The 144,179-nt window shown below is 41.9% G+C and overlaps 1 protein-coding gene and 1 pseudogene across 2 annotated transcripts; one reads left to right on the top strand and one right to left on the bottom strand.

Moving 5' to 3' along the window:
• Positions 1–23,530: 23,530 nt before the first annotated feature.
• Positions 23,531–24,009, bottom strand: LOC131400117 (small ribosomal subunit protein eS7-like; annotated as a pseudogene).
• Positions 24,010–37,608: 13,599 nt separating this feature from the next.
• On the top strand, positions 37,609–138,960 carry CREB3L2 (cAMP responsive element binding protein 3 like 2). 2 transcript variants are annotated; one of them, XM_058530956.1, is made up of 12 exons: positions 37,609–38,059; positions 98,108–98,324; positions 111,621–111,796; positions 113,528–113,615; positions 117,271–117,455; positions 119,493–119,639; positions 120,620–120,678; positions 121,974–122,042; positions 134,758–134,857; positions 135,142–135,268; positions 136,666–136,882; positions 138,538–138,960. In XM_058530956.1, exons 1-12 carry the CDS (start codon positions 37,958–37,960, stop codon positions 138,611–138,613), a joined length of 1,563 nt encoding a protein of 520 aa, XP_058386939.1. In that variant the 5' UTR covers positions 37,609–37,957; the 3' UTR covers positions 138,614–138,960. The 2 variants fall into 2 exon arrangements, with proteins under 2 accessions (XP_058386939.1, XP_058386947.1); XM_058530964.1 differs by lacking the exon at positions 37,609–38,059 and adding an exon at positions 50,736–51,058.
• Positions 138,961–144,179: the final 5,219 nt, after the last annotated feature.

Here is a 144,179-nt window from a genome sequence, read left to right as displayed (position 1 = left end):
TATAATGGAGGCTGAAAAAAAGGTTTGTTGAAATTCAGTTTACATGGATAGTCTAGCCTCTGGATAATGAAACCAAGAACTTCAGAGACGGAATGAACTTTGTAAAGATACTGCAATATTAACAGAGTAACGCAGTATGCATGTTCTAATTGTTATTCTTAAAATTCTTTGCCTCTGGAATTGTTACATTTGGTTGCCTATGCACAGCCAGTACCCTTTGGTTTTGAAAGAGCCACTCTAGTGGTTCATTTTTGGGTGTGTGCCAAGATAGCTTCCCATAGTTGGACAATTCTACCATAGAAACGCTAACCACCTGATAATAAAAAAGAACAACATACAACAACACGGGTAAGTTCACAGACATGTTAAGTGACAGACATTAAACACAGAAGAGTGCATACTATAGGACTTCATTTGAATGAAGTTCAAAAATAGGCAAAACTAATCTATGGTGATAGAAGTCAGAGTAATGATTACTTTGGGTAGAGCTTTATTGACTGGGAGAGGGCACAGGGGAGCATTCTGGGTGGCTGAAAATGTTCCATACTTTTGCCAGGGTGGTGATTAAATGGACATAGACATTTGCAAAAATTTGTTTAGCTGTACACTTAAGATTTGTGCACTTGACAGCATGCAACATTTAAACCACAATAGAAAAATTTAAGAAAACAATTAAGTATCCTGCACATAGGCACTTATGTTTGTTTATATATTATATCGTGAAGTGGCAGATGCTATTGTATTCATTTTTGAAGGAGAGGGAGACTAGTGTAAAAGTCTGGGGTTTCCACACATTTTCCCATTACAATCATCTGTTTCCAAAAAAGATTTGAGGTATATGTGATTCTTCTTGGCCTTAAACAATGCAGATGCTGCCTGCACGCTTGGCCAGTGCCAGCACAATGCAGCCCAAGCACGAGGGTTTCTGCAGGCATGCAAAGGGGCAGTGTGGTGGAATGGTACAAATGTAGTATGGTTATTTGTTCCTTGCTTCTTTCTCTCTCATAAATAACTGAGTTTCTTAGTGTAGGGTGCCCCCATCACTGCTGTGTCTCCTCAATGTTCTAAAGGAAAAGTTTGTAACTTTCATAATATGATCAAATTGTCCAAAGTATATAAAATCTAGCCATGTAAATTGGAAAAGTAGTCATATTTTTCTATTTGTTCTGCAGTGGTGTAAATATAGCAAATTTTTCACTCGAAATAACACAGACATGGAAAAAATCATGAGGTTTTCACTTGTGTTATCTGCGAAGGGGTCTGATATAATTATGTTTAAGAAATTGGTTCCTCTTTTTCCCCCAAACAATATTTTAGCCAAACCAATTACTCTTTATTTTTTAAAAAACAGTTTTATTGAAATATAGTTTACCTATCATATAGCTGACCCATTTAAAGTGTACAATTCAGTGGTTTTTATGTATAAAAGCCACAGATGTGTGCAATGATCACCACACTCAATTTTAAAACATTTTCATCGGCACAAAGGAAAGCCTGTACACTTCCCCATTCCCCATGCTCCTCAGTCCTAAGCAGCAGCTAATATATTTTTTGTCTGCGTAGATTTGCCTATTTTGGATATTTCATATGAATAGAATCATATACTACATGGTCTTTTGTGAGTGGCTTTTTACACTCGATATAATGTTTTCAAGGTTCATCTGTATTGTATCAGTACTTTTATTTCTTTTTATGGCTAAATAATATTCCATTATATGGATATATCATATTTTGTTTATCCATTTGTCTATTGATTGACATTTGAGTTGTTTCCACCTTTTGGCTATTGTGAATAGTGCTGCTATGCATGTTCATGAACATGTGTTTGAACAACTGTTTTCAATTCTTTTGGATATATAGAGTGGAATTGGGTGGTATGGTAATTTTATGTTTAACTTTTTTGTGGAATCACAAAACTGTTTTCCACAGTGGCTGCAACATTTTACAATTCCAGCAATGTACGAAGGTTCCGATTTCTCCACATTCTCCCATTCTTATTTTCCTTTTTTTATTATAGTCATCTTAGCAGGTCTGGAGAGGTATCTCATTGTGATTTTGATTTGCATTTCTCTGACTAATGATGTTGAGCATCCTTTCCTGTGCTTGTTGGCTATTTGTATGTATTTTTAAAGAAATGTCTATTCAAGTCCTTTGCCAGTTTTTATTTGTCTTTTGTTGTTGAGTTGTAAGAGTTCTTTGTATATTCTGGATACTAGACTCCTTTAAGATGTGGTTTGCAAATATTTTCTCCAATTCTTTAGGTTACATTTTCTCCTTCTTGATAGTGTCCTTTGATGAACAAAAGTTTTAAATTTGGTGAAGTCCAATTTACCTAGTTTTTCTTCTGTTGCCTGTGCTTTTTAGCGTCATATCCAGGAAGTTATTGACAAATCTGAGGTCATGAAAATTTACTCCTATATTTTCTTCTAAAAGTTTTATAGTTTTTGCTCTTACATTTAGATAGTTGATCCATTTTGTGTTATTTTTTGTGTAAATGTGAGGTAAGGGTCCAACTTCATTCTTTTGCATGTGGGTATCAAATTGTCCCAGCAGCATTTGTTAAAAAGGCTATTTTTTCCCCATTGAATGATTTTGGCACTCTTGTTGAAAATCACTTAACCATAGACACATGAGTTTATTTCTGGATTCTCAATTCCATTCCATTGATCTTTATGTCTATTGTTACATTAATACCAAACTGTCTTGATTACAATTAGTTTTGCTGCCCTAAAAATCTCCTGTGCTCCAACTGTTCATCCTTCCCTCCTTCCCTGTCAACTCCTGATAACCGCTAACCTTTCACTGGTCTTTTTACTGTTGCTATAGTTTGCCATTTCCAAAAATTCCTATGGTTGGAATGATACAGAATGTAGGCTTTTCAAATTGACTTCTTTCACTTAGCAATATGTATGTCTTTTTGTGGCTTGATAGCTCATTTCTTTTTATCGTTGAATAGTGTTCCATTGTATGGATATATGAGTTTGTTTATCCATTCACTTGTTGAAGGACATCTTGGTTGCTTCTAAGTTTTGGTAATTATTAATAAAGCGGTTATAAAGATTCATGTGCAGGTTTCTCTGTGGCTGTAAGTTTTCAACTCATTTGGTTAAATACCAAAGAGCTCGATTGCTGGATTGTACGGTAATAGTATGTTTAATTTTGTAAAAAATTGCTAAGCTGTCTTCCTAAGTGGCTGTATCTTTTTGTATTCTCACAAGCAATGAACAAGAGTTCCTGTTGTTCCACATCCTCGCCAGCATTTACTGTTGTCAGTGTTTTGCATTTTAGCCATTCTAACGTGTATAATGATATCTCATTGTTGTTTTAATTTGAAATTCTCTAATGACACATCAAGTCGAGCATCATTTTGTATGCTTTTTTGCCATCTGTATACCTTCTCTGATGAGGTGTCTGTTCAGATCTTTTGCCTATTTTTAAATTGGGTTTTTTATTTTCTTATTGTTGAGTTTAAGAGTTCTTTGTATATTCTGAATGCCAGTTCTTTATCAGATATGTGTTTTGCAAATATTTTCTCCCAGTCTATGGTTTATCTTTTCTTTTTCTTAACAGTGTCCTTCTTGCAGCAGATGTTTTAAATTTTAATTAAGTCCCACTTATCAAATTTTTCTCTCATGCATCATGCTTTTGGCGGTGTATGAAAAAACTCATTGCCAAACCCAAGGTCACCTAGATTTTCTATGTTATAATCTAGAAATTTTATAGCTGTGCATTTTACATTTAGGTCTATGATCCATTTTGAGTCAATTTTTGTGAAAGGTGTAAGGTTTGTGTTTAGATTCATTTTTCTTTTTCTTTTTTGCATGTAGCTGGATAGTTGTTCCAGCACCATTTGTTGAAAGGACTATTCTTTCTCTATTGAATTGCCTTTGCTCCTTTGTCAAAGGTTGAAGGTCAGCTGACTATATTTATGCAGTCTATTTCTGGTCTCTCTCTTCTGTTCCATTGATCTATTTGTCTGTTCTTCTGTGAATCCCACACTGTCATGATTACTGTAGCTTTATAGTAATTCTTGAAGTCAGGTAGTGTCAGTCCTCTGACTTTGTTCTTCTCTTTCAACATTATAGTGGCTATTCTGAGTCTTTCCTCTGACTTCATTCTTCTCTTTCAATATTGTGTTGGCCATTCTGGGTCTTTTGCCTTTCCATATACACTTTAGAATCAGTTTGTTGATATCCAAAAAATACCTTGCTTGGATTTTGATTGGGATTGTATTGAATCCATAGATCAAGTTGGGAAGAACTGACATCTTAACAATATTGAGTCTTCCTGTCTATATACGTGGAATATCTCGCCATTTATTTAGATATTCTTTGATTTCATTCCTCAGAGTTTTATAGTTTTTCTCATATAGATCTTGTATATATTTTTTATATATATACTTAAGTATTTCATTTTGTAAGTGCTAACGTAAAATGTTATTTTGTTTTTATTTTATTTTATTTTTTGTAAGGAAGATCAGCACTGAGCTAACAACCATACCAATCCTCCTCTTTTTTTGCTGAGGAAGACTGGCCCTGGGCTAACATCCATGCCCCTCTTCCTCCACTTTATATGGGACGCCACCACAGTGTGGCCTGACAAGTGGTGCATCAGTGTGCGCCCGGGATCTGAACCTGGGCTGCCAGCAGCGAGCGCGTGCACTTAACCGCTATGCCATGGGGCTGGCCCAATGTTATTGTGTTTTTAAAATCAAATTCCAATTGTTCGTTGCTGGTATATAAGAAAGCAATTGACTTCTGTGTATTAATGTTCTATCCTGCAACCTTGCCATAATTGCTTATTTGTTCCAGGATATTTTTTGTTACTTCTTTGGGATTTCTACATAGACAATCATGTCATTTGTGAACAAAGAAAGTTTTATTTCTTCTTTCACAATTTGTATGCCTTTTATTTCCTTTTCTTGTCTTATTGCATTACCTATGACTTCCAGTAAGATGTTGAATAGGAGTGATGAGAGGGGACATCCTTGTCTTATTCCTTATCTAAGCAGGAAAGCATCTAGTCTTTCACCATTAAGTGTGTTAACTGTAGGTTTTTGTAGGTATTCTTTATCAAGTTGAAGAAATTTCTTCTATTCCTAGTTTGCTAAAGGCTTTTAACATGAATAGGTGTTGTATTTGTCAAATGCTTTTTCTGCATCTGTTGATATGACCATATGCTTGTACTTCTTTATTGTGTTTTTGTGATGGATTACATTAATTGATTTTGGAACGTTGAACCAGCTTTGCATGCCTGGAATAAATCTCACTTGGTTGTGATGTATAATTTTTTTTTATACATCGTTGAATTCAATTTGCTAATATTTTGTTGAGGATTTTTGCCCTTATGTTCATGAGAGAGATTGGTCTGTAGTGTTCCTTTCTTGTAATATCTTTGTTTGGTTTTAGTATTAGAGTAATGCCAATTCGTAGAATGTGTTAGGAAGAATTCACTCTGCTTCTGTTTTCCGTAAGAGATTGTAGAGAATTGGTACAATTTCTTCCTTAAATGTTTGGTAGAATTACTGCTGAAATCATCTGGGCCTAGTGTTTTCTGTTTTAAAAGGCTGTTAATTATTGATTCAATTTCTTTAATAGATACAAGCCTATTCATATTATCTATTTCTCTTTATGTGAGTTTTAGTAGATTATATCTTTCAAGGGATTGGTCTATTTCGTCTAGGTTTTAAAATTTTGGGGTATAGATTATTTATAATATTCTTTTTTTTTTTATCCTTTTAATGCTCATGGCATCTGTAGTGATGGCCCTTTTTTTATTTCTGATATTAGTAATTTGTCTCTTCTCTCTTTTTTTGAGTTAATATGGCTGGAGGTTTATCACTTTTATTGATTTTTTTAAAGAATCAGCATTTTGCCAAAGCAATCCTGAGAAAAAAGAACAAAGTAGGAGGTATTACACTCTCTGAATTCAAAATATACTACAAAGCTATAGTAATCAAAACAGCATGGTACTGGCAGGAAAACAGACACACCAATCAATGGAACAGCATTGAGAACCCATAAACATCTGTGGAGAGCTAATCTTTGACAAAGGAGCCAAGAACATACAATGGAGAAAGGAAATTCTCTTCAATACATGGTATTGAGAAAACTGGACAGCCATATGCAAAAGAATGAAAGTAGACCATTATCTTATACCGTACACAAAAATTAACTCAAAATGGATTAAAGACTTAAATGTAAGACCTGAAGCCATAGAACTCCTAGAAGGAAACATAGGCAGTCCACTCTCTGACATTGGTCTTAGCAGTATATTTTTGAACACCATGTCTGCTCAGGCAGGAGAAAAAAGAAAAATACAAATGGGACTACATCAGACTAAAAACTTCTGCGCAGCAAAGGAAACCATCAACAAAATGAAAATACAACGCACCAACAGGGAGAAAATATTTGCAAATCATATATATGACAAGGGGTTAATTTCTAAAATATATAAAGACCTCATACAACTCAACAACAAAAAAATGAACAACTCAATCAAAAAACGGGCAGAGAGGGACCGGCCCCATGGCTTAGCGGTTAAGTGCGCGCGCTCCGCTACTGGCAGCCCGGGTTCGGATCCCGGGTGTGCACCGAAACACCGCTCCTCTGGCCATGCTGAGGCGGCGTCCCACATACAGCAACTAGAAGGATGTGCAACTATGACATACAACTATCTACTGGGGTTTTGGGGAAAAAAAAAAAAGGAAGAGGATTGGCAATAGATGTTAGCTCAGAGCCGGTCTTCCTCAGCAAAAAGAGGAGGATTAGCATGGATGTTCGCTCAGGGCTGATCTTCCTCACAAAAAAAAAAAATGGGCAGAGAATCTGCACATTTTTCCAAAGAGGATATACAGATGGCCAACAGGCACATGAAAGATGTTCAGCATCACTAATTATTAGGGAAATGCGAATCAAAACTACAATGAGATATTACCTCACACTCATCAAAATGGCTATAATTAATGAGACCAGAAATAACAAGTGTTGGAAAAGATGTGGAGAAAAGGGAACCCTCATACACTGCTGGTGGGAATGCAAACTGGTGCAGCCACTATGGAAAACAGTATGGAGAGTTCTCAAAAAATTAAAAATAGAAATACTATACGATCCAGCTATTCCAGTACTGGGTATTTATCCAAAGAACAAGAAATCAATAATTCAAAAAGATATATGTACCGCTATGTTCATTGCAGCATTATTCACAATAGCCAAGATGTGGAAGCAACCCAAGTGTCCATCAACAGATGAATGGATAAAGAAGATGTGGTATATATATATACAATGGGGTATTAGCCATAAAAAAAGACAAAATCATGCCATTTGTGACAACATGGATAGACTCTGAGGGTATTATGCTAAGCAAAATAAGTCAGATGGAGAAAGACAAATAACATATGATTTCACTCATATGTGGAAGATAAACAAACAAACAAACATATAGATAAGGAGAACAGATCGGTGGTTACCAGAGGGGAAGTAAGTGGGGGGAGGGTGAAAGGAGTAAAGGGGCACGTATGTATGGTGACGGATAAAAACTAGAATATTGGTGGTGAGCACAATGCAGTCTATACAGAAACTGAAATATCATAATGTACACTTGAAATTTGCACAATGTTATAAGCCAATATGACTTCAATAAAATAACTTAAAAAAAAAGAATCAGCATTTTCATTGATTTTCTCTATTGATTTCCTGTTTTCAATGTCATTGATTTCTGCTCTAATTTTTATTATTTCTCTTATTCTGCCTATTTTGCTCTTTATTCTCTAGTTTCCTAAGGTGGAAGCTTAGATTATTGATTTTAGATCTTTCTTCTTTTCTTTTTTGTTTTTTGTTCTTTGTGAGGAAGATCGGCCCTGAGCTAACATCTGCCAATCCTCCTCTTTTTGCTGAGGAAGACTGGCCGTGGGCTAACATCCATGCCCATCTTCCTCCACTTTATATGGGATGCCGCCACAGCATGGCTTGACAAGCAGTGCGTCAGTGCGCGCCCGGGATCCAAACTGGCGAACCCCGGGCTGCCGCAGCGGAGCGCGCGCACTTAACCGCTTGCGCCACCAGGCCGGCCCCTCTTCTTTTCTAACACAAGTGTTCAATGTTACAAATTTCCCTCAAAGCTTTTGCTGTATCCCACAATTTTTGATAAGCTGTATTTTCATTTATTTCAAAATATTTAAAAATTTCTTTTGAGATTTCTTTGATCCATGTGTTATTTAGAAGTATATTGTTTAATCTCCAAGTATTTGGGAGGTTTTTCAGTTATTTCTCTGTTATTAATTTCTGGTTTAATTCCATTGTAGTCTGAGAACATACTTTATATTATTCTATTCATTTAAGGTTGTTAAGCTGCGTTTTATGGCCCAGAATGTGATCTATCTTGGTGAATCTTCCATGTGAGCTTAAGAAGTATGCACATTCTTATGTTATTGGATGACATATTCTATAAATGTCAATTAGATCCAGTTGTTTGATGGTACTGTTCAGTTCAACTATATCCTTACTGATTTTCTGCCTGCTAGATTTGTCCATTTCTCATAGAGGGGTGTTGAAGTCTCCAAAGATAATAGCAGATTCATCTCTTTCTCCTTGCAGTTCTATCAGTTTTTGCCTCATGTATTTTTATGCTTTTTTGTTAAAAATATTAATCTAACTGTTGTTAGGTGCACACACATTAGGAATTGTTGTCCTCTTGGAGAATTGATCTCTTCACCATTATGAAATGCCCCTCTACTGTTATGAAATGCCTCTCTTTATTCTTAATAATTTTCCTTGCTCTGAAGTCTGCTTTGTCTGAAATTAATATAGCTACTCCAGCTTTTTTTTGATTAGTGTTAGCATGGTATATCTTTCTCCATCCTTTACTTTTAATTTGTGTCTTTATGTATAAAGTGGGTTTCTTGTAGGCAACATAGAGTTGTCTTTTTTTTAATCCACTGTGACAGTCTCTGTCTTTTGTGTATTTAAACCATTGACATTTAAGATGATTATTGATATAATTGTATTAACGTCTGCCATATTTATTACTGTTTTCTGTTTGTTGTTCTTGTTCTTTGTTTCTTTTTTGGTCTTCCACTATTTTTCTTCCTTTTTTGGTTTTAATCAAGCATTTCATATGATCCCATTTTCTCTTCTTTATTAATGTGTAAATATACTTCTTTCTTTAAACTTTTTTTGATTGGTTGCCTTTCAGTTTGAGGTATAAATTCACAACTAATCCAAGTCCTCTTTCAAATAACACTATACCACTTCATAGGCAGTATAAATGTCTTATAATAAAGTATTCCCAGTTTCTCTTTCCTATCCTTATAACATTGCTGTCATTCATTTCACTTATCTGTAAGCTATAATCACCACGTACATTATTGCTATTATTATTTTGAACAGTGATCTATTAGATTAGTAACAATAAGAAAAATACAATATTTGTTTTTAGTTTCATTTATTCTTTCTCTAACACTCTTCCTTTCTTTATATAGATTTGAGTTTCTGACCTATATTATTTTCCTTCTTTCTGAAAAATTTCTTTTAACAGTTCTTGCAAAGCAGGTCTACTGGTGACAAATTCCCTCAATTCTTGTTTGTCTGAGAAAGTCTTTATTTCTCCTTCATTTTTGAAGGATAATTTTGTTGGATACAGACTTCTAGGTTGGTGTTTTCTTTCTTTCAACACTTTAAATATTTCACTCCATTCTCTTCTTGTTTATGTGGTTTCTGAAGAGAAGTCCAAGGTAATTCTTATCCTTGCTTCTCTACAGGTAAGTTTCGCGTCTTCCCCCTACCCTGTGGCTTCTTTCAAGACTTTCTGTTTCCCTTTGATATTTTGCAGTTTGGATATGATATGCTTAAGTATAGTTTTTTGGTATTTGTCCTGCTTGATGTTCTCTGAGCTTCCTGGATCTGTGATTTGTTGTCTATCATTAACTTTGGGAAATTCTCAGTCATTATTGCTTCAAATATTTCTGCTGTTCCTTTGTCTCTTCTTCTGGTATTTTCATTACACATGTGTTACACTTTTTGTAATAGTCCCACAATTCTTGGATATTCTGTTCTCTCTCTCTCTTTTTCACTTTGCATTTTAGTTCTAGAAGTTTCTATTGACATTTCTTCAGGCTCATTGATTTTTTCTTTGTCCATGTCCAGTCTATTGATGAACTGATCAAAGGCAGCCTTCATTTCTGTTACGGTGTTTTTGAGTTCTAGTATTTCCTTTGATTCTTTTTTAGAGTTTCCACCTATTGTGACTTTTTAAAATTAACATTTGTTAAGTAGAGCCCTAGGTATCAGATGGTGAGCCACAGTTCAACAAAAGACTGCAAGGGAAAGTGAAATAGAAAAGTTTATTACTCACAAGTCCTGGAGGAGGAACACAGCACACTTCGTGCCCACGGGGAGGTCAAGGCAGGGTGTGGGCAGAGAGAGTAGGGCAGGACCTGCAGCATGTGCCTTGATTAGGGGCCGTGAGTGGAGTGCTTTGAGGTTCCCAGGCTAAGCCTGGATTGGTCAATTCAAACCAAAAAGAGCGAGGTTTTGGTAAGGTTTATAGGGGTCTTATCTAAGGGGTGCACAAGGGGAAGGCCCTGGAAGGCAGGGGACAATGCTATCATGAGGGTGGTTGGGGGAGTCAGATCAGGGTTTACCTTTACCTGCGACTCTTCAGGCTGTTATCTTGGGCATGCGCTCACAGGAGGGGCTAATGTCGGTTCAAGGTCCCTGCAGTCTGCTTGGCCACACAAAGTGGTTGCTGGGGCAGCAATATCATGGAGTGGTTTAGCTCAACTCAACACCGCCTCTCTGCTTATATTACCCATCTGTTCTTCATCTTTTCCTTTAGAGCCCTTAGCCTGTTAATCGTAGTTGTTTTAAACTCCTGGTTTGATCATTCCGATATCTCTGCCATATCTGAGTCTGGTTCTGATGCTTGCTCTGTCTCTTCAAAGTGTGTTTTTTTGTCTTTAGGATGCCTTGTAATTATTCATCGAATGCTGGACATGGTGTACTGGGCTAAAGGAACTGAGGTAAATAGGCCTTTAGTGTGAGGTTTTAGGTTTACCTGGCTAGGGGTTAGACTGTATGTGCTGTTTGTTGTACATTTTGGTATCAGATACTAAAATTTCTCTGGTGTCCTTGTTTTTGTCTCACCCGTTGTCTTTTGTGTTCCCTAGATATCTCTTCTTAAATAAGGTCTGAGAATTGCAGTTCCTTCAGTTATAATCCCATTATTATACAGGAACCCTATTGATATGGTGGTAAAGTGCAAGGGGAGGGGAAGCTTTCTGTAGTCCTGTGATTGGGTCTTAGCTTTTTAGGGAGCCCGTACCCATGGGCTGTGACCTTCACAAGTGCTTCTCAGTCTCCTCTCCCCCTTAGGTGGGACGGGAAGTCTAGAGGGTGCTGGAGTTGGGTATTTCCCTTCCCCAAGGTCAGCTAGGCTCTGGTAAAATAGTTTCTTTTGAGGTCAGGCCTTGTTAAGAAGAACAGGCTACTCTCCCCCTCTCACTGACAGAAGTATGAGAGGATTTTTCTCTGATCTGCACTGTGAGAACTTGGTTGAGCTCCTAGGCGCAAAACTCACAAAAGTGTGGGGACTCCCCTAAGACTGCCCCCCCACCCCCATCCCGAGTTTTTAACTCTCAAACTTACCTACAGTGAGCCTCCAGCAATTCATTGTTACAGTTTAGGTTTTCCTACCCCAGTACTGGTTCTTGCAGAAGTTTTCGCTCTGATATTTGTGGTTGTCTGTATCTGCCTGTGTCCCCAGTTTTGGGGACAGTGGTTTGCCCTATTACCTCAGTTCTTTGAAGGATCTAAGAAGAGTTGTTGATCTTCAGTTTGTTCAACTTTTTCTTGTGTGGATGGGAAGGATGATGTCTGAGCTCCTTACACGCTGGACTGGAAACCAGAAGTCTCTCTACAAAAATTTTTACTGTAGTGGAATCTTACATACCATTCTTCTTAGCAATTCCATGTTGTTTAAATAAGTAAAAGTCTTGCACATGTGCCAAGAAGCATGAATAAGGCTATTCACAAGAGTATATACATAATAGGAAAAAACCTGGAAAAACCAATTACCAGTGACAGAAGGATAAATGATTTGTGATAAATTCACATGATGGAATCGTACATCTCAATGAAAGTGAGTGAACATGCACAAATCTCACTAATATCATCCTGAGTGGAAAAAAGAGTCCCAGAAAACAACAAATAGTAAGATATTCTTTCTATGAGGTTCAGAAGCCATCAGAACTAAAATGTGTATTGCTCGGCACAGATAGACTGTATTTCAATGATTGTAAGGTGCAAAGTGAGGAAAAATTTTTGAAAAAGGAACACTGGAATGACAAACTAGAAACAAATAAAAATAGTTCCCTCTAGTGGAGATGGTGGTAGTTTGGAGTCATGGTGGAAAGCTTTGGAATAGAAGCAAATCTATTGCGAGTATATATTTTTCGACATAATTTTCATCTTAAAAAAATTTCTTTTTCATATTTAAAAAATATAATTACAGCCAGCCCTGATGGCCTAGTGGTTAAAGTTCGGCACTCTCACTGCTTTGGTGGCCTGGGTTCGTTTCCCAGTCACGGAACCACACTACCCATCTGTCAGTTGCCATGCTGTAGTGATGGCTCACATAGAAGAACTAGGAGGACTTAACAACTAAGATATACAACCATGCACTGGGGCTTTGGGGAGAAAAAAAAAAGAGGAAGACTGGCAACAGATGTTAGCTCAGGGTGAATCTTTCCTGCAAAAAAAATTAATCATAATAAAATAAAATTAGATCATAAATGGAAAAAAGGAAGCCCTAAAATAGAAAACAAACAGAAACAAATGAACCTAACTGTATGTCAACTTGGTAACATAATCTCAGAGAAAAAAGAGTTATTCCAAGTGACCTTTGAACACAGAACTCTGTACATCTTTAATGAAATATAGATTACGAGTAAAAGAAACTAGAGAAAAGAATGAGTGTGAGAGAGAGAACTACAAATAAATTTCATCCCTCTGTCAGTAGTTTTGTTCTCAGTCATAATATTGGTATTCAATTTTGAAAGCATTAGATGTTTATTGTAAGATAAAGCAAACAAGTAAATATCTTAAAGTTATTAGGAACCAAGATTTTCTGTGTCAGAGAGCTACAAATGTAAAATCATGCCACGTCAAGTTAAATTTGAGTTGAATGTATCAATACAAACTCGAGTTAAAAGTATATACACATATTCTGCATCTTGAAGGGACTAAAAGCAATGACATCCTAGTAGAGCCCTCCTAGAGCTCAGATATCGGTTTCTAAATTCCTTTCTCCACTCCAGGGAATTAGGGCTCTTTAGAGATATGGTTGAGTATGGACTGGGGCTGGGAGAGGACAGGTGGGCTCACCAATTCTGGGTGTGCCAAAGAGAAGGAAGAGCTCAAAGACTACTGGGTGACATTGAAAGGACACAGCAGTCAGTTTGCTGGAGCTCCCACTGGTAAAATCTGGGGCAATTTGATTATCAAAGAGAATAGTGATTATAAAAACTTTGAATAAATACAAATTTATGAGTCTGAACTTATTTTAAAAAAAGAACAGAAAGAAAGAAAAAAAGACTCACAGACCACCATCGCAGGCAATTATTATACCTACTCCCATTCTGGAAATTGGTCATTAAAGAAAAATAATTAAACTTTCTTCCTGCATTTTGCAAGGAACAACAGTTCATCTCCACTTGGTGAGAGATGACTCTTCTTTACTGAAGAATGCAGGTGATTAACATAAGAATTACAATATCATCACTTTTCAATTTCCATTAAACAATCAGTTTAGGTGAATATCACAGTGGTTGTGGAAACCTCTACTTCCAAGTATACTGGGCAACAAGTTAATTTGCACTACGCCAAAATGTCATTCCAGAGAGAAAAACATACCTTTTCATCAGCGTCATCTGGCAATTACCACCTTAATGAAGTAATCAAACTGGGCATGTACTAATAATCGCACTACTTGCTATTATTTTCCTACTAATATGATGATATAGAAATAATTCATTGTCACTCTTTTGGGCACTTTTGCCCAATATGTTTAATTTGGATTTAACCAAGCCTTTGGACCCACCTTCCAGTTTACAGGATGCTAAATTACCATGAATAAAAAGCATATAAATCTCAAATATAGGTTATTCTACAAGGCAACTGGCCTTGTCTCTTCATAAAGTCAATGTCATGAATAAAAAAATATTCCAGATTAAAAGAGACTAAAAAGACATAAGTAATAAATACAATGTGTGAATCTTGATTGGATCCTGACTTTAAAAAAGAGAACTGGGCCAGCCCTGGTGGCCTAGTGGTTAAGTTCAGTGCACTCCGCTTCAGTGGCCTGGGTTCAGTTCCCAGGCGTGGACCTACACCACTCATCTATCAGTGGCCATGCTGTGATGGCAGCTCACATACAAAATAAAGGAAGATTGGCAACAGTTGTTAGCTCAGGCAAATCTTCCTCAGAAAACAAACAAACAAAACAAAACAAAACCCAGAATTACAAGATAGTTGAGGACAACTGCAGAAATTTGAATATTAATTGGCTATTCAGGAATTATTGTTAATTTTCTTAGATGGTAATGCAGTTCCACTGGTTTGTGGCAGTGGAGAAAGAAACTTCTGTGTAAAAAAATAATTTTTAAATTCAGATTAACAATTGACAAAATTGGTATAACTCTAATATATAAAGAAATTATTTTTTATTCACAAGAAATATAGCAATTTATACTGTTTCTCTCAGGAATCACTGTCTCTCCTTGTCTAACATCCAGTGTCTTAAAAACTGTTTTCATATATTTTGTCTGGTTTGTTAGATTGTTTCAGGAAGGAGCTTAAATATAGTCTCTGTACTCCATCTTGGCCAGAAGTAGAAGTCCAAGCATTGATGATAGAAATAAAAATAGAGTTTTTTTGGAGAGAAAGCTGGTAAGATCTATAAAAATTAAAAATGCAGATACTCACTGGGAAATATTACCCTCTGGGGTACATATTCCATATTCCATAGAAAAACTGTACAAATATGTATATGAAAGGATATATATATATACACACACACACACACAAGGAAGTATAATGTATGTTACATATAATAAATAGCAGTAACAATAACAAAACCCCACAAAATAAAAAACTGGAAATAAGATAATGCTCATAAATACTGGAATTGTTGGGTGCATTTTAATACATGGAATATTATGCAGTCATTAAAGCAGATAAATGAAAGCTTTACCAGGTGACCTGGAGGGATTTCCCAGTGTCATTGTTATGCAAGGATCATAAGAGAGAAGTTGTATAATATAATCCCATCTTTTCAGAGAAAAATAACCCATATATACATGTGTGCATATGTGAGCATGTGTGTGTATGTATGCTTTTATATTGTGTCTGGATAAGTGAGCATGAATTTGAATACAGAAATTTACACACCAGGTTGTTAATAAGGATACCTGAAAGGCATGAGAAGACCATGTTAGTGAGGAAGGAGAAGAAAGATGGGAAAAAAGATATATTTTCTAATAAAGTTTTAAACTGTTATTATGTGTATATATATAGCTAAACAAAATCTCTAGATCAATGAGATCATGGTAATAATTTAAATTAATTTACTCATTGCCTTGCCTGTTTTAAAGTTAAAATTTAATTTTTTCTACAATGTTACATTAGTATTAAATAGAGGCTTAGAGGATATACAAAAGACTCAAATCAAATTTCTAGAGATGAAAACTACAATGTCTGACATGAAAAGTTCACTGGATGTAATTAACAGTAGATTAGACATTGCAGAAGAAAAACTTACTAAATTTGAAACCATAGCAATAGAAATTATTGAAAATGAAATATAGGAAAAAGGAATTTGAAAAGTGAAAGAATACCGAGTGAGCTGTGGGACAACATCCATCAGCCTAAACTATGGGTAATTGGATTCCCTGATGGAGGGAAGAGAGACAGGAACAGAATAAACACTTGAAGAAATAATGGCCAAAACTTTCCAAGCTTAAAGAAAACTGTAAACCCACATATCCAAGAAGCTCAGCAAACTCTAAGCACAATGATGATGATAAAGGGTATTAAACAGGAGGACATAACAATCCTAAACATTTATGCATCTAATAACAGAGTTCAAAATACATGAAGCAAAAAACTGATAATCAGAAAAGACAAATTGACAAATCCACAGTTATAGTCATAGATCTCAATACCCTTCTCTCAATAATTAGTAGAACACTTAGGAAACTGGCAAGGATATCGTAGACTTGAACAACACTGTCAACTGACATGACCTAATTAACATTGACAGAACACTCTATCCAACAACTGCAGAGCACACATTCTTCTCAAATACACATGGAACATTTACCAAGACAGAGCAGATTCTGGGCCATAAAACAAATTTAAAAAATTTAAAAGGATTCAAGTCATACAGTATGTGTTCTATGACCATAAGGGAATTAAATTAGAAATCAGTAAAGAAGGATTTCTGGGGAGTCCCTAAATATTTGGAAACTAAATAACACACTTCTAAATAATCCATGTGTCAAAGAAGAGACCCGAAGGGAAATTAAAAAGTGTTTTAATGGAATGGAAACGAAGGAAAATGATTTTGAATCTAAATTTATATCTAGCTGTGGTAGGTTGAATTGTGTCCCCAAAAAGATATGTTGGAGTCCCAAACCACTGTAACTCAGAATGTGACCTTATTTGGAAATATAGTCATTGAAAATGTAATTAATTAAGTTGAGATGAGGTCATACTGGTATAGGGTAGATCCTTAATCCAATATGACTGATGTTCTTAAAGAAGAGAAAACGCAGAGACAGACACAAGGAGAATGCCATGTGATGACAGAGGAAGAGATCAAGTACAAAAATCATTAAGGCTAGAGAATATTTGAACAACTGAATTCTAATTGAGATTTATAGAATGCAACATCGAACCACTGCTGAACACAGTCTTTTCCTGTGCATATGGGAAATTCATCAAAACAGGTCAAGTCTCAAAAAATTTCAAAAGATTGAAAAACTACACAATATGTTCTCTGACTACAATGGGATTAAACTAAAAATCAATAACTAAAATATAACTAGAAAATTCCAACATATTTGAAAATTAAGAGACACACTTCTAAGTAACTCATGGGTCAAAGAAGTTTTACAATGGACGTTAGAAGATATTTGAACAAAACAATGAATGCAAAACACATCAACATATATAGGATGCAGTTAAAGCAGTACTAAGGGGAATGTATAGCTTTAATACATTTATTAAAAAGGAGAAAGATTTCAAATTAATGATGCAAACTTCTACTCGAGAAGGAGGTTCTTTCCGTACTAGAGCAATTGTATATTTGTATGAAAAAAAATCAACCTTACATCATACAGAAAATTTGAGATGGATTATAGACATAAATGTGAAAGACAGAATTATAAAGCTTCTAGAAGAAACAGGAGAATGACTTCATTACCTAGAAGTAAGCAAAGAGTTCTTAGGACACAAAAAGCTCTAATCCTAAATGAAAAATTGACAAATTGGACTTAATCGAAAATTTAAACCTCCACTCATCATAAGTCAGTATTAAGAGAGTGAAAAGGCAAGCCGTACACTGGGAGAAAATAATTACATATCACAACACATTTTTATTTTGTTATCGGACCAAACCTGGGTCCCTTCTTGGGAGTTAAATCAAACTGCACCAGAAGTAGTTGTTTCACAAAGCAGAATTTTTATTTGTGGCAGGTAGCAAAGAAAAATATAGACCACAGGGAATAATTTCACAAAGCTATGGCCCCCTCGAGCACAGGGAGGTGGGTATCTTTATTTGGGGTAGGGAATGAGTATTCAAAGGGGAAGTTTCATCATCACATGTAGAGGTGGGCATAAGCTTGCACATGCGTGGTTTGAAATCAGCTTCTACATACATGGCATGACCTAAAAATGGCTGCTTCATCCCTCCCAGAGAAGGGGAATTTACGATGTTAACGAGGGCAGGTTACTTTAGTACAACTCTCTGCCTATCTGTGAGGTATCAGTCTTGTGGTTGTGGTGTGGGCCAGTCTGGTCTGGTTCAGAGTGACTGGGTCCAAGGTGGCTGTCACTTAGAGCTTCTTCCTGGAACATAGCTGAAAGTCGCATAAGCTGAAGGCCCCAAGGTGTTAGATAAAGGAACACCTGCACCTTTCAAGAGGACAAGAGATTTAGGTCAAACACAGAGGTTAGAATTTAGGCAGGACAAGAGAAGCAGGTTAGAGACCATGGCTGGTGACAATTTGACAAAGGACTTAATGTGTAGAATATATGAAGAACTCCTATAAATCAGTAATACAAAAGATCAACATCCCAATTAAAAGTGGATGAAGCACTTGAAAAGGTATTCAACAAAGAAATATATCCAAATGGTCAATAAATGTATGAAAAGGTATGCAACATCATTAGTCACCGGGGAAATGCACATTAAAACCACCAATACACACCCACCAGAAAACAATTAAAAAGACTTGCTGAAGCAGGAGTTGGTGAAGATGTGGGGGAGGCGAAACTCTCAAATCGCTGATGAGAGTATAAAATGGTAAACCACTTTGGAAAACTGTTAGAAAGTTTCTAATAAAGTTGAACGTGCACAATAATTTTACACCTATGGATATGTATATCCAAGAGAAATATGTGCATATTTCCACAAAATCTTGCTCAAGAATGTTTTCAGAAGGTTAGCACTGAACAGGAAACAACCCAAAATTCCATCTATAGGTGAACAGATAAATAGCGTTATATACATACAATAGAATATTGCTCCGCAATAAAAAAGAACAAAGTACAGCTACAATGGATCCTTATTATTCGTGGATTTTGTATTTGAGAATTTTCCTATTTGCTAAAATTTATTTGTGAGTCCAAAATCAATATAGCATTTTCGTGGTCCTTCATGGACATACACAGAGTGGTGGAAAGTTTGAATGGCCTGGTGTGCATGTTTCCAGTGAGGATGAACAAGACCACGCTCTGCCCTCTTGTTTCAGCTCATGCTATAAACATGCATTTTCGTGGTCTATTTAATGCTATGTTTTTCACATTTTTGTGCTTTTTGATATTGATTTCGCTGTTTAAAATGGCCCTCAAGTGTAGTGCTGAAGTGCTGCCTGGTGTTCCTAAGCTCAAGGGGGTTGTGATGTGCCTCACAGAGAAAATACATGTGTTGGAGAAGCTTCTTTCATGCGTGAGCTAGAGTGCTGTTGGCAGTGAGTCCATGTTAGTGACTCCAGAATGTATATTAAATAAGGGGTCTCTAAACAGAAACACACATAAAACAGAGTTTTTTGTTTTTTTTGCTGAGGAAGATTTGCCTGAGCTAACATCTGGACCAATCTTTCTCTATTTGTATGTGGGCTGCCCCCACAGCATGGCCACGGACAGACAAGTGGTGTAGGTCCGCGCCCAGGAACTGAACCCAGGCCACCGAAGCTGAGCCTGCCAAACTTAACCACTAGGCCACCAGGCCTGGCCCCAGGGTATTTGTTTTAATTTTGCTTGTTTACATGTACTGATCAGTTGATACACATTCTATATATATCGATATGTTCGTTTGTTTATATGTATTTATCAGTTGATGAAATTTTTGAGACTAGAGACTAACGGGAACCTAACCCTGAATTTCCCTGAGGAGCAATGGTTCAGTGTTTGCTAATTCAGTGTTTGTAGCAACTTTCTAGAACTCAGCTGCTGTGAATACCAAGAATCATCTGTACATGCAACAATGTGGATGAATCTCATAGACACTGTGAGCTAGACACAAAAGAGGATGTACTGTAAGATTCCATTTATACCATGCTCTAGAACAGGCAAATCTAATGGAAATTGGAAAAGTGATTATAGGGGAGTTAGGGGAGTGCTGATTGGGAAATAGCCCAAGGGCACTCTTTGGGTTGATGAAAATGTTCTGTATCTTGACCTGGGAGGTGGAAATCAAGATAGAACATGAAAATTGCTTCTACATAATGACTACTCAGCTCTTCCAACCTCTCACTTCGTTTGCTAGCTGCAATGTTATCCTACAGCCACATGGTGGCAGTGTTGTAGAAATGACCAAAATTCTGGTTGAAACTGAAGATCGTGTTCTTTCCGGTTCAGATGTTTAGTTTCTGGTTGTCTTCCATCCTCCTTTAAGTAATCTCTGGCCTCCATCAACCTCTCTTGTGACACAGTGCGAACAGTATCCTGAAGTGAGAGCCCTGCGCTGGTCAGGCAAAATTGTGTGGCATGGCAAAGTATATCCTTGAGGCTCCCATCCCTGCCCCAGCCCTTCATGCTGTTTCAGTTCCTTTCTCCCTTCTGTGTTCCACTCCTGGCACCCGTCCCCACTCCTGGCACCCGTCCCCACTCCTGGCACCCATCCCCACTCCTTGGGCACTGGGTGCTCTTAGGCTGTCAACTTCAACAACTTGAGCCTAATCTTCCATTATTGGGAGAAGGTCACCTGTACGGAAATTAAAAAAGAAAAGCGTATTACCCCATGTCATATAATTGATGTTTCTAGAGGTAAAAATCTGGAAATGGAATAAATGCTTGTTAATTGGGGGAATAAAAAGTGCTTTATCCTGTTACAAACAAGGCAATAGGCCCAAAATGGAGTGGCTTATGCTAAGCCCAACATCACCAAACCGAGACTTTAACTTAATTACAGTTTCTGCTCTCTCAGAAATGGAATCTTAAACCAGTCAGTCAGGAACCGCCTGATCAGCACTAGTGAGGTCATCTGACTGATAGACCCCTGCCGTCCCCTAAAGCAAAGTGACCCTGCCATAGCCAACTTGCGTTTTTGCCTGGTACAACTTCCTTGTTCCTGCTCCCTTCTGCCTATAAAAGTCTCTCCTCATAACTCCTTTCTATCTGCTAGATTGGATGCTGCCCAAGTTGAATCAATTTTTGCTCAAATAAATGAAAAGTCTTTAATATGCCTCAGTTTGTCTTTTAACAACCTTTTTCAGTCAGTCATTAACAAGAATGCATTAGGTCTATATTGGAGGACTTGGGGGATTTTCCAGACCTATCGTTAAGTGAGAAAAGCAAAATGCAGGGAAGTGTGCATAATGCTACAATGACTGAGCTCCCCTAGATGTGTGTATATTTGTGTAAAATTATATGGACATAAAGAAAAGTGTGGAAAGGTACATATCAGGCGGTTAACACTGTTTACTTGGGGTGGGAAGGGACTATGGGGAAAAACAATGAAACAAGACCTGAAACAAGACCTTCATAAAAAACATTCAGGTTAACAACAGCATGGACAATATTTTAATCCCATTTATTTAAATTATATATTCTGTGTGGATGTATATCTATGTGTACATATGTATCTGTATATATACATATCTATCTTTGTATATATAAATCTAGCTTTTCCTGTATGTTTTCTGCCTTTTATATTATGCCTAGGAATTGCTGACACCAAAATTATACAAGTATATTATCTCTATTTTCTCTGGATAGCTTTGTTTCATTTTACACATATTCTCAGTCCATCTGAAGTTTATTTCCATATAAATTGTAAGGTAGGGCTTTATAAAATTTTATTTTCAAATGGTTAGCCAGTTGACTGAGAGAATGTTCTCTAACATTTTAAAAGCAGCTATAGCGTATTAGCAGGCTCAGTCTCAGCAGCAGATTAGTGTGAGTATGGATTCAGATGTGGTTGTGAAGCTGCCTTGTGGCCTCGGGAGGCTGCAGTTCAAGATGGTTGGAGGGCAGCAAAGGTGGGGCAGGGCCAGCAACACGTGGCTGCAGCTGCTCTTACCCGTGGCAATTCCTGTTGTCCAGGTGGCTTTGCCATGTCTGATCTTGCCAAGATGGGAAGAGGTTCACAGATTTTCTAGCAGATTTCCAAAAGGGAGCCTGTTCTCCAGGCTTTCATAGTCCCTTATCTCAGAAATTGAGAGACAGAAAGACATGTTTCCTTGGCTTCAGGTAGGGTGGCACCACCCAGGACCCACCTCAACAAGAATCATATCTGAAGCCAGGGCGCTTGTGCCTTGCGGCCCTTTCCAGCTCACTATCTACCCAGGGCGGACTGCGCAGAGGCTGGCAGGAGCTCCCCTCACCCTCTCCTTTTGTTTGTTTCTCGCCCTCAGTGCTCAGAGTTCTCATTACCATTTATTTCATGATCCTGTGGGGCTAACAGGACTCCTGAGCCCATCCTTGAATTCTAGATTTCTCAGGGAGGAAATGTAGATTCTCCCAGACTTCTTCCCTCCTCTCTGCTCTCTGTGAAAAAGGAATAATGACTGTGAAATAGAAAGATATCATTTCTGGTTAAGTAATGGTAACTGAAAGAAATTCCTCAAAGCTGGAAAATTTCTTTGTTATACTGTAGATAGCACAGGAAGAATTAAAAGAAGGCACCTCAAGGGATGGTGAAAGTTTGCTCCTATTCTAAACTAGAATTGAGGGATAGAACATGTTAAAATAGAAAGAAAACTCTCAAAGGATGGTAGAAAGCCAAGAGTGTTATAGAACACAGAACAAAACAGATACTGAGTCTTCAGAATCCATTAAAACAAAGTTCAGGGACAAGATAGGCGGGATCATATGGTTTGATATAACAAAAGGAAAAATTGCTCAAGAGGAATGAGATGTTCTCAAAAATGCAAATCTGATCATGTAATCATAAAAGGTTTCAATACAGAAGGCCAGGGGGCTGTACTTGGAGAACTCCGTGTTTGTGGCAGGAGCACTGGGATGAGCTCCTGAGTGGACATGTACAAAGGGAAGAGAGAAGAGATATAGAAGGGCATGGCATATACCTTAAGGAGCAATGACAGGGATGCTAAATCCTAAATGTAATGAGGCCTGCTTTGGTTTTTTTAAGGCTATGGTGGTTTCATCAAAAAATCAAAGATATGTTTAGGGGTATTAAAATGATCAAGAAAGGAATGTACTTGCACTAGGAACTCATGGGGTAAGGTTGGTGGTGACTTGATAGGTGTTATGGGTTGAATTATGTCCTCCCAAATTGTATGTTGAAGTCCTAACCCTCCGTACCTGAGACTGTGACCTTATTTGGAAATAGGATCATTGCAGATCTAGTTAGTTAAGATAAGGTCATATTGCAGTAGTCTGGGCCCTTAATTCGATATGATTGGTGTCCCTAAAAGAAGAGGAGAGAGAGGGAGGCACAGGGAGGAGAACGCCACGTGAAGACACAGACACGTGAGGGGGGGATGCCGTGTGATGAGGGAGGCAGAGATTGGAAGGATGCAGCTACAAGCCAAGAAATGCCAAGGATTGGCAGCCACCACCAGAAGCTACAAACAAGCAAGGACAGATTCTATCTAGAGTTTCAGAAGGAGCATGGCCCTGCCCACAACTTGATTTCAGACCTTTGGCCTCTAGAACTGTGAGACAATTATTTTCTGCTGTTTTAAGACACCCAGTTTGTGGCACTTTGTTATGGCAGCCCTAGGAAACTAACGGAGTTAGGGAACTGTGATGGCGTCCTCTCTTGCTTGCCCCTCCTCTTCACATAATTCTCACCATTTGGGCAGGGAGACCTTTATAAACCTACTGCTCTCCAGTCTCACACATGTTCTGTGACCCACAACTTTACTTGGAAGACCAAGTCTTCAAGGTTTGTGTCATGTATCGGTGTCAGGATGGCTCTGGGATGCTTTTGCTTATTATTTTGTACCGCTTTTTCATGTTAGCTTAGGCAGAATTTTCCTCCCAGCAACAAAGGCAGCAGGTTTGCCATTGAGCTCCTTCTCCAATTCATGGGTTAGCTGGACTGAATCTCCTGGAAACATCCCAGTTGAGGAAGGAGAACCAAGATGATCATATCTTTCTGACTATCACCAAGTTCATTTTCCTTGGCTGTTGTGATATTCATCTCCTGGCTAAGCCTTGAGGTCAAAGTTCATCTCCAACTGCAGGAAAGCCTGAGAAACACCAGACTGGAATGCACCTGACTTTCTGCCATTGGGTTCCACATCTTCATACTTGAACTGAACATGGCCTTTTCCTCCCCCAACCATCAGTCTAGGAAAAAGGTCAATGGCAAGACTCCACTTCTTTCTCTAAGAAAGTTTTATACCCAGAAAATGTGGACATAGTATGTCTTGAATTCGCCAGGTACTTAACAAATCCTTGTGAATAGCCTGAAAAAATTATAGGACACAAAAGGGGAAAATTCCATAGATGAATATTTGTGGAATAGTCACATTGAAAGCATGTGGACACAGGGGGCCATGTTATCTTGGAAGGTAGGTTTTATTTTCATACTATGGGAATCTGTCAAGTGCCCAATTCTAGATACAATTTGTCTTAATAATTAGGATAAAGTTATATAAAGCATGTAGAGCAAATTTTAAATAGATGGGCACATGGAAAGACAGCAAATCATATCACAAAAATAATCAAAAAAATGTCTTGTTGGCTCATGTATCTGATTTTGGTTTTGGCAAAAAATGACTTCCAATCATGCTGGTGCTATTTCTCTGTTGAGAACAGACAGAGGAGGTTCTGGTTCAAGAGGGCAATGTAGGAAGATCCTTAACTCACCTCCTCCCACAGACACACCGAATCTACAGCTACACACAGCAGAATTTCCTCTGAAAGAAACCCAAAAACTAGCTGAGTGACTCCACGTAGGGTGAATGAGAAAAAGCCCACATCAGAACACGAAGGAGAGGCTAAGACACAATCTCACCATAAACCACACACCTGGTGTGGGAACCCACAATCAGGAGGGAACTCACAGCCCTGAGCTTCTCCCGAGGAGCAAAGAGTGTGAACCCCACAGCGAGCACCCCAACTTTTAAAATTTTCACCTGAGAGACAAGCCCCCAAAACATCTAGATTTGAAAGCCACAAGACCCACAAGCCTATACCAAACTGAGAAATAGTTCTCAAAGGGCTTCCATGGACTCGCCTACTCCAGGGCCCAGTGCAGAGTCAGCTGATTGAAAAGCACCCAGTCTTTCTGGGAAGGAAGCTTATTTGTTTATCTTAAAGCTTCACCCTGACGCTCAGGTACCCAGCTTAACACACATCTAGGGAACTACTGAAATACTCTCCAAAGACAGAGGCTGGCAGGGACCATTTTTGCCCTCTCCCTCTGCCTTGCTTCAGGTTGCCCATATCTCCTGGAAAGGAGCTTGCATACTCATCTGGCACCCAGATTTTTGTGGCTGCCACTCAGGAGACACCTCTTGATTGCCTGGCTCTAGTGGCTAGTGGGGCTTATGCTTGTGGGTCCCACAAGACTGTAACAAACGGAGAAACAGCTCTTAACCGGCTATCACCAGGGCACAGCAGAGAGGCAACAGACTGAGGTGCCCAGTCTTTCTGTGAAAGAGGCCTATTCGCTTATCTTTATTGCTATGACCTGAGGGGCGGGCTTCTAATTAAACACACATCTAAGGGCAAACTCTTTTAGATTCTCTTCAGAGACCTCAGAGGGTGGGCACTATCTTCATGCTCTCCCTCTGCCTTGCTCCAGGGTGCTAGTAGCTCCAGGAAAGGAGCTTGTGCACACATCTGGTGCCCTAGTTTTTGTGGCTACCACCTGGGGGACACTACCTTATTGCCTGGCACTCATGGCCAGTGAGGCTAATGTTCACAGGTCCCACAGGACTGTACCAAATGGAGAAACAGTTCTTAACTGGCTATCTCCCTCAGGACATGGTTATCACCCCCAGCACACAGTGCAGAGACAGCAAACTGAAACACACTCCTAGTTTTTCTGTGAAAGAGGCCTATTAGCTTACTGTCATTGCTGTGGCCTGAGGGGCAGGCTTCTTATTAAATACACATCTAGGGACTTACTATAATCCTCTCCAGGGACCAGGGAGGCTAGTGGGTGCCATCTTCATGCTCTCCCTCTGCCTCATCCCAGTCGTCGGTGTCTCGGAGAAAGGAGCTTGTGTACACATCTGGCACACCGGCTTTTGTGGCTGCCACCAAAGGACAAATATCTTGATAGGCTGGCTCTGGTGGCCAGTGGGGCTTGTGTTCATGGTTTAATGAGACAGTAGAAAACAAAGAAATAGTTCCTAACTGGCTATCATTCGAGGCATCAGTGCAGAGGGAGCAGAAAGAAATGCCCATCTCCCAGTCTCCCCATGGAAGAGGTATATTGCATTCTTTAAAAGCTGCTGCCTGAGGGTCTGGCTTCCAATCAGCCTAAATCTAGGTGCTGATTGAGATCCTCCCTTGTGGGACACTGACAGGTTTGACACACCCTCAACTACTGGGAGCCATTAAGAATAAAGTAGGCTGCGTGGACAATCACAAAGGTTTGAGAGGCAATCAAGAGCTAGGGCAGGGCTGAACAATAACCCTCCTACACGAGGCCACTCCTTCACAAGGCCACTCCTTTATGTGGACACTCCTTCAAAACTGGGAGAAGTGGCTGTTTTAACTAATGCATAGAAACCAACACAGAGAATCAAGGAAAATGAAGAAATAGAGGAATATGTTTCAAGTGAAAGGACAAGACAAAACCTCAGGAAAAGATCTTAATGAAATGAACATAAGTGATTTTTCTGTGAAGATTTCAAAATAACAGTCATAAAGATGCTCTCCGGGCTCAGGAAAAGAATGGATGAACAGAGTGAGAATTTCAACAAAGAAATAGAAAATATAAAAAGTACTAAATAGAAGTCACAGAGCTGAACAATACAATAACTGAAAAATGCAACAAAGGAATGCAACAGCAAACTGGAGGAAGCAGAAGAAAGGACAAGTGAGCTCAAAGACAGAAAAGTGGAATTCATCCAATCAGAGCAGCAAAAAGAAAATTGAATGAAAAAAGAGTAAAGATACCTTAAAGGACTTATGGGACAATATCAAGCAGACCAACGTTTGCATTATAGGGGTCCCAGAAGGAGAAGAGAGAGAGAAAGGGGCAGACAACTTATTTCAAGAAATAATGGCTGAAACTTCCCTAACCTGGGGAAGGAAAGAGACATCCAGATCCAGAAGCCCAAATAAAATAAACTCAAAGAAACCCACACCAAGACACATTACAATTAAAATGTCAAAAGTTAAAGACAAGGAGAAAATCTTAAAAAGAGCAAGAGAAAAACAACTTGTTATGTACAAGGGAAGCCCCAAAAGACTGTCAGCAGATTTTTCAGCAGAAACTGTGCAGGCCAGAAGGGGGTGGCATGATATATTCAAAGAGCTGAAAGAAAAAGAACTGCCAACCAAGAATACTCTACCCGGCAAAATTGTTCTTCAGCGTTGAACGAGAGATAAAGAGTTTTCCAGACAAGCAAAAGCTGAAAGAGTTCATTACCACTAGATTGGCCTTACAATAAATGTTAAAGGGACTTCTTTATGCTGAAGCAAAAGGGCACTTATTAGTAACAGGAAAACATAATGAAAGTATAAATCTTACTGGTAAAGGTAAATATATAGTAAAATTCAGAATAATCTAATATTTTAAAGGTGATAGGCTAGTCACTCATAAAGCTGGTTTGAAGGTTAAAAGGCAAAAGTAGTAAAAGTAACTATAACTACAATAATTTGTTAATGGATACACAAGAAAAAAAGATGTAAATTGTCACATCAAAAACATAAAATGTGGAGGGGAGTAAAAGTGTAGAGCTTTAGAATACATTTGAACTTAAGTTGTTATCAACTTAAAATAGACTGTTTACATACAATTTGTTTTATGTAAGCCTCATGATAATCGCAAAGCAAAATTCTACAGTAGATACAGGAAAGATAAAGAGAAGGAACCTAAGTATGCCACTCAGAAAATTATCAAATTACAAAGGAAGAATGCAAGAGAAGAAGAAAGGAGCAAAGGAATTACAAAATAGCCAGAAAACAATTAATAAAATGGCAGTAAGTACACACATATTAATAATTACTTTAAATATAAATGGACTAAATTCTCCAATCAAAAGACATAGAATGGCTGAATTGATAAAAAGTAAGACCCATCTATATGCTACCTACAAGAGAGTTACTTCAGATGTAAGGACACACACAGACTGAAAGTGAAGAGATGGAAAAAGATATTCCATGTGAATGAAAATGAAAAGAAAGCTGGGGTAGCTATACTTATCTCAGATAAAACAGACTTGAAGACAAAGACTTCAATAAAATACAAAGAAGGTTATTAAGTAATGATAAAGGGGCAATCCAACAAGAGGATATAACTTTTGTAAGTATGTTACATTTACATATGTTACATTTGTAAATATTTGTAAATATTTACACAATTTACCCAACAAATGTTACATTTGTAAATATGTACCCAACATAGAAGCACATAAATATATAAAGAAAGTATTAACATATCTAAAGGGAGAAATAGACAACAATTCAATAATAGTAGGGGACTTTAATACCCCAATTTCATCAATGAGTAGATCATCCAGATAGAAAATCAATAAGGGAACATTGGCTTTAAACAACAGGTTAGATCAAATGGACTTAACAGACATATAAAGAACATTCCATCCAAAAGCAACAGAATACACCTTCTTCTTAAGCACACATGCAACATTTTCCAGGACAGATCATATGTTAGGCCACAACATAAGTCTTAATAAATTTAAGAAGATTGAAATAATTATCAAGCATCATTTCTGACCACAATGGTATGAAACTGGAAACCAATTACAAGAAAAAAACTGGAAAACTCACAAATATGTGGAGATTAAACAATGTGCTACTTAACAACAAATGAGTCAAAGAAGACATCAGAAGGGATTATAGGCCAAAATTGGACAACCTAGAAGAAATGGATAAATTCCTAGGAACATGCAACCTACCAAGACTGAATCATGAAGAAATAGAAAATCTGAACAGATCAATTACTAGTAAAGAGATTGAATCAGCAATCAAAAATCTCCCAACAAATGAAAGTCCAGGACCAGACAACTTCACTGGTGAATTCTACCAAACATTTAAAGAAGAATTAATGCCAAACCTTCTCAAACTCTTCTGAAAATAGAAGAGGAAGGAACACTTCCAAACTCATCTTATGAGTCAAGCATTACCCTGATACCAAAACCAGACAAAGATACCATAAGCAAAAAAATATATAGGCCAATATCCCTGATGAACATAGATGCAAAAATCCTCAACAAAATATTAGCAAACCAAATTCAACAATACATTAAAAGGATCATACACCGTGATCAAATGGAATTTATTCCAGGGATGCAAGGATGATTCAACATCTGCAAATCAATCACTGTGATACACCACATTAACAAAATGAATGACAAAAATCATATGATCATCTTAATAGATGCAGAAAAAGCATTTGACAAAATTCAACATCCAATTATGATAAAAATTCTTGACAAAGTGGGTGTAGAGGGAACATACCTCAACATAATAAAGCCCATACATGACAAGCCCACAGCTAACATCACAAAATGGTGAAAAGCTGAAAAGCTTTGCCTCTAAGATCAGGAATAACACAAGGATGCCCACTCTCGCCACTTTTATTCAACATAGTATTGGAAGTCCTAGCCAGGGCAGTTAAGCAAGAAAAAGAAATAAAAAGGATCCAAATCAGAAAGGAAGAAGTAAAACCATCACTATTTGCAGATGACATGATGTTATATATAAAAAACCCTAGACTCCACCAAAAAACTGTCAGAACTAATCAATGAATTCAGTAAAGTTGCTTGATAGAAAATCAACATACAAAAATCATTGTGTTTCTATACACTAATAATGAACTATCAGAAAGAGAAAGTAAGAAAACAATACCATTTACAATTGCATCAAAAAGAATAAGGTACCTATGAAAAAATTTAGCCATGGACGTGAAACACCTGTACACTGAAAACTGTAAGACACTGATGAAAGAAATTGAAGAAGATACAAGTAAATGGAAAGATATTTCATGCTCATGGATTGGAATAATTTATATTGTTAAAATGTCCATACTACCCAAAGCAATCTACAGATTCAATGCAATCTCTATCAAAAATCCAATGGCATTTTCACAGAAATAGAATAAACAATCCTAAAATTTGTATGGAACCACAAAAGACCCCGAATAGCCAAAGCAATCTTGAGAAAAAGGAAGAAAGCCAGAGGCATCACACTTCCTGATTTCAAACTATATTATAAAGCTATAGTAATAAAAAGAGTGTGGAATCAGCATAAAAACAGACGCATAGATCAATGGAACAGAGCAGAGAGTCCAGAAACGAACCCATTCATATATGGTCAATTAATTCATTGCAAGGGAGCCAAGAATACACAATGGGGAAAGGACAGTCTCTTCAATAAAAGGTGTTGCGAAAAGTGGACAGCCACACGCAAAATAATGAAACTAGACCACTATCTTACACCATACTCAAAAATTAACTCTAAATGGATTAAAGACTTAAATGTAGGAAACCATGAAAGTCCTAGATGAAAATATTGGTGGTAAGTTCCTTGACATAGGTCTTGGCAATGATTTTATTGACCTGATGCCAAAAGGAAAGGTGACAAAAGCAAAAATAAACAAATGGAACTACATCAAACTAAAAAGCTTCTGCACAGTAAAGGAAACCAACAACAAAATGAAAAGGCAACGTACAGAATGGGAGAAAATATTTGCAAGTCATATATCTGATAAGTGGTTAATATCCAAAATATACAAAAATTTCATAAAACTCAATAGAAAAAAAACAAACAATCCAATTAAAAAATGGGCAAAGGATCTGGATAGACATTCTTCCAAAGAAGACATACACACGGCGAAGAGGTACATCAAAGGATGAAAGGATGCTCAACATCACTAATCATCAGGGAAGTGTAAATCAAAACCACAATGAGATGTCTCCTCACACCTGTTAGAGTGGGTATTGTCAAAAAGACAAGCAATAACAAGCGTTGGCAAGGATGTGGAGAAAAGGGAATCCCTGTGCAGTGTTAATGAGAATGTAAATTGGTGTAGCCGTTATGGAAAACAGTATGGAGGTTTTCCCAAAAATTTAAAAGAGGACTACCATGTGATCCAACAATTTCACTTCTGAGTATTTATGCAAAGGAAATTAAAATACTAACTCGAAAAGACATATGCACCTCCGTGTTCATTGCAGCATTATGTGCAATAGCCAAGATATGGAAGCAACCTAGGTGTCCATCAATAGATGAATGGATAAAGAAAATGTGGTAAAAATACAGTGGAATATTATTCAGCCATAAAAAATAAGGAAATCTTGCCATTTGCAAGAACATGGATGGACCTTGATGGCATTATGCTAAGTGAAATAAGTCAGACACAGAATTACAAATACTGTATTACCTCTCTTATATGTGGAATCTAAAAAAACCCAAAAAACAAAGAAACTGAACTCATAGATACAGAGAATATATTGGTCATTGCCAGAGTTGGGGGGGGTGGAGTGGGGGATGAGAGAAATGGGTGAAGGTGGTCAAAAGGTACAAACTTTTAGTTATAAAATAAGTCCTTGGGATGTAATGTACAGCATGGTGACTATAGTTAGTAATACTGTATTGTATATTTGCAAGTTGCTCAGAGAGTAGATCTTTTTTTTTTTTTAATTGAGGTAACACTGGTTTATAACTTTATATCAGTTTCAGGTGTACATCATTATATTTCGATTTCTTTGTGGATTACATCACATTCACCACCCAAAGACTAATTACCATCCATCACCATACACAGATGCCCAGTCACCCCTTTTGTCCTCCGCCCTCCCTCCTTTCCCTGTGGTAACCACCAATCTAATCTCTGTATCTACGTGTTTGTTTGTTGTTGTTGTTTTTACCTTCTATTTAAGAGTGAGATCATATGGTATTTGACTTTCTCCCTCTGACGTATTTAGCTTAGCATAATACCCTCAAGGTCCATCCATATCATCGCAAATGGCAGGATTTCATCTTTTTTTTTATGGCTCAGTAGTATTCCATTGTATATATATACCACATCTTCTTTATCCATTCATCCCTTGATGGGCACTTAGGTTGCTTCCAAGTCTTGGCTATTGTGAATAATGCCGCAATGAACATAGGGGTGCATATATCTTTATGCATTCATGTTTTCATGTTCTTTGGATAAACACTCAGCAGTGAAATAACTGGATCGTATGGTAGTTCTATTAATTTTTTGAGGAATCGCCATACTGTTTTCCAAAGTGGCTGCACCAGTTTGCAATCCCACCAGCAGTGTATGAGAATTCCCTTTTCTCCACATCCTCTCCAACACTTGTTATTTCTTGTCTTGTTAATTATAGCCATTCTGACGGTGTGAGGTGATATCGCATTGCCATTTTGATTTGCATTTCCAGAATAATTAGTAATGTTGAACATCTTTTCATGTGCCTGTTGTCCATCTGTATATATTCTTTGGAAAAATGTCTGTTCAGATCTTTTGCCCATCGTGTTCTTTTGTTGTTGTTGAGTTCTTTTCATACTTTGGATACTAACCCCTTATCAGATATGTGGTTTGCAAATATCTTTTCCCAATTGTTAGGTGGTCATTTTGTTTTGTTGATGGTTTCCTTTGCTGTGCAGAAGCTTTTTAGCTTTATGTAGTCCCATTTGTTTATTTTTTCTATTGTTTCCCGTGCCTGGTCATACATGGTATTTGAAAATATGCTGCTAAGACCTATGTCAAAGAGCGTATTACCTATGTTTTCTTCTAGAAGTTTCATGGTTTCAGGTCTTACATTTAAATCTTTAATCCATTTTGAGTTAATTTTTGTATATGGTGTAAGATAATGGTCTACTTTCATTCTTTTGCTTGTGGCTGTCCAGTTTTCCCAACACCATTTATTGAAGAGACTTTCCTTTCTCCATTGTATGTTCTTAGGTCTCTTGTCAAAAACTAGCTGTCCATAGATGTATGGTTTTATTTCTGGGCTCTCAATTCTGTTCCATTGATCTGTGTGTCTGTTTTTGTGCCAGTACCATGTGTTTGGTTACTATAGCTTTGTAGTATATTTTGAAGTCAGGGATTGTGATCCTCCCACTTTGTTCTTTTTTCTCAGGATTCCTTTGGCTATTCAGGGTCATTTGTTGTTCCATATAAATTTTAGGATTCTGTGTTCTATTTCTGTGAAAAATGTCATTGGAAGTTTGATAGGAATTGCACTGAATCTGTAGATTGCTTTAGGAAGTATGGACATTTTAACTGTGTTAAATCTTCCAGCCCAAGAGCATGGTATATCTTTCCATTTCTTTGTGTCTTCTTCAATTTCTTTCAACAAGGTTTTCAGTGTACAGATCTTTCACCTCTTTGGTTAAATTTATTCCTAGATATTTTATTCTTTTTGTTGCAATTATAAATGGGATTGTATTTTAATTTCTCTTTCTGCTACTTTGTTGTTAGTGTATAGAAATGCAACTGATTTTTTTATGTTCATTTGGTATCCTGCAACTTTACCGTATTCATTTATTATTTGTAAAAGTTTTTTGGTGGATTCTTTAGGGTTTTTTATATATAAAATCATGTCATCTGCAAATAGTGACAGTTTCACTTCTTCCTTTCCAATTTGGATCCCTTTTATTTTTTTTCTTGCCTGATTGCTATGGTTAGGACTTCCAATACCATGTTAAATAAGAGTGGCAAAAGTGGGCATCCTTGTCTGGTTCCTCTTCTTAGAGGGATAGCTTTCAGTTTTTCTCAGTTGAGTACGATATTAGCTGTGGGTGTGTCATTTATGGCCTTTATTATGTTGAGGAGTTTCCTTCTATACCCATTTTATTCAGAATTTTTATCACATATGGATGCTGTATCTTGTCAAATGCTTTCTCTGCATCTATTGGGATGATCATATGATTTTTATTCTTCATTTTGTTAATGTGGTATATCACATTGATTGATTTATAGATGTTGAACCATCCCTGCATCCCTGGAATAAATCCCACTTGATCATGGTGTGTGATATTTTTAATGTATCATTGTGTTCAATTTGCTAGTATTTTGTTGAGGATTTTTGCATCAATGTTCATCAGTGATATTGTTGTGTAATTTTCTTCTTTTGTGTTGTCCTTGTCTGGTAATGTTGGCCTTGTAGAATGAGAAGCTTCCTTTCCTTTTCATTTTTTTCAATGAGTTTGAGAAAGATATTAAGTCTTCTTTGAATGTTTGATAGAATTCACCAGGGAAGCCATGTGGTCCTGGACTTTTATTTTTTGAGAGGTTTTTGATTACTGTTTCGATCTCCTTGCTGGTGATTGGTGTATTTAAATTCTCTATTTCTTCTTTATTCAGTTTTGGAAGGTTGTATGATTCTAAGAATTTCTTCTAGATTATCCAATTTGTTGGCCTATAGCTTTTTGCAGTATTCTCTTATAAATCTTTTGTATTTCTGAGGTGTCTGTTGTAATTTCTCCTCTTTCATTTCTGATTTTCTTTATTTAAAGCTTCACCAAGAGAGTAGATCTTAAAAGTTCTCATCACAAGAAAAAAAATTTGTTACTATGTGTTGTGACAGATGTTAACTGGACACATTGTGGTGATCATTTCACAATATATACAAATATCAAATCATTATGTTGTAAACCTGAAACTAATATAATGTTGTATGTCAGTTATATCTCAGTTAAAAAAAGAAAAACGAGCAGATGGGGAGCAAATGCTGCTACTTTTTAAAGGATGCCAGAGAAGCTGGAAAAAGAGTCAACTAAATTGTTAAGGGGGATGAGGGGGAAAGGGACAGACTCTGGAGTCAGGATGCAGAACAAGAAATGGGCTGGTGAGAAGTCTTGTGTATATTGAACAGGAGAAGGATACAAGAAATAAAGGAGGCTGAAAAGACTCACCATTAGGGATCGTGACACTATTATTAGAGTATAGATATATTTAATCAAACATTTAGGGTGCAATGATTATATTACTTATTTTATAAAGGAAAAACTTAGTGGCTTAAAACAAAATACATTTATTCCCTTTAGTTTCTGTGGGTCAGGAACCTGGATGTGGCTTAGCTGAGTCCTCTGGCTCAGGTCTCTCACAGGCTGCAGTCATCTCGGGACTGGGCTCGGGGAGGATCTGCTTCCACATTCACTCAGATGGTTATTAGCAGGATTCAGGTGCTCATGGGTTGTTGGATTGAGGGTCTCAGTTCCTTGCTGGCTGTTGGCTGGACACCTTCCTCTCTTCCTTGCTATGTGAGCCTCTCTAAAGAGCAGCTTACAACATGGCACCCAGCTTCCCTCAGAGAAAGAGAGCAAGAGAAGAAGAGAGAACAAGTAAGTCAGGGGTTAGAATCTTTTTTTTTTTTTTTATCAGCTCATCACTTTTGCTATATTCTGTTTGTTAGAAGGAAGTCCCCAGGTCCAGCCCACACACAGGGGGCGGAGTTATACAGGGTGTGAACACCAGGAGGCAGGATCACTGGAGCCATCTTAGAAGCTGCCTACCACATGGGGAATAACTGAAACTAAGGACAATGAGTTCAATTTTCCCTAGATTAGGGTGAAACCATGTCTTGTACCCACAAGGTTAAAGTGGGAAACAAAGTAACCAAAGTTTGTGAGCTTGCTTTGCAGAACAGCAGGAGGACCACTGATAAGAGACCAGCTTACTGACAGCACCCCCCCCAACTTGACTAAGCATTGTACAAGAGCATTGAGAGGTTAAAACGACTGATCGTAAACTTTAGATGTCACAGACTAAAAATCCACCACATAGAACCCCCATGAACTTGTGTGTGACCCATGAAGAAATATGAAAGACAGTCACACCTGCGCAAAGGACTCTTAAAACTTCAGCCCCCAAGGCCACGTGCTCCCCTCCCTTACCTAAAACCCCAAATAAAAACCCTTGCTTGTAGCTTTTCTGGGAGTTCAGGATTACAGCATTAGCTGCCTGTTCTCCTTGCTCAGCGCTTTGCAATAATTCCTACTTTCTTCCACTACACCTGGTGTCAGAGATGGGCTTGCTGCGTGATGGGTGAGTGAACCCACTTCCGGTTCGGTAACATAACCAGAGGCTGACTTGGTCAAAAGCAGAAATGTTTGATAGATAAATGTTTGTATCCCAATATTAAGGAGGGTGTACATGTTTCTTACCTCACTTGCTCATGTCGACTGTTATGCTAAAAACATAGGAAAGGTCTTTAAAAGTTGAAAAGGTGATCTATGAAAAGGATGTGGTGAGGGAAGCAGCAGATTGGAAAATAAAAACCAAGGACCAAGAGAAAAATGAGAAAACTATTATACAAGGAAGGTGTGTGCCCATTAGCTAGAATTTCTACTAAAGCATTAAAATAGTCTCAAAAGACTCAGGAGATAGGACGGGACAAATGGAATAGTTTCCATGATAAACTGCAGCTTTAAGACAACATGGAATTCTAAGACATTTGACTGACTCCACCCACCAGAAAATACTTGCAAAGCAGACAAAGTAATACAGAACACCTGAATGTTCCATTGTAAGAAACTTCTAGAAACAATTACCAATGACTCTATATGTAAAATAGCAAACTATGTTTTCAAGGACTTTCTTTCCTCAAAAGGAGGAAGAAAAATCACAATGTTGGAGGAAAATACTTTAGAATAGGCTCTCTCTTCCCTGATCTAAGCAGGCTTGGTGGTCTGGCTTCTGTCCATCTCTCAGGCCTCCTCTCCCATCGTTCACATGGCACACCATGCTGCAGCCACACTGGCCTCCCTGTCAGTCAGCAAAATACCAGCTCCTCTCCAAACTTTCTTTCACGTAGGTCTGTGCTAAAATATCACCTACCCGGAAAGAACTTCCCTGATTGCTATCTAAAATAGCCTGGACCCACCCATCCTGTTACCTTGCTTTTATTTTTCTTCATAGCACTTACCACTTTCCGAACTTATGCCTTTATTTCTTTATCTGCCTGACTCCTACAGTGAGATAAAAGCTGTATGACTTCAAGTTCTTTAGCTCACTGTTCTAGGACCTGGAAAAGCAAGCCATTGGCTCTTATAGCGTCTGTTGAGTGAACGAGAGAAAAAATAGAATGAGTGAAGCCCATAAAAATCATGTCAGGAGAAAAGCATAATAAAAGGGGGCAAAAAATGTGAAGAACAATTTGGTAGAATGTGCTAATACAAATTCATGCACAATGGGAAATAGTTATACTTGTATATAATATGTAATTCAATTTTTAAAAATCCTGAAAGACTCAAACGAGCTAATCTACTTGAAAATATTTAAGACAGTATATAAATCTGCCCACACAGCAGCTCTCTTGCTCTAGACGCCGGCGCTCCTTTCTGTGGATTCTCAGCAAAGGACTGGGTTTACCCTCCCTGTTTTATAAAATGTATTCTTGTCGCTATTTGATTGGCTGTCCGCCCCAGGAGCCCCTTTATCATTGGCCACGCCCTCAGTCCATCACTCCCGGATCCAAGCATTCCATTGGTCCGCTGCCTCAGACAGCCGTAGCTGCCTGTGCGCAGGCAGGAGGAGTTCTCCGGTGACGTCAAAGGCGCTCCCCCCACCACATTCCACTGCCTGGGCGGAGACTTCCCGGTGGCCCTGCCTTCGGGGGCGGGACAGGATGGAGAGCAAGACTTCTGATTGGGTGGGTCAGGCGATGTGAGTATCCGATTGGTCACTACGCCGGAGGGAGGTGGAGTCGTACTGGGTCCTGGAGCAGAGCTGAGGAGCTCTGGGGAGTCTCAAAGTTTGTGTCTGGAGCAGTAGCGGAAAGTGGGCTTTTTGCGAAGGGATTTTCTTGGGATGAGAGCTTATCTCCTGCCTTCATTTGGGATGCTCTCCCTGCTTTAACCCCTTCAGCCTTCAGTCTCACCCCTGGACAACCTGTCTCCCCCGGGATCCCGGAGGACACCGGACGGGAGCCCTCAGGCAGAGGAGCCAACGTTTTCCTTCCTAAGTGCATAAACTGCACGCATACGCATACACACACACACGCACACACAAACACACACGCAAGGCAAGCGCGCGAGCCGGATCGCCCTTCGAGGCGGCTCTGCCGGCTCCCCTCCTCCCTAAGCATCCTCGGCCCAGCGCGCCTCGGACCATCATGGAGGTGCTGGAGAGCGGGGAGCAGAGCGTCCTGCAGTGGGACCGCAAGCTGAGCGAGCTGTCAGAGCCCGGGGAAACCGAGGCTCTCATGTATCACACGGTGAGGACTCAGCTGGGCGGCGAAGGGGCGGCTTGAAAGGGGGAAGTGTTGTCACCAAAGGAACAGTTGGGGACAGGGAGCTGGGAAGGAAGTATTTAGGAAGAGCCATGCCCAGAATGAAGAGATCTGGGGAAAGAGGTGGTTTTTCTATCTGAACAGATAAAGGTGGGCCGCTGGCCCTTTTAAGCTTTTAATAATAGTAATGACACTTTGTATTCCTTTAGCAATTTATACTCTTTTCCGAGGCTTTTTCACATCTGTAATATTATTTCCTATTGCTATCAGTACTGTAAAGCATATTTGAAAATGATATGCCTCTGTTTAGTTTGCTAATGATTTTTGTAGGAAGCTTTTAAAAAACTAAACAAAATGAAGTAGCATTTTCTTTCCTTCGCTGTCATATCCTCCCCACTCCCGCTTTGCTTTCTTACGTATATTTCAAGAAGTACACCTCTATGTGTGTGTGTTGTGGAAAGACCCCTTCACATTAGGAGGAAGACCACTTTATTTGGCTTTTTTAACTGTATAGCCAAGAAATCTGCTTCCTCCCTCTTCAGAGGAAAGATCAGCAGAGGAGTATGGAAAATCTGAGGCGGTTGCATATTTCAGGAAGACTTTGGAGAAGGTGGGACAGCTCACCAGTTCCTTTTTCAGTCTTATGCCTCAGAGACCCCTTTGGGGATTAAACTGTCACAGAGCATGCACATTTCTTTTCAAGTTTTCAATTTCAATTTTTTGGTGTTAAATTTGCAAAATGAAATTGTGTTTCCAACAGCCAGCACTGACAATATGACTTTATGTGAGATCTCTTTGTTTCTTTTTTATAAATGCAGAGTTTGTAATTAGAGAAAGAGAACACTAATGAGAAAACGAGAGGCTTGGCTGCGTCCCCTTCATGATTCTTTTAATGGGGTCAGTGCCAGGATATTTGAAACTTTTGCAAAATGGCCTGCAGGCTCCACCTCTTTGGCCTTTGCCTCTGGCTGACGTTATTTTGGGAAAAGGGATGAGGGCCTCCCTGTGATTCCCACCAAAGCATTTGTGGTGGCCGAGAATGGCTTGTTTAAAAAATAGAGAGTGCAGGGCCAAGAGGGAGTGGTGGTTCCCGCTGGGGCAAAAAGCCAGATGTGTGGTATGATCCGCCCGGCTTTGCTCACTGAGCCTATCCTGTGGGGACCACGTGGGCTGCTTTTGGGTTGGAGGCCCAGATGTGCTTCCTGTCATCCGTACAGCACTTAGAGCACATTGGCCCTCAAATATCTTCTGATAATTGGGTGCTCGAGATGTTTCTACTGACATGGGCTGCATTTTAACCATTTGTGGAGGGGCAGCTCTTCTCTTTTGTTCTTAAACGTATTGTGAAGATGTCCCATCCAGCAGCTATAATGCTACAGCTTTGGGGTTGTCTTTCAGCTGGTGGAATGAATTATGCACAGGCGTCCACGTTCCCTTTCTCGGGCCCCGTGACTTACATATGTGAGATCACAGGCCAGGGTTTGAGATGCTACCTGTGACTGTGACATTAACTCCAGGCAGAACAGCTTGGACTGGCTCTAATTAGCATCTTTATGCACAGTGTCAGGGTTAGAGACCTTACATTCCTTTTAGTATTTTTTTTTTTTAAAGATTTTATTTATTTATTTTTTCCCCCAAAGCCCCAGCAGATAGTTGTATGTCATAGCTGCACATCCTTCTAGTTGCTGTATGTGGGACGCGGCCTCAGCATGGCCAGAGAAGCGGTGCGTCGGTGCACGCCAGGGATCCGAACCCGGGCCGCCAGTAGCGGAGCGCGTGTACTTAACCGCTAAGCCACCGGGCCGGCCCTCCTTTTAGTATTAAGGGCTTAGTTTCTCTACGTCATTGTAATGAAGCAGTGGTGTGTCTAATATTATTTTTTTTAAATGACTTTTATGTCTGTCACATAGGGTCGTGTCTCTTCTGGGCACCTCACTCGTATAAAATGGCACTCATCATTGCTGCAAGTCATTGCCAACAAACTGTATATGTGAATTAGTGTTAAAGGGGTATTGGATTTGGTAGCACAGATGACTGGATTATCTTCCTTCTAAACTCAGGGGAGTTTGGCAGAGATTTGAAAAGAGATAACTTTCCCATCTGTTTCTTGAACTCTGTTGGGTATCCAGTTGCAGAGCTAGTTATTATTCTATTCATCCATAATGTAGAATGGCCTGACCTCCAGGTGGAGAAAGGATGACCTGGTTATGCATTCATTCAAAGATTTATTCTTCCAATTAATAGTTATTGAATATCTTCTGTATGCCACACACTGTTCTGGGCACTTGGGATACGTCAATGAACAAAAGCAGACAAAAATTCTTGACCTTGAAAAGCTTTCATTCTTGGGGGGCGTGGGATGTGTGTGTAAGGGAAGATAATAAATGATAACCATAATAAGAAATATTATTATAGTATGTTAGACAATATAAGTGCCATAGAAGAAGTAAAAGTGGGTCAAGGTAAAGGAAATAGAGAACATAGGATGGAGGAAGGGCAAAATATGATTTTGAATTGACTGATCAGAATAAGCATCCCATGGAAAGTGGATCTGAACAAAGGCTTGAAAGAGGGGAGAATGTTAGCTCAGCAGGAGGAAAAGCCAGAGCAAAGGCTCTAAGGTGGGAGTGCATCTGGCATGAACCTGTGGTAACATCACCTTCTGTCTTAGATCCCCCTACTTTGGCCAGTTATTTTCCTTGTAAATGCAGGTTACTTCTGAGACACAATGTCTGTGTTTGGAATGGCCCAGTGAAACTTGCTAAGTTGATTGGATTGGGCATTGCACAGGGAGATGAGAGCCTGCAGGGAGGGTAAGGTGCAGATATAAGTTAGGAAAGTGGTAAGATATGATAATAGCTATCATCTACTGAGTATTTATTATCTGACAGGGAGAGCTGGCTTCATGGCCCTGCCACCCATGCACTCCTACAGGGCCCCACACTTGGTTCCATGCTCTGCTGTCACCATCTTGAAATCCTTAATAATTTTTGAACACGGGGCCCCACATGTCCATTTTCCATTGGGTCCCACAGATTATGTAGCTGGCCCTGTTGCAAGTCATTGTGTTTAGTGCTTTACAAAAATTATACCATTGAACCCTCTTAATGACCCAATTAGAGAGCCATTTTTATTATTCCCCTTTTATAGATAAGAAAACTGAGGCTTAATAAGTTTAAGTGACTTGGTAAAGGTCCCATGGCTAATTACTGACAGAACTGGAGTTCAAACTCAGGTCTGCCTGCCTCCAAAGGCCAAGTTCTTGCCCACCATGCTGTATGAATGAAGGATGCAGACTTAAAGAGAAGGAACTGAGTCAGAGGATGGAGAGGATGATTGGGAAATCAGAAACTGCTGACCCTGAAGACAGCTAATGTTTAACTGAAGTGGCGGTGCCAACCACCATGCCCTCCTAGCGTGATCACTCTATTTGCCCTAAATAGGGATTTAGTTACCACATGCATGATTGCTGATGCCCTGTTTTAGCAAACATCACCCACCTGATTTTAAAAACATAGAAGGTTCAAGTTGCCTGAGGCTGGGGTTGTAAGTCTCTCAGGCGCCTTCTGTGAGCCATCAGGAGTAATGTTTTTCTTATTTGGTTAGTTAGGAAGAAGACTTCTTGGTCCAGAAGGACAAAGGCTTAGAGGAGACAGGTTCAAAGTCTACAAAATAATGAAGCACATAGATAGGGAAAATATGGATTTGCTTGTTAGATCCTGAATTTTTAGAATTTTGGGCTTTCTTTTGAAACAAAAAATAGTTCCCATACAGGTAGTGAAATATTATTTTAAATCCATGAGTAATACTTTTACGAAAGCTATTGCTTCTAGAGTGGATATAGGCTAAAAGTGGGTTCAGAAAAGATGGCAGATCTAAAAATGACGAGTGTCTCTCTTATGGTTTGAGATCATTGTGAGAAACCTTGTCCCTTCCCCCACACCTGCCTGGATGTGGGACATTTCTAACATATATGTTGTGTTCCTATAAGGTTCTATGCCAATTACATTTCTGGGAATTCACTGTAGGATTTTGCAATTTAAAGGACAGAACGGTCTAAAATTTTATCCATGTATCTTATATATGCACAGATTATGTCTGGAAGGATGCTCAAGAAATGGATAATTGATTGTTTCTGGCAAGGGGACTTGAGGGACTGGAGATCAAGAGAGGAGGGAGGGAGAGGAAGTTATTTACACTCTATTCTTTTGTACTGTTCGAATTTTTACCTTCTTAGTGTATTTAGAAAATGAAAAATTGCAACTTAAAGGCACCATGTAAAACTGGACTAGAGGTAATTTTAGCCTGAGTTTCATTGGGGGCAGAGGGGGACATGGTGTGCATTAATGCTCAACACCACTGGAGTCGGTGGAGGCCTCTGGTGAAGAATACAGGAGGCAGGAGTGCTTGGGGGAAAGGGGCTCTCAGGATGGAAGATTAACAGTGAGTTTGTGTATGATAAACTTTGTGATCTTGGTAACTTTCTTATATCTCAGTTTAGTGATCTGAAAAATAGGGATTTCATAAATTTTTGCAACAATTTTATCCTTTTAAAAAAGTATACGATAAGAATTGCCAGGTCTTTGCAAAGAGAATGACAACAGTTCTGCTTGTTCTCAATGCTAAGTTCATATAAATCCAGTCTTTGTAAAATTTTTTAGTGATTATGCTACTAAAATGTTATATCTAGTTAGTTCTTAAAGTGAAATGACTGATCCCAGACCGTGGTAGGTAGAGAGTTAAGGGAATGTTCAACCTGCCTGGTGCCCGGATATGAAGACCATTTGGCTTCCACATCTATCACTGATTGCCGGAATAGAGTTGGCTCATCTCACAGGCTGGTGGTTTCCCTTTCCTCCTGGCTGGCCCGGAGACTGATATGGCTCCAATGGGATATTGAAGCTTTTGGTTTGATGTTTGCCTCCCACTGTTGGCCCCTGACCAGCTTCTGAGGGGGAACCTGGGTCCTTGTGACTTGAGAATATCATTACTTCTGGTCACAAACCGAATAAAGGTGATGAGTTCTAGTAAGAGACAGATTGTAAAGTAAGTGTAATTTGTCTTCGAGGCCCTTGCTTCACCTTTCTTCACTTTTACCCCTTCCATGTTTCCCTCCCTTCTTGGGCCCCAAGTGGTCCCCATAATGGTGTTCTCTTTCCAATTCCCTCTCTTAAATTTTGCTCTCAGGAAAGATTTGATAAGCTTACACTAAACATTGAAATATTTGTAAGTCTTAACATATGACTCCTAAATGGTCATTTATATTTCACAGTAATTGTCAGGTCGAAAGGGTGAATCTCTAAGTGGAGAGCTGAAGCCAATAGCCAGCAAGTAGGGGAGGACTATTTGGGGAGTGGGGAAGAGTCCTCACTATTCCATACATGTGGCTCTTATTCATAGGGCAGCCTTGCACATGTGTTGCTAATTTATCTATGATCTAAACAATTTTAACTGGCTTGGTGAAAAATCTTTGGCCTGTTATATTATCGTCTCTGAAATTGTTCTCATGGTGTTAACACCATGGATTGGGGGAACGTGACTTGGGCACAGTCCTGAAAGATGAGAGGCCGGTGCTGAGTTTTGTACTTGCTCTCTTTCTTGAAAAATCCCTGAGTGATAATATTCTATGGAAGCAGGAAGCTCTGATATGAAGTTTTTATTGCAGGAGAAATGAGGCATTGCATCTAGATTGATAATTGAATTAAATTACAATGCCTGCAGCTGCATGTGACTGAAAACTGACAAAGATTGCTTATACAATAAGTAAGTTATTATGTCGTGTTGCAAGAGGCCTAGAAGTATAGCTGCTTGTTTGGCTGATTCAGCAGCTCCTTAGTGTCATCATGGACCTAGATTTCATCAATCTATATGCAGATTTCATCTTCAGGTTGGAGGCAACCTGAAGGCAACTCATCCCCCATATAAGTTTCAGGCGTTCAATTCAGTCGGCCAATAGCCAGAGGAAGAGAGGTTCCTTGTGTCCCTTCCCTTAGGATGGAAGAAGCTTTTTTCAGAAGCCCGCCAGCTGATTCCTCTTTCAGTTTTATTGGAAAGCATTGGATTACATGACCATTTCTAAACCAATGGCTGGAAAAGGATTTACATGATTGGCTTAGATTAGTCATCTGGGGATGGAGGAGATTTTGGAGGCTCAACGAGGGTGACCATTTGTAACAATCATTAGTAAAATAGTCTTGAGTTGGCAGTCCTTTCCTTAAAAGGTATGTTTGTTTAACCAATGGCTGTTTTTCTCACAAACATGGTCTAGCAAATGGAAAATGTTTTAAAATCCACAATAATTAGCCTTGGTAGCAAAAGATCAAACTAAGAACTGCGCTGCTTACAAAGCTCTAAGAACGTTATTTAGCTGTGCTAATAGCACCCGATGAATGAAGACTATAGAGACAGGAATAGTCTCTGAAATGCAAGCGAAAGCTATCAGGGAGGCAGTACTGCTGTCCCAACTCACTCACTAGGAGATGTAGAATTAACTGTATCATCTGAACTCTCTGCCTCAGGGTCAAATATCAGGGCTGGAGGTCACTAGCTGAGCCTGTAATCATGCTCACCATGCAAGACAAGAATGACTTGCTCTGTTCGAGGCCCATGCAACCTCACTTCAGCAGGCGGAAAGCTGAATGTCATTTTTCAAAGAAGCTGTTTTTCCAGTTGCGTATGGCTATTTAAATATAGATAAGGCCATGTGTGCCTGTTGGCAGCTTGAACTGCCTGCCTCAGCCCGTCTGGGCTCTGACCTGTCTGCTGGCTGTCTTGGGGCAAATGGCCCTAGGCCTTGGCTTTCCATTTGGTAGGGTTGAGGGCTTATGGCTGCGCGGTATAGTGTCCACATTCCCTGCCTCTCTAGAGTCAGGATGGAAAGGAAATGATGAAACCCCACCTTCTTTGTGTTAACCTTGAGCCTATTCGTCCTTCTCCCTGCTCACCACATGTTCTTGGGCACTTCCAAATGAAGTTCCAAGTGACCTCAACTTTCCCCTGAATGGAATTGTCTACGTTATCCATGAGGCACATAGGGCACATATCCATGGCCCATTTTATCTATGGAGAATCTGAGGCCTAGAACAGTAAAGAGATTTGCTCAGCCCCTTGAGGACAGGAGAAATGACTTTGTCTTGTCTATACTCCCACGATGCTTAGTCAAGCACAGGATGCTCAGAGATACATAATAGCTCAACGCACAATTAAATGGAGAGAGGCAGTCTTAGAGAATGCATAAGCTCAGTGACCTTGGCTTCTTTTGTTAATATATTTTTTAAACGGGATTCTTGTAAATGCTTCTGCAAATCTGAAAGTTGAGCATGAAAGTGACTTGGGTTATTCCGTGTTAATATCTTTTCTTGTTTAGAGAACAAGTTGGGAGGGAGGGCGGTTGTATAACAATCCCAGTTCCCACTAGAGCAGAGTTGAAGGCAGCATTGTGGAAAGGGTGGGCTTTGGAGCCTGGCGAGTTTGGTGCCCAGGGCCGCTGGTTCTCTGGTGACCTTGGGCAAGTTACCTCACCTCTTTGGGTCTCAGTTTCTTCACACGTCACTGCATGGCCCAGAGTAGACACACTTTTCCACCCTCTCCCCTAAGTCAAATGTCTTCTCTCCGGGGAAGAGGTGTCCCGAGCTCAGGAGTCTGACATCACTCAGGAAGCACAGCAGGCCTGTAATTACTCTCTCTCATGCATCTTCATTTCCTCTCCTCCCCAGCTTCTACCTTCTGCTGTAAACACAGGTCTCTGCCCTGAACACATGTTTGCCAGATGCTGCTGCCCCTTCTTGCTCATTTTTTCTCTCTTGTTCACTCCCAGGTTTTCTCAAACAAATGGTCGATAGCTACGGCCTTTATTTCCCTACTTTCTACTTACTCCTGCACCCTGTATGTTCTGATTCCTACTGCTGCTAGAAGGTCTTGCAACTTCTCCCTAACCACTAAATTCAGTCTTCTCTCTGTTCTTACCTGCTAGGCCTCATGGAAATATTTGGCAATATTGACCACAAGGTCATCTCGTAACTTGTTCTTGCTTTGGCTTCCATGACACTCTGGCAGGCTTAGTTTTTCTTCCTTCACTGGCTTCCTTACCATCTGTTAAAATATGAGTGTTTGGTACTTGGCCTTCTATTCTCTCTGGATGCTACCCTGGGCTCCTCTATCAATTTCAAAACAGCTGATTCTCAGATTTTTATGTCTGTTATTTGTCTTTTGATGGAAAGTGGGAGATCCTTGGAGTAGGACCCAAAATTCTTCTGGGCCATTATTAGCTGTAGAACAGCTCTGGCTGGGTAACCCTTGAATCTTCATGATGCCTTACTCTGACTAAGAAGAGCTGGGGAAACTTTGATCCTCCTTATCTCTGCACCCCGTTTATCTCAGGGAATGTTTAGTGACTCAGCTCTCCTGCAGTGTAAACCCTTGAGAAGCTCACAGGTCGTTACTAGGACACAGCTGTTTCTAGAGTCAATGTCACCCATCAGATGCAGGCTGTGTTTTGACTGGGTTTGTGCTTATTCTTCGCTTGGGAAACCCTTTGTGGTGTTCTGCGGTGGTATGTCTAATTTTTTCTAGGACTATGTGGAAGGTCAATGCAAAAGTGAGACACAACTTCTTAGATCGTGTACCATATATTCCTCGGTGTGTATAGCTGCTGTCAAGCTCATTACAATTGCCTCGTGTTGAACTGCCTGCCTTTGAGTTGCTCTGTTCTGGTGTAATTTATTTATCTAAACTTCATCGACATTATTGAAGAGCTTTGAATTTTTTTTAAGAGTTAAGATGGGTTGTTCTGAGCCACTCAAATTTCTATGCCTGCTTCTTATTAGAAGTATCAATGGTGGCTCTTGGAAGAAAATTTTTCTTTGGAGCATAAAGCACTTAGATGTGTGAACTCGTAGGACAAGTTACTTGATGTCCTAGGTCTCAGTTTATCCAAATGTAAATGCTGCATTGGTATTCCACTGTCCCGAAGTTTCTTGTAACTCCACAGTTCCATGCTGAGTGTCAGGCTTCTATCCTTGAAAGTCTCTCATCTTTAAAAAGTGAGTAATTTAAAACAACAACAACAACAAGATTCAGTTGATAGCCTATTTCATTGGGGCAACTCAGTTGGCAGGTGTTGTTTTGCATTTTGTAGCCTCTGTTTTCTGATTTAAAACCTCGCTTCTGTAAAACCCAGACAAAATAAAGAATGGAAAACAGAGAGGCACAGAGGTAGGAAACATTTTTTTTTAACATCAGAAAAAAAAAACTAAAACCAAAAAAACCTTCTTCAGACTTCTTGGCAAATAAGAGGAGTCTGGGAATAAAAAATCCACAAACAGTTTTCTAGTTGTCTGAGTGGAAAATCCTGGTTTTTAACATTTCATATCTTGGAAATGTCTGAATAGTTTTTGTTTAAAGGGAAATTCCTTTTGGCTGAGAAAGAGCCTGCAGGATTCAAACTGATAGGGTGATGTTTTTAGAAAACTTGGCGGAAGTAAGGATTTGTGATGAAAATGCTTTCTCACTGGCCAATTGTGTTAAACAGAAATTTAAGTCCAAGGTTACCAGTCATAGTGTTTTAAAGTTTCAACCATTAACTCCTTCCTTCCCCTGGCTTCCTGTCTGCATCCTGGGGCAACATCTCTCACAGCTGGTCCTTCCTCCAATTGGAGGAACTTAATGAACTGCTTTTCCAAACCTGTGTGTGTTCTGGGCAGGAAGATACATATTCTTGACCTTGTGGCTCTCCCAGTAGAGTGGGAAGGAAGATGCGTAAATAGTTATTAAATTACAAGTCATTAAATACGTGGTGCACATTTTGCATTAGAGCTGTATTCAAAGTATTTCTGGAGCACAGAGGATGGAATAACAAGTCTGAAGGAGATGAAGCATTTGGGAACACTTTGCAGAGCAGGTGATATTTGCATTGGGTCCTGAAGTATAAACAGGAGTTCTCCAGGCAGCGGGAACATCAGGTATAGAGTTGGAATGTGTAAAATGTCATGGTTGATTTTGGGAGTCCCAAGTAGTTTTATGTGGTTTGAGAATAGGGTGCTCTGTGGGGAGTGTTGGGAGATACGACAAGATCGTAAAAGGTTTGCATGCTTTGTTAATCATTTGGACATTCTTTTGTGGGCAGTAGAGTGGGAGGCTTTTAAGGCTTTTGATGAGTGAGGGACAGGAGTAGAAATGTATTTTCGAAAGAAAACCCTAATGGTTATGAAGGATGGATTGGAGGGCAGAGTTAATGGCGGCAAGACGATCTGCTGCCTGGTATTTCATCCATGAAGTAGAACAAGACACCGTGAGGGCCTGAACCAGACGGGGAGGAGCACATGAATGCAAGAAAGAGTTAGGAGCTAGACGTGGAGATTTGGTCACCGTGGGGATGAGAGAGGCATGTGGGGACTTCCTGTTTTCTGAAGTGGCCGACTAAGGTGATGGTGCTGCCGTTGACCTAGAAGAGGAATATTTGGAGGAAGAATGAGTTTAGTGGGAAAGATAATGAGTTCAGTTTCAGACATGGTGATTCTGATGTGTTCGTGGAACATTCAGGAGAGATACTTAAAAGGCATTTGGAAACTTGGGTCTGGAATTCTGGAGAAAGATCTGGACTGGAGATGTAGATTTGGGTGTTACGAGTCTAGTGAGGGAAAAGTGAAGCCAATAGTCCGTATAAGATAGTCCAAAGAGGTCAAGGTGAGAGTGAGGAGTGTGAGAGAAAGCTGAGGATGGAGCCCTGGGGCACCAGAAAGGTTGGCAGGGGAAGAGTAATCTGCAGATGAAAGTCAGAAAGACTCGGCAGGAAAATGTGGAGAAAATTCAGGAAAATCCCATCATAGGATCCAAAAGAGGGGAGAGTTGCTGCAGAATAGTTGAGATAAATAAGGGCTGAGTGTGTTCTTCAGTTGACTGCCAGACACTCCAAGGACTGTGTTTATGTTAGCTCAGGGCAGTACCTGTGTCTTGGAGCTACGGAGGCCTCCCTGTGGTCTGGACCTGTGGTCATGCTGTGTGGCACTGTGCCAAGGAGTGGAGGCCTTGTTTCCAGGAGAGATTGGAAATTGCAGAAGCGCAGGAACTGAGAGGAAGTATGCACGATGGATAGTATATGCAACACTGCGTCTTTCTTTCCTTTTGTTTTGTAAAAGGTTAAAAGCAATCCTCAAAGATGGCCTTGCAGACTGTCATGGTGCCCGTGCAGTTTTAGGAGGGTGCTTCCTTCATTCCTCGCTCCAACCTGAGTCCATCTAACCCCGATGTCCTTCCAGGTGGTGAGGAGGGGTTTATGCATGTGTCCCTATGTGCATGTGTCATTATGGTTCTCAGGCTTTGGGGCCTGCAAAAGGATGGTCTCTGGACTCACGCCTGTAAAGAGGGTTGGAATGTATCAAATGCCTATCAGGCTTCTGCCTTTTCCTTTCTGTATTCCTTCTGACTCTTCCCACTGAGAAAGTATCAGGTGAACTCACTAGTTGCCAAAGATGAATTTGATTGCAGAGATATCAACAATATTCAAATGGTAGAAAAAGAAAAAACTCTAATTGGCCTCATGTTTTGTATGACATGATAATAGAGACACGTGAGGACAAATGGTTTTGTAATAAGAATATGAGCCTGAGGGCTTTCTAGTGGAGGGAACATTAAAATAAATGATGCAGCTTCAAAGAAAATGTGCAGCTATAAGCAGGGCCTGGGTTTCAGGACCTTCAAAGGGGACACTGGTGGGACACCCTCCAGGCCTCCCTGTGCCCCCTGCATGCTGGGCTGGATTCTGCCCTTGCTCTTTGCTGCCCTGTATCCGGGATGTTGCTTTCGTGGGAGGTGAGGAACAGGCATGGGAGGAGGAGCCCTATAGCCTGGACTGAAGCCAGCACATAAGGGCTGAAGAAAGAAGGGAGTAGAGTGGAAGAAGAATTCTGCGCAGGGAGGAAGCAGGCGGCCCTTCTCACCCGGGAGCAGGACAGACTCCTGCCAGGAGACACCAAGTTCACCCCAAGGTTCCGCTGCAGTGTGGGTTAAGTGGGTCTCTTGGCTAACTGGGAAACATTACTTTTTATCACATTATTTCAATAACAAAACGCCTTGTGAGTGTGAAGCACCTGTGTTACAAACTTTAAAAATAAATGGACATAATTTTTTAGAATAGCTTTAGGTTCACAGCAAAATTGAGCAGAATGTCCGGAGTTCCCATACACGCCCGCCCTCTGCCACCACAAACAACCTACCCCGCTGGCAGCATCCTGCTGTTACAAACTTGTGGAATGTGGCTTCATAAGCTGGGGTTACCTGTGGCAGCTTTTGATTTTAACTTTGTTTTTTAAAATTAGTCACAGACAAGCTTCCTTTTGTAGTCATACAGGAAGCCAGATTGGCCCCAAGAGCCTTAAGCATATGTGTGTGAGTTTGTGTGTGTGTAGGCTGTTTTTGTTTTGTTTTAATAAAAACTTACTTCAAACAATTTAGGAGCAGACCTATAGATTTCAGTGGAATGTAATTAAAAAGTTAAAATATGGTGTGTTCCCCCCATTTCCATTTACAAATGGCTTAGGCACTGGACATTGTCCTTTGGGAAGGAGGGTGGGATCGAGTGAGAGAAATACTATATTTTTTGTAACCAAAGAACCCGAAGCCGATCTTTGTAGCTTTGACTTTTAACTTCCTACACTGACGTGGTGTTCATTTCTGAGGCACTGCCAGGAGTTGTTTTTCTGGTTCTGCTGTGGATTTGCAAGTTTTCTTTCCAGGGCTCTCCTGCAACCTGTGACCCACATTTGGGGGCAGCTGGAAGGCCTGGGGCTTTGGGCTGAGGAAGCCGAGGAGGTGAGACCAAACCCAGATGGAGACAAACCTGCCCCCCTTGGGCTCCAAGGCCTCACGTTCTAGCCGAAGGCGCCCGGCGACCCCAGCATTCTCATGTGTGATGAGAGAGAGGCAGAGAAGCAGCAGCTAGAAAACCATTTGGCTTTTCAGCTGTGTTTACATACGGAGGAACAGGAGGTGGGTCGAAACCCAGTGTTTCTTTTTGATTTAAATACAGACTTATAGGAGGAAACTGAAATTAAGCCTGGCCCAGCTGAGAGGTGGGATGGCTGAGTGGAGTGAGCATGGTGAATTTTTAGCTTTCTTGTTCGTACCCTTCCTATTTCTGTCGTGGGATTCTGAATGTCCTGTTGTCTGCTGATTGCTCAACCACTGCGGGAAAGGGTTGATAGAAAAAGGAGAGATTTTGGAGTTAGCACAAACTTCATAGCCCTTATCACCACCAGCACATTATTTATTCAGTGCTTCCCAGCTCTGTCAACATGGCACTCACAGATGATGATGGTATCCGTCCTGTGCCTTGAAGCAATGGATGAGGCTGATCGCAGCCCAGGGGCTCTGTCGGCTCCAGCCTCTGCTTGGGGCACTCCCTAGGCACACTGGATGGGAGCTACCACAGCAGTGCCGAGCACATGATAGGTGTCCAATAAAATATTTGCTGGATGAATGGATGAATGAAGGACTGGGCTTACAGTCTGCTTCTGGCACTCCCTACTCTGGGTACGTTTCTGAGGCTATTTCGCAAGGCCATGATAGAAGATAAGTGACATGATGTAAATAAAGTGTTTATCTCAGTGCCTGGTACATGGCCACTAAGGAGATACTGGGTTCCTGGCCTCCATTTCCCAACAATTTCAGGGAGACGTAGGAGAAAACTCTTGCTGAATTCTAAACTTCAGAAAAAAATCAGTAAACAGAATAAAGCCTTTCTAATGTGGCCTAATTTATGTGTTTATTTATTCCAGTTTTATTGAGATATAATTGACATATAACATTGTATAAGTTTAAGGTGTACAACATAATGATTTGATATATGTATATATTGTGAAATGATTACAGTAAGTTTAGTTAACATCCATCACCTCACATAGTTACAAATTGTTTTCCTTGTGATAAGAACTTATAAGATCTACTTTCTTAGCGACTTTCAGGTATACAATGCAGTATTGTTAACCATTGTCACCATGCTGTACATTACATCCCCAGGGCTTTTTATCCTATAGCTGGGAGTTTGTACCTTTGGACTGCCTTCACCCTAATATGGCCTAATTGCAACCAGACATTTAGGGGAAAAAAACACCAAAAAGTTTCTTTAGTTTCTGCCTGAATCTTTTTAGGCTCGAAGCCCGGTGTTGATTTGCATGACTGAATTCACACTGCGATTTTTCAGGCACCTGCTTCTGTGGAACTGAAATTCTTTGTAGGTTTTGAGGGGGTGGATTGGTGGCAGGTGTTAACATTCTTCAAGTCACAAGAAGGAAGACAAGAAGAGGCCAGCCCATTCCCTGTCCCTGCCATCCCCTGAAACAACCATCTATGACTGGACGTTCAGATCATTTTCATTGTTTTTCTGGTATACACAGCGTTTCCGGGGCTGATTGTGGTATGTTAGGAATCCATTAACATGAGGAGGCTTGGGAAGGAGTGGGGAGCATGGTGTGGAACAGCCCGAGCCGGACCCTGTCCACAGTGTCCAGGAGAAGCCTGAAGGGCTCTCCAGTGCTTGGCACTGCTTGTCCCCCGGGCCTTACCAGCAGAGCAACTTTGAGTGCTGTGGATAAGCTGCAGCAAAGGGTGTTGAAGCCACATGCTCTCCTGACCCACGACCTGAACTACATTCAGCCTTTGACCTTCTAAAGTAGTTGATATAAGTAGAGTTCAGCGAGAGAACCTCCTCTGAGTTTACTTTCTTTGGAAGCAGGGTTCTAAGTTGCTCTTCTCTGCCTTCCTTTTATCTGGATCAACAGCATTCTATGTACAGAAGTTGCACGTAGATTCTAGCATGTGAATGGACCCCTTCCATAACGCCTCGTTATTACTTTGGCAATTTCAATAGGGCTTTGGGAGAGAGCTGTTAGACACTGGTGCACAAATTCCCACCCCCCCTGGAAGTTATACATTTTTATTTGAAACAAAAAAAGTCATTGCTTATAATGGGATTGAATGCCAAAGAGAGAAAATCCTTAGCTATAGAGGCTAGCAAGTTGGAACGAGTTCCTGATGGTTCTTCTCTGTGGAGCTGCATGACTGCAAAAGAGCTGACACTTTTGGAGACTAGTTAGCCCTTCATTGGTTTTTCATGAAATGCTGACAACTTTCATGGGGAAGTTTATTCTTTGGTGTTTGCCAACTAAAAGAAAAATATCCTGCTAGGTTGATTTATTTTTTTCTCATTGCCCTTTTGAGAAACCATTACCTGAGCCAAATTTGCTTTTAGAAAAAAAAAATCAAAACAAAACCAAGAACAAAAGTTTCAAGATTACAAGTGTATATATCATTTGGCTTCAAAATACAGTGATTTAAGCCTGGAAGCTTATCTTGTGAACGAAGAAGTCCTGGGCTAGGCCTTCTAGGACTGGTGTAGTGATTGAACAGTGCCAGTGGGGCCCAGGATTGTACCACCTTTTCATTCTGCCATCTTTAGCAGTTAGACCTTTGTCCTCATGGGCATTGCCTCATGACTGCAAGATGACTGCTTCACCTCCAGCATAATATCAGCCTCCCCAGCAGGAAGAAAGTGGGAGGACAAAGCAGGGGTGGTAACTATATTAGAAAAGCTAAGGCTTGCTTTGAGGTCCTCAGCAGAAGTCCTCTTAGGTCTCGCTGGCCACCCCTCACTGCAAGAGAGGCCAAGAAGGTGAGTATTTTAGCTGCATACCTTGCTACCCTGAACAAGGTTGGCATGTCTGATGGTGAGGAGGGAGGGCAGGATGGATACTGGGTGGTCAAGTAACAGTATTGCCACACTACAAAATGACATTTTCCCCAACTTATAGGATCGTAGGTCTGGTAGGGACGTTTGAGATGGCTGAGCACAACCCCTCATGTCACCGATAAGGGAACTGTTTATTTCCTATTACTTCTGCTCAGTGTGCCAAAAACCCCAGATGCACTTTTCAGCACTCCTGGGCTGGGCTGCTCATCCCCTGATGCGTAAACTGTGCCCTGAATATGAGTGATCTGTGCAGAAGTCCCTTTCACCGGAGACGAGAGTGACAGGGACACGCGCGGTGTGTGTATGGGAATCAAAAGGTCTGATTATCCTTTCTCAGGAGAAGCAGCTGGCCAACAATAATTACTGGGCCGCCTCTGAGTGCAGAACCTGGAATCTGGCCTCCTGGAATGATCACAAAAGCCATAGAAGACTTAGCCCTGCGCCGGAGGAGCCAAGCCTAGCAGGGCCGCCAGAACAATCGTCTGTGTGAGACAAAGCAGAGATGCGTGCTAACAGTGAGGAAAGTCCATGGCACACCAAGGAGCCAGGCTGCGATGGCGACTTGGAGGAATTGGCTTTGAGCAAGGATTTGTAAAAATTTATTTGGTGGAGAGCGATGGGGTGTAAAAACACTCGTTTGAGAGTAAGCAGCTTTGCCCGGTTGGAGCCGTTTAATAATCCCGGCCTGTAGCCTGGTGTGTTTTCTTTAGAAGAGCAGCCTTGAGTCGCCAGTGTTTATGGACTCCTCGCTGTGTGCAGAGGGGATATTAACTTAGCCACATTTGTTGGAACATGTTGAAGGACCACTAGCTCTGTACCAGCTTTCCCTTTGGATTTTCAGTTGCAATCCTCTTCTTCCCTTCCTGCACCTCTGAGGGCTGCCTGGTGGCCCTGCGACATTGCGTCTCTGCCCTTGCTTCTCCTGTTTGAGTTCCTTCTTTGGGCGCTCAGCCAGTCTTAGTGCTGGGTTTGTGTGCCCGAGAGCGCTCTGGAGGACGTTCTCCATCCCTGCCTTGGGGGTGTGTGGTAGAGGAGGCAAAAATGAGGGGACCAGTGTCTCAGAGCCTCTTAGCCCCACAGTGGGCCAGGTGGATGGTATTTGGCATTGAGAGTATCTAGGTGTCTTAGCTTGGGCTACTATCACAAAATACCATGGACTGGGTGGCTTAAACAACAGACATTTGTTTCTCACAGTCTAGAGGCTGGGAAGATCAAGATCCAAGTCCAAGATCAGGGTGCTGGCAAATTCTGTTCCTCGTGAGGGCCCTCTTCCTGGCTTGTAAATGGCTGCCTTCTCTCTGTGTCCTCCCGTGGTGGAGAGGGAGAGAGAGCTCTGGTCTCTCTTTTTCTTCTTATAAGGGCACTAATCCCATCATGGGGGTCCCACCCTCAAGAACTAAAGGGAGCTCTTCACCTGCATGCTGTGCTGTTTGTCCCCTAAACTGAACATTTGCTCATTTGCCTCCATTCCTCATCACTTGGTGAGAATAACAGTGGATTGGGTCATTCAGCTTTCTGATCCCCAGTATCACTGCCTGACCACAGTCCTACATTCTTTCCTACTCCCCATTATTTGAAAACAATGTGATCTGACTTACTAACCTTCATATAGCATCAGGGCTGACCATTCTCACCTTCCTGGACCACCTCCCTTCATGTTGACTTGAGCTCAGGAGTCAGGCGGGTAAACGAGGGAGGCTGATGAGGGAGTTGGTAGGGAGCAGAGGGACTGGAGAGGCCGGGAGAGACTGGGAGAGCTCAGCACCTGTTCAGAGGAAGCAGCAGCCACTCAGCTCTGACGGACACTTGCCAGACAGGAATTTGGACCCAATATTGCAGATGATCTGGCTTTAAAAGAAGCCAAAAATACAGATTTTTGTGTAAATCTCTTGCTTTTTAAAAGAGGCTCCCTTATGCCCCACCAATAAATTAAAGAAAAAAAAAGACAAAGTAGTTTATAGGCCATTTAGAGATAAATCTTGGACTCTCCCCAAATTCACAGAAGTTTAACGGATGCTCTAAGCTGTGTAAACTTAGCTGGCATCGTCCAGACCGAGGCATGGCTCTCCCAGGTTGTCGATTATCTGCGTTTCGTAAACAGTGCTGTTTCTGCACCCATCTGAAATGCTTCTGGAATTAGAATCAGAAATGGCATCAGGACATTTTATTTGCTTTGTCCTGATTGCTTTTCAAGCTCATCTTTCCTGTTGTTAAATCTGTTTTAAGAGAGATTATTCTATTGGACTTTGAATTCAATTTTTCTGTAAAGTGCTTTCAAATTACAAAAATGTGGCCAGAAGTCAGGTCATTTACATTTTGGGTTCATTGAGCTCAATAGTCTCTGATTTAATTTTATTTATCTTGGCCTTATTTGCTTCATCTGTAAGGTAGGATGATACTACCCATTGATTTCACAGAGTTGGTGTGAGGGTTAAATGGGATTATTTATGTGGTGTCATTTTAGAAAAGGTTAAGAGTTCTCCCTAATTCTGAGATATTAAGTTCAGATTAAAAGGCACTGCTGAGTACTGCTTCTACATTTCTTAAACAAAAGAAAATGAGGTTTATTGGTGTTGTTACATAGGATCGATCTATTGTCTTCAACATGAAATTAATATCCAGGCTTTTCTGATACTTGATTTGCTGATATTTGATTAGATGCCCAGTTAATGATAATCACTATCGTCATTCCTTTTTCTGAACTCCTATAAGTATTATCTGTCCCCACAGTTTTATTTTGCAGTTGTTGCGCTGTTGCATAACCATTTCATGGTGTCCCCTGGGTCTCTGTGAGAGCAGAAATGGAGATGCTGCTGCATCAGCCACTGCTGCCACTGAAACGTTCTGCTTCTGGATCGTCTAGACTAAGAAACCTGGGCAGAGTTTATTGCTAAGCCTCCCTTCTCCCTGTTGCTAGATGTGAGAAGACCTGCAACCTCATTTCCGTGCAGCCTTCCACTGTAGATTGGAGGCAGCGTGACGGGGAGAAGGAAACTGGCAAGGATGGAGGGAGGCAGCTGGGCAGGGGCAACGGCCAGTGCGTAACTCAGGGAGTGCCTTTAGACCTGAACCTCCCCTGTTGCAGCCTCAGTTCTAAAGGAATAAAGGCAAGTCTTTCCAACCCTGCCCCCGCATCCTTTGCCTTTTGTGTTTGTGGGTTGTGTGTGTTGGTGTGCACATACAAGAAGACTGAGCGCTGCAGGCTGCATGGCTGTGGCATTCTTTGTCTCCACCCTCTGGCCTCTCCCACTCCTACCTGTCAGGGCTCATGGGAAGCCGATGCATTCTGGCCTCTCCCTTTGTCTACACATTTGAATTACCTGGGGAGATTTAAAAAAAAAAGCTGGCGCCTGAGCCCCTCTCAGGACTAACTAATTCAAAATTTCTGGAGATGGGGCGTAAGAATTTTTTACATAGTCCCCAGATCAGATTTATATTTATACCGAAGTCTGCGATTTACCATGTAAAACATAAAAAGTAAAGTGGAGTGATGGATGAATAGATTGGTGGATAGGTTTGTGATAAAGCAAGAACAATAAAATGTTAATGGTAGAATCTAGGTGGTAGGCGTACAGTAGGCATTATAAACTTCTCTCAACTTTGCTCTGATTTACGTTTTTCAAATTAGAATGTTGGAAAAAACCTTCCACACTTCTCCAGATGATTAATTTGGGGCTGATGCCCCCAAGGCTTGATGGTGCAGGTGAGTAGAGAGTGACTGCATCTGTGCTGTGGGAGAAGAGTGTAGGGTCAGCGGGTTTCAGCACATGCCTGGTGGCTGGGTGGCCATTGTATATTCAGGAAAGCGACCCCGAGAAGACCCCAGAGAGAAAGTTGGTGAGAGCAAACTCCTGACTGATAAAATATCTGTGTTGAACCCAAAACTTGATTAATTGGAATTCTGAGTGCCATTGATTCCCATACTAGCATAGAGAAAATAAATGTTTTTGAAAGATGCTGACTCTTTTATAGGAACATCTGGTTCTTCCACATGGGGAAGAATCTTGGAGCTGGAGAAACCATTGAGGGTCATCTGGTCCAGCCTCCCACTCCGTGTCTTTCCCAATGGCCGGCACTGAATTGCATTTCATTGCTGCAGCTGGACAGAATGATTCTAAGGTCACTATTTGGAGGGTGAAATCACTTTTAATTTCTGCAAATGAATATAGTTGAAAACAGTTTTCCTAAGGGAAAAATAAAAGCTGTTTTGTGCAAGGCTTGATTGCCTCCCTCTTTCCTGCTATTTTAAAATTGGGTGTTGAGGCATCGGGAGATGAGGAGGCCTCAAGAAGTGCGTTGTGTGGTGCTTGTGTTCTACTTCTCACTGAGTCATGGGTCCTGATCCTCCCTGAAATGTGCAGAATGAAGTCTCTCTCTGACTTCCCTGCTCCCCCAACTTCATTCCGCTTTTAAGGAGTTCAGAAGTAAAGGCTCTTCTGTCCTGCCTGTGGGGCTGGGGAACAAATGACAAAGGCCCTTTAAGGGAGGGAGAAGGGCAAGAGTCCTGCAGATGTGAGGTTACAGTGTGTCAGCCAGGCCCCAGGGAGCTGTAGCCAGCTTATTGCAGAGGCCTAAGTACGGGACTCATTTGTGGGTTCTGGAAAAGAAATACCCTGCTGATTGTGAGTGACTCTAAGCCCCCTTCCCAGGGCCTCTTGGGCTCACAGAGAAGTCAAACTGTCTGTTCTCCCGGACTGTTTGGAGTTTTGATATGCATTAAACTCCTACCCAGTCCTGCCTGGTACAACTACTGACCTTGTTGAGCTTGATCTGTAACCTTCCTTGCAGTTTCTACACATAGAAAATACAGAGAGAGATTAGTCTCCAAGCGTTTTCAGTGTTTATAGTAACTAATTTTTATGGTACTTTACAGTTTGTAAGATCCATTGATATCCATTATCTCCTTTAAGTCATACAATCTTCTAAAAGGGTTTGAGTGTCTCAGGGCTTGATGCTGAAATGTCAGCTCTTCTCACTCTGTAACCTTCCCTTGGGCAACTTCTGTCATTTCAATTACCATCTATATTGTGATAGGCCTGTGATTTATATCTTTAGCCTGGATCTCTCTGCAAGACCTGAGTATCCAGTTGCCAACGTGTCTCTCCACTGACTGTCTCAGGGGTTCCTCCACGAAATATGTCCAAGACTGAACTTATGATGTGTCTCTCCCCCAGGCTCCACCCCAAGCCTGTTCCGTATCTTAGCAAATGGTGCAGTCATCCATTCGCTCCAGCAGGCCAGGCACCTAGGAGCCATCCTTGACGTCACCCTCTCCCTAAACCCTCATATCCAATCTGTCACTCAGTCCTATGGACCTTTTCCTCCTAAATGTCTTGGTTCCATCCACTTCTTTCCATCTCCTTGGCTGCCTCATCAGGACAACGCTACCCCCATCTTTTACAAGGACTACTGCAGTAACCTATTAACAACTCTCCTCGCATCTATTTTGTCCTCTCTCCTTCCCATCATCCCCAAATTTAGGAGAAATCTTTACAAAATGCAAATCTGATTAAGTCACTGTCATTCCTTAAACCCCTCGATGGCTTTACATTGCTGTTATGATAAAAACACAGTCCCTAACAAGGCCTACAGCTCCCTCTGTGGTTTGACGTCTGTATAGCTCTTCCCTGGCAATCTGTACTCCAGCCAGAAGAACCCCTTTCCCCTTTTTAAGTTCTTTAAATATATTTCTTCCTGCCACAGGGCCTTTGCACATGCACATGCTATTCCCCCTGTCTGGAACTGTCCTCCTCCCCTCTCCCCTTTGCCCAGTTAACTGCTGCTTATCCTCTAGATTGACTCAAGCCTTGAGGAAACGCTTCCTGTTCTTAGAGATCTGGGTTATTTTATTTCAGAGGAGTTATAACATTTTATATTTTATGTTCATTATTTTGATTGATTGACATCTTCTCCCTCACTCGTGTATGTCCCAGTAGAGCAAGGGTGTGTTTGCTTTTCATCACCATTGTACCCCAGTACCCAGCACTCAGAAATGTTTGTTTGATGAATTAACCCGATGGGGTAGGTAGGACAAGTCATTTTATTCCCATTTCTTTACACAAGGAGATTGGCTTTTTTAAAAGGCAGATGCTTGGCATTATTTCTTTTATTTCTAATTTTGTAGTATGGCTGTTTCTGCCTCTGATCAGTTCCTTCTTGTATCATGTCTCATGCCAGCTGACTCCTGCTTTACCCCAGCGGAGTCAATGATGAGCAATCGTTGGTTTGGAAATGCTCCTCAGAACATGCAATGCCAACTCCTCAGATGTTTTTAGATTGCTAGAAATCTTGTGAAAACTTGCGTAATTAACTATTGGAGAATTTAATTGTGAATATAGATGGGAGAGTCATTAATTAGAAGCTCTGTATGAATAATTGTTTAATCGATAAAAATGGGTTTTTAAGAGGAGGGTGTGGAGAATGAATTGTAAAGGTCTGGCTGCCTGAGACCCCTCTTGCTGTTCTCACATTTTACGTGCATGGCGTTAGGCATATATAATAACCTGTCCCTTCTAGTGTCTCCATCATAGTAAGTGTCAGAGCACAGTCATGTATCCGGTGCCACATGGGCCCTATGCTGCTACTTTCTTGACTTGAGGACATCTCCTGTTACCTTTTGCTGTTCGCTCCCTCTGAGGAACACAGTAGACTAACGGACTCCAGCTCTGCTTTCTTCTAGCTCCCAAGGGCCATGTGGATCTCCACTGTGATCAAAGAGAATAGGCACCTGTGGGTCACTGTCTAGGAAACTCTGTCCTGTGTTCCTTGCTGTAGTTCTAAACCGACTTAGTAAAAGCTTATCAGCTTTGAGCACACACCCACCGTGAGCTTACGGATTCAGAGAACAGCCAGGATCTCCACCCCTCAGGACCCAAGGCTTCTACACAAGGCAAACAAGTGGAGTAGGGCTCTCTATGACTAAGTCTGTCATTAGTTGAGGAATTGCAAACCATTTCAGTCCTTCATACTAGCCTATTTCTTCAATTTTCTGGTGTGGGGTGTGTGTGTGTGTGTGTGTGTGCGTGTGCATGTTTTCTCATGTGTAAATATTTTCACAGAGGCTCTGAAGCCTCTATCCTTTCATTGGCATTTGGGGACATTCCCCAAATCAAGCAGGAGGACTGTGTTGCCAGGGTGTCCATATGGGAACTTGCTGACGTGAAAATTCTCCGTGTGTTGATTGATCCACAGTGATTTATCAGTGAATGCTACGGAGACCTGGTGTTTGGTACCCTTAGATGACTGTGGAATTCAAAATAAGAAATCTGCCCTTATTCTAGATTCATTGTTTTGCTTTTTCATATCAAGAAGAACTGTTATTATGCTTAATTAGCATTCAGACATTTTTCTATGAATAGTTCTTTGACATAGCCATAATCCATTTGTTTCATATAACTTTTGTGTCATACTCTTACATTCAATAATAGACATTTTTCTTATTTTAATAGTTATCTATTACCTTTTAATGCCTATGTCTTGTAAATTTTGTGTGTTTGTATTTCTTAACGAATATCCAAGTGTTAGAATTTTAGGTTATATTCCTTTTTTTCTCTTTCAAATAGGTTGGCTTAATTAATAACTTAAGAAAGGTGAAAAGAGCCAAAATATGCTTTATAAACATTCTATGGCTTTTTGTGACTATCCAGAGAAGTCCATGATTAAGGGCAGAAGAACATACGGTAAGATGGTTTGCAATGGGAACAAGACCCCTAGAAGGGGATTCTGATTGCACAGAGTAAGGACGTGAGTTCTGCGTGCACCCACTCGTCACAGCATTGCAACAGAGCGCACGGCTTCTGCAGTATCTGCAGCTCCCCTTAATAATAATGTCTGTGTAATAACTTAGATGTCTTCCAAGCCTTTTTTTTTTTTAATATATAACTCAAATTCTGGGAATAAGTGGGCAACTTTAGGCTCTGTGTAGACTTGATTATTTTCTTTTAAATTTGTGTGTATTTCAGTGTTGCTGCTAACCTAATTCAGGGACTATGTTCCTACTGATGTTGGAAACATACTTGAGACTTCTTAAAAAATACGGATGCCCTGAAGCATCTCACACGGAGGCACACAGTTATAAAGTAAGGGCAGCATAGGTGGGTGTGCGAGGCATTAACGGTCCTTCTGTAGCCCGGAGGAATAGCCAGAGGAGAAATCTGTTCTTAGCACAAGGCACATGCTGTTGGTTCCAGACATTCTTTCTTGCTGGGGGATACAAAAGTGGTGTTTAACGGCTGCTGGCCCCACGCCCACGCTCCGGTCCTGTGGAATGTGCTCTGTCTGGGCCACACTCTCAAGTCATCAAGGCAGTTACTGTGGGGAGGGGAGAAGCCAGCCCTCCAGGTCCTTGGCCTGAGACTTCCCTGCCAAAAGAGAGACTCTGTTTTGGCTTTGGGCTCCCTACCTAGCCCCTGCCCCACTCCGTGGACTGTCCTCCTTACCGAAGGAGGCTCATTTTTCTTTCTTACGGTTGCTGTTTCTCCACTGAGAGTGCTTAACCCTGAATGTGAGGTTAGGAAACAGAGTTTATGAGAAACTTTGTTTGGTAAAGAGGCGTCACCCTGTTCTCCCGTTAAAGACATGATGTGTGGATCAATTCCAGTTTCTGTGGTCTTGGGCACATGCTATCTTTTTGAGATTGCTTCTCTGTGTTTTACGTAAGAGGAAGAAAGAAAAAGAAAATTCTACAACACAATAGTCACCTTGTGCTTTGGGATTCTGTTTGGGCAGTTTAAGTGGGGTACTGTTATATATTCTGTCCTCTCTCACAGCAGCTCTCACAAGCAGCCCCTTGAGTTGGGTACTGTTTTGGGCCCCATTTTACAGGTGAGGAAACTAAGGCTTGAAGAGGTTAAGTCGCTTGTCTGGCTCATCAGTGGTAGATGGTATCCTAGCACAGGCAGCCTGAATCCAGAGCTGGATGAGCTTTTAATCCCCGCATAACAGTGCCTTCCAGGTCAGTAGGAGGAATTTATGGGGTAAATGGAAATGTCCTGAGGCATATGGAAGTGTTTGCTTCTTAGGTTGGGGCTAGTTTACCATTTTTTTCCCCCAATTTTTTCTTGAAAGAAAATTTCGAAAAATTTCAGACCTGAGAAAGTTGTAAAATTAGTACAGTGAAGACATATGTCTTCCAATTAAAGCCACCAATTGTTAATATTTTACCGTATTAGCTTGTCTTGGTGTCTTTCTGCATATGTGTGTGTGTTTGTTTTGTTTTTGCTGATCCTTTGAAAGTTAGTCGAGACATTATGACGTTTCATCTCTAAATACTTTAGCAGGTATCTTTGAAGGATAAAGACATACTCCTAAACAACCTCAATGAAAATCATATCGCTCAAAAAAATTTATGTTGATAGACTGCTATTTCCTAATATGTCCATGTTCAAATTGCCCCGGTCGTTCCCCAAATGTCCTTTCTAGCTGGATTTTTTAAAATCCAGTATCCAATGAAAGATCAAACATTGCTTTTATGATTTGTAATCTTGATATCATGCACATTCTCTTCTCAAACTAGGAACAGTTTGCTTTGGCTTAACTGGGAAGATCAGGGATCTTGCTCCGGGTCCAGATTTTCCTGTCTGTCCTGACTAAGCAGCCTCTCGAATGTCCTCACTTGACACATGGTGTTTTACTGGGCACCACATTTTCATTCTTCCTCTGTCTCTTCTGCTCTAATTTTTTCTTGATTCTTTCTTCTCCTTTCTTTCTCTTTTTCCTTCCTCATTTTCTTTTTTCCCTTCCTTTCCTTTCTCCCTCCTTTTCCCCGACCACCTATACTATTCACAAGACTTGTTCTTATGCACTGTGATTATTTTATACTTCAACATGGAGACTGATGATGTGGCAGGGCAGAGCTGCCAAATTGGATTCATTTATGGGTTGGGACAGAGACCAGGTGGTGGGGTGGAGGGGGGTGTACTAGGAGACTGACCTAGTGTAGACCCTGGTGGAGGAAGCTCAGACAGCCTGGCACAGCATGAGGCTAAGAGGATGTAAGAGTGACCAGCTCCAGTCCAGGGAGGCATGAGCAGTGGAGGATAGGGAAAGGACAGGGTATGCCAAGATGGGGTAGAAATGGCACTGCGGTGTATTGGAAAGACTATGGACTTTAAAATCAGACAGACAGGTTAAAATAGCAAGTCTTTGCTGACTAGCTGTGTGATCTTAGGAAAATTATTTAACTTTCTAAGTCTTATGTTCTTTACCCACAAACGGAAAGAGTGATATCTACCTTGCAGCATTGTGTTGAGGATTGGGGATAATGCATGTTAAAGCAAAGACCCTGGCACAGAGTTGGTGCTCAAAAAACAGTATTTATGTGGTGTTAGGTATTTACATGGTGTCCCAACACGTGGCTGGAGCACTGCAGTGAAGGGAATCCCAGGTAGGAAACGGTTGTAAGTCATACAGGAGGCCAACATGAGACTGATCTGTTGGGGGGCATAGAAGAAGATCCTTCGGAATGGAGCGCAGGGCAGGCCTCCTGTACTGAGAGGGAAAGCGTAAGGCAGGTTCCAGCAATCAGGAGCAAAACGCCAGTTGGAAGTCATGGGGCGTGGGATCTGGAAGAAAATCCAAGTGCCAGAACTCAGCTGTCCCATTGGCTCAGGTGAGTGGCAAGGACTATGTGCTGCTGAGAGCTATCTGGGGCATCTCTTGTTTGGGTTAGCATTAGGGAAGAACTAGAGTGGGGGTGAAGGCACTGAGGGAGCAGCTGAGACTCAAACTAAGCCTGGCATTTATTCTCTTTTTAGATTTGCTATTGGCGGGATGACATTATTACATTAAAGAGGCTCTTTTCTTCCTGGGTACTTGGCCCAAAGTTAGGTAAATTGTCACTCGTAGATGGTGATACCTTGCTTATGAGCTCAGACCCCAAACTGCTGGGCTGATCTCAATTCACTCCCATTCTGTCTTAGCTTGAGTTGCCATAACAAAACGCCATACACTGGGTGGCTTAAACAACAGAAATTTATTTCTCCCAGTTCAGAGAGAGAAAGAGTGCAATCGAGCATATTCTCTGGTCTCTTCTTGTAAGGGCACTCATCCTACCATGAGGATCCCACCCTCATGACCTCACGTTAACCTATTCGCCTCCCAAAGGCCCCACCTCCAAATACCATCACATTGCGGGTTAGGGCTTCTACGTATAAAATTTGAGGGGACACGAACGTTCAGCCCAGAACACTCTCCTTCCATGCTCTCATTCCCAGACACTTGAGAATCTGTACGTAATGAGAGAGATTACCTTGAGGAGAGTGCTGCTCATACGTATTATATGGAGCAGAAAAATGATTCAGAACTACAGTTTTTGCAGCTTGTCAATAAAAAGCGTTTGTGAGGGAACTCTAATTCTAATATTACATCAGTTCTTCCTTTTTCCCTCTAATTTTTCTTTTTATAATTTCCTTATTTTTATTATTTTTCAGTCTAGAGGCAGGAAAGTGAGGCAAAATATGTTATTGCTTGTTCTTTATAAAATTTCCAGGTTGAACTTTCTATAGCCAAAAGCGAGGCATTCTTTCTCCCCCTTCTCTCCAAAAGATTAGCTGTTCCAAGCTTTCCCTTTTATGAGCTGTGGCTAGAATCAACACACACTTCTTCAATATATGCATTCAACACCAAGAAGAACGTGGTGAACCAAAGAAGAACGCCTTTCCCCTGAGTGCTGGTGCATTGTGTATTTCCAGTTTTCTTTGTTGACTGAATTTGCTTTTGTTTTTTCCTTGCTTTCTGAAAGAGCATTAAATTACAATCTCAGGTTATTAGGACATAGTTTTTAAAAGTATTTAAGCTAGATATATAATGAAAATAACATAATCTATTTGACAATTTATAACAGGATATAATTTAAGAAGACGTAACTAGCCCTATGTTTTCACTTTCTGGAAGAATTTCATGGCTGTTCACATTTGTACCTCTTCTCTGGTCTGTATCTTCTTTGACTCCCCTTGGTCAACTGGTACCCCTCCCAGCCCCGGCTCCCTAAGTCCCTGATCCCATCAGTGAACATCAAGTCTCTTCCCTGGAGACCAGTGTTCTCAGCGTGTGCTCCATGGACCAGCAGCAGCATCTGACAACTGGTTAGAAATACATACTCCTGGGCCCCACCCCAGACCTGCTGAATTAAAAACTCCAGGGGTGAGTCCCAGCCATCTGTGTTTTAGTAGACCCTCTAGGTGATTTTGATACATGCTTGCAATGGCCTGAATGTTTGTCCTTCCAAAATTCGTACATTGAAATCCTAATCCCCAATATAACGGCATTTGGCAGTAGAGCCTTTGGGAGGTGAATGGGATTTAGTGTCCTTATAAGGTGAATGGGATTTAGTGTCCTTATAAAAGAGACTCCAGAAAGATCCCTGGTGCCTTCTGCCATGTGAAGACACAGTAAGAAGGTACCGTCTATGAGGAAGCAGACTCTCACCCGACACTGAATCTGCTGGCGCCACCCAGTCTATGGTATTTTGGTATGGCAGCCCGAATGGACTAAGACAACGCTCAAGTTTAAGAATTTCTGGCTTAGACTAGGAAGCTACATTCAGTGGATTGATCTCCCAGTTGCTGATTTTGGCATACGTAACAGCACTTTCTTTTGCTCCTCCTCAGATGTAGAATCAGACAATTTTAAGTGGAGCGAGACTTGAGAGCTCACCTGGTCAGTTCACTTCACCACAGAAAATAGCATATGATTTGGCGCCGAGGCTTTGCAGATAGTTGCATCATTCAGATGGGAACCCAGGGCTTTCTGTTCCGGCTCCTTGCTCCTCGCATGGGCCATGTTCCTTCTTTAAGACTATTTAATCAATGCTTTCTGAGGCCAGGGTTCCTTGTAAGGCGGCCCAAGGTAATATTCCAGGAGAACCACTAGCATTGGCCTAATCATCTGTGGGTTCTCTTAACATTTTAATAATAGTCTTCTATATTTCAGAAGGAGACTCCAAAGCCTCAAAATCCAGTGGCTTTTGTCATTGATTTCATTTAATTATTCTAGAGGAAAAAAATCAAATGCTTAAGTTGGCAGAATTCCACATTTTTCTGTCTTTTTTGGCTCTTATTCTCCTATAATGAGTGTAAAAATGTTTGTATGCTTGTGTGTGTATGATGTGTGTTAGAGAGAGAGAGAGGGAGGAGAACGAAATTGCTGTTTATAGGTAAATTGTTAGTTGTCTGAAGAAGACATGATTACTGCAGTTGGCAATAGTCTGAGCAGTTGTGGGCTCTGCCCCCCACAGTGCTCTTCAATCTAACCCTGGTTTTGGGGATTGCTGCATTTCAAGTGTCTTCACACAGGTAGTTTCCTCATCTATCTTGTTCCCCTGTTGGATAATCACTGGAGTGGAACTCGATTTTACTCACTACTGTGCTGGCTTGTGATTCTCTATAATCTAAAGAAAAGGGTAGAATTTGGAGAATTTGGAAGCAATCAGTTTGTCCAGATAATATAATGTCTGACTACCTTGCATGTCACACCTGTCCAGGTCCTTCCCTCCCTGGGAACAGGGGGCCCACAAAAAGCCTTTATCTGAAAGATCTGGTTTGTCTGGATGGCTTAAAATTCTTGTATTTGATGGGTCCATAGCCTCAGGTGCTTCAGTATCTGTGCTGAGTGTGTGGGAAGGATAAACAGCTGAGGAGAACATTCCCCTGTCAAAATACATGATTGATTTGGGAGTGACAAGTGTTTTTGGAGCCAGGGTATAGACTTGCTGGTAGATTAAGTGAGGGTTTCTTGAGCATGGTAATTTTAACGGAGATAAGGGGGACTGTTTAGACTTTTTAGGAATTTCTGCTGAAAAAAGATTGTGTTAAATTCTTATTTTGATGTCATCATTTGTTCATTTAATTTTTTTTCTTTTCAACAGATATACCAAAACATTGAGCAAAATAGGCTAAACAAAACAAAACAAAACACCAAACTAAGAGGGGAATGACCATTTCTATTTTAAGGTTATAAAAACAAATCAGGTAATACCTGAACATAATTATCCCTGTATCAGAAATTTAGGGAGGAGGATTTCAAATAATCCAGGAAAAAATTAGGTAAGCTCCATGGCCAAAGACTCTAATATGAATATAGTTCATGAAGAATGATGTTAGAAGAAAATTTAAATTCAATCTATAAGAAACGTGAAAAGGAAAACAAAGATGGGGGATAATGACACCAGAGAGAGACTAGAGAATTTTCTGATAAGCCCAGATTTCAAAAGAATGTATCCAGAAGATAGGAAGATTGATGTTTATCTTAGGACAAATATAAAAATCTCATGGATTGTAAAAAACCAGTGTAAGAAATACCAAAGTGAAGTATGAGTCACCAGAAAATTAGAAAGAGGTGAGAATGGTATAGATTTTTGAAAAGTGAAAATCTTGACATTAATACCTGGAAAATATCCAGAGCTGATTATTAAACAGATCCTCTGTGAGTAGGAAGAAAGCAATGCTGGCTAAGAGGTAGCATGGATTTTCTGAGATGTAGTCAAGAGAATGTAGATTCTGGCTTAAAGCCAAAGGAGAGAGGAGTCTTTAGCAGCGCTATGTCTGTTCATCTATCTTATCAGCAAGTTGGAAGATGGCATAGACCATCTTATCTTATATAAGACCAACTTATCAAGACTTTTGTTGGGGTAGAAGTTAACAGATCAGGAAGGGCAGTTAAAGGAGGAGGCTGGAGTGAGGGAGGGATGGAAGGAAGGAGAAATGGAGGAACTGAAGACCCAAGGGACTCAAAGCTGACAGGGACTGCTCATATGTCAGAATCAGTATTCAAAATCACCTTGCTAGGTAGAAAAGCTAGATCTGCAGACCAATGTGAGAGAAAGCAAATCTGTATGTGAGTGATGGGGGATGGTGAGGATGGATGGGGGTGGGAATTCATTTATTGAATACATATTTATGGGGTACTCACTGTGTGCCGGGTACTATATTCTGGGTGCTGGGGACGCAGCAGTGAATCAAGCAGACAGAGCTCTAGCCTTCGTGGAGCTGGCATAAACAGGGGAACAATCAAACAGATGGAGTGGCTTGTTCACATAGGGCAGTCAGGAAGGCCTCTCTGATTTTGTTTCATTTGAACCTGAAGGCAGTGAAAGTCAAGGAGCACTCAACCCGGATGTCTGGGAAAAGTGCTTCCTGAAGGGGTGTCTTGGTGCGTGGGGAGCATTGAGGAGACCAAGTGCCCGGAGCAGAGAGAGCAATGGAAAGAGGTGGGGAATGATGCTGGATGGCAGAGAAGGGCAGAGGATTAATGGGATTTTTGAGCAGAGGAGTGATATAATCTGAGAATAAATATCCGAGTCCTTCTTTAAGACAGTCTTCAAATAAATTCCAAAGTCAGACCCACGACCATCCAGTGAAAGGAGACAGCTTTTAGTTCAGTGTATGACAGCTTAACAATTCAAGCTGCCCGGCAGGGGTCTCTAAGTCACTTAATGAGGTCTTCCTCTTCAGAAGTCCTTTGTGTGGTATCCCTTGAGCCTGGTTTTAAATTTAAAAACCTCCAAGGTCCCTTTCACTTTGAACATTCCCTGGTTCTACTCCCTTGGAGAACAAGAGTTTTCTGACTTTGGCTCTGACTTTAGGTCGGATGGCAGACGGGAAAGCAGAGCAGGGGTGTGGAGGTGAGGGGGGTAGGGACAGAGAAATGGAGGACTAGAGACAGAGTCATGGAGACACAGGGGAGCAGTGTGAGTTCCTAGGAAGGGGGCTCTGTGGTTCAGATATGTTAGGGAGTCTGGCATAGAGGGACAGGCGGCCGAGGAGCGGGGGCAGGAGGCCGTCATCTTCAGATCAGGTGAGAGAGCCCTGGACGGTGTGCTGGGCAGGGAGGGGTATGGGGGGTCTTTCAGGGAACACAAAAGATGAGTCTGAGAACTTCCAGGGTCAGAGTGTAGAATAGGGGTCAAGGTGACAATCCACAGGCCTGTGAGGTGTGTCCCTGGGCAGGATAAGAAAACGCTTCAGTTCTCCAGGGACCAGCGTAGCAGAGAGAAAGGTAGGACGGTCTAGTATAGAAACGGAGAGGGGAAGGTGTGGTGATGTGACAGGGGAGCAACTCCACAACCCTACAGCTAGAGTTGAGGCCTAGCAGCTAGATCCGCAGAAGGAGCTCCCTGAGTGTCCTGTTACGGCAAAGGTGGGGAGAAGGGACCTCCTCCTGGGGGAGGAGTGTGGGGAAAGGCTGACACCTCTCCAGCTCTGGGCCCTTGAGTGTGGGGAGTGACAGTGACTCAGCCGGAGAGAATCAGACTCAGCTTTTCTTTGGCTATGGGGGAAGGGGGGATTCTTGTGGTGGTGTTCCTTCCCCAGTTTTAATTCAGAGGACTTAACACACTTTCCCCCACACTGCTGCTTAGTTATATGCTGGTCTGACCTCAGGGATGCTGGACTAATTAATTTACATTGGGAAAATTGGGGACAGTCACAAATTTTAGAAATTATCATCTCTACTCTCTAGTTTGTAAATAATTTGGAAGAAGGAAATGAATTTAAATTTTATTTATTTATTTATTTATTTATTTTTCCCCCAAAGCCCCAGTAGATAGTTGTATGTCATAGCTGCATATCCTTCTAGTTGCTGTATGTGGGACATGGCCTCAGCATGGCCTGAGAAGTAGTGCCTCGGTGCGTGCCTGGGATCCGAACCCGGGCCACCAGCAGTGGAGTGTGAGCGCTTAACCACTAAGCCATGGGGCCGGCCCAGGAAATGAATTTAATACAGAATATAAAGATTTAATTTAAAAATTTAAGTTTCTTACTAAAACAGTAGATTTACTTTTTTTTTCTTTGCTGAGGAAGATTTGCCCTGAGCTAACATCTGTTGCCAGTCTTCCTCTTTTTTTTGTATGTGAGCCACCATCACAGCATGGTCACTGACAGATGAGTGGTGTAGGTCTGCACCCAGGAACCGAACCCAGGCTGCGGAAGTGGAGTACGCTGAACTCAGCCACTAGGCCGCTGGGGCTGGCCAATAGATTTACTTTTTAAGGCCACATTTCTTTTTGAATAAAAGAAATAATTCACTTTTAAGTTTAAAATAATTGATAAATACGATTATGTTTATTTGTTAATTTAAATGAAACACATTTGATTTTAGGAGTGGTTGTATTATGGCAGAACTGTTCGAAAATATGCACAATTAGCCAGTTGCATTTCTGTGAATTTTAGGTGGTTCCCCTCCTGATGTCTTCACATATATGTGCTTCGGGTTCAGAGGTGTCTTTTATTGGATGGCTGCAGGCTAATATACCGCTGATCCTAACCATCATATATTCTTTCTTCTTTCTCTCTCTCTCTAAGTCTTGGAAAGGCTGTGTCCAAAATCAATAAAATTCCCATTCTTTTGTCAGAATTGTGGTTTGCACAGCTGCGTCTTTCTCTCTTTTATTCTTTTTCACACTTTCTCTCCCTCCTGTCTATGTATATATATAAATGTTTATTTCTGCATTCATTTATAGTCACTGTATTGTAAGCCTGCATTCTCTTGAAAAGTCTGTGTTATGAGCTCAGCACTTATTATTCCATAGAAGCAGTGTTACATAATGGAAAATTTGTGAGCTGAGTAATCACACAGAGGGTGGTTTAAATTCTAGCTCCAGCACATTCAAACCCTGTGACCTTGGCAGGTTACTTAAGCTCTCTGCACCTCAGTTTACTGGTCTATAAAATGGTCTAGTCACACTTACCTAATGGGACGCTTGTGAGAATTCACAATATAATGTGTGTAAAGCACCTAGAAAAGTGCCTCCCCAAGTGGAAGTTACTGCTGTTGCTGCTGTTTTTGTGAGAGGAGTGCAATGGCGATACGAAGTGATGGGAATTATAAAAACTAGGGAGGGGTAAGATGGAAGAGTAGACTTCTGAGAAATAAAGGGAAGAGAGTGAAAGTGAAAAGTTATTGAGGCAAGTGAGTGTTTCATCATTCCATTTTCTGCTGCACTGCTAAGCTCGGTAATAAAATTACTTTAAATTTTCTCAATATGGTACCCACTTCCTTTACTGGATGACAAAGGATGTAATTTACCTTGGATAATTTAATTTAGTCTTTATAACTTTGATATTCATCATGATTTCATTCACTCTAGTTTATAGAATACTTGAGAAATCATTGGTCTGGTTCCCTGTCTTCAAGGAGTTTAATGCCACTCAGATGTATGGTCCTCTCTTCTCTTCCAGAATAGTTTCTGAGAATGGTTCATGAGTTTTTGCTTCATAACAAATTAGTGACTTAAAACATACAACCATTTATTTAGCCCACATTTCTGTGGACCAGCAATTTGGACTCGGCTCAGAGGGATAACTCTTCTGCTGATCTCAGCTGGGCTCACTCGTGAATCTGTGGTCAGTTGTTGGTCAGGTAGAAAGCTCTGCTTCTGGGGGATGGCTGGTGATCTGCTGGAGTGAAAGAGGAAGGGGATGGTGGGGGTGCTGGACCTTGGGTCTCTCATCACGCAAAAGGCTAGCCCTGGCTTGTTCACATGGCAGCTCAAGTTTCTAAGAGGGAGATTGACAGTGCCAAAGACTCTTAGTCAAGTGCTGTCCAGTTTCAGAGCTTGGACAATGTCACTTGCACTGCATTCTGTTGGCCAAAGCAACTCAAAAGGCCATTCCAGAATCAACGAGCAGAGTAGTAGAGACTTTCTCTTAGTGAGAGGAGCTGCAAAGTATTGAGGACATTTTTGCAATCCTCCCCAGATGAGGACTCTATAATCCTCATTGATGAGTCAATTCTAGTTCCTTGGAGTCAACAGATTCTTTCTCTTCTGTTTTAATTTTCGTCCTTTTTCATGAATTGCTATTCTGAAGACTGAAAAGAGATGCTTAAGTTATTACTTCCCTTATAGTGTTTTGTCCAGAGCTCAAGTTTGTAAGGTGCTGGTGCCAGAAGGTTGACCCTGACCCCGCAGGGCTGTCCTTGGATCTCATCCCCGACCAGTCCACTCGTCCATATCTAAGCAGTGGCCAGGCAGGGTAGGGTGGTGTCAGCTGGATGGCCTGGCTGGGGGCTGCTCAGGTGGTCCCGGCTCAAGAGCGGCTTATTCATTGTCCTTTGATGCAGAAAGCGTGACATGGGAAAAAGGGGCCTTCCAATTTAATTAACTGGATCTCTTGGAACCTTTAAACATTGCATTGCAGCAAATGCTAAACAGAAAAGGTAGTTCCTTAAATAAAGTTATTTTGAACTGTTTATAATCCATCAGATGATCTCAAGCTGCTGGGTTTGCTTTAAGTAGCTAAGAATTTATTTTCTGATCATTTTGAAGGAGTAGAAATTCCAGTCATTTTCCCCAGACACCAGATTTGAGATTTCAGTTTGTATCTAAGTTTCAAATTTAATGGGGTTCTTTTTTTTTTTTTTTTAACATGAATGCTCTTCTAACCTGTGTTAGACCATCAAGGCGGTAACCTATAGCCTTGGCCTTATATGCCTTGGGTAACACTAAGTCTCTGAATTGTCTTCTGGCCTAAAAATTCTAAACTCAGGACTGGCCCTGTGGCATAGTGGTTAAGTTTGTGCACTCTGCTTCAGTGACCCAGGGTTCACAAGTTCGGATCCCGGGCGTGACCTATGCACCGCTTATCAAGCCACGCTGTGGCAGGCGTCCCACATATAGAGGAAGGTGGGCACAGATGTTAGCCCAGGGCCAATCTTCCTCAGCAAAAAGAGGAGGATTGGCAACAGATGTTAGCTCAGGGCTAATCTTCCTCACCAAAAAAAAAAAAAATCTAAACTCAACTATATCCCCATGGATGCCGGGGAATTGCATGAGCAAGGAAGGAAGGGGAGTGGTCAAGGAGCTGCCTGCTTCTCTCAGTGACCGTGGAGGTTAGATACAGTGATGATCTGGAAACAGCTCCTCAAGACTTCAGTGGATCAGGCCTAGTATAGAATATGCCAGATGCTTTCACTTTCTGGGAGCAGATGCTATATTATGATCATTATTCCACCCTATGTTACAGCAAAAATTAATAAGAGCTCATCTGAAATGTTTTTGCTTATTGATCAATTAATACCTTGGCAGAGGAGAGATAAAGGTCATTGCATTTACCATTCTTCTGTTACACTCAGTCATTTTTCTTCAGATGTGTTCTTTGAAGAAAACTTATAAAGTAGGTAAACTGAATGGAGGGAGTAGGAATTATTTGGGTTAGCAAAATATTCTTCATTTTCTTAAAACAAAGGATTATCCATCTTCTCTCCAGTTTAAGGGTTCTTTCTTAGTTGAGGGAATGACCTGGTTGTTTAGGTTGCAGTTGCTGTATTTTTTTTCTGGAGGGAGGTAGTCAGGGCTGATTGAGATTTCCGTGTGAAGGGCGACCCCGGAATGGTGTCACTAGGCAGCCTTGTGGATGGTCAGAATGTGACAGAGAAGGACGGGGAGAGCAACAGAGGCCATGACTTTCATTGACTTACTAAGCATTTATTTGGCTTCTGCCATGTCTAGGCACCATGTTAGATCCTGTGGTCACATCCTTGAAGAGCAGGAAATAGCTAAAAACGCACAAAGTAGGGAGTAAATACAGCAAGAAAAGTATATGTAAGGGGCTCTGGGTACCAAGTGACGTGACTTCCTGCGTGGTGGGTAGAGGCTGGGTTATGAAGTAGGAGTTTTTAGGTGGAGAGGGAGGGAAGTGGAATTGTGGGCTGCAGGAATCTCGTGTCCAAAGGCAGGGAGGCGTGCTGAGCACTGTATGTTTGGGGAAATCCATGTCATTATGTCTGGCTAGACCAGAGCTGGGGCTGGGTGAGTGGAGAGGCAGGAAGAAGGGAAGACAAAACATTTTGAGAATTTTAATGTCTATCAAGGAGGAAATTGGATTAAATTCACACACACTGTTTTTAGAAAGGCCTTTATTTTACAAAATGAAACGCTGTTCATCTCTAAAAGCAGCTCTTCAACGACTGGGTGAATTGAATTTTGCCACTTTCCTTCAAGGGGCAGATCCCTTTTCCTAGAAAAGGGTGAACAAATTCATCTAGCCCTGGGGAATGTGGTTTCACCTGTTTGCATGATCTAACTTTTCAGGTGAGACATTGTGCTAAATGTCCTGGTAATAACGTTCAGAACCTGGATTGCAACATACAAATTAAAATGAAATAACTGCCATTGTTATTTTGTGCTGTTTCAATGTGGTGTTTCTGGGCTTTGGCTTCTGAAAAAATATTTGGCATTGATTGATTGTCAGGGCCCCGAAGATGGAAAATGTAGAGTGAAAATGGCAATCTGAAAGGGGCTGAGGTGGGCTTGAGAGCTTTTGTGAATAAGAGAGAGCTCAGTTTTGATTTGATGTTTTATAGTTTAAAATGTTCAATTATGTTGAAATTGTACAGTACTAGTTATATCTTATTCTCTTCATACAATCGCTTCCTTTTTTTTTTTTTTTTTTTTTTGTGAGGAGGACCAGCCCTGAGCTAACATCCAATGCCAATACTCCTCTTTTTTGCTGAGGAAGACTGGCCCTGGGCTAACATCCGTGCCCATCTTCCTCTATTTTATGTGGGATGCCTGCAACAGCATGGCTTGACAAGCGGTGCACTGGTGTGCGCCTGGGATCTGAACCAGTGAACCCCGGGCTGCCGCAGCAGAGCGCGCGCACTTAACTGCTTGCGCCACCGGGCCGGCCCGAAAATTGCTGCTTTTTAATTTCATTTCCACTTATAAGCAGGAAACAACTGTTTATAAATAATTAGAAGGCCTTTTGGGTCTTTTCTGATTCAAAGTTTCACATTCCTGAGGTGAATTGGCTGTTCGGTCTTGCCACCAAATACGTGGCATCTGTTAGCACTTGGTGGCAGCAAAATCTGAGTCCTGGAATCAAGTGCCTTGGTTAGTGTTTTAAGCATAAAGTTAAGAATGATTTGAAGTGGATTGAAAGGTACCCAGTGAGAGAAGAGAAATTTTACTTGCAGCAGGGAAGACTAAGATTTAAAAGCTCCCAGAGACCCTGCTCTGTAGCCTTGGGGAAGTTATTTAATCTTTCTGAGCTTCAGTTTCCACCTTCCTATGGTACCTGCCTCTTTGTGTGGGGTTCTAGTTTTATCTGTAACATTTCAATTCTTTTTTGGAAATCTGAGGCCAGCATAGCAGATTTACATTTAAAAAATCCAGGTGGTGGATTTCAGGAGTGTTTGTGAAATTATTTTCTAAGTTACTCTTTATTTTAAATTATTTCCTGATTATAACCCAAATTTTATTTTATTTTTTTCCCGTTTTATTGAGATATAATTGACGTACAACACTGTATATGTTTAAAGTGTACAGCATATTGATTTGACTCCCATATATTGTGAAATGATTACCACAATAAGTTTAGTTAACAATTCCATCACTTGTATAGGTAAAAAAAAAAACCCACAAAATTTTAATCACAAATTATAAGTGAATGTGCCAGGCACCCTGATGTATATATTTCTAGGCTCAATAAGTATTTTGAACCTGATGTTTATGTTTGGCTTGAGAGGCTTAAGGGGAGATGAGTGGGGTGGCAGTACTGAGTCATAAAATTGCCATTGTCACACTTTCCTGTGGCACTTAGCAAAGTAGGATGCGACTTGCTTCCATCCATCAGGGCTTTGCTGCTTGCTTTTTAAAGGAAATGTCTGTGAACATGTGCTTTTTCTATGCCTGTTTAAAGGCTTCCTACTCTATGAAGATGGAGAAGGGGCAAGGATTTCTAGATGGAGTGGGGGTGTATATGTTAACCACTTCCAAAAGGCTGGCCTGGTGAGAAATAGAGGTCAGGAAAGTAATTGGTTTATTATGGCCGTCGATTATTTACGTTAAATGTAGGTTAAAATGGTGGAAGAATGGTGTCTCTACCAGTGGCTATGTAGAGGAATGTTGCCCTTTAGAGGTTATTTGGTGTTCACTAAGAACCGAGACTCCCAGTGGAGGGAGCAGGGTGGGGAACTCCAACATCGCAGACGCTGGCTCTCTGCAGTTTTAGAGCAGGGACACCGTGGAGCAGGGTTTCCTGAGTCTGGGTTCTCCAAGACTAAGAGTGTTAAATGACTAATTACGCCCATGCTTAGGCAATGTCTGCAATTTTCTTTTTATTCCTCTGTAGGTTGAGCAATTGTCCCGGTTTGCCTGGGACTGAGGGGTTTTCTGAGAGGCAGGACTTTCAGTGCTAAAACCAGGAAAGTCTGGGGCAATCTGGGGCAGCTAGTCACCCTCCCTTCATGCCCCTTGCCTGTCTCTTCTCTCTCTTGCCTCCTCTCCCTGCCACAGCATCCCAAACTCCTTCGTTCACTGTTCCAGGTGAACTTTACACGTGGTGACCTGGGGAGGTTGGAAAAACAAAACAATCCATTTTAAAAAATAGGGGTGCTCCTTAAGTAGTTCAGACTTAAGTAGGACTGTCTTTGTAGAGGGTGGCACCATGCTGCGATGTCCTGATTTCTTTGCAGTGCTTTTCCTTTTGCTGAACGTTTATGAAAATAGAAGGCTGGGGCCATGCGGTCAAGAGCAGAGAGAGACAGGCACCTCTGAGATGGTCCCAAGCCCACAGCCCCTCCTGGCTCTGCTGCTACTTCACCTGGGTCGCCATCTGCAGTCCCCACCTGGAAGAGAAGGCGTGGTTATAAACTGTGGATAATGTCTCTAGCATTGATTACTAGTCTTTTCTTTTCAGGAAAAATAATATACAATTGCAGCAAAATTAAGTAAACACTGAAATCCTACACTTTTCCCCCAGTAATCGTTAAATGTTATGGGCAATTTCACAATTTTAGTTATTTTAGTTATCTTTCATGCATAAGTAGAACAAACACAACCTGTGTCTCAGGATCAAAGGGTGGAATTCTAGTTATGCTGTGGAACTTCAAAATACCAGACAGAAGGCCGCACTGGGGCCTCTCAAGATTTTGATCTCTCTAGTAAGAGTGTCTGGATTTTTTTCTCCTTATGATTCATCAAGAAAGTTCCATTTATTCTTCCATGTTTGCTGCTCACAAACCCTTGCTTCTTTTTCCACCTGGTGAAATTACATGACTGTGTGATATTACTGGGCTGTGTGAAGACCCATGATCATATCAAGCATCAAGCAGTTGCCTAGAAACCATCATGAAAACAGGATTAGGTAAAGCATTTTTTCTATATTACTGCTGCTTTCAGATTAAGACGTGATATCAGAAATAGCTCAGTGTATATCCCTTCGTGGCCTTACAACACAAGTAAGTGAAAAAGGAGTTTTTCAACAGAGATAAAATGATTTCTCCATCATCACATTTCGAGATGGTCATCACCATCCCAAATCTCCTCTCCTCCACAGCCCTGCACACACTCCCCTTTCAAGAGGGTCATGTGTTGGCGACTGTTGGCCCTTTTTAAAGAACATTAACATAAACCAACAGCAAATCTCAGACACTATTATTCATCTATCACTCCCTTGGACCTCAGCCAGACTGGAGCGTGTGTAGAGACGTTGGAAGGCTGTTGCAGTAATTTGGTCATGAAGAAGGAATGTGTTATGTGGAGTAGCAATTAATCAGCCAAGTGATAAGCAGGTTTTCAACAAAACACCACCAGGGGCTAATCCCACTTTAAATCAACCACAACGAGTTAGAGAGGACTAAGTCTCCAACTCTGAACCCTGTTGTCTCCCAGGAAATAAATCCAGATGGAATCAAGGGACATTGAGAAGTATAAATTAAAAAGACTTCTTAAATGATTGATATAATCCTAAACTCCTCCTGGAATAAGATAGGTAAATAAACGATTATGGCTGGTTTGGGGTCAAAGGAGAAAAAGGAATCAGGAAAACCTAAAAGTTAGTAAGTCAGCAAATATTTATTGAGCTTCTCCTATCTGCCAGGTGGCCCTTCTAGGTATGCTAGGGGGTGGAGTGAGATGAGGTGGCTGTGGAACAATGAGCAAGACAGACAGTGTATTCTAGTGAGGGGGCAGGGGTCGGGCTGTAAAAGCTGGAACAGATAAATAAATAAGATAATTTCAGATAATGGCAAATGCCACGAAGATGGTACAACAGGGTCCGTGACTACAGTTGGAGGCATAGGCACTGCTTTTCTGGGGTGACATTTGAGTTGAGAGGCTGAGAATCTGAGGGCCTGGGAGCGATGTCACATCAACAATGGGGAAGTAGGGAAGGAGGCTGGGTGTATGGTAGTGAATGGTTAGTAGAAATCAAATCACGAAGAGAACCTTCAATGTTGTCAGATGCTAAATCCGATCCATATTAGGAAGATCATTTTCAAGATTCTCAGAAAAGTGAATCAAACCTCACCAGTCCTCCAGATGGTTTTAATTACCTTTGCGGGGGTGGGGGGTTGCTTAACGTAGTATTAGTCATAGAATGGACGAAAAGGACTTTGTATTTTTCTCACAGATATTAATGGTGGGAGTTATTTTGCATTTAAATTTTTATTTTTAAACCATGAATATTGCCAAACTTGGAGAAATAAGAAAAAAAAAAAGCCTTCTATAATGCCACTAACCTAGAGGCACTATTATCTCTTTTGTATATTCCCTCCCAGTCTTTTTCATGTATATGGTTTTAGATAGTTAATATGTAGCCCTTTAAATGAATAGCAGTCATTTTCCCACACTTCCTCAAGTTTGTATTCTGTACTTACAACTTTTAATGACTAAATAAAGTCCATTCTGGTTTTGGGGAACCAGAAAGTCCCTGGGAACACTGAATTAGTGAATACTGAATCATTGGCCCTATTGGAAATCCTGGGTTAGGTTCCTGCCAGCCTCTGGTCACAAGACATTCATCAACTGATCAATATATAACCTTACGTGTGTTTCTCTTTAAAGACACCTTATATAATACTTTTTGTTGATTCGTTAGCATTGAACTCATGCCAACAGCACTGTAACTCCTGCCTGAACGAAGCTTACCTAACACATGTATTTTTGCCACAGGGCACATCACTGCTTTCTTGAGTTTAGAAGCACTAGCCAGCACTTCAGCCCTGCACTTGGGGGCCATTTTAAACAGCAAAGTCACCAACAAAAAGGCACAAAAATGTGAAAAATGTGGCACTCCATAGACCACTTGTTTACAGTAGGAGAGTTGAAACAAGAAGGCAGAGTGTTGCCCTGTTCAACCTCAGCTGAAAATGTGCACTTCAGGAAACTCCAACTTCTGCCGCTCTGCGAGTATTTGTGAATGACTCTGAAAGCACAACAAATATTGATTTTGGAGTGACAAATAAATTTTAGCAAGTAGGCAGATTTGTAAATATCCAATTGACAAATAATGAGGATCAGCTGTGTGCTATTCTACCGACCGGCTATGCCACGATTAACTGAACCATAAATGACTCACTTTGGATGGGGACATAGACACGCTTCTACTCTGGTGTTTGTGGAGCCTCCATAATCCTCCTCACTCCCCACCCTAAACAAACCAAATCCTGAAAAAAGCACTACTAGGGAATAGGTCAGAAGCCTGGAGGTGGGAAGAAACAGCTCTCTGTGTCTCCATAGGGGATAATGGTAATAATCCCACCTTACATTTATGAGGGCTTTAGCATTGGCAAAGTTCTTTGATGTGGTCTATGTAATTTGATCTTTACAATGAACCAGTGAGGGAGATGGAATTGTTACTTTCATTTTCCCAGAAAAAGACACAAATGTGAATTGATGGGAAGCATACATAACCTTACCTGTCTTTCTGAAGTGACTATCAGGCATTTTGCCCTCAGGAGAGGTTCTGAGAGTGAGTCTTGGTCCTTTCTCTGACCAGTGCCTGCTTGGTGAGAATAGATATCCCATTGAAAACACAGTACCTCTCATGTGGCCCACAAATGCATAATAATATCCACCTATGTTTTCACCATGGAGAATCAAGAGGTATATGGTGTAGTGGAAAGAGTGTGGCTTTCACAGTCAGAAGAATTGATTTTGATTTCCTGGCTCTGCCCCTTCCTCAGCCGTGCAACTTTGGCCAAGTCGTAGAACCTCTCTGAGTTTGCATTTTTTCATTGGCAAAATGGGGATAATAATATTACCTAACTCATACATTTGTTGTGAAGATTTATTGAGATAATATATTTGGCCACTTTCCTCATTGTGCCTCTGATGATAAGAACTATGTTGACAAGGAGTTTATCTATTGATCCTTAGAGAAAATCAATAAATAATCTTGACAGTGACCTTTGTTTCCTAGCAACTCTTCCTGGAGATTACCACCCTCAATAGCATCATTATTGAATAAACAGTGTGCATTGGCTTCTGCATCAATGAGTGTCTAAGCTAATGTCACTATTTAGTTTTTTTAATCTTCCATAACACATTATTTTCCCCTAAGAAAATATGTTTCTTATGTGTAAGAAACATAAATGTTTCAAAATAAACATTAATGAAGTTTCCCTTAGATTTTTTTCTAATCTTGATTGGGATATTGACAATATCTGTTGAATGTTGGAAGAAGTGGCGGAAGAGGCTTGCTACATATAACAGACCCAGGTCAAATAAGTGGTGTGGGAAGAGGCTGGAGCAACACCGTGCCTGTTTTATTGATCGGAAAAGTGAAATGAAAGGAAATGACTTGCACAATAAGATCCCCAAACTAGGTAAAGCCTTCCAAGCAGCCAGCCTTTGAATTACTAGGGTTGAAAAGATTCTGATAATTTTGCAATTAAAAGAATAAGTGGGTCCTTAATAAAATGTTTGAGATCCAGTTTACACCTATACAACACAGTTTCCAGCATGTTCTTTTTAACATCTGTGTGACATTAGAAGATGAAACTCAACCGCCAGAGTGCTCCTATAAGGTCACCATAAACCTCACAGTGGCGGGACGATGAGGTCAGCAATCGGAATGCTAAACTCCAGGTCCATGTGGCTGTTTCTTTCTGAACTTTGATAGCTGGTATCTGCCTGAGAGAAAACGACGTTTGGTTTTTGCTGGCTTGGCCTTTGAGGTTACTCTGAGACCAGTGATCTCTGGACCCTGAGGTAAGCTGTAGACTCATTTCCCAACTAGATGGAGGGGTACCTTCGTGTATAACTTGTTTGGGATTTTTCCCATTCTTATGTGAATGTCCATTATATTCCCGGGGATGCATACGCAGCCATCAGTCATTAAGCTTGGGACCAAGTAACAAACCGACATGGGCAATTCCCAGTGACCATGCTGGTTTTCTTGTCATCACTAGAACTCATTTGAATAGCCACTTGCTCATTGTGCTGTGCGGGTCACAGAACAAAGACAACGAAATGCATCTGAGGTGCCTTCTAGGAACTTGCAGTCTAAGACAGATACATGGATGGGGATGGCCTTGTTTTCCTGAGGCTGGTTTTCAGTAAAACACTAATATTCATGCTTGTGGATTCAATAGGAAAATTCAAACTAGGGAATTCTTGTGTTGAGCCCAGCACACATTTGAATAGCCAAGGGGACCCTCTTAGAGGTTAATATTTACCTCTACTGAGTCACGTTGGTCAAAGTGAATCAGTATTCTGTTTCCTTCTGTTACTTGCAATGGGTATCTGCAAATAAACAGTCTAATAGTGAGAAGTCTCGTAGGGAGATGGAACTTAGGCACTGAGATTCTATTACATTTGTTTTCTCCTGACTTTATAGAATATATTTATTGGCGATAGAAAAGCTGCAGGTAAGTTTTGGTCTCCACCACGGTGTTCCTTTGACTACTAGCTAGATGAAGCTTGAGCACTCGCTGAGAAAAATAGGTTGACCATGAATTGGGTTTTGGAATAATATAGTATCAGCCTCAATAATGGACTAGCAAGCATGTTTTAAACAGTCCTAGTAGACCTTAAGCTGCATGACAGCATCTCTGTATCTCTAGAATTCAGCACAGTTGCCTAACACATAGAGATTCTTAATATAGCTTAGGTGAATTGACGCCGAAGAGGTTAGAGAACAAGAGTAAGACACAGGAGCACAGAGGCCTAAAGACAGTGAGTGAAGCAGAAGTGTTGTCCTGTAAGGTCCCAGTATGAGGCGTAGGGGTGGAGTTGTTAAGGTCAGATGAGGAAGTACCTTGTTCATCCATGGAGCCAGAAACCAGAGTGGGAGGACCTGGGAGGGAGGCTCCAGAGCTAGTAGGGTGCCAACTCAAATGCAAGTCGGGCCAGAGGGAGACTGGCACAGTTGTACACCTCCTGCAAAGACAGGGCTGGGGAAGGAAGCGGATGTGGAGACAACTATTCCAGGAGCCACACCAGCCAAGCCAGGCTCTGACTAGCCTTTAGTTAAGTTAGAGCAAGAAATGTGTCCTGTGTAAATGTCTACTCCTTTCATTTCAAAAATTCCTCCTTCCTCCCCTCGGTTTTCTTATAAAAGTTTCTTTAAAAAAAAAAATCAACTTGGTCTTGACCAGTCTATCAGGAAAAAGATTTATCCAAACCTAGATCCGTGATCTGGGAGGCCAGGTATGAAGTCACAGCCACCATCTCAGCCCGACTTCCCAGAAGGAGTGAACAGAGGGAGGTGAGGCAAAGCATCAGAGTGAAGAAACGGGGGTGGAGCACCCCAGACAAGTCGAGGGAGGGGCAGGGCCTCACTCCCCAGTTTGAGGCTGACTCCGAGGATCACAGAGTCTTCAGCCCTCACATCTGTCCTCAGGATTCTTTTTCCCTCCGCATAAACATCCTCAGAAGATGGGCAAGAAGAAGAGAGAGTGTGGGCGAGGGAGTGGACAGATATGTGGCCAGTCGGTAGGTGTATTAGTTTTTCTATTGCTATGTAATAAATTCTCACAAACTTAGTGACTTAAAACAGCAAGATGTATTATCTCACCGTTTCCCTGGATCAGGAGTCTGGGCGTGGCTTAGCTGGGTCCTCTGCTCAGGGTCTTACTCCCCAACCTGCCGTCAGGTGCCAGTTGGGACTGCAGTCTCCTCCGAGCTCGGGGTCCCCTTTCAGGCCCACGTGGTTGTTGGCTGAATTCAGTTTCTTGCATCTGTAGAAATCTTGGTGGCCTGCTTGTTCCAGGCCAGCAGGAGACTCTCTCTCTGACTTCTAGACTTTCTTTGAAAGGGCTCACCTGATTAAGTCAGACCCACACACAGGATAATTTCCCTTTTGATGAACTCAAAGTCAACTGAATTGGGACTTTACTTACATCTGCAAAATTGCCTTCTCCGTTATGTAACCTGGCACTCATAAGCACGCCATCCATCGTATCCCTAGGTCATACAGGGCACATACTGATCTTATAGAGTGTGTCCACCAGGGAGCAGGAATCTTGGGATTGTCCTAGAATTCAGCCTTTTACAGTGGGTAAGAGAGAGTGAGTGGCCAGTGCTTGTCTATTCCCTCCATGTAGCAGACTATAATTTGGGAAGGGGAAAGTGGGTTGGGGAGCAGGATCAAAGATGTTATTTTAGGTATTTGTGGCTGGTGGCCCCAAGTCCTGAGAGAACAAAAACTACCACTAAATACAATCTAAGGGTACAACCTTAATTGTCATGGCTCAGGGTGGAAATTTTGATTTATAAAAGAAAAAGTGTTATTGCTAGGGCAATTGCTGGGAGATGTTTCAGGGCCCACTCTGGTGAGGAGAGGATGAATAAAGAGGAGCTCATTTACAGCGTTTGCAGGTCCATTGTATGCAGAGTTCCTGATTGAAGCTGTTTTTGAAGACAAACCCTGTACATTCACTTGTAGCAGCCTTGCTAGTTGGAGAAAGGCCCAGTGGTTGTGGGTCCTAATTGCTGTGAACATGGAGGAAAAAATTAGAGAGATTTCTGTTCATTTAACATTTAAAGTGTCAGAGGAAAAGTGAAGTATTATTGTCCCGTAAAGTGGTCTTTTAAGCCTGCGCCTGCCAATGGGTTATTTTTTATCAGGAACGAAACATAGAATATCCATCTTCTGGGCAGAAAATGTTGACTCTAGTCAGCTGTCCTCACTGTTCTTTGTTCCCTGAGGACTATTTAAACCAGGTCTCACTTAATTTGATTAAATGGAGGCTTTTTAAAAAAACAAATGCTTTTTCCCTGTTATAAACACGTAGGTTTCCACTGTAGAAAATATAGATAAGAAGAATAAAAAAGCACATCTGTTACACTATGCAGAAGCACTGTCAATATTTTGCCAGATATCCTTTCAAACATTTCTATGTTATAGTATTTATAGACAATTCTCTACTTTATAATTGAAAATATAGGGAATTCAGTTTTTGTAATATATTTTCACACTGATATGTATTGTGAACATTTTGTTGTGATATATGTTGTGGCATTTATTAACAAACAGCTTTCGACAATAATATTTTTAATAGCTGCTTACTTAGACCGTAATTTATGGCAACAATCTTATCTGGGCTATTTGAAGCTTCAGCTAGGCAGATGATGCTCTCAAGTCAGGCTTATCCAACTTTGAGCAGTAAATCTTTCTCACTGGTTGTGATCCCCTTGTTTTCACTCAACGCTGACCTTATTTATCTTCCCTTGTTGGGAGCTCTAATGTCCTCGGTACAGTGCTTGCTGCTTGCAAAGGCAAAACTTGTGCTTTATGTTTACTTTTCCCCTGGTCTGTTCCCAAGGCTACATGTAGAGTTTTCAAATACTTCTTTTGTGAGCCAGAAGCCCTAATAAACAAACCACTTTGTTGAGACTGGAGTATGAGCACTGGCACAATTTACTAATTTTACTGCGTGTTGCAGACTTCACGAGTCGGTGAGGGGTCCAGCTGCACCTCCCTTCTACTCGCAGATTCTGTGTACAGCTTTGTTGAGTTGCTGTTTTTCTTTCCCTTTTCTTTCTAAATGGGCTGCTGGTGGCAAAAGTCTGTTTAAACAAAGGTGGGGAAAGGATCAGTTTATTATAAACCCAGAGTTTAAAAGTTAGTTAGAAGTTTAACCTATTGGAAACCAGAGCTTTGCAAATGTTGCGAGTATTAGGACTAGTGGGGAAAAGGGCACTCTCATATTGGTGGGTCGTTAGGCAATGGACGGAATACAATTCAATGACTCAGTCATCAAGAGAATTTTTTGATGTAGTGCTGTGTTTCACATAAATAATGAAAACAGACCTGTGGAAAGAACCATAATTAACATATAGATTCCTCATGATCCAGCTGAGTCTACATATTGAGGGTTAGCTTCTTTTGCTTTTAGAAATATCTGGTGGCATTTTTGATTGTCATCATGATGGGGAGAGGAAGCCATTAGCATTTGGTGCTCAGGGGGCCCTGTAATGTACAGGACAATCCCAATCAATGAAGAATCTTTTTACCTAAACTACCAGCATGGTCTGATTGAGAACCTCTAACCACTTCAGGACTTTTGGTTTCTTCTAAGGAATGGAACAGAAAACATGAAACTATGGCCATGAATTTTTCTGGGGCTTCCTGGAAATTGGCTAGTCCTCTCTCTCTCCCCCATTTCTCATAGAGGTCTTGCATAGCTAAGGCTAGAAGGCTATTGGTCCATGTAAGGGGGTGTGGGTCAGGGGAAAGCACTTTTTGGGTCTGATATTTCTCTGCATCTATACTTGGCTGCAAAAGTTGAGTCACTTTTTCTGTTAAAAGCCTGTCTGGTTGTTTGTCTCGTAGACCAGCTGTTCAAAGGCGGAAATCAGCCAGTACTGTCCAGCTGTTAGCTCAGCCATCCCAGGGGAACTAATTCTTTGCCAAAAGAGGCTCAGAAAAGAGGGAGTTGCAGGGAACAGTGACTCAGGCTTAAGATTTGTTTTCAGGCTATTTTATTCCCTTAGGTGAGTGGAAGCAGAGGCCACCTACATCATCACTGGTCTCAGAAAGTTAGAGCTTCAGGGGACCCGGGAGACCAGCTGTCCTACTCTTTTATTTTATATTCTAAGAAAAGAGACCCAGAAAAGTTAAATGACTTGCCTGAGGTCACAGAACCAGGCTGTGACAGAGCTAGGTCTAAATCCAAACCTTTGATTCCAAATAGAGCATTCTTTCTACTACACCAGCAGCTACACTTTTGACTTCTTATACTGTTTATTTAAACAGCTTTGCTGACTTTCTTTCCAAAATATTCCCCCACCCCCTGCAAGGCATTGCATCATTATTACTTTTAAACATTATGTAATTTCTGAGACCATTTGCTTCATGCGTACCGGAAAAGAATCTTTTATGACCAGAAGGCAAATGCTTGCTATGCTTGATGCAGTAAGCCGTTATCCACCACTGTCCAATCATGAAAGAATTGTAGAAGCATTGTTCTACATTGTCTTTTGGGAGAAAAAATACTCAATTCAGCTGTTTGGTAACAAGATCTAACGTGGTGTTTGCGCGTGTTTGCCAGAGGGACTGCAGAATATCTTCTGTTTGCTTATTCTCTGAGATCACTAGATTCCATTTATGGTCTTTCTTAGAAAGACAATATTATGGCTTCTTTTCTTTCACCTTCCTTAGGCGTTCTCCAACTCTCCCAAGGTCAAATGAAGAGGAAGGGCAGGGCTGTAGCTGGATGACAGGGACAATCCCCGGGGCCAGAGCACTTAGAGGCATACCTTTTGGAGCAACTGGACTCCACTGCCGGGGCAAGACTGGAGACTCTGAAAATATCCATTTCTTGGGAAAGATTTGGCTGGGTGCTGCTTAGAATCAGCAAAAGGAATCTTGACCATGTCCAGGACATTTTCTCACAACCAAATTGCTCCATTTCCCTCTCTTTCTGCTGGGCTCTGTCGTGGGCTCTCAGTTGCCCACTGGGTGTGGATCTCATTCTTCTTACCAAGGCTTACTTTGGGTTTTCTGGGCCTTTTTTTTTTTGGTCAGCAGTGTCACCAAAGTGGGAACGTGATAATTGAGTTTGGCTGTGACCTGTTCTTTTATAAGAGTTTGAGTGAGAGGTTTGCATAAAAATTCTAATTGCTGCTTAAAATGACAGGGCACTGAGGAAACGTATAGCTGTGATCCAAGTGTTGTTCGTGACCCATGGAGCAACTGCAGGGAATGGAGAGGCGTTTGAGACTGGAGATATGGGCCTGATTTTCGATGGAGAAAAGGAAGATTTATCAACTATGAATTGACAAATTGAGCACTGAGCCCCTTAATAAGCAAAGGGCAAACTAGAATCTAGTACAAGATCACCAAGAATAAATGTTATTTAATGAGCCTCATAATTTTTCATAGTGTTAATAGCTGATAGATCAGAGAAATGGTTAATAAATTGTCTCAATTTCAACAAGGCATGAAGGCATGTAGTAATAACGACAATGAAACAGCTAACATTTATTGAGCTCTCATTAGTGAAAGGAACTCCTCTAAGTGAAAAAGCATCAAATTTTGCTCTTTTGGAGGAAGAGTGTGGTTTAGCATCTCTTAACTTTAGGTTCTTCATTTAAAATAATGGAGCTTGCCTCTCCAATCTGTCTTGTTTCTAGTAATGGGACTGGAGTTATTGGCTCAGCTTGGAGCAGGCAGTGGGGGGTAATAGAGAGCTAACTGGTAGTTTTTCACTCCCCACTGTCTCAAGATATCGTGTCTTGACCAGCTGTTGAGCTCTTGGATTCTAGTAGCACTTGGAGATAGAACAGAGTTCATTTCCTCTGCTGGTTGGGTTTCATAAGAGGAAGGAACATGCAGGAGCAGACAACCAACTCATGCCATGCTCCCAGTATTTGCCATTACTAACTGGCTAGTAAAGAGGGAGGTAAGAAATAACTGTGTGGGTAGATGTGAAGTAGCTTTCATGCTCCTAGCCCCCTAATGGTTCTCAGCCAATTTTCACTTACCATAGAACCATATTATATCTGGATCAGACTGTCTATGAATTCATTTTATCTTCATGACAATTTTGAAAGGCAGATTATATTTTTCCTAATTTCAAATGGAGTAGACAGCATGTGTGATTTGCTCAAGGTTGCTGCTAATAATTACAGAGCTGATCTAGAAAATATGTCTTCTGACTCATGACTCCAGTGCATAAAACACCCCTTCAGATGGTTAAGATCCTCTGGTATGTTTCAGCAGGCCAGCATTCCAGAGAGGTGGAGCATGCGTGTGAGATCTGACAGAACAAGAATCTAAGTAGCTTTAAGCCAGAACCTTCCTGGGTCTCCCAGTTTGGCAACCTGTGGGATTCCTGTTGCTTTTATCTGGGGGTGAAGGGGTGCCTCCTGGCAGTGAGTCATTCCCTGTCCATTTAAACAAGGCAGATAGGACCTCGTACCTCTGAAGTACTTTCCTTTTACCCTGCGTGGCACTCTACGAATGAGATTATCTCAGTAATTCTTACGACATATCTGGCTCATAAATAACAGATAGGTTTCGAGGGACTATGCTATTTTTTTTTTCCTGAAAACTTTATGGCTCCTTTAATTTTTCAAACCTGATATCTTTGGCATTGGATCTTGACTTGGAGACAGAACTGTCCTAATACAAACAGTATGTCCTGTTCAGCGAATTCCATGGAGGAAGTCTCTGGGACCCTCTTCAGTCATCTGTTTGGTGATCCATATGTTTAGTGACCATCTTTCTTGTTACAGAATCTGCAGTGTAAAGAGGTCAACCCTCAACTCTTTGATTTCATGTACTACCCTGGACCCGAGTTTTCTTAAATTAGAATGACCAGATTGGGCTAAATGATTTCCAGTGTTTCTTCAAGCTTCATCAGTCTATGATTTGGAGCCTGTCATCATAATGAGAAGTTTTTCTGGAATGACAGAATACCATATTTTAGTTATTTTAGAGTGAGACCCAAGAGGGTGCAAACAATGAATATCTTAGCTTTTGCCTTCACTAAAGGATGTGAGGGGATGCCCTGGGTGTTTCCTGGTAAAGACTGAAGTGTTGATATGGAAGGTGTGGCAGGGCAGAAATGGGGTAGTTTTCTGTTTAAGAGAGTGGAAGGAACCTGAGAGGAGAAGGTTATGTTTGACAGGAGGCAGGAGACCCAGTTAGAAGAGACTGACTAAACAGCCTCTGAATTTGCTTATATAGTGAGAACAGACAAGGGTTGAAAACTGCAAATTGAAGGTAAAGGACAGAAGGAGGAGTATCAACAGAGGATTAAACATCAATTAGGAAGAACCTCTTCAGGGAATTTAACTGGGAGATGGTGAATAAGAAATTTAAATCTATTTTAACTCTAACTGTGGGGAGTTTGGACTTAGATTGAGTAATGTTGGAGAGTTTTAAGTGTGGGAAGGTTAAAAGCAAACATTTTGTTGGCCTTGGCGTGTAGGATGGATCAGACGGAAAGCTCTGCTGGACTGAGAGTGTGGAGAAGAATCTGGACTTAGGGATCAAAGTGAAGACAAAAGGATGAGGGAAGAATCAGTTGTCAAGGTGGCTGCCTTTCAACATCCCAGGTCCCTGTAGCTCTCCCGCCATGGATGGAGAGAACAAAATGGCATAATCTGTACCGCCTCAGCCTGGAAGCCTTGGCTTGATCATGGTTTTGAAGGGCTTTTATTTGTTGGGAGATTCAGCTGTCTGTTGTGGCTGAAGGAAGAGGCAAGAGAAGGACTGCAGGGATGGTTTGAGTTTCTCAAAACAAATCAAAGAAGACTACTCTACCTCATATGATTATATGTTATTTCTGGAACAGCTCTGCTTGCTCTAAAACAATCCCAAGGAATTCCTCCCAAAATGTGAAGAGATTGCCCTAACCTCAGGCCCAAATTACAATTCAAAAAGCATTTGACAGTCAGGAGTCTGGTTGCTGAGTTCTCTGTGTTAGTGATCGGGAGGCAGCAGGCTATGCTGAAAGTACATAGGAATGAAAGCTGGAAACTGGGATTCCTGCCCTCCTCCACAGTCTCCTTCTCCACCCTCTCGGTAATCCTTGATCATGTCAGAATCAGATACAATAATGATGTGAAAGTGTTTTGTCATATGTAAAGCTCTATGCGTTGAACGTGGAAGAGGATATTATTATTATTATATTTTCTTATCGTTTGTATTCTTTTGGGGACTGGTTGGATACTGTTGGGCCAGAGAAGGGGCCTTCTACCAGGCTAAGGCTAGTTTGGATTCCGAAAGCACTAAGAAGTGCGTTTTCAGGCATTTGCAGCTATTTATATATATATATATCAATGAGCCAAGAAGTAGGCAGATTGAATTTCTTTTGCCAGCTAACTCTGAACCTTTTAGTTCTCCTTTGCCAGCAGGATCCACCCACAGGTTGTTTCTCCCTTAATCTCGTTAATTAATTTGTTTCTATGGAATGAAACAATGAATTTTTTCACATCAAATGTTAAGCTAAGAAGAACTGCTCTAGACCATTCAGGATTGGATTGCATTGTTACTTGTGCAATACTGGCACACTGTGTTTTGCTGGAGGGAAACCTTGGTTTCTAAAGTGAATTTGAGGTGTGTGGCCAAAATTATTTCTCTGCATTTCTTTGAGGCTTTGGGAGTTGTCAGCTTGCCCCCACCACATCCCCTACATCCGTGCTCCCGTCTTTGGAGCATTCTGTGCTCTGGGCAAGGCTTGCTCCTACCTGTGATTTTTCAGTAAAAACCCTTCTTCCTCTGCCTGAGAGTGAGCCTTCAGCCGGTGGCCGGCAGCAGGCCTGGAGAATAGCATCTTTGTGGGGCGCAGAGCAGAGTTGGGAGGCCTTGGACCCCGGCCTCTCCCAGGCGCTGCGGGTTCTGCTTTCAGAACCCTTACCTCCTGCGCCCCGCCCCCTTCACGCTGGGCAGGGGAAGGGGGACAAAGCTGAACAAACTCAAGAAGCAGAAGAAGGGCGTTTTCTCTGCTCCTTTTCCTAAGTTGAAAAGCTTTGGTAGCTCCATTTTATATTGCCTGCCACATTTTAGAAAATGATAGGGTATTAGGGCTAAATAGGTTGTTAGCAAGGACCTAGAACTACTGGTGTGTTGTTACTATTCGCTCTGCTGGGAGCGTTTAACCCGCTTCCTGGAATCCTCCTCTCCTGTCCAGGGACAGGCTTCAGGGGCGGGTGAGCCGCCTGGAATCGTGTGCCGTGTTCGTGTGTAGTGTCTGTGGGCAATTTTCAGGCAGGAAGTTTTCATTAGATTCTCAAAAGGGTCCACAAATCAAAAAAAGGTGAGAAACTACCGATCAAGTCCAAAGTCTATTCCATCACTCTTCCCCCACCCCCAGCACACACACACACACACACACACACACACACACACACACACACACGAGTTTTACAGACAAGGTGGAGTTTTACAAGAAGAGGTGGAGGGACAACCAGTGAAGTGCAGGGCTGGGACTCGAACTCCCATCCTTGCTCGGGTGCAGCTCTCTTCAGTTAGCTCCAGCACAAAAGGTACCTGTCGGGCCCACCTTGGGAGGGCAAAACTACTTAGAACGTGCTCTAAGAGCATATTGGTCAATAGGAGCACAGGACATACATTTCAGGTAACTCACGTCACATGTCAGGACAGTGCTGTCTTTTGAAGATGACCTTCATTCATCTTCCCACCTCCTCGCCCAGCACAGTGCCTTGCTCAGAGTAGCTGCTCACTGTGTTTGTTGAATGAGTGAGCCTCAGTGGTGAGCAGTGCAAGGAAGACAGCTTAGTAGCTTTATGCAACCAGTTGTTTGAGCTCAAGAATTATGAATCCTTCATTTTCCTCCTACTTTATTCCCCCTTCGTCACCCCCCGACCTCAGATCTTGGGGCAATTGTTAGCAGCAGGAGGCAGCCCAGATCATAAACCACTCTTTCCTTGGAAGCTGCTTTGACAACCAGTTAATGACCTGCAAACACAAGTGTCAATGCTTCAGAGCCGTGGTAATTTTTTATAAAGGAAGTAATTTATGTAAAGTTAACAATTTCTCCTAATTTATCTGATTTGTGTATTTGGATACATGTTTTAAACATTTGATAGCACTTGTTTATAATTGTTGGGAGGCCTGGGCTCTAGTTCGGATTTGTTTACTGTTTGGCCAGGATCTTGTAGAATGATAATAGATGGAAACCAGAGATAGTTTTTGAGTGCATATGATGTATGGTCTGTGGTTGGCTCAGAGGGGGGTGGGTAAAAATGTTTACATCTGGGTTATAGACTTTATAAGGCCTAATGATAAAAGATTTAAGTAAGATGGCAATGAAAGGAACATCAAAGAAAAGTAAAAATGAGTGAAATTAAGAGCTACTTATTTGAAGGGCTGTAGTTGGTTGGGGAAGTGAGAGATCAGTTCAAGCTGTGTCTGTCTAGGATGGCTGTAAAGGAAACAGATTTGTTCTGTCTTAGGTAATTTCCTGATGGATAGACAGGAAAATGAAAGGATGTTCTAGGAAGAACTGTGTGAGAAGCCAGTGTGCGAGTGGAAAATGCCAACATTTTATTGTTTTAATTTTGATAGTGTTTTGTTTTTTTAAAAAATTGATCATTACAGGTGCATTACATGCATTAATGCATAGGTGCATTACATGCATTATTTAATTTAATCCTGCCAGTAGGAAGCTGGTACTGTTGTTACCCTCACTTTACAGGGGGAACAAACTGAAATTTAGAGAACTGAAGGATCTTGCTCAGGCATGCTCAGCTAGGAGCCAGGATTCAAATTCAGAGTTGTCTGGCTCCAAAGCTACATTACCACAATGTCATATGGAGACTCTTAGGGTTGGAATGAAAGCATCGTGTATCAGAATAAAGGGAGACAAGACTTGATAGGATGGTTGTGGTCAGGTTGGAGGATACTAAATGCTGGGTCTTTAGGTAACGGGGAGACAAGAGCTTGACACAGATTCTTAAAGGAAGTTACCAAGCATGTTTACTGAGGTGGGTGAGGAACATTCATGTCACGAGGCAGGGGTTTGACCCAGTCAAGTGGTTAGTTCCAACCCAGAGATTCTGTGATGTTACTTTGAACTCTTTGGCAGAGCTATGCACTAAGGGCAACTAAATATCTCTATCCTTACTGCTGATGTCCTACAGCAGTGACACCAGGAGCCTTTCCATCCAACTACTCCCTGGCCTGTTTCTACACTTTGAATGTGGAAGACTACGTGTTCATAATGGACGAGTAGATGGGCTGTCAAGGAGTCATTTTTTTTATTCCAGTCTCCACTACGTGTCACCTTTAGAGGCTGACTTAAATGAGGCAGCATGCTGTAGTAGAGAGTGCATGGGCTTTGAAACTGGCTAGCCTTGGGATGGAATCTCAATTCTACTTTTTGTCAGTTGTGCAACCTGGACCCTGGGCAATGTACCTAACTGCCCCGAGCCCCAGTTTTCTCATCTATAAATGGGGATATGTCTACCTTATAGGAAAGCGCCTCGCTCATTTTCTGAAAGTTTACTATGTCAAGTCCTTCGTCCATCAGATGAGCCCAGCACCTGACCCTATCAACATCATCATCAATCGTCAGCATTGGCATCATGTTTTTATACTTGTTAGAACTTCTCCCTGCAGTTGGACTGTGAAGCTTAAACACCTCTTTCCTGGGAGAAACAATGTGGGAAGAGTTCAGTCAGTTTGAAATAAGAGGACCCTAGTTGAAGGCTAGTTCAAACAGTAGGTGACTGAGATCTTGGACAGTAGGTTTAAAGCCGTCTTCCCAGGATTGTTGCGAGCACTGATTGAAGGGAAAGTTATGAAAGTACTTTGTAAATCCATAAAGCTTGACTAAACTATTAGGCAGAATGGTAAAGTGCTGTTATGCCATGTCTTTGAAAGAATTCAACTAAAATTGAATAACCTTTGGGTTCACATGAGTAGTCCTTTGCTAACGTGTGTGCAGGATCCAAAAAGGCTCCCTTTTTGAGGCTCACTTTGCTCCTTTCTCTGGTTGTTGGCCTCCAAGACCGTATGCCCCTCTCTCACTGGCTGATGTTAATGGTGGGCAGATTCTGGCCTGGTCCTTGCACCAGTAGTGGGATGTTGACCTGTCTGCTGAGCCCGGGAGCCCACAGCTGCCAAGGAGACACAGCTGGAGCTAATTTGCTGGGCTGAGTCACAGTGTCTGGTTGGGACAAGTTGGGCGTTTCTTTTCAATCACAAGTGCCTCCCCAGACCTACTCAGTGCTCATCACTTTGCTATGTTCCTAGGTGTGGGTGGTGGTTAGGCACAGTCGGTCCCTTCTTCTGAGGAGCATCTTTTTCCAGAGGGAAAAAGGACTTCAGGACTCCCTATCATTTAGGACTCAATGGTTTGGTAACGTGATAGTTACTACAAAATCCAAAGTAGGGGGAGTTCAGGGACAGTTAGCAGAGTTTGAGAAGGTTTATTATTGGTTAGCCAGGGGATGTTCATGAAAACACTCATTAGTGCTGCTCAGGAGAAAGACCACATAGTGTCAGCAGAGTAGCCCAACCTGGCAACGTCCATGGGAAAGCACAGCAATCCAGAAGAGCCTTGCTTCACAATACAACAGGATTCCCAGAGGCTTAGCAGGGCCAGCACAGCTGGCCAGAGTTGACATTGTAGTTCAAGGGACAGAATTGTAGCTTGGAAATGTGGGTCTCTGAGTTCAGCTTTTGCTTTTGCATTGTACATTCTGTGTTGTTTATTTTTCTTTTTCTTACCTCAATTTTGGTCTTGAAAGGAACTCCGTCAGACGCTTGCAGCATATTCACCATCAGGCAACCAGTAAATTTGTCTTTGGGAACCACTTAGGGAATCAGACCCTGACTTCAGGTTATTGTGTAGTCAGGAGACCTGGGTTCTAATCTTAGCCTTGCAGCTGTTCTGCTCCTTGCTACGCAAAGTGTGGTCCATGGACTAGCAGCATTCCCTGGGAGCTGATTAGAAATACAGAATCTTGGGCCCGCCTAGACTTGTGAATCGGAATCTATGTCTCAAGAGCCTCAGGTGATTCATATGCACATAGAAATTTGAGAAGCACTGGCCTAAATGGAAGCTCAAGGAAAGTATGGGCTTTTTCTATCTTCTTATTTATTGTTTTCTATCTCCAGTGCCAATTTAAAATTTAGCACATAGTCCATGAATCTTTGTCTGACCTTGAACATATCTGAATGTCTAGGGACTTTGTAAACTTCTAGGGACTTAATTGTAAAGTGGTGTAGGGAGAGGGATGATGAGTGGAAATGGGTCAACTTTCAGTGGTTGAAAAACTGAAGTGAGCATTAGAATCACAGGTGGTGATGGTGGTTTTAATATGGATGCCTTTGACGCGTTCTAAGTCAAAATCTCTGAAGCTGAGTCATAGGATTTGTATGTTTTAAAAACTTCCCTTCCTGTTCAAGAATGTTTAGTACATATACATATAATAAAAAAATCTTTAAATGTCCCTCGAGAGGAAATGGATAAATACAATGGAATACAATTCAGAAGTTTAAATGAATGAAATACAGCTACATGGATAAACATGAATAATGAAAAAAAAATTTTGAGAGAATAAAGTTGCAGAAGGATGTGTGACATATGTTTCTATTTATTTAAAGTTTAATAAATTCATATGTATGTAATGGAAACATACATGTGTAGTAACAGTGTGAAGACCTGAATGGAAGTGATGAATGCCAGGTTCAGGGTAGTAGTTAATTTTGAGAGGAAAGAAGAGGAATGGATGGGAGTTTTAACACTCCCTTCATGTTTTATTTCTTAATAAAGAAAGAAAGAATAAAGAAAAAAATGTTGCAACTGCAAACATGGGAAAATAAGATTTTTTTCCCAAAGGAATGAGTACGTAACTATTCGTGGTACTATTCTCTATAATTTTTCCGAATGCTTGAAATATCTCATTATAAAACGACTAAAATGAAACTCTCCCCGTAATTGTGATGCAGACAGTTGGCATTTGGGAATTCTTGCCTTAGATGCTCCTAAGGCCCTTTCAGTTCTCAATGGGTCTGTACGCAGAGAACTCTCTCCCAACCACCCTATCTTGTTCTCATAGACAACCGATGCCTATTAGGACATGCCCAAGGCCTGTGGCTTCCTTGCATTCTGTCCTGATGAGATGCAGCCCCACCAATCTAACTCTGCTTTAAGGACCTTGCCTACAAGGCCCTCCTCTCTGTTGTCTGCTTCTCTCCTTTATTAGTGGAGAGGTTCTGTCAGACAACTAGCCTAGTCTTAGAGCTCTAACCTTAGGGTCACCTCCTGCCTTCCCTTCCCCAAGCTGCATTTGTTTTAATAACGCCTTCACTAACACATCAGTTCAGTGGTAGCACTTAGTTATCCATGGGAATCCCAAGAGTTTTCATTGCCTACCCCAAGTATCCGCATTTGCAATCAGATCTCTTATTGCTGTATCTGCTTTCATAATCCTTTCTATACCTGAAGTGTCCCTAAAGTTGAATCAATCAGGATGACACCTGTTGGGCTGTGACTCAGGGAACGTTAAGAAGGAAGAAGTGGCTCTAACAGCTGGTGCCAAAATGGACTTTTAAATTGAGTTTTCTTATTATTATTTTTAATATACTCTATAGCAGTGTTTCTAAACCAAGGATGATTTTTTTCCCCTGGGGACATTTGGCAGTGTCTGGAAACATTTTTGGTCTTCAAAGCTAGGAGAGCGCTTCTGGCATTAGTGGGTCGAGGCCGGGGATGCTGCTAAACATTCTGTTATGCACAGAACAACTCCACCCCTATAATAAAGAATTATCTGGTTCAAAATGTCAATAGTGCTGAGGCTGAGAAAGCTGCTCTACAGATCCTCATACCACGAATATCCTCCTATCAGTGAGCGAGAATGGATGCGGCTGCAGATCCTTGAGAGGAACAAGGGATGTAGGAATCCTGTGAATATATGTACAGACCATCCCTGTATCATCTTAATGGCATGATGGGGGCTAGGGAGTTGTGGTGTTGGAAATGGAGAATGAGAAGAAATTAAGGAGATTAAGGAAAAGCTGCAGAGGAACAAAGCCCAGGTAGTGGGGAGAATAGAGAGAAGAGGCCTGTGATGCCTTTGAACTTGGCGCCTTGCTATAAATAGCACTCTCATGCAATAGAAATACAAGACCGCTTATTTAAAAATATTCCCAATGCAAAATGTGGTAGATGGTTTCAGTGATGGCCCTTAGTGAGTCATGCTAGCCTCTGTCCACGCTCATCTGCAATTGTTTTGCTGTTCTTCTTGTCAAGATGGGGAATCTATTTTGGTTTTCTCCCTCACATTTCTGCCATCCTGTGAGGAATTCCAGCCTGATAAAACCTCTTTGAGCAGAAAGCCCAAGTATCCAGCTGTCCCAGCCCAGCCCAGCCCCCAGCCAACCTTCCAGCTCGTTGCAGCTGTATCAGTGAACCCAGAAGAAATCAGCTCATCCACCCAGCCAAACCACGGAGTGATGAGAAATAATAAATTGTGGTTGTTTTAAGCCGTTCAACTTTGGGGTGGTTTGCTACACCGCCGTAGATAACTGGACACTGTATCTTAGTGACTTCATTTAAAGCAGTGGATGATATATTTGCCTTAGAATATGTGTGTAAATATCAGATCATGGTTCAGAGAAACTGAGTTCTTCCTCCTTTGTTTTTTGTAGCACTTCTCAGAACTTCTGGATGAGTTTTCCCAGAACGTGTTGGGTCAGCTCCTGAATGACCCTTTCCTCTCAGAGAAGAGTGTGTCGATGGAGGTGGAGCCATCCCCAACGTCCCCGGCGCCTCTCATCCAGGCCGAGCACAGCTACTCTCTGTGCGAGGAGCCTCGGGCCCCGTCACCGTTCACCCACGTTACCACCAGTGACAGCTTCAATGACGGTAAGCTCAGAGCAGGGGAAATACCTGGGACCTGGCACCTGGGACTCTGAGCTCCTTGTTGGTGTGGAATGTGTGTTATATTGTTGTCGCCACCCACTTTAGCCACATACCTGCTGTGTGTAAAGCCCTGTGCTTGGGCCGAGGCACAGGACACATTTCTCTACTCGAGACTGTACTCTGGGAACTCACTAGTAATTGCTTCCTTTAACCCTGTGGATTGGGCAACAAAGCATCCTTTTACAAATCAGATTGGCCTATTTGGTTGATAATTCAAGTGAGTCCATTATTTCAAGGGGTCATGTCATTTTTTATGAGAAATAATTTTTATGACCACTCTTCTCTGTAGGAGCCTCTTGGGCACCCTCTTAACCCATTTTCAGCATGTTCCATTGACCCCGTGTGTATGAGATCTTGGTGAGCATTCCTAGACTTTCTTGTTGGTGATCCTTTTATGCTCATCATCAATGACATCAGTATGGTATTTGTTAAAGGTCTAGTTTTCCTGGCCTTAGAGATGTTAAGATTCTTTGACTATTATTCTATAGGCCTTTAATTGGTATGTGCTATATCTTCCAAACTTTCTAAGATATGTAGACCTTTTAAATTTATTTTTGTATGTTTTGTTTTCCTAGAAGTATAACCAGCTATTTTAGTACCATGAGTAAGTTTTAAAAACTGTTTTCTCTAATCTTAATTCAGCATATGCCTTCTTCTCACAGGAGGATGATATGGTGGGGAACGGTCACTAACTTGATGTCCTCTGGCTTGACCTGGGTGTCCTCCCCGCATCCTTACACCACTGTACATATGGCAGCATCTTTTGAAGTGGCTGCCTACAGAACAATTCCTTCTTGCCTCCCCCTGGTTAAAGGCAAATGCCTGTATCTACTTCTTCAAGTAGGGCATTAGCTTTGTGGGGAAATCTCTCTTCCAGTTTGGGTTCTCGGATCTACTACTGGCCTCTGAAAGAACCAACTCTGGGACCAGTAAAATATCATATCTTGGGACAGAGAGTGCTATAGGTTTTTTTCTTTTTCATCTCAGATATATTCTTCCTTTGAATAGAGGTGTACTGATCAGCAGCCCAGGAAATTTGGCCTTGTATCCACAGTGAAGGGAATGCCCCAAATCTGTGAGTGGATTCTTTCTTTGCTGGACCCTGCTGGAGCCTTAATTATATGCTCAGATTTTTCCTGACAAGAGGCTAGGTGCATGATGACTTAATTCTTCTTTTCTGTAGTTTGTCCACTTTCTCTGGCTCAGATCAGGGGAATGGGATGAGGTGAAGTCTCCTGGGAAGGAGGGGAGGAAACAGAACTAAAATATTTTGAGGATGTGGAATTGTTGTGAAGGTACAATGACATGATGTGTTTAAAGAACTTAGGACAGTGCCCACCACATAGCATTTCAATAAATCAATTTTTTTTCCTTCTCTCCTCTCCTCCTCTTTCTTCTTCTGTTGCTATAGAGTGGTTATTGTTGTTGTTCTTCTTTTCCTCCTTCTTCTGCTTCTGTTTCTTCTGTGTGTCCTCCTTTTCCTCTTTCTTCTCCCCTCCTCTTGCTCTCCCTCTTCCTTCTTCCTCAATTCTTATTAAATCACTTCCAGGAATGGCCTCAGTTCAAACGCAGGAATATGGTCTCTGTTATGACTAAATACTCCTCATTTGTATCACTATGTGGAGGAGAACTATAGGAAGTCAGCCTTCTTCTGGGTTTCACCTTAGCTGCATTCATGCCATCCTTACCTTAGTTTTATTATTTTAAGGGTGGACTCTAGCATTAGATAAAAGGTTGGACTAAATGACTTTTAAGATTTCTTCCAATCCTGAGGTTCTGTGTGGATATGGTTTCTGTATAACATTTGTTTTTGCCTTTGTCCATGGTTTTTCCCCATACTCCCTTCACTGCTTTGCCTATATTATTCCAACAATTCTTTTGATGCCTCTATTTCAAGTCCTACTTCTTTTGTGGAAGTCATTTCCAATACGTCTTGAATTAGTTATCTATTGGTGTGTAACAAATCTCTCCAAATTAATGGATTAAAACAATAGTAGTCATTTATTACCTCTTGTGATTTCTGTGGGTAAGGAATTCAGGAGTGGCTCACTTAGGTGGTTATGGTTCAGGATCTCTCACGAGGTTGAAATCAGATGTTGGCTGAGGCTGCGGTCCTCTGAAGGCTTTTCTAGGGTTAGAAGATCTACTTCCAAGGTGCCTCCCTCACATAGCTGGCAACTTGATGCTGGCGAATTGGTTCCTCTCCATGTGGGCCTCTCCATGGGGCTGCTTGAGTGTCACCACAACATGGCAGCTGCCTTCCAAAGAGTGAGGGATCCTAGAGCCCAAAGCAGAAGCTGAGATGCCTTTTCTGACCTAGCCCTGGACGTTATTCTGTCCTGATTCATTGTGACAGAGGACTGTACAAAGATGTGAATGCCAAGACAGGATCACTGGGGGATGTCTCAGAAAGCTGACTACCACACTTCTCCTCATAGTGATGCCTGTAAAGTGACTTCTTCCATGTCTGAACTCCTTTGTCACATGTTATCAGTGCCATACAGTGTAGCCATTCATTCATTTAGTGGTTCTTGAGTTGTTAAGGGAGAAGGTATGGAAGACTGAAGCATGTTCCTAACCTTTGGTGATGGCATCAGGAAAGACACCTGCTCTGCTCTCTCATGCATTGCTTTCACCCTAACTGTGCGGACACACTAGGGTGCATGTGTTTGATCAGCTGGTATTTCTTGGCCTATAGCAATTTTCTTATACAGGATCAAGCACAATGCTAAGTAGAAGTAGGTGTTTTACAAATGCTTTATGATTCATTTAAAAAATTCATTCCATAGTTATGTATTGAGTACCTACCTTGTGCTTAACTTACCATGGACTATTCTAAGCACTGGAGGGTAAAGGATTGAACACAATTCATAAAGATTTCTGCTTCATTCTATGATATGGGGGGGATGTAAAATAAGAAAAAGAAGTAAAATATATAGTATATTAGATGGTGATCAGTGGTATACAGAAAAATAAATCAGGAAAAGGAATAGGGAGTTGCTGAAATGGGGTGTGTGTGTCTTAGTCCATTTGGGCTGCAATAACACAGTACCACAGCCTAGGTGGCTTATTAACAACAGAAATTTATTTCTCACAGTTCTGGAGCCTGGAAGTTTGAGATCAGGGTGCCAGCATGGTTGGGTAAGGCCCCTCTTCTGGTTGCAAACTTCTTCTTGTATCCTCACGTGGCAGAAGGGGCTAGGGAGCTCTGTGGGGTCTCTTTTATAAGAGCACTAACCCATTCATGACGGCTCCACCCTCATGATCTAAGCATCTCCCAAAGACCCATCTCCCAATACCATCGCATTGGGCATTAGGATTTCAATATATGAATTTGGTGGGGACACAAACATTCAAACCATAGCAGGAGAGGAATTGAAATTTTGAATTGGGTAGACAGAGAAGACCCTTCTTTGAAGGTAACATTTGAGCAAAGATCAGCAGGAGATAAGGGAAAGAACTAGGTGTCTCAGGAAGAGGCTTCTAGGCAGAGGAAACAGCAAGTGCAAAGGCCCCATGGCAGGTATGTGATGACAATGTAGCAATACTTATATATTGTGTTCAGACAGTTAGCATTTGTGGAGTAATCAGCCATTCCACAGCCTTGCTGTTGTAGAATATGCAAATTAGAGATGCCTAAACAATCTAGGCAGACTCACTTTTCTCTTCAATTCCACATATATTTGTTGTGTGTCAGGCACCATCCTAGATACTTTTGGGACACAATAGTAAAAATTAGATCCTGCCTACGATGTAGCCCAGAGTCTAGTGAAAATACCATGTACCCCAGTACTTATCAGACATAATATGAGCAATGTCCCAAGAGGAAATGAAACTGTAGAAGTTCAGAGCGGAGAGAGCACACGCATTGAAGATACGGCAGAATTTTATTTGGGCCTTGAAGCGTGGAGTAGAGTTGAAACAATAACAATGATTAGAAGGAAGCAGATAGAGGGCAGAGGGCTAGGACACTGATTCTTCTAAAACAAGATTCCTAGTGATATGATTGCAAATAAGCAGATTTCCAAAAGTTCAGGGTCCCTTTCTCTTCCGTGATGACACTCTGTCTTTGTTTTTTAATTCTGATCAATATAAATGCAGCATAAAGGAACCCATGGGTGCTGCCACCTATGTTAATAGCTTAGTGTGGGAGAGATAATCAGTCAATCTTTTCCAGGAAGGCTTTCTTATCTTTAGGACAAAGCACACACCATTCAGTTCCCCCAACTGGCGCCCCGTTCTGTTTATAGATCCTGTGCCACAATAGGCTGTGCTAGTCGTTTGCCGAGAACAGGTACAACGGGTCAGATATATTTTGCAAAGAGTTTCTGATCCACAGTTTATTTTCATTAAGAACTATTTTTTCTCTGAGCAAAAGCTACCTTCCTTTGCCAGCAAAAGCACTTTCATAAGTAGGGAATAACGAACACAGATAGTAACCATTTGGGATGTGTGAAGTCAAAGTTAGGCAGTGTGCTTGAATGGATGGGGAACTTGCCCAGGAAAGCTAGGTCTAGGTCTTAGTTTCAATTATTTTTCTGAGTTCTATGGATGGGCAAATGTTTGGGAACAGAATTATTTTATTCGTTTAAACCCCAGTTTGCACCCCCCTTAAGGGAGGATCAGTCCACAGGGATGCCTCTCAAGCCGAGTTCTCTGTCAAGCAGATCCCTTCCGTGACGGAGGAGGAGGATGGTTCTTTAGGCAACACATAAGCAGGCAGCATTTAAAAATTGCTGTTCATATTAAATTTAATATTCTTTATCTGTTGCATTGTGAAAACAGCTTGAGCAAAACTAGGAGTCCTTGTTTCTAGTGATGGATAGTGAGTATTTCATTCTACCTGGGAAAGCCAATGATCCAGATCTTCTTGTCCAATATTACTTAGGTTAAATGCAGTTCTTCTCTAATTGCTTCTAAACCTGAAACAAAGTGATAAGATAAACAGTTTGAGTAGAGACTGTCTCCCAATTTATTAAGATTTTTCTCTTTCTTTTTCTCCCTCTTTCCTCCCCTCTTCTCTCTCCCACCATAACCTTTCTTTCTTTCCATTCTTCCTTCCTTGTTCTCTCCCTGCTATCTCTCCCTTCTCCCTCCCCTTCCCTCCTTGAAGTCTAGGCCAATTATATAGGGCAAATATAGGTGTTCTTATCCTGTTATCCTTTCATGGACCTCAAATGGACTGTAGACTCCTAAAATTATATATAAAATTTTGGGCTATCAACATTTGCCAGTTTTTCTGCTGAGAGCATTTATAACTTTTTTTAGATCTTCAAAAGAGTCTGTGACCAAAAATGGTTGAGAAATACTCCTCTAAGATTACATAGGAGTCATCTGTCTTCAGGGCTGAATTGGACTGTAGACTTCTCTGAAACACTCGAGCTAAAGAACTTCATGTGGTTCAGCAACCACAGGAGCCAGTCCTAGGAGTGTGGGCTTAGCCATCAAAACCACCACGAAGATATCCTACATCCAGCTCATTCATTTCTCCCCATGATTAAGGCTGTTAACCAGATGCTAAGCAGGATTTTCTGTTTGTATAAAAAAAAAAAATTGAGAAGGTTATAAAGAGATAAGCAGAAATATCCAAGTGGAATATTTGTGGATATTTTATGCTTTGATTGAGGACTAAAAGGCTTCTATTTGAATGACCAAGCCTTGCGCCTCCCCACATGGAGGTATATTCATGAGTTACTCTATTTTAGTCATGTTCTTTCGTAATTAAATTGGCATGCTAGGTATTCGTTTGCTTTGTTCTTTAATTTCAGTCATCTTCCTAAGATGATAAAAGTTAGAAAATATATAATGTATCAATAGACTCAGCATAAAATATACTAATGCAGAAGTGATCTGATACAGTATCTGCACCATGTGCAAGTCAAGGCACCTTTATTTTGGGTGGAATAAAGGACTACACCTGTGGCTGTTGCCGGTCTGTAGAGGGTGGGGCCCGGAAAATAAATAATCCTCTTCCTTCTGATGGACTTAGCTGGGCTTTTCGAGCCAGCAGGGGCAAGGAATGGCTGGGTAGGCTGGCTTAGTATGGATACCCTAAATTTAAGGAGCTGTTTCCACAGGTGGGAATGAAAACAATAGTCTGTGAGCTAAAGAGGAACATATGCTGCTGGTATGAGGTGGCTTGGGGGAAATGGGACAGCCTGGTGGAAGGCAAAGACTCAGAGTTTTGTGGGAAACAGGGAAAGTGGGATGGTGTTTTTTGGAGACTAGAAGAAGAAAATAATGTCTCATGGCTGATGATGCCAGAGCAGGGAAGGTGTGCATGGATATAATAATACAGGGAGAAATGGAAAGGTGTATAACACACATGGCAAAGAAAAAACGGATTTTGAAATGATTAGATGAAACCCAGAGCAAGATTAGCACAAGATCAAGTATGCTGAGTAAAGGGTAGAGATGAGTCATAGATGACTTAGGTTTTCTGTTTGCAATGTTGAAGACATCTTGATGTTGAAATGTTCCCAGGAAGTGGGACCTGAAAGAAAGTCACAGAGAAGTGATGAATAGCTGTATCTTCATCACATTTAGTTTGAGCTACTGACAAGAACATCAGTCTAAGCCACCTTAGAGGGAGTAGATTCAGGGGTAGAAAAGGAAGACGTATTTGCCATCCACCTGCAGAGAGTAACTGGGGCCTCTGACATGGGTGGGCTCAAGAAAGAACCTGATGTGGTTGCATTGGACAAGCAGAGGAACAGTTGTCCTCTCTGAGTCTGAAACCTGGGCTTGTGGTATTTGCTCTTTTGCTATTCATCACCTTTTTTTGATATTATCTTTTATTTTCTTTTTATAACAGGTAAAAAGGATAATGATGTTTTTCCCCCTTTTTAAGTGAAATAATGACTTCTTTGTCTGCCTAGCCATTGCAGTGTTAGAATAGTGTAAGAAAGCAATGTTGATATCTATCTAGCATTAAAATGACTTTGAATATTCATGAGTGAGGGTCCTAATATCAATGAAGAAAAAAGTGTACATGAGGATTTTTTGTGTATGTACTACATAAATCTTTTGAAATCAATCATTTGTTCCAAGATATTTATTTAATTCATTCTCTAAACACAGTATCCTGCAGGAGGACCTGATGCTAAGCGCAGAACACTGATAGAGTATAGCGGTTAATCTCTGGAGTCACATTGCCAGGATTTGAATCTGGGCTCTGCCACTTACTGATGATGTGATGTTGGGTCTTACTTTCCTCAACTTTAAAATGGGAATAATAATAATAATAATACTTCATACTGTCATTGTAGGGATTAAATGAGTTAATACATATTAAGCATTTATAACAGTGCCTGGCAATTAGTAAGTGCTAAATAAATCTTAGCTATTATTATTATCGCCTCATGCAGATTACTGCATAATTAAGTACGTAATTTCTGGTCACAATATGAGTGAGAGCAGTAAGGCAAAGAGGTTCTGTATACACAACCGTAGAAAGAATACGGAGTGAGGGAGGTATCTGAGAACAACCGTGTTGATCACGAAGGCCTGTCTAATGCATGGAAGCATTTGGAACAGGGCCTGGCACATGGTGAGCACTGAAAATGTTTTAGCTATTATTGGTTGGTCTTAAACTGGATTCTTCACCTCTCAAACGTTGGGTTAGAAATCTATATAAACTGAGATGAGAAATATGGAAAGAACGAATATTGCACCTTTTGTAGTGGCTAATTGTAGGCTCAAAATAACATTAATTGAAGAATAATCACTCTTGGCTAGAGATCTGTTTAATCATTGATTTCTTGAAAAGCAATATGCTAGAGTGGCCAAGAGCACAGGCCGTGGGGCTAGTTTGCCTGAGTCTGAATCCCAGGTCAGCCCTGTACCAGCTGTGTAACTTTGGGTGCATTATTTCATCTCTTAGCTTCCTTGTCTGTACAGTGGGGGTGATAGTAGAGCATACTTTACATGGTTCCTCCTAGGATTGAATTAATTAATATATGTAAAGACTTAAAACAATACTAAGCACACAGTAAACACTCATAGTTAAGTGTTTGCTGTTTTTACTGTTATCAGCATCTCTTTGTGTCACTCACGGTTGAAGGTTATTTCAGAGTTAAGACACTCAGGGAGAGACCATGGGCAGACAGGCCTCTAACTTCCATTCGAACGTGTGGTGGGCTGTAGTTTAATATGACTCTGACACACTCAGCAGAATTCTTGTCCCTCTTCCAGCCTCCAGAACCCAGCCTTAGCATGTTTCCTTTAAGAGATTTTTACATCAAAAACCGGTCAAGATTTGCCACCTCCTTTGAAAAGTTTCAAAGGGCAAACACAGCTGCCAAATGCTGGGGAATATAGATGAGGCATACTTATTTAATTTACAAAAATTTCTTTTTCACTTTAAACATGTTATATACATAGCAAATGGATATATATATGTGTATATCATATAAAGGGTATTGACCCCACATGATTCTCTTTTTAGAATATGTGCACACACTATATCTACATATGTATTTGTGTATGTATGTATATGTTGTATATATATATATATATATATATATATATAAAACATGTTTATAAAGATCCTGCCTACTCCCAATTTAGAGTTTAATGTTTTTTTTCCCCGTTTGTAGGAATCAGTATCTATTCAGTGCAGTTATTTGTGCAGTACATGGAAGTGATTGGGGATCTGCATTGGTTGCCTCTACGTTGGCTTCAATTTTGTGTCTTTTTCAGCCCCTCTGTCCACCCTGCTATCTTGGTAATCTTGGTGTCCGGCCCCATGGCTCATAGCTGCTCCATTTTGTCCTTGGATGTGAAGGACTTGCTCATCACCATGAGACAGTGGCTTGTTTTTGTTTCCTTGCTGATAGCTAAGTGGTGATACTCAGGAAATGTGCCAGCTGAGTTTGACCTTTGACAGGAAGCTGTTTAAATAAAATCAGATGATATGGCGGTTGTTCTTACTCCCCATGGTACGCGCTACTATTTCCTTCTGAAATGAAACTTAAAAGGCATGTAAACACAATTTAGGAAAAAATTTTTTTCACTCAATATCTGAATTTCAAATTTTAGAAATTAGAGGGTGTAGAATGTGTACTGACTCTTGTTTTTGTAGTGTAGCCAGTAACTCAAACATCTAAGGATAATTCCAGGTCTAAGTCGTGGTGGCTCTACTGATCTTTCTGTCACTAAAATAAAACTATAAAAATAATGTCATGTGGAAAAATCGTAATACATGTTCTACTCATTCCCTTTCACTCTATCCTTTGTTAACCCCCTACCTCATAGGTTGCATTTGTCATTTTGTTTTCTCTGATTTGATATTTATTTCCATTGAGGGACAGAGTACAAGCCAACACCCAGTAGTTTACTATGAAAGCTCTTTTCTCTAATTTCAACTGCCACTGGAATGTTCTTCTCAGCAAACTTCTTACTGGCTGACTTTCTTCATCTTAAGTCATTTATTTTATGATTTAACTGGTAGGTCTAATCAGTCAATCTATAAATATTTCTTGATATGGGTCACAATTGATGGTTTAGAGGAATTATTATGGAAACAAAGTACAGCTATTTTGTTGTAATAGATTCTGATGTAATGGATTTAATTTCTTGTGTATACAAATTCAGCTACATTGTATCAGCCAGCCATGTTACTGCATAACAAAAACCCCCAAAACTTATTAGCTTTAACAACAATTGTTTATTATTATAGTTTATGTGCCTTGGCTGGAGGTTAACTGATTCAGGTGGGGGACAGCTGAGTGATTTTGCTGGTTTCAGCTAGATTCACTCATGTGTAAGGCCAGTTGAGAGTTGGCTGATCTTAGCCTGGCTCATTTGGGGGTGACTCTATTTTATGTGTCTGTCATCCTTCTCCTGGGATCAGTAGATTGTCCTGGCACATCCTTCTCATGTGATGGCAAAAGTACAAGTGTGTAAGTCCAGTCATGCAAGCACATTTCAAGACTCTACTTGTGTTAGGAAGCTAACATCCCGTTGGCCAAAGCAAGTCACGTGGCCAATCTGAGGGTAGGGGTAGTCCACCATAGGAGGGCACTGCAAAATTACATGGCAAAGGACATGGATCGAGGGAGGAGTGAAGAACAGGAGCCACAATGCCTTTTATTACATACATGAAGGTACTCATTGACTCTTGTTAAGTCAAGGGACTCTGAAAGAGCACCTTGAGCTGCTGGGGCTTCTATCTAATAATTACCATCGTAAGACATAAAGTAGAGCAGGCAGAAGCAGGCCATGTCCACGTGTGATCAGCCAGGGACAGTATATTCCCAGTACAGGAAATTTAGAAATAGTATACAATTTACAGAAAAAGTCACACATGTTCCGAATTATTCCTCTGAGATAGTTGTACTATTTTGGCATATTTCTATCACTTTCTTCGTTAATAGTATATAGATTTATACCCAGGTTTTTTCTTTCATATTCTATCATAAATCTTCACCTTGTTGTTAAAAAGGCTTTATACATGTTAACATTACTGGCTGCCAAAATATCCCGTTGTATGGACGCACCAAAATTCATTAACCTTTCCCTTGCTCTTTAATGTTTTGATTATTTTCAGTGCCACAATGAGTATATTTGTGCACAAAACTTTATCCACATGTTAAATTGTCTCCTTATTGGAAAGAATTCTGGTCCGGAGTGCAGAGATCTGGGTTCTACTACTAAATTGCTGTGTGATCTAGACCCGCGTGTCGGTTTTCTCATCTATAAAATGATGTATTTGAGCTCGATGGCCTTTAAGTCTTTCTAACTCAAAAAACGTCTTTCAAGATAGAGTAATAAATTGCTAAAATAAAGCAAAGATATGCTCCTCACTTTATAAAGACATTTAAACACACACACTACGTGCTTAGTGAACCATTACTGTAGCTAATAATTGCAGTGGGAGTGTGAAGGCAACACCAGTTGTTTGTCCTCGAAAAAGCTCAGGGGAGGAGGGGCAGCTTCCTCGGCTTCTCACCGGGAGAGTTTGTTGTCTTTGAGAGAGGAAGTTTTGTTTCACAGTTCAAGCATCATCGTCTGCCCTTCAGTCTCCATCTCTGATACAGCAATGATTATGTATGTATAAAATTTCTAAATAGGGGTGTAGGACACTGAGCCTTAAGACTATAAACCATCTTGACCTATTTTATGAATGTGTGTGCTTTGAGAAAGGCTTAGCTAGACTGGAAGAACTGATTTCATTTTCTATTTACTTTTTGTATTTATTTTTGCCATTTCTTTTGTTTGCCTTGTGAGTTAAGTTTCATCACCATAATAATAACTGCATGGACAACGGATCTGGCCTTATCTCACCATTTCCTGGTAATTGCGCACAACCTTTTTCTCAGGGGTGCCTCCTTCCTGTTAATTTTAACTTATACCCAGGCTGTATTTCATCCTACTATCTCTCTTCCAGCCTCTGCCAGGGGTAAATATTGCTCAATGTGGATAGGCTGTAAGTGTTGACTTCACAAAGCAGAGACATCAACATATCAATCCTGTATGGAGAAAGTGTGGTCTGTGATCTGTCTCTCCCACCCTTCCTCGAATCTGTCCTGAGCGTGTCTTCCTTGAAGGTGACAGAGCCTTCTAGTTCCCAAGCTCCTTTGGGGAGAGGTGCTAGAATGTTCTTTTGGCTCCTCCTGCAGTGGCTTCCCTGACCTGAGCTGGGCGCCCCTCTGGCTAGCAGAGGTCTGTGTCAGGTACAGTGTGGTCTCCCTCCTCTGGCCGCCGTCAAAAGCCCCTTTGTCTCCTCCCTTCCCCCTCAGCCAGGATGTGGGGCACACCCCGTGAATGATGGAAATTCCCCCAGCGCACCACAGCACTCAGCAGCTCTGTAGAACCAGCTCTAAAAGGAAAACGTCTTCAACCTACAGAAGTCTTGGCCGTCTTTATTTTGCCTCAGGAAATAAATTAAGACTCGGATAATTAATCGTCACTTTTAAATTGGATTTTCCTTTGTGAATGTGAATCTAACTTTTTCCTGTGATTGAAGGAAGTTGCTTATGAAATACCATTTTAATAATTGCAAACTTTAGTGTTTAGCTTCTGTGCCCGCTCTCCCCCGATCCGTAGCAGTTCTGAATGATTTTCATGTACCTTTTCATCAGAAAACTTGAGCCTAATTCTTGAGTTTAAAATTGTTTCGTAATGTGAACGACTTTTCTCCCCTCTGCAGTAGTGGTTCACTAAGCATGTAGTGTGTGTGTTTAAATGTTTTTATAAAACAAGGAGCATATCTTTGCTTTATTTTAGCCTCATTTTAGTAAAACTGGGATCAGGTAAGGAATGCTGACTTTGGGTATCTCTGGCTTGTTTTTTTCTTGTTCTGTACCCATTTGCAACCTCCTTGTCTTTTCCCTTCCTGCCCTCCTCCCTCTTTCTCCTGGGCTGTGCTGAGGTGCTGGCTCTGAAGTAACTTGGTAAGAACCACATGGTACTGTGCAGGCTCCTAGAAGAATGTGCGTTAAATGGTAGCGGTGCTTCTGTCTGTTCTGTCTTGTGGCTTCGTTGCCATCCCCGGGCCTCGTGATAATCCTGAAAGCCAGCGGCAAGCGAAGACCCAGGCTTGCTAAGATCTGGTCCTTTTCTCTGGATGAGTATTTAGTCCATTTTAGGCAGATGTTTGTTACAAATGCTGAAGTTTCCCAGAGGGCTAAGTAAAGTTCGAGAAGTCTAGGTCAGGTTTAAGGCATAAGTGGGGTCATAGGGAAACAGAAGAGGACAAAAGGCAGGGAGTGAGAAGAAAAAAAGCTAAGAAAACAAATAACTGTCCACTGGGGAGAAGGATAGAGACCTCGTAACCATTGTCTCTTTAACTCTCTCCTGAGACCTGGTTGCTCACCATTCACTTCTTATTTTTAAATGTACTTACTTATTTTTGAACAGATACCACGTTCATTTGGTTTGAAAACCAAAAAGTATAGAACATTACACATTGAAATTCACTCTCCTATCCTGTTCCCCATCTACCCAGTCTTCTCTTGCTTGGCCGAGGAAGCCAAGCTTCTTTCTTTTATACAGATCCTTCCAGAGTTTCTTTTGGCATACTTACACACAAGCAAATACTAGTATAGATTCTTACTTTGCCATTCATTTCTTTATCCATTCATCTCCTCTCTCACATCCTCACTTTATTTCCTGTTATTCTACTCTCAATAATTCTTTGTTGGAGCTTTCTTTGAGGAGAAAGATCAGTGGTCACTTGTTTTACTTATGCCTGATGCCCTGAACAAATTCACATATGTGTTTGTGTTTTTCCCATAGATGAGGTGGAGAGTGAGAAATGGTACCTGTCTACAGACTTCCCGTCAACAACCATCAAGACAGAACCGATTATGGATGAGCCACCCCCAGGACTTGTTCCCTCTGTCACTCTGACCATCACAGCCATCTCCACCCCTTTTGAAAAGGAGGAACCCCCTCTGGAAATAAATCCTGGGGTATACTCAATTTTCTTCCATATAGAGGGGTTGGATCAAATGATACAGATCCTCATTCGCCAGTAAGGCATTTAATCTTTTTGGAGCTAGTGGCTGTCTATGTCTAAGGATATATAACTATGTATGTATGTATGTGTATATCAAGGATATACTGATTTGGTGTCAGCATTGATTATATACTTCATTTAAAGACATTGCCTAGAAAAACTGGTAGCAAGTCTGATTTCATTTTTCCTGTGATTTCTATTACAAAATAAAAACCAGATGAATATCCATGATAAAAAAAAATTCTCCATGGGACTGATTTTAAGCCAGTGGAAAGGGAGTGGTGAAGATGACAATGCAATCTGTGGCTTACAGGGCCATGGCTGTTGGGAATGGTGGTTCCTATGTAATATTTTACTTTCCTAATGCAATGCTGAGTTGCCCTGACCCATACAGGGGTCTCCCACCTACAATTCTTATTGTATTACTGTGGAAAGCATAAGAAATTGGGAATTTCTTCCTTGCTTGATTCGACTCCTGCAGCAAGTAGAATTTAGTTTAACTTCGTCTTGTCTGTGGTATTTCCAGCGTCTGGCATTGGACCAGGATCATACTTGTACATCTTACAGATGTTGGAAGCCAGTCCTAACTTTCCTTAGGCTCAAAGCCTCAGGTTATAAACAATGCCTCCACTGACATTCTTCAAGTCGGATCTCCTCTGAGCAAGGTGGAGTGGTCTACCTGTTCAGGACAAGGGAACACAGAAGCAGCGGAGCCACCAAAGCCTTGCTGCACATCCATTCTTGGTGCTCCTACATTCTATCTGTGTAGGAGATGAAGGATTATAGACTGAACACCTCTGCAGCTGCCCTCTGTAGTTCCTTTCTCAATAGTTACCTGAGTCTCTTTGTTGCACTGGGCTTCTAGAGCATGTATTAGTCTCCTTGCTGTACAAGATTTTACTTCAGTTGATTTTTAAGTATGTATCAGAAAGGTTAGGGTTATGGCCTTTCTCCCTGTGCGTGGGCCAGATGCCTGTTCTCCTTTCTCTGCTCTGTATTTCATGGTTAGATGTGATCAGGCATCAGGAAGCCTGGAGAGAACGGATGGGCTTGGTTCATGTAGTTCCTACTGCAGGACAAACTGGTGGAGGCCTGTGGCCATTTAAAAATTCACCAGACTATTTCATGATAAAATGCCCTTATATTACCGTAAAAACAGTAGCAAGAAGCACTGATATGTGAGCTCTGAGGTTTTAGTTTTAGAATTCCGAGGGTTGCATCCACTGTAATGCCAGGTTTGGCAATGAGAGAAAGGTCAAGAACTAAAACGCCTCCTTGTCAAAGCAGCAGCCTGTGCTCGGTGGGCTCAGCCGGCTCCAGAGAAGCGGGGCTGCCTGGAGAGGAAGACACAGATGACAGATAGCTCCCCTGGGTGTTCTTCAGGGTTGTTATTGGTTTTTAAAAACTGTGTTGGAGGGGCCGGCCCCGTGGCGTAGCGGTTAAGCGTGCACACTCCGCTGCGGCGGCCCAGGGTTCGCAGCTTCAGATCCCTGGCGCGCACCTACGCACAGCTTCTCAAGCCATGCTGTGGCGCGTCCCATATAGAGTGGAGGAAGATGGGCACGGATGTTAGCCCAGGGCCAGTCTTCCTCAGCAAAAAGAGGAGGATTGGCTTCGGATGTTAGCTCAGGGTTAATCTTCCTCACACAAAAAAAAACAACTATGTTTGAAATTCTTCATTTAGGTTGACTCCTCGTGCCAGACCATTATTCCCAAGATTAAGCTGGAGCCTCATGAAGTGGATCAATTCCTAAACTTCTCTCCTAAAGAAGGTGCGTCTGCTCTGCCTGCATTCTTTTGGGTTACCCGGTGTCGGGGCGCAGTCAAAGAGAACGGGGATGTGGGAGAACGTGCTGGGATTCGTCTGCACCACGGGTGTAGCTTGCTTTATGAAATAGTTCTGTTCTTAAGAACTTTGATTCTAAATACAAATTTCAAAAGCTGAATTTTATTTACCCCTCTATGTACATGCTTAATTTCCAGCTAATGCTTTTACTTTACTTTTACTCCTAGCCAGGGTGATTTTTCAAAACATTGACAGACTGCTACGACTTGGGCGCTGACGCTCAAGAAAGCTGCTGCCCTGGGGCCACCCTGGTAAACCTGTGAATAAACCCAGCTCCCTGCACTGGAGTGATGACTGGGAGAGGCCAATAAACAGACCTCCACGAAGGCTTCTTGCCTGTTTAAAACAACTCTGATTTAAACCCTTTGTAAAGTGAATTCACAATTTATCTAATCAATTCAGTGTTTTTAAATGTTGATTTTGGATGACAGTAGTTGCAAGGAGCCTCCTACCTATTTGTAATATTCATGTATCTCCTGGGCTTCTTGCCATCTGTTTAGAACTGAATAATGTCATACTTGAAGTTGTCTTACTTTCCCTTTTTTCTTTCTCTGTGTCAGTTTCTTTCTGACTTCTCCCCCTTGTTCTCATATGAAGCTCATTGTTAGGAATTCTGAATGCAGACCCCTAAGTCTCATGGATGGTAGAGAAGCTCTCTCTGCCTTATTGAGTCAGATCCCCTGCACAGGCTCTGCTCTTCTTAATTCTGTCTTCAGTCATGCCATCACCCCCCTTTGTATTTATACTTTCAGTCCAAATTTAGAAGCACAGTTCATTCGTATGGTCAACAAATAAGAAATTTGTATTTGCGTTTGTCATAGAAAAGGTATGTGCTGTGCTATATACTTAATGTGTAGATGTCACATATGAACAGTTGTCATGGAAGCATAGTCTACCTTCATTCCACTAGAAAGTAACTCAGGGTTTGATTTGGGACAATTTAATTAGGGTTGGCATTTGCCTTTATTATCAGTAACGAAAGGATTAAATTTAAAAAATTAATAATATTGACTAGAATCCTTATTGGGACAGTATTTCTTTGCACTGAATGATACACATTAATGCCTTTCAGCTTTATATACTGCTTTCAAGTAATTCCTTTCGTTTTCATGACACCTGTTATTACTATCATATTGAATACTCTTGCTGTTTTAATTTATGTTGCAGTATGCTTCAGAAAGTGTCATAACTATAACAATGAATCCCATCGTGGCTTTAGAATCTGGGTTCGCGGGAGGAGAAATGTTTCAAGAGTAAAGTAAATGGAGATCTTTTCTCATTATCCTAGACAGAGATCAGGAAATTCAATATCCTTGATGCCTCAGAGCTTCTAGGCAAAGTAGCTCGTTGTCTCCACCCCTTTCAGTAACCTAAGAGCGGCATTTCAAATGATATTTAGAAATCTGTTACTGAGGCGCCTGTGGCCAGGTCAGTAGCTCTTAATAGGTAGGAAAGAGGAGATTCAAGTTTGCTTCGCTTTTCCTGTCATACCATTTCTGATTTTTGTGGGAGACCCTCTGCCTAGAAAGGAGAAAAGTATTATCTGGCCTGTGCCAAGTGAAAGGGATAGGGAGGCTCTAGGTAGGCCCTCTTGGCTGGTCCTCCCGGATGTACCAGCACAGCGTGCAGACAACGGGAGTCCCTAACAGGTTAGTCGGCTTCTGGTGTTTTTTTTTTTTTTTTAAACCATTGTTAAAAGGTAAATGGAGGCATATTATAAATTTTGAGTTTATTTGAACAAAAATCAATTCAAATCCAGCAGCGCCAAACCGGAAGTGGTTAGGGGGCTCCACCAACAGGAGCTCTGGGTGACTTTTATAGAGGAGATGCGGAAGCAAAGTAGGGAAAGGATTGTTGGCTGTAGCTTCAAGCCCAGTTGGCTGTGTGTGATTGGTTGTTCTTGGGTTTTGATTTCGTAACCTCGAGGCATTGGCAGGCTGAGGTTTTGGTTTGCTTGCTTAGGCTGCCACAACATTAAGGCCTCAGTCTAATGGCCTCCTTGTTGAATTTATTTAACACCATAAGGTGCCATAGGCATTCATGGCATTGGGAAAGCCTTGGTTAACCCTCTCAGGACTCCTCCTTTCTAGCCAAGCTCAGATTTAAGGCACACACTTACCCTCCTTAGCTGCCTGGAACTGTTGGCAATAGAAGTATGTATGATTGTTCTAGAATATTCTTTAGCTCTGAGTGCCTGTAGACACTAAAAAACCGAGGGAGCCCTTTGGCAGAGAAAAAGAGAAACATCTAGTGAAAAGTAATGTGTTAGAAAAACAGAAAGAGAGGGTTACAGTGAGAAAGAGAGAGAGAGAGAGAAAGAAGAAAAAAATGTGTGCTGTGAATGGAGGGGAGGGCAGTAGGAAGGGGGTGGCCAAGAGGGACATCAGCTGTTGTTACCTCGGATATTCAGGTGTTTCAGGAGAGAGAGCCACCTGGTTGCTGCTTGTCACCTCCAAAGGCAGCTCTGGATGGGCCATTTTTCTTAGGTCAGTTGTTGTGTCTCAGAAAGGCCTTCGCATCGACAGTCTGTGGGCTTTCTCTGTTTGATGAAGAGGAGAAGGCCGAGGCCCTTCCGTGACCCCATGCAGTTCTCTGGCCGAACATCCCCAGGTGTGTGGGAGGCACCCAGGCACTGTGCCCAGTTTAGAGCCGCTGTGCTAAGGGCTCTTTTGTCCTCGGGGCCCCAAGAGGGGTGTGGTTGTGAAAGGCTTACCCAAGATTATGTCCCTGGGCTTAGTAACAGTGGCTGGCTTTCAAGGTATTTCAGAAAAAGGCTGTTCAGAGAAAGGAGTGAGACCCCAGAGCTCTTTTGTCAGGTTGAACTCAGAGTGGATTCTTCCCCCAGGAGCCCATCCCTGCTGCCCCGGAAATGCCTGATGGACACTGTCTGAGGCTCACAGGCCCTGGCAGAGAGTGTGTGCCTCCCCGAGGAGAGGCAAAAGATGGACTTTTAAATGCTGGAGGACTTTGCAGGAGAAAGCCCCCCCCCCTTATTTTCCAGTATTATCTATCTACAGATGGATTTAGTATTTGCTGAATGAAGAATGCCTGGCATCTTGCCTGCAGGCCCTACCATGCACATTCCTCTAAAAATAAACGCGTTTTTCTCAAACCCTCATGGGCTCCCAGATTTTGCTATTTTTTTTTTTTAAAGATCATATTATTAACGTGGTTTACAAGTCAAACTATAGAAGCTACATGAAATGAATACAGTGAAGAGTTATGCCAACACCGTCCCTAGCTAATTTCCCCCTGCGCCCCTTAGGTCAGAATTTTATTCGTTTCTTATATATTTTCTAGTGTTTCTTTAAGCAGATACAAGCAAATATGAGTCTGTGTTCTCTTTCCCTCCTTTTTCATACAAAAGGAGGGCCACATTATACACTGTTCTGCACCTTGATTTATTTTTAACTCCCTCTTAACAATACATCTTGGAGATCTTTCCACGTCAGCGCATGGAGATTCCTTATTCTTTTGTTCAGCTGTCCCGGGTTCCGCTGTATGGATGTACGGTTGTTTGATCGCCCCTAAGTCCTGCTTTGTTGCTGTCTGACGCGTGAAATCTGTTTTCTTTTCTTCAGCCTCCGTGGACCACCTGCACTTACCACCCACCCCTCCCAGCAGCCACAGCAGCGACTCAGAGGGCAGCCTGAGCCCCAACCCGCGCCTGCACCCCTTTGGCCTGCCTCAGACCCACAGCCCGGCCAGGGCCGTGGCCCGGGCCCCCTCGGCCCTCTCCAGTTCTCCTCTCCTCACAGCGCCACATGTAAGTGTTCAACTCGCATCTCTGGGCCTGAACCCCTGTCTTTCTGTCACTCGGAGCTTCACCCACAGTGGGCACCATGCAGGACCACTGGATTTTCATTCTTGTCAGCATGTTTTAGGTGTAACTACTAAAGCAGGTGATAATTTTAAAGAACATTTTTTACGAGCTGCCTGTAATCTCACCATGCTAACACAATTCTCTTCCTTTTCCTGTGCACACTTCCCGTTTTTATTCATGTTTATTTTACATAGCTATAAGTATGAGGAATAAAAGTGTTGTGTTGTTTTTCTCCTCAAAATTATATCACAAATATTTACCATAAATCTAGGTGGTCTTTATGACCTACAATAGGAAATAACTTATTTTTTAAATAAGCAATCTTTGATGAACTTAAAAATCTCTCTGAGATTAAACGCTTTGATGTCCAAAGCTCAAAAGTACAGTTTAACCCTTTTTTTGTCTGTGGTTCAACTCTTACCCCAGTGACTCAGGTTAGAAATCATGAGTCATCATTCATCCCTCACACATATAAGGACACCATTTTCCAGAGAAAAAATAGGGATAGATAATTAACTTCTTATTGTTCTGAAGAGTTCATTGATTTCTGTGAAGATTTACAAATTATAATCAACCTTATTGTAGTATCATGTACAGCAAATTTAAATGAAATAAGATATTTAAAAATTTTGTAAGAACCATCTATCAATTAATGTAATTTTGAAAATTTGAATTCAGTCTTTCTCTGAAGATTCTAGATCTGTGGCCACATTCTCAAGTAGCACTATTACCGAAGGCAAGGGAATTAACTCTTTCCCTGCTATCTCTACCTTCTCAGCTGTAACTGGACTCTTCACTCCTTCGATTAGTAGAATAGTGTTCATCTTGTGTATCTGTGTCCTCCTACAATCAGTCCATTCTACGTATTCCTGGAGGAAATCCTCCCCACATCATACTCTTGCTCAACAACCGTGTTGTGTTTCCCTATTAACTGTTGGCGTCAAGCCCTAATACCTCTGCTAGGAGCGAAAGGCCCTCCACATGTGCCCCAACCTGCTGTTGCTTTGAGAACTTCTTACCTACTTAGGCAGAGTGGCTTCTTCAGTTCCTTTTCAAAATACTACCTTTTGCTTGGAATGCCCTCCTCTCTCTATGTAAATCATCCCCTTTCTTTCAGGAAGCCCAATGCAAGTTTTATCTCCTACCCTAATCCTTCTCTTAATCACACAAATTCATGTAAGTGTTCTCTTTCTCCAAATTTTTAACGCACCTTGAGTTAATATTACAGTGTAGCATTTAATGGCTCTCATCCTTTTGTGTGTGTCGATTCAGTCTCAATCTTGATCATTAGCTGCTTGAGAGATGGAGTTCATTTTGAGTCCTCCATGGCATTTAACATGGAGCTAATACATGATAGGTATGCAATTTGTTTGACTAATTATAAGCATGTCATTCTAATATGAGCTAAATGAGATGAGCTACAGTTCTCATCCTTGTTGATGATGGACAATCTGTGACTGTACCGACCAGTGACTTTCATGGAAAGTGCCTGCACGTGTATCCCTGGGAGCCCTGGCCCCTTAGCTCTAAGTGGAGGATAAGAAATGACCCCTCATGTGTAGAAAGCATCTTGCAAAATTGCTTTTTCAGGAGAACAACCAAACTCTTTCCCACAAACAGAGCTCCAAGTGAAGCCCTCATCACTCCAAGGCCAGGAAATCCCTAGGGATGGGGGGAATGAATTCTGTCCTTTAATTTTGACTTTTTAGATAGTGGGGTACTTTGTGGGAAGTAGTGGGTGGAGGTTTCTTTACCTTTTCCCTTGAATTACGAACCCTGAGTTATAACGCTCACACAAGAGTGTCTTCTCCATCTTTGCTTCCACTTTAAAATATCCGTTTCTCACCAAAAACAAGTGGGCATCCTTTTCTCTCAGCCATTTGCGAGGTATTATAACAGATTCTCCTCACCCCCAGGGGGTGATTCCTCAGTGTCCTGGATGTTTTTCTCTGACTCTTTTCTGCTCCTTGGTCTGCACAGAAACTGCAGGGATCAGGCCCCCTGGTCCTGACAGAGGAGGAGAAGAGGACCCTGATTGCTGAGGGCTATCCCATCCCCACCAAACTGCCCCTAACAAAATCAGAGGAGAAGGCCCTGAAGAAAATCCGGAGGAAAATCAAGAATAAGGTGGGTCATTCAAATCTAGGCACCTCTGTGAGCAGAGATGGTGAGCAGAACCAAGCCCACGTGCTCTCCCTCCCTTCCCAATGGCCAACACCGGCCCATGCCAAGTTGGGGACCAAGGCTTGCCCCTGTCTCCCTCCAGCCCCTCCATCCATCCTCTAGGCCAATGGACTCCCAAATCGGGTGTGCACCCTCTTGGTGCCCAAGATAATCCATTCAGGGGTCGGGGGGAAATATTAGAACTCCCACTTAACATTTATTTTTTTACCTCAGCCGTTTAAATTTCTGTTTTATGAAGTGCACAGTATTTCCCTCTAGTTGGCTTGTATATAATTTATAAATAAATAAATATAAATACATTGCAGGTGTTTGCTTAATTTTTTTTTCTTGATAGTGGTTTTTGATTAAAAAAATAATTCTGTAGACTGCTGTTCTATACCTGGGTCCAGCAGTCTCCTAGTTCTAGGCCCCTGCAGTGTGAATCAGGGCTAGTGAGGCCCAGGGGCATGGCTAAGGCATGGGCAGAGCAGGAGGGAGGAGGCAAAGAGAGGAAGAAGGAAAGAGCCTAGTTATAACTCTTCATCCACGTGCAGAAGCAGCGGGGAGTTTATACGTGGCCAAGCCGAACTGTCTTACTTTGTTTATTATAGCTAAACCAACGGAGGTCTGTGGAGTTGAAATCATTTCTGTAAGACCATAAGATGGTTTATAACCTGTGTGTTCTGTTCTGACTCCTGGCCCACTGTCCCTCCCACTGGGGGCTAGTTTGTTGGAAAGCATGAGAACATAGGCTGGTTGAAACCAGGGAGGACAGAAGAAGTGATTAGTAGATGAACCAGCAGGTTAAATAAATAAGGGGTGGTCACAGAAGTGAGTGGGGCTTCTGTGATGTCTGTGCTATTGGCCTCCTGTCTTGCATTTGCACATAACTGGTTTACTGATATAGCTGGAACTTAATCCTTTTTTCTCCCCTTAAATCTCAGATTTCTGCCCAGGAAAGTAGGAGAAAGAAGAAAGAATACATGGACAGCTTGGAGAAAAAGTAAGCCTCCTGCCAAACTGGTTGTGCTTATTGGGCTATATACATAGAGAAATGTGAGTGTGCAGAGCATCTGTTTTCCACGAGAAGGAGGTAAAGTCTTCATTCTGGCTGCCACGAAAGCCCGTTGGTTTATCAACTATGTTTTGCCTGCCGCCTAGTGGTTTTTAGAGGGGAAAGCTTATAAGTATGGCAAGAAGTGAAAAATACACTCAATCTTAGGATCCTTGAGTCCTTGAGGGCTTCCTTTCAAGCAAGTACAAATATTAACATTCGGGCACATTCCTGGAACTCCTCAGAGGAGAGGCACTGTTTCGGCCAAAAGGAGCAGTGCTAATTAATCAGTTCCCACTGGCCACACTCCCTTGCTGCCGAGAATAAACAAACAGGGAATGAAATAAGTCAGGTGGTGTTCTTTATTTTCTGTCCACTATAGCTCATGCTATAGGCGAGTGACTTTTACAAAAAACACTTGAAGGCACCTTTTGTTCTTCTGAAGAGCCTGGAATATCAGGAGGGCTGTTAGAAAAATATGAATTCAATTCCATTTTGTACTAGCCCTAGAAAACAGTTCTCCAGCTGACCAACTAATGTCATTTTAAGATGGGAATGTGGCCCCAGACGCAGAAATGAGTCTTCATGTGTATCTGGGGAAAGGAGTGGTCGATGGATCCTGGCTGGTTCTTAAAGTTCCTACTGTAAGTTAGTGCTTCTACCTCCTGATTTAGAGTTTGGTAATTTAGCACTTAGTAGTCCCATTTGGTTCCATTTTCTGTAGGCATTCAGGGTCAAGATGTTTCCCTGAAAATCTCTTTATTGCCTCTTTGGGGCATGCATGCTGTGGGACCCAGATTCCTTGTCGTGAAGTCCTGGGTTCTTGTCCTCCCCTCTCGCCCTGCCCCAAGCCCCATGGCTTCCTATCAGTCCTTCTGGCCAAGAGTACAGCTCATGGCACCCAGACCCCTGTAGTATGGAGGGAGAAGTGTGATGGGCGTTGAGAGCGGTGGGGAAGGGGTGAGAGAAAGCAAGGTGGGAACAGCCTAAAAGAGTTTATGTTGTGCACCATCCGTGTTCATTTTCCACTATCGAGGCACTTGTTACTCAGCTCTCTCTATTTTTTTTCTTTTGTTTCCTTACTCTTCTCCCCAACTCAGGTTGGCCAAGCTCTCTCCTTCGCCTCCCCAGGGTAACTAATTCCCTGTCTTCTTTCTCTGTCTCCATCTACCTCCACCCTAGCTCCTGGCTTAGTGTTTGCTCTTCTGATAAAACTAATTTTCTTCTTTTTCTCTCCTCTGTAGGGTGGAGTCTTGTTCAACTGAGAACTTGGAGCTTCGGAAGAAGGTAGAGGTTCTGGAGAATACCAATAGGTAAGTGTTGCTGGAGTGAGGAGCTGATGGAACTGCCTCATGGAAGGTGGGGAAGGAGTTGGGCAGATCCAGGACCAGAACTGGAAGGAAAACGGAGGAGATCACAGGATGGCCATACCCCACCTACCTGTTCCTGACATACACACATACACACACGCATATACACACTCACACACACGCATGTTTTTTACTTTCCTAAAAGATATTAGATTGATGAAGAGGCTGATCCTGACAAGGACTATTATAAGGGGGTTAAGGAAGAGGCTTGGAGGAAAATAAAGTCAATAAGTTTGGTTCTCCTGAAAATGCCATCAAACTTTAGAGGTGGAGAAAGAGGCACTGGCCACTTGACTGTCCCCCAATTTGGGTAAGAAATGGTGTTCATTAGTGAAAAAGAAAGAGAAAATCAGTTTGTTTTTTTAATTACTGTTCTAAAAATTAATTAGTTAATTAATTAATTACATTTCAAACCCATTTTGAAAAATAACTGTAGGACAGAGTGAGTTAATGAGTTCCTCCAGCATGTCCTGTGCCAGGTGCTGTTTTCAGCACTTTACAGATATTAACTCGTTTAACCTTCTGACAGCTCTATGAGGTGGTCCTGTGACCATCCCCTTCACACCCCCTTCTGAGGTAGCTGAGACTCAGAAAGTTTAGGTCATTTGCCCATGGTCACACAGTAAATGCTAGAGCTGCATTTGAATGCAGGCAATCTGGCTCTGGTGCCTCAGTATAGGAGAAGCATCAGCCAGCCCTGGTGGGCTAGAGGTTAAGATTCAGTGCTCTCACCACCACAGCCCGGGTTCGTTTCCCAGTCAGGGAACCACACCACCCGTCCATTGGTTGTCATACTGTGATGGTTGCATGTTGCTGTGATGCTGAGAGCTATGCCACCGATGTCACCCATGGTGGACAGGTTTCATCTTCCAAACTAAGACAGACTGGGAAGAAGGACCTGGCCACCCACTTAACCACTTCCCCCCAAAATTGGCCATGAAAACCCCATGAATAGCAGTGGAGCATTGTCTGATATAGCACTGGAAGGTGAGAGGGTGGTGCAAAAAAGACTAGGCAGGGTTCTGTTCTGCTGTCCACAATAAATATTGAGCTTTATCCCTGGGTCATATGCGAGAGAAAGGGGTTAAGGTATGGGGTTAAGAAACTGGAGTTGGGGAGCATTTGTCCAGAATTTGTGTGTTTGTGTGTATACACGGTGCATACCTATGCTTTGAAAAGTAAAGTATTTGGGGGGCTAGCCCTGTGGCGCAGCAGTTAAGTGTGCGCGCTCCGCTGCTGGCGGCCTGGGTTCAGATCCTGGGCGCGCATCAATGCATTGCTTGTCAGGCCATGCTGTGGCGGCGTCCCATGTAAAGTGGAGGAAGATGGGCACAGATGTTAGCCCAGGGCCAGTCTTCCTCAGCAAAAAGAGGAGGATTGGCACGGATGTTAGCTCAGGGCTGATCTTCCTTACCAAAAATAAGGAAAGTATTCATTAGTTGGGGGGTCCTGTTGCTCTTAGTTGTTATAGATCTGATAATTCAAGCAGAGAAAAATTGACTTTTAGGTAAGCAAAATATTAATTAATCATTTAAAGGCTTAGCTTTAATGCCTAAAAATTTTGCAAATGTTAACGGTTCAAATTAAATGTTTGCGTGTCTTTGGATAATAACATTAAATTTGGCTCCCATTTCCTAAATATTCATGGTTTGTTGCTCAAAGAACAGGCTAATCTAGTCATAAGTTAAAACTAGCATCAGTGGGAATATTGGACGTTGTGACCCCACTGAATTTCCCTGTGCATTTCTGGGAACGTGAGCTCATATAGCAGGTCCAGGGCAGTCTCCTCAAGTGCCCTGTAGACAGACTGCAGGATTAAATAACTGTTATCAGCTCCATGTGGTATCACCTTGGTCCCCTGAGACAGAGGAGACGGTTTCCAGTACCACTTTAGCATTCTGGTTTCACGGTCGCCTTTGGCCGTGAGTCTCCTGAGGCTTCCTCCCTTCTTATCTCCACCTTCACTCCTGCCAGTGTTTCTCTGGGTCCTGAACCCCTGCCAGAGTTTGTATCCATCTCTTTAGCATCCTGAGCAGACAGGAGTTCTCACGCCCATCCTAGCACTTGCTGCCGTGGAAGCCCTGTGTTCATGAGTGGGACAAATCCAGGTCATGATTTGGTGAAAAGAGGAAGAGGAATCTATCCAAGATAACTGTGGAGTTTGGTCCATGTTTGGTCTTGTCTAGGGACTCCAAGTGTCAGGTCTTCCCACAGCCACATGGGGGCAGCAGAGGCACAGCACGGGCTATGCTGGGGAGCAGTGGGCGCTTGAGATGAAGGTCTCTCTCCTCTCCAGGCCGACAGTGCTGTATCATATTTTTTGAACTTAAAAAAAAAAACCAAAAACCCACACATGGCCCATTGTAGAAAAAATTAGAAAATATATTTAAAAAAGAAAAAAAATTACCATCTTTTCATCCAGAGATATGTTTACATTTTGGAATATTTTGTATGTATATATTTATATTGTACATACTCTTTTGTTAAGAAATTTTTCCATTTAACAAAACATGCTAGCCATATTTTCATATCAATAAATATGTGTATACAGAATCTTCATTTCTGTCAAATTTTGGTAAAGAGCTCTCATCTGAGGAACATTGACATAAGTCTCATCTGAATCTGTGTAACAACAATCCATGTTTTGTCAATTGTTTTTATCTCTTTAAATAATGGCCATAGATTTTTTAATATAATATTAGTTATTATGCCATATGAGGTGTGGGAACCTATGACCTATTTGAGCTTCTGGTCAGTGTTATCTTACGTTCTTCTCGTGATGATTTTCCTTCTGTTCTTTACTGACGGTGTGGGCCATTTCTTCAGTCGTGTAGCCTCCCAGAACCTCCATTGAAAAAACAAAGTCTACCTCATGATATTGGTACTCTGCTCTGTCCCTTGACTATCAGGAGCCTCCACCGTGGTTCCCCCAGAGGCCCTGTGTGTGTTCTCCTCCCATTTCTTCTCTCTCATCAAAGTTTACCTCTCCTGGACAACTCTTTTATGGTGGTAATGGCTGACAATGGATTAATCTGTAATCTTCCCACAGAAATCTTATCAGGGAGCTCCTAGGAGTTCTCACAACCCAGGAGCAGCTTTTAATGTGTTTTGGCTTGAGAGGTCAAGAAATAAAAGCAGAGCTGCTCTTGTTGGGGAAGCTCCTCTTCTTCCTTTCTCCTCTTGTTTCTTGCTGAGGCCTCCCCTTGCTCAGAGGACACCCCGCTAGCCAAAGTGACTGTCATGTAAACCTTGGCAATCTCCTTTCCGAACCAGTCAAGAGGAGTTGGTGTTTTGGGTGTGTGGTAAGTGGAGACTTTTGGACCCTTTACTCACGTCACATTGTGTAAGTGACCCAGTGTTTGCACTAAGTTCAGGGCTCGGTCTAATGAACATACACCTGTGTTTGTGTTCCTTTTCACGCTTCTTGTATTATTATCCTTTGGAGGTAGCTGGACAGAGGTAGGATTACGTGAACAGGGTCCTGGGAGACTGGAAGTTGGGTGGGACACCTTGGGTGCCATTGTTTCCTGTGGCATGACATGGCAGGAAAGGCGAGTGGGTGTTTCATCATTGACCAAATTAAAGAAGAATTATACCTCTTTACATTTCACCACTTCTGTGCTACACTCCACAAGGGACTTTTCCATCCAGACGAAAATGTGTCCTCAGAAATGAGTCAATCCTGAATCTTTCAGTTTATACTGGCCTCAGCAGCAACCACCTAGTGTATTGTTGGCTTCTAGGTGAAAAGACCCTTTTACCTGAGCTCAGGAAGCTGGAAGAGGATTGGGACAGGAGAGATGAAGAAGTCCTCTTAACCCTTCTGCAGCCTGACCCCAGGAGCCTCTCGGAGCAGAGCCGAAACAGTGTGAAGGCACCTTCACGCTTCCTTTGCCGAGGCCATCCGCTAATTGCGTGCAATCAGGAAATGTGTAAGATGAGAGAGAGATGGTTTCTCAGGGGCCCCCCCGTATGCTCAATCAGGAAATACATTTTCACTTAAAAGTCCAAGCAAGGCCGTGTGTGGCTGCTGGAGGATCCTCCTGGCTTTCTTATGCTTCTCATTCACCTCTCTAAGCTACAAGCTCTCTGTGTGGCCCTACGCTGGTCTCATTCCTGAGAAATCCTATCTTTCTCCTCTTCTTCTAAACAAGTGATGCACATCCACTGCCCAGCCCAGCAGTTTTAGGTGTTTGCAGCTCAGTTTCCTCCACTCATTTCTTATTTTACTCTCATGCCTCTACAGGGCAGTGAGCGACAGGCCCCCTCCTCCAGCCCTGACTTGTAGAATCGTAGGGGCATTTAGACTTGAAATGCTCTTTAGAGATCATCTTATTTAACTGCTCATCACTTTATTTTATAGAAGAGGAAACTGAGGCCTGGTGAGGTTAAGGTCATCCAAGCATTTAGAGGTAGAGCAGGACTAGAACTCAGCCACTTAATTTTTAAATTAAGTCCTTAACTTGATTTCTCTTCTGCTGTGCCCCTTTCTCCTTCGAGGACCACTCCCTTTCCCCAGCACAGGGCCAGTGTTAGACCTGAGCAACAGGGCTTGCTTTGGACCCAGTGTTTTAGAGGACGCTGCTCTAGCTTTCCTCTAGCACACCCCTCTCCGTGGGGTGAGTAGTCAGCAGGAGCAAGGGGATGTGTCTATCTAGAGCTCTCACTCTGCCCCTTCTAGATCATTCCCTGGTACCTGGGATCCTGGAATTCCCTGCCCAAATTGCCTTAACCCATTTCCAAGGCCTGTGTGGGTCTCTACCGCAAGTCTGTTCTCCAAAGGGTAGACCAGGCCCTTAAGCTGATGGGGTGGCCAAAGACAGCTCTTTGTGAGGACTGTATATGGAATTTGAACCTTGGCAGGTGTGTGCCTGAAACCCTGTACAGTGTGTTTGATCTGGGATTCCATTTGATCTTATTTACAGAAGACATGAGATTCCTGGGTCAGAGACAAAGAACTTGATTACTTACAGCACAACAAGCAGTATGAGCAAGAGCATATTTTCATTGGTTCTCCTTGCCCCCAAGTTCCAGGATGGATCCAGGTGGATGATGTGCTCTCAGTGGGTTTGTGTCACAGCTAAGCAACCTGAGTTTGGGGAATCCACTGCTTTTATAGCAAGCAGTAATTAAACTTGATTTCCACCCAGGGGGAGACATTACCTCTTCTCTCAAGGTTACCAGCTTCATAAACAACCTATGTTATGGCCCATGGAAAGGAGCAATCAGGGCTTTGCAGTCATGGCATAGTCAGTAAAACATGTAGCAGCATGAGACCCAAGGAGAACTGTCTCTCCCGACTGGTGTGGGGCAGAGCCAGAGATAGGAAGAGAAAGGGATCAGGCTGTGGCCAGGAGTAGTTCTGTCCATACCACGGCTTTTTGGTGAGGAGCCCTGGGGAGTCAGAGAATTCTAAATTCAAACCCAGCCTTGGAGGGAATTTGAGGGAGCAAGTATTGAGGGGTACCTATGGGCAGAGTTTGCCTGGTTTGGGGTGGGTTCGGTGAGGGGGAGATGTATGGTATGTGGGCCTCATTTGCACTCTTTCTCCAGACCTCACAGAAGTAAGGGACATGCTTGTGCTGATATGTATCTCTAATTGTTATTAGAAATAAGAATTCCTTAATTTTCCTCTTGGCTATAGTCCTTCTCTCTATCTACCTCTACTTTTCTTGTTCTTTAAAATCTATATACAATTCCTGGTAAAGGTCTTTCCAGCTAAACCCACTTTGACTATGTTCTGCTCTCCTAATTTGTTTGTTTAGCCACACAGCTGTGTCCATTTGCAGCAGTTTTGTATATTGCTCCCTATGCAGTCTTATGGTCTTCCATGTGCGGGTTCTCCTCTTCTCTTTAGACTGACCATACTGGATGAGCCTACTCCCCTGCTGTACACAGAGAGGCCACTGGAGTGCTGATAAATGACCCAAGTCACTCCTCTGTAGACCTTTACCTTGGTTTCATTCACTTTTCATTTCTCATTATCTCTCGCTTCTGGTTGTGTGAAGAGTTGAAGAGTATAAGCTTTCTTTTCAGGTGAAAATATTTCAGACTTCAAAGGATTGTTGGGTACCAGAGTAAGTTCCCCAGAGAGATCAGAAGCGCATTTTAATGTAATTTAGTAGTAAAATTAGAAATTCCAGAGCCCCAGAAAACATTCTAGAACTCTCTTTTTTGTGTTCTTGGGCAAATAGGTAATAGAATATTTCAGAAGTGTCCTCTGGTCCCTTTTGTAATGTAGCAATTACACACAAAGAGAAAGGAGACAATTATACTTTTTTTTTTTCATTTAGACCAGAGCCTCGTGAACAATCCTCGAAACTTCAGTAAAAGATCATAAATAAATGAATATTTATTCAGTTTAGGATTTCAGCAGAATGTGATTATCTTTTGTATATGTCACACTTTAGTATTTAAAAGTCTTTGAGATAGTTCATGAGTCTCCTTAAATATTGTTGTATAATGTGTAGAACTCCTAATTATTATCATTGTATCCCACCACCTCCCCACCCTCCACCCCAGGACTTTGAAGTGGATGGTTCAGCTTTTGGACACCCCCCTCCTAACCCTCAAGTCTTAGACACTAACTCTAGAAGACTGGAGGTGGGGGTGGATTCAGATGGGATTTTGCTTCAGAAGGACGTGGATGCTTAGCTCGTCCATCATGAAGCCACCTGATAATCACTGATATTTAATTTTTTTCCTTGTATGCACTAGATAAGTGGCACTTAGACTTTTCTGAGTGTGATCATTTTACGTTTTGTGTAGTGAACTCAGACATACCAGACGTACATATACTTCATATACATAACTTATATGAAGGTTTCACAAATGAATACTTATTTACTATCTATGATGCTCCCAGATATTGTACGTTCTGTTTGATTCTGTTTCATTAAAAAACACACCAGTCACATTCCAATGGTTTTCACAAGCCACTAATGATTCATGATTTGGAATTTGGAAATTACAGCTCTAGATAGTTCCATAAGGATGTGAAAAAAGTTCCTTCATCTCTGTAGGAGGCTGATTTACCCAAAGAGTGGTTTATACACACACACAGATGTGCACACAAACACCAGAGCCCAGCTAGGTCCATTTCTGAATAAGATGTGTTACAAGGTTCAATAGAAAGTATGTCTATAGAGAGGGCCTGGTTTGAAGCTCCCAGCACAGCAAGTAATTGGGAACCACCAGTTTAGTCTTTTACTTCAGTTCTGGTTTCTGACACCAGTGGCAAATTACATACTTGAATGTTCAAAGTATAAGATGCAATGACTGTGTAACTCTTCTCTCTCTCCCACTCTTTTTCTTATAAATAAAGGAAACAGAAGAAAACAAAAGTAAATCAAATACAAAGAAAACGCGAGCCTGTTGATGTGTTTCTCAGTTGTTATAAGATTGTGTCTCACATTCTTGGCTACTTTCGAGTGTTTTGCCCAATTTCCTTTAATATGCCTCCCAAGATACAGGGTGGGATGCTTTATTTTGGGCAAGGCTGGCAGCTGCCTTCGATTGCTCTTTTGCAAGGAACTGTATGAGGACAGCCATTAAGTTTATTTTTACATCTCACCACAGGACAAAATCCACATTTTCAATCGAGTGTTGGACACTCCGATTTAACAAGTTGTGAAAAATCTCTTGGCCCAGATAAACGTTTGCTAAGAGTACTCCTTTCTCTAAATTAAGACCTTGCTCCCGGAAGCCCAAGAATTCATTAAGCCATAAATAGCCGTGATCACTTATGATTTAAAATACAGTAATAAAGGAGAAGTTTATGCTGAGCTGTGAGTGCACCATGAGATCTGTCCTATGGTTGACTTTTTAAAGTTTTAGTTTTAAACTCATTCTTCCATTTCATCTGATGGCAGCCTTTTCGCCTCCCAGCCCTTCATGCAAGCTGCGTAATAGCTGTCATCCAAGCTCCCAACACAGCAGGCCATGGCATCTGTCCCAGTGGCGTCAGGGAAAGTACCACATCATCTCAGACCTACATCTCAGTTATGAGGTCCCAGGCTTTCCCATGAAGAGGGCTGGCTTCATCTGTCGTCAGTGGAAAGAGACAGCGAGTGCTCTTCAAAGGTGTATTTGCTGCAGCAAACCCACAGTACCCCAGGAGGGGATTCTCTCATTATTCTGGTAGCTGATGAGGTCAAGGGAATTAACTTTGACTAGCTGCCTAAAGTCAGGACTTAAGTAACTTGATGAAAGGCACACAGCAGTGGTAACTGAGATCTAAACTCAGGTTTCTCTGCCTTGGGAGCCTATCCCCCTGTTCCGGTGAACGTGCACCAGTTTAGCAATCCTAAAGCCATCTCATCAGCTCTTTTGGTGTCTGACAGAAAGACAGATGTTTTAGTTTCCATTTTTTAATCAAAGCCCAGGTTTGACTTCCTGGGGCCTGAAATAGGGCATGGAGCACCCTTGATTCTTTTATCCATCATTTACATTTTATCTTTGATGTATCCAAAGATGTACCAGGAAATGTATATTTGCCCTTAGTTGTTTTTTTTTTTTATATCATTGTCACGGAAACTTTGTTAGTATGTACTCATTGCCATTGGACTGGGTTTCATTGTGGCTCTTCTATCTGCAGCTTGGTCCCTGTTGATAGTGACCTTTTCATATCTAATCGTGGACGTCTCTCTTGGTTGGGCTATTGTCAATATGATGTTAATGTCAGTGGATTTAAGAAAAACTCTACTAGTAAGAAGTCTTTGGTTGTTAATTTTATTAGGTTGTAGGTTAGGGTACCATGCTGTACCACATTGAAAAGTACATGAGATATGGAGTCAGATAGGTTTTGGTTTACATCTTAGGTCATCTACTTACTTTGAGACAATTACTTAGTATCTCAGTGTATAAAGTTCCTAGAACTTGTTGAGGGGGCACTCAATCACTATTAATTTTCTTTCTCATAGTGAAAGTGAGTGTTTCTGTTGTACACCTGTATATGAATTTGCCAAACCTTATCAGATCATGGAACTCTCTTTAGATTTTTGGGGTGGATGAGCTAACCCACTGTTCTCGGGTGGAATCACTCAGTGTCGCTGATTGATGGGGCCTTCAGAGTGTCATCATTTCCACCATCAGTTCTGTTCACCTTCACTAATCCAACGAGGAGAAGCAGCAGCAAACAGCGTGTTATAAATCACTGTTGCTTTCCACCAAAATCTCAAACTAAAAAAATCTATTTTAAACTACATCTTTGCTCATCTTAAAGAGTTGGATTATATACTGTTAGAAATCAGGGACCATTAAACAACCATTTTCATTTGCAGTGGATTCAGAATATAATTATCTTTGAGTTAGGAGAGGATGTGCCGATGAATGCTAAGTAAAGTGCCACACAAGTGGTAAACGTGACGCCGTCCCTGTTTGCCCAGCTAAAAAAACTTACATGGTCCTTATTCCAAACTTGTAGCTCTTTGCACCTGTAGCTGGGGCTCCCAACTTGAGTCTAAGTCATTCTACCATTGGGGTTTAGGTGTATCTGGCCTGCTAGAGGTCTGCTTTCAGGAGGGACCGTGGAGCCTTCTGGGAGACTCTTTATCCTGGGGAGCAGGGTACCAGGCCTAGTGATCTCAACCAGAAATTGGAAGGCAGGAGTGATTCTGAGTGTTGTGTGGAATTGGTTTTCTTGGCGGTTGATGCTCTAAAGACTGGACAAGGGGCAGGGAATAGGCAGGGACAAAGTGTGGGATAATTGTGGGTAAATAGGGACTTTTGGTAAAAATGGAAATGGCAATTTCACTTTAAAAACACCTTACCACTTTAAAGCAAAAGTAAACAGCTTTGGTAACATCTGGAAAGCTGCTGTCTAATGAAAGCCTAGAATGAGAAACGTTCCCCACTGATGCACAGAGCACCACTGAACTTCAGCACCGTGGGCTGCCACCACAGGCAGCCTGAGTGCCCTGTGGGAGTTGAGGTGCCCAGCAAAAGTGGCAGCCGTCACTTACAGATGTGGCTCTGCAGCAGGCAACCCAGGAAACAGGGAGTCCCCTTTCTGTAGTTTAGCTGGCAACAAAGACTTTATTAACTGGTACCGCGGGAGGTGGTGAAAATACACTGGAAAAGGATTTGTGCCACATGGTCGAACACGGGTCTTATCTGTGGGCTCACCTGTGTATCTGCCCCAGGACTTCCAGAAATATAGCAGGGACAACCAACCCAGCGAGGGCTTTGGGGCTGGCGTTACAGATGGTGGTCGATAAAATGTGTGCTCCCACCGGCCAAACCTCAGCTCTGTGAGACGAATACTCACCAGGAAGGTGAGTGGAGATGCAGTGGGTCACTTACTCTCAGTTTTGAAAAGGCACCTATGCTAGTGGGTAGGAATGGAGTACTCTTGAGAGGTCATGGGAGAAGAGAGAAAAAGTATAATGAGGAAAATAACTTGCTGCATCAGATGATCATTTAGTTGCAAACTTTTTCTTTTTTTTCCAGCTTCATTGAGGTAGAATTGACAAATAAAATTGTAAGATATTTAAAGTGTACACAGTGATGATTTGATATACGTGTACACTGTGAAAGGAATCCTACATCAAGCTAATGAACACCTCCATCACCTCGCATATTTACCTTTTTGTTTTTAATTTTTCGGTGAGAACATTTAAGTTTTACTCTCTTAGCAAATTTCAATTATACAATACAGTGTTATCAACTGTTTAGTCACCATGTTATACATTAGGTCCTCAGACCTTATTCATCTTATAGCTGAAAGTTTATACCCTTTTACCAACCTCTCCCTTTTTCCCGACTGCAGCCCCTGGCAACCACTTTTCTACTCTCCGTTTCTATGTTTGACTTTTTTTTTTTTTCAATTCCACATATAAGTGATACCATGCAATATTTGTCTTTCTCTGTCTGACTTATTTCACTTAGCATAATGCCCTTCAGGGTCATCCATGTTGTCACAGATGGCAGGATTTCTTTAAGTAGAATTTAAAGTAATCGTGCCATCAGTATTTCTCAGCCTAATGTACAGAATGCTTTTAAAGACTGTTGTTGCTTGAATATGCATAAACAAACTGGGTTGAAACTACAAGTGATTATACTTCTAGATAACCATAAAGCCCAAAAAGTACAACTAACTACTAAAAAGACCTCCATATTAATAGAATTTATTAATGATATTAATTAATAGGATGCATGATTTTGTTTTGCTTAAATTAAAATCGGTGCACAAGGTAAAAATATGGTGTAGATGGGGCCAAATGGGGATTTGTGAGTCGGAAAGCCTCCGCTACGTGTGCTGTGGGCTGCTCCAATGCTGCCCCCACTCTCATCCGTCTAACTGCTGAAAGCTGTATCATTCTATGGCCAACCTGTCCTTAATTGGCTTAAGTCCGGGAGAACTCGTTTCATTGGCACTTGCTGGGGAGAAGTTGGAAACCCTGGTAAATCCTGCTTCCTCTGGGACTTGAAGGCTGTTCAGGAGATGGACTGCAGTGAGAGGCAAGTTATCTATAATAGCCCAGAATTCTTCTGCAAACGACTTATTTGCTGATGTTTTCCAATGAACTTGTCTGGCTTTCTAATGTTACATCACAGCATGAATTTTCTGGAAATCTTTGAGACTCAAGAAAAAACATCTGCTTGTAAAGTCTTCCCACTTTGCCGTGTGCATTGGGCTTGGGGAAGACGGGTGAGGGCGAGGAGGGGCCTCAAGTCTTTGCTCTGCTCAGGCAAAATTCATCGCAGAGGCTGTAATTCAGGAGGGTGTGTTGTGAGATCCTTTTCTGTGGCTTGCAGTGTTCAGAATTTGCAAAGAATTTCCCCATCTGCTCTTTCTGTGGCTTGATGTCACACAGAGCAGAATATACTATTCTCGTCCCAAACCCTTCCCTTTTAAGAGTGTGCACACTTGTCCAATTTAGGACTAGAACAACTCTTTTTTGCTCCTGCTGTCTGTCTCTTCCTGGAGAAAGATCAGAGTCTGTATCAGAGGGTGGTTTTCAGGATGCCCGGCTCTGAGCTTGTGTCTTGTTGAGCAAGCTTCTTGGCTCTTTCTTGTTTTGGCTTCATTTCTGGCTGTGGAGGTGCTGTGAGCCTTCAAGGACCAGAGGCTTGAGGGGCCCTTGGCTGTTTGCCTCCCTGCCGTTCTTGTTTTTCCTCTTTCTCTGTCTCTTCAAACCTGCCGTCGAATGCCTGTTGCTCAGTGATACTGTTGCCATTTCCAGTCACGGCCACCACCTCTGGCCACTCCTTCAGTTCTCATCTGGGCATTTTTGCTTCTCTGTGCTTTTCTCCTTTCTGATGTCTTCTTCAGTGTTTCTCATCTCTTGGGTAAATGAGCGCTCCTTGTATCACCATCACCAGCCAATCAGAATGTTCCTTTTTCTTTTTTTCCTCAATGGCTGACCCACAAGTTCCGGCATGTGAGGGATAACTTGGGACATTGACCTCTTACTCAGGACAGCACAGGGACTGGACAAGCTGTTAAAGTGGGCTGATTCTGAGCCCCCAGAAGCTCTGCAACATTGGTGCTGGAAGTACTGGGACCCACATCTTCTTCCAAAGGAAACTTTTCCTCAGTGCTCTATTCAAATTAGTCACGAAGTCCCAGCTACATTCCTGGAGCATGGGGCAGAGATCACCCAAAGGCATTCTCTTCTCTCAGACCCCCTCATGGTTTCCATTTGTTGAATTGCAGAACTCTCCTGCAGCAGCTGCAGAAGCTTCAGACTTTGGTGATGGGCAAGGTTTCGCGCACCTGCAAGTTGGCCGGCACGCAGACCGGCACCTGCCTCATGGTGAGTTTCCCAAAGGGACAGCACCATAACTGCCCTGGCCCACTCCCCAATCTCCAGTCTCTCCCCAGCTTGCCAAGTCCAAGTGCTGTGGGTTGGAGGAAGCATACAGCTCACTCCCAGGCTATTTCTCTGCTGTGATGTTACAGCGATTGGTCTGTGGGTGCAGTCTGCTGGCCTGATGGAGGCGGGTCTGTCTCCCTGGACCTCCCAGGTGGTGCAGATCTAAAGGTTTGCTCCGTGGATCTTGGAATTGACAGCTCCTCATGTTCTCCCTCACCCTACAGGTCGTTGTGTTATGCTTTGCTGTCGCATTTGGCAGCTTCTTTCAGGGCTACGGGCCCTATCCTTCTGCCACCAAGATGGCTCTGCCCAGCCAGCATTCCATGTCGGAGCCGTACACAGCTTCTGTCGGTAAGACAGCACTCAGCAGCTTGGGAAGTGTCTTGTTTCATTTCTCTGGAGCTTGCTGAAAGCTCAACTTTCTGAAGGGAATCTTAAGTGAAAGTCTAATTTTCAAAAAGTGGTAAAAGTGTAGCTTCTCCGTTGAAGGAAGGGAAGAGAGTTGTAGGGAGTCTGTGCCCAGGCTACTGGGGCTCCCCTTGTGCCCCTCAACCATCGGGCTGAGGCACCACTGGGAATTCTCTAGAGCTCGACAGAGCACAGTTTGCAAACTTCTGCTCTAGACTATGTTCCCTGGCAAATTTTGATATCTCCTCTTTGAGTTCTGATAAGGGAGAGAGATGTGGCTTTTTGGGATGGAGGGAGGGAGCGTTAAGTTTTCCACGACATTTTAAGGGAATTCCTGTGTTTCTACTTCCACTCAGTGGAATTGTATATTACTATAGTAAGAATTTGCAAAATAAAATTAAAGAGTCAGTCTGTCTTATGAAACATTATGCCCAAGATTTAGAGAATTTGGAGACTTAGATGTTAGATAAGAAGTATGTGATAGTCTCACCTAGGTCAATGATCTCTTTTAACTATGTAGGAAATCAAGAGGTGGTGTGTAGGGATCATAATATATACACTAATAAGGACAAGTGTGGAATTAGGGGCTGTGGGGTTTGGGGTAGGCACAGTTTTGCAGTTCTGAAGGCTCGTGGTCTTCACTGGGCAGGTGTATCCCTGCCAGGTATCTGACAGAAATGCTAGCATTTCAACCAAGTAATTTCAGTGGTCTCTTGGGACATTCTTTTTTTCCTAAAGGAATATGTCTCTAAATTTAAATGGATGCCAATGGAAACATAGTCTTTATGTTGTGGAAAATTGCTGCAGAGCCATCTAGTTATGTAACCATCCTATAAAACAAAAGGAACTGTCTCCATCATTTGATTTATGGCTTTAGCTTTGTGTCTTCTTTCCAGTTTCTAAATGAAAATGCAGTTTTCTGCCCTTGTACGTTCTCTTGCAAGACCTGCTCATTGGGAATGCTTCTTATTTTAGCTGGGTCTGGACATCTCCAGGTGTTTGACTCCCATTCTCCATGAGTTGTCTCCCCTAGATGGTTATGGGTGGGTAAGGAGGGGGGTTTTATTTTCAAAGTAGTGGGGGTAGCAGTTTGCTTCATGTTTATTTGCTTTTCTATTGTTCTTCCAACACTGTATAATTGGTATAATTTTTCAATGGACAAAACTCTGAAACCCTGAAGCCTTTATAGGAAGCCAGCTCTCATTGGCACCCTCATTCCTGGGCAACAAGAACCCACGAATTGTTTGTCATCTGCCCCCAGCCCTGGGCATCGAGTGGCGGGGGGTGTGATGTGCCTTTGCGGTGTCTCGCTAACGCCTGTTACTTTGCTCTGTCCTCAGTGAGATCCAGGAACCTGCTGATCTATGAGGAACATTCTCCCCTGGAGGAGTCATCCACCCCAGCCTCGGCTGGGGAGCTTGGGCGCTGGGACAGAGGCTCCTCCCTGCTCAGGGCGTCAGGGCTGGAGGCTAGGCCAGACGTGGATCTTCCTCATTTCATTATCTCGAATGAGACCAGCCTGGAGAAATCAGTGCTGTTGGAGCTGCAGCAGCACTTGTGAGTCAAATGGACATAGATTAAACTCCTCTAATGCGCGGATGATGGGCTATGAGTCAGCAACCTGCAATGTAGGGTGTAGACTCTCTCATAGGCCTAGTCCAGTCCCTCAGCTCTTTCAGGACATGTTTCCAGGACCCGTTTCCAGGACCCGGGACTCTGGAGAATCCACTGCTTGCCAACAGCTGCCCTTAGCAGAGATGAGGAAAAGACCTAGCGTGAGGTCCCCCCATGTCTGCTGCAACATTAGAGAGTTGGTAGTGATGGCTCCAAGAAGTGGGGCAAGGGCTTGAATTGCTTCCTTGCTATCTTCATCCTCTTTTCAAAGCCACTCAAGTAAACACACAGCCCAGTAACAGCAGTGTGCTTGCTATTGCAAATGTAGCCTCAAGATGCCTTCTCTAGCTTCCAACTGGAGATACATATATATGATGCTATATATCAATATATAGTTTTATGACTTATATGTAAGTAAACGTATTAATTATGAATATATATTTATATTTAGATATTTATATGGAGGGACATCATTTGAGAGACACTATGCATGTATGTGTTTCCATATTGAAAATAACATATATTTGGCTCCAATCCATGAGTTGTTTCCTGTAGATAGTTGTGGGGAAGTGTTTTTTGTAAACATAAGGGCTTGTATGACTGCAAAGTATTGTTATTGTGCTAGAGGAGGTACCTGGGAATGCCACACAGCACAGGAAGGAGGGTCTGTGTGGACACTCCTGGTTATGAGTGGTATGGTTGGTGATCTAGCTGAACTCTCTGTTTCCCAGAAATGATACTATTCCAACGCAAGTGGGAGAGATTGTTTCAAATTCTTCGGCTTTCTTCCCCATTCCTTCAGAGGAACGTTCATAATTATCTATACTTTTATCTGTTTGCATTATACATGCATATTTAACATTTATTAGTGCTTACTATTTTCAACACTATGCAAATATGATATATATATCCTTTTAAATACTTTAAGAAGTTAGGCATTGTTATTCCCATTATAGAGAAATTGTCGAGCTGCCACTGGGAGCTAGAGGAAAGACTCAACTGCTTCATTTCTTGGCTCCTGACGCAAGTCTTCTCCCCTCTTAGCTCAGCTATTCAAGGCCCCATTGAAGTCCCACCTGTTTTGGGATGTCTGCCAGATACCAAGTCCTCCTCTGAATGCCTAGAGACTTTCTAGGCTGCTACACAATTTAATAACATATATTTTCTGTTATATATTTATTGTTACTTCAAGTTTTTTTTTTTAATCTTTATCTAAATTATTAGCTATTCTAGATCAGGGATCAGCTTTTATCCTTTTATTTTCTCCTTCCCCGAGTCTAGCATAGGTCTAACCATCCTCAGTAAATACAATAATTTAAAGCCATTTATAGCAAATCAGTATCAAACCACCATGTTTATCATCTGGGTTGGGATGTCTCCTCGTGGGAGAGGATGAAGGTGGGAATGTGGACGAGTGGATAGGCTGGTAGTGGGAGACTTTGGAACAGAGAATTGCCATTAGGAGGGAAAAGGACAGGGACCACTCGCGGGGCAGTCTGCAAAGTTGCAGTCACAGAATGATTATATCAGACTACCAAGCAGGAAGATCGTTGTTGACAGTTGGTGGCTAACACTTTTTCCTTTCAATGCCTTCACAGGGTCAGCGCCAAACTGGAGGGGAACGAAACACTGAAAGTCGTAGAACTCGACAGAAGAGTGAACGCCACTTTCTAAAGAGGCAGTCTCCACCTCCTTCTTTCTCTTCACTCTACTTTTACATCCCCAAACCACCTTTGTCATCAGCTTTTTCTTTTTGTCACCTGATTTGGATGAAGACATGGGCAAGCAGTCATGGCTTTGGATGGAGGACAGCCTGGGATTTCCCCCTGTGGTGAGAGAGCACCTCCCCCTCCAGTCCCATGTCCCTCTCTGCACAGGGGGCCTGGCATCTCCCCCTCCCTTTCACTTACTGCCATAGGAAATTATTTTAGGGTCGGGGTGGGACAAGCCGGCTTGTTTCTACCTATAGTGCCAAAAAGATGCTGCCTGATTCTCACCAGGGGGTGACCACCTCTTTGGAGAAGAGATGACTCTTGTTCATTTGAGACCCCGGACTCTAGCCACAAAGATCCCAGGATGCCTGTTGGGATCTGGCAAGGCCCTGACCAATGTCCTGCCTTCCTCAGCCCGGGTATCCGGTGTGTCTGGCCCCGTCAGCCCTGGAAGGCCTGGGCCTCCAGCGAGTACCCCCTGCCGCTCTGTCCTGTCCAGCCCTCGCCGATTGTCCTCCCGGCCCTGGAGCATGGGCTCCCCCTTCATATTCTCAGGCCGCAAGTGCAATGCCTGAAGGAATCAGGCTCTTCTACTCCAGGCGCACCCACCCCATCTTGTTGCTTGTAGGACTTCTCCATGACCTGGGTCCCCACGTGCCTCTAGTTCTGCCTCCCTGGCTTCTCCTCCCCATTTGTAAATAGTATTTATTAGCTTGCTGAGGCTTCCTGCACAACCACACTGAAGAGATCTGACGCCTCTCTCCAAGCTAGCAAAGTCTTCTGTTGGCCTTTGGAGCTAGGAGGACACCCTAGGCTCTGGGATCCCCAATCTTTCTAGACCATGTTTCATTTCCTTTCCTTCTTCTTTTTTTTTTTTTTTTGTTAAACTGGAGGCCTATAATTACAGTTGGGAAATCCCCTTGAGCGTGTGTCCTGTAGAATGAACTCAGAGGGAGAGACGAGCAATGCCCTGCTCAGGCCTGTGGCCAGACGCTTTTTCTGTCCTGTGCCCATAACAGAGCAGGGAAGCCCTGGCCCTGACAACAGGCATTTTGGACAACCTTGCTAGCTTGTCTCTCCACACCTGCTCCTGGCCCCTTCCCCCACCTCCCCCAGCTCTTCTGCTTTACCCTCCTCTTCTGCCTTAACACAGGGGGTGGGCCTGAGGCCTGGGTTGGAGTAGGTGACATTTCTCTCTCCACAGTCTTACCTTCTATAGTCAGGTTTGGCTACTTTGCAGCTCACCCAAAGAGATACAACCTAACCCCCCAACCTACTTTTTTTTTTTTTTTTTTAATGATTAAAGTAACTTTTGTAGTTTAAAAAAATCTTTCCTCTTTCGTACAAATAAGAAATGGAAATTGCCTTTTTATTGTATCATGTAGAAGACTCCCCTTAAGTGTTTTTCCTTAGCTTGTAAAAGATTTTGTGTAGGGGATTTGCTTACATTGTGTATTTTATTTTTAGTAGTAGCTGAAGGGCCTTTTTAACTCCCCACTCTCTCTGATCCACATTGTCATTGGAACCTGTACTTAGGAGGGATTAAGCCCACACCTGGGCCTTCCATTCCATATCAGATATAGGATTTGGCATCATTAACATTGGCCATCGTACCTCATAAGCAGATCTCTGCTCTGTCTGCCTAGGTACACTTGGGGCTCACTGTGAGTGATTCCTCTCTCTGCCTACTGTGATGGAGAGAGTTCTAGACTGGGAAATGGCCAAGTTCATCTTCTTGGCACTGTGTGAAAGCAGATCGGGACTGCACTGGTCCCGGCAGCCCTGCCGTCTGCACGGTTCTCACTGTCCATGGCATTGGTCAGGGAAGGCTGAGACCGTCTGAGCTATGCAGGAAGAGGGGGTGCCAGCACGCCCCCTGCTCCTGCTTCTCTCTACTCCCCCCTCTCCTTCTCTTCTGCTCAGGATCCTCCTGAGCTTAATTATCAGGCACAGGCAGCCTGTAGGGGTCTAAGAAGGTAAAAAGATAGAATTAACTCAAGTAGTATGTGGACAATGAGAAAAGCAAGGTTTCATATTTAAGGGCAGAAGTGAGAATGGATCAGCCTGCCCACCTGCTGCGACAGAGCTAGATGGGGTTTTTAGGGCTCCTGGATTAGCCAGAGTGGAAAACCTGCTCTTCCGAGCGAGGACGGAGGAGGGAAAGGGCAGCAAACTTCTAGCCCCTGTCCTGAGGGCCTTGAGGATTTCATTTTCTCCTGCAGCTACCCGTGCTTGACATCACTCCCTCCAGACCTCCAAGAGCAGGGTTTTCTCTCTGGGAAACTGTTATTCCAGAGCTGAATCTGTATCTAGAGACATGGGATACCAGCCTGAGAGCTCAAGTGGCCATTGTAAGGGGGTTCCAGGAACCAGCACTGCTGCTGGTTTGAGAAAAACCTCTACCCTCCACTCCTTGCTTGGGTGAGGAGAGGGAACTAAACAGTTATGCCTTGAGGGAGACGTAATGAAGTCAAGGCGCACAGAAGAGTTGGATAATACCACACTGGTGTCAAATAATTAATGGATGGGTGCACATTTTCTGTTCCAGGGTTAAGCCCAGAATATCAGTGGGTTTGTTTCCCCCACAGAGCAGCATCCTAGACTAGTCAGTAATACCTGTTTAGCCCTGAAGATTCCAAATAGTGGCAGACGTCAGCTCCCCAACTTCAGTTTCAAAAAATACGAGACAGTCAGCGCAACCGTAAACCATAAAGAATAATTATGTTAATTAAAATATATACTAGTTATATTTTCATCATGTGAACAGGTTTTCCTCTTCCCTTACTTTGATTACCCTAGTGAAGGAGATGTCTTGCAAAAATTCAGAGAACAAGTACTTTTTTGCTGGATGAGACCTGAGTCTCAGCATGCTTCTTTTCACAGCTCTCACTTTGCACTTAGAAATGGATACTGCAAATGAAAGGCGTCGGGCCGGCTTTTGAGAAGGAATTCCTGTGAAGTGTTAGGACTCTGGATCCTAGCTCACAGAAAGAGAGCATTATGTAAAAACCCGAGGGCAGAACCAGGTTGCTCCTTTCGGGCAGGGGGCGGGGGTGAGGTTTGACACCAGTGTAGGCAAAACTAGTTAACCTTTTTGTTAATATAAATGATTTTGATTTGGAGACCTAATTTGTAGATTGTGAAAGCAGCTTTTAGCTCAACTTATTTACAAACCAACTATAAATACCATGTTTTATTCTTCCTAAATCTCTCGGTTTAGCCTGAATGCCCAAAGAGGGCTGAGAATCTCATGTGCCTGTAGAGTAGGAGTGTTGAATTGATTCGTCTTTATTCTGGCAGTGAGTCAGTGTCCAGGATTTTTGTCACAAGTGTTTCATTAAAATTTTTCAGCACTTCATGGCTCCTTCCACCCATGTCCTCAGATCAACCCAAACCACAGAGACAGGCCCTCTCAGGGCCAGCTCCCCTGAACACACTGTCATATGAGATGTGTACTTGAGCCCGAGGCACGAATGGAGGCATCCTGCTGCCTGTTGAGGAAATGGACCATCTGTGCCGGCCTTGCTAATGGGGAGATTGGAGATGGAGGAGAAGGCTCTCAGCCTCCCTCGTCTACCATGAGTCAGTAGTTTGGTTCCATTGAATCCAGTCTTGGAGAACCTTCATTTAAGGCACGAGCACTTGTGCTTGCAGTGCTGGCTGGACCTGTGGAACCACTAGCAGGTGGTGCCCTGGTGAGAATCATTTTATTTGAATGCTTTGCAGCTGAGACAATTAGGAGACATCTGCTAGGATAAGCCCCTCTGGGAGGGCAGTTCCAGAAGATAGTAGGGGGCTGTGAAATGGGGGCTATGAAGGAGCCAGAGACAGATTTCAGATTTTTCATTCATTCATTCATTCATTCAGTGAGTCAGCCCATCACTCCTGAGGAAGAGTGCTGCATGAGGCCCTAGGGAATATGGAGGAATAAAGGGGCTGAGGAAATTTCATTCGTCAATAGATATTCAAAAGACACATGTGCTAGGTCTCTCTCTCCCTCTTTCTTTCTCTCTCTCTCTCTCACACACATGGACACACACACACACGCACACATACACATTCCTTCTTGTCTTAGACACGCCCTTGTGCCTTACATGTACCTTATATATGAATCCAGGATGAGTGAGGACTCCCTTGTCCCTGGGAGATTTTATATACAGCCTTGAAGTATTAGATTGAAGTGGGTGTGGGAGAAAGAACTTGTTTCAAAGTCTCAAAAATGGTTTCCTCAAAGTGAGCCATGGTCAGATTTGCACATTAGGAGAAAAGACACAGGGTTATGTCCATTAGGAAAATCCCATTTTGCAGAAGTGCAATCACATCAAAAATGGCCAGCTGGCATTAAAGGTATTATAAATTCTCACAGCAGAACATTTTTCTCGGTGCAAAGGATCCTGGCTCATTTGAAGATTAATGCTCGATGCCTCCGTGGTCAAGGGGTCGGCACTTAGCACAGGAAAAAACTAGGTGCTGTTTCGTTTTGTCATTTGGGGCAACATAGAATTCAGGAATGCTTTATTTTGTCTTGGTTTCTAGAAGGAAAGGAAATAATATTTCTTGAGTATTTACTAAGTGCTGGGTGCTGTGCTAAATAAAGTGTAAGTCTTTTCATTTTATAGAAAGAGTGAACAAGGGCAACTAGTTACTATGAGATGGATAAACAGCTAAGTGTCATGGGAAGTGCAGCAATTTGTGGATTAAGCTGAGTGGATTCCTTTCTGTGGACACACTATGAACTTTAAGGTTCTCTGGACAGGAAATGCAGCGTCTGCTTCCTGCGCTGGCCCTGCTGTGCAATGCTCAGTTCTTTGCCTCATACTGGAGATGGCCACTGGATGTTCATCTCCTGTCTTGTTCATGCAATCTTCTGTGAGTTCCAGCTAGCAGGCTTTGCATCCTGGAAAAGAAAACCGAGGGGTTTTAGCTCTATTTCTCTGCTTGTATCCTTTGCTCACCAGCTGGTTGAGAACATGAACTTTTTGCACCATGGATTCGTGAGCTACACTGTTCAGAAAATCTCCCTTTCAGATAAAATGCTTTATGAGTCTATGGAAAACACCAGCACTCTTTGACAAATTGTGAGTGACCCTTTTTAAACAATGCTTAGCAGACCCTGGACTATAATCAACCGTGAGCTTTAATGATATGCTGACAGATTGGGCTTTCTTCTCTTTTGTAACAGGTTATGTAGACCAGCAGTGTTTAAGTCTAAATACATTGTGAGTCTATTATCTGTCATATTGCGCTGTTTTTTATGGCTTTTTATTCTTTATCATAGCTAAGTAAATACCAAAAAAAAAAAAAAATGCTTTGTAGGATACTTATACTTAGTTTGGGGGAAAAAATGAGTTGGAATTGGAATTGTTATGCTTTTGTATTTCCATTTCTTGCAAATAAAAATATTTTTTCTTAAATAGTAAAATGTTGTCCAGTCTTTAAAATCCTGGTAATCTGGTTTTAAAGGTATTTTGCTTTTCTTATGAGCGTGAGTTTGCGTATGTGTGCCTAACCGTTCTTTCGTGACTATC

Source organism: Diceros bicornis, chromosome 3, assembly GCF_020826845.1.
Source record: "Diceros bicornis minor isolate mBicDic1 chromosome 3, mDicBic1.mat.cur, whole genome shotgun sequence".
Classification (NCBI taxonomy): domain Eukaryota; kingdom Metazoa; phylum Chordata; class Mammalia; order Perissodactyla; family Rhinocerotidae; genus Diceros; species Diceros bicornis.
This window is presented reverse-complemented; position numbering and strand designations above follow the sequence as displayed.

Excerpts from the sequence above, each read along its gene's own strand:
- CREB3L2 (XM_058530956.1), top strand. The coding sequence starts at position 37,958 with ATGGAGGTGCTGGAGAGCGGGGAGCAGAGCGTCCTGCAGTGGGACCGC. Across the intron at positions 113,616-117,270 it reads AAACTTCTCTCCTAAAGAAG|CCTCCGTGGACCACCTGCAC; the intron begins GTGCGTCTGCTC and ends TCTTTTCTTCAG. Across the intron at positions 136,883-138,537 it reads TTGGAGCTGCAGCAGCACTT|GGTCAGCGCCAAACTGGAGG; the intron begins GTGAGTCAAATG and ends ATGCCTTCACAG.